Genomic DNA, 120,823 nt, shown 5'->3' on the forward strand with positions numbered 1-120,823 from the left:
GTTTGCATGTGTGTGCGTGTGCATCGTGCCCTGACTGAGTTCTGTTGGAAGTACAGACTATGAGGATGATTCAGTGTCCGTGGCCTTGAGACCAAATTCCATTCCTACACCATCAGCAGAGTATCTTTCCTCTGCGGAAGACTTTAAGTGGACTGACCTGAGCAAATGTGACAATCAACACTGGTGCTGCTGCTATATTGTCTTTGCTTTACAACACAGCTCCAAGGTCACAGTAGTCATGGCAGGACTCGAGTGTCACATAAAGAACAGAGCAGTAAGACAAAACAGCTGAGGGATATATGAGTGTGTGCAAATGGCTCTGTGTTGAATTGTGAAAATTAAAAAATAACCAAACAAAGAAGCAAACAGGTCAGCAAGGGAAGAAACCCTGTTTAAACATTCCTGTCCTCACTGCAGCTCCCTCCTGCCACCCAGTGTACAGTCTGGTGTAGGACAAGAGGTCGTGTCCCACTCTAGTACACCTCAGACATGACCACAGCAGGGTGAATGGACTTGGACCAGTTACTCACCTAACTCACTTTACCAGTCCGTCTCATCATGTGTTGTGTGTCATTCAACCATTGGGGTCTGTAAATTCACACTTATCCACACTTAAAGGAAAAGTTCTCCCAAAAATTAAAATTTAGTAATTATTTACTCGCCCAAGTTTTCGTAGTTCACAAAACATTTCTGGAGCTTTACAGCAAAACAGCGTTGCAGCATTCTCCTAAATAACTGAAGTAGATGGGGACTTGGCTCCATACAGCTGGTCCCGCGTAATCCAGGTCTCCAGAAGCCTCAGGATCCAAAATTGATGCCCAACGTGACCTTTAATGGTATGTTGAAGAGTCACACTTGGAAGCGGTGTATAAATAAGTGAAGGGTATCTTTAGGCAAAGTCTAGGTCCCATTATTGGAAGATTTTTTTGACTTATAGGTCAAAGTTTAGGACCATTCTTGAGACCATTTCTAAGAAGTTTTACACATACCAGCCCAGATGAAAAGTGCCATCACCTCAGGGTTCTTCTGTGGTGGGGAGGGTGAGGTGTGGGTGGTGCATGTTGGGGCGCAGGATCAAGTGGTATTTGGTTTTGGTTAAAAACAATTTTCTTGCATAATTGAAGGAATTAGTATTTTTGTGTATGTACTGTATGTATGCCAGTTGTGTGAATATACTGATTTGTGTTCCTGTGTCTCTCCTGCAAAATGTGTGAACAAACATTGGAAGTGGACACTATAGTATGTATGGGGGATAATGCATCATTGGAGTTGTTTTTTACTTTACCATACATAAAAGGGATATGCTGTGACCCATGTTCCACTGTTTATTAGGGTTTAAATGAAGTTGAAAAAGGAATTCACATTATCAAGAGTGCGAAGAAACAGCAGTGTTGACATTATGTCAAAGACGTTCATGTTGTGTGTTGCAGAGATGTCTACTGAAGTTAGCATGCTAACCAGCTAGCCCTGGCCCGTCCTGTGTCCTAATACCACTTTGTACCTCAACAGGGATAGTCTGACAGGCCCTGTAGTTTCAGCTGGGAGATTTATGCCAGCAGCGATCGCTACTTACAAAGTAAACAAAATGAACTCACAAAATGTCAAGAAAGCAGATACTTCACACCAATGTTTACTTACTAAACAGAAAAATACAACCGTACACCATCTGAACTCAAGTTTCTCTCTTTTACCAAAATAAGATGAGTTCAACTGGAGTTGTTCACACATTGTAAAACAATGCTTGCTAGCTAGCTATTCAGCTAGCCCTGGCCCATATTGTCTCCTAATACCACTTTGTACTGGCAAGAAGTGATAATCTGATAGCCCCCGTAGTTTCAGCTGGGAGATACATAGTATGCCAGCTGTTGGCATAATAAACTCACAAAATGTAAAGAAGGGAAATATTCTTTTACTGAACTAAGATGAGGTCAATTGTCTTGTTAACCCATTGTAAAAATACACTTAATTCAAACTGTACGTAAACTGAATAAAACTCACCAAAGCGGTGTTTGTCTTTCCACAATCACCTCTGGTTTGGTTGAAGTAAATCCTCAGTTCAAAGAGTAAGATATAAAAATATTCCAGCTGTTTACACTATTTTTTGCCCTCTGCTGATCCCCAGACTCGTACAGTAGTCACGACCAGAGCAGCTGTAAATCACCTCCATACTGTATCCCCCGTCTTCAAACTGGCATCCGTCTGTGTGCAGCTGTGTTCAGTCCATGTTCACTGGGAGGTGGCTGAGCCTGGTTGAGCCTGGTGACCCCCCTCCCATCTGAGGTTGGGGTGCAGGCAGACTCCCTTCAGCTAAAAGGGCCACTTACCTCTAGGGCTAACTGAGCAACTTGCTAATGGCAGCTAGTTAGAGAAGAGGACAGTAAGGAGCAGTCAGTAAACTAGTATTTCAGAGTTTCTTTCAGACTGTTCAGATAAACATAATTATATAAACATATTGTAAGTTCATCCTGACCTGGAAAAAACATTACATGCTGAAGCATTACATGAAACATAAAAGATGCATCCATAGTGAAATAAATTGTTTAATTAGCAACTGCTGCAAAAGACTGCTGTCTCTGACACTCAACATGTAGTAAAAATGTAGTAAAAACACAAGTCTAAAACAGAGGGGATGAATGACAGATATTAAAAAGCAATGATAGTCACAGGATTATTTCCAGTGTAATCATGACAATAAATCACATTCATGACCATCGTACTTTTACAGATGTTAAATAAGTGCATCCAATCTAGCAGTGTTATCTAAAATGTGGTAAAGCTAAAATGCTAATGTGTTCAGTGGACGGTGGAACGTACTGTAATTAGTAACTGTGTCACAGTACAGTTCGGTGTTGATAGTGATGTTTTTAGTGTGAAATCCACCAGTGGACGATCTAACTGTGATGTTGAATGCGTAGCAGGATGTTATTTTTAACGCAAGAGTTGTCTATTCTATTTTTTGTTGATGCTACTTTCCTTCATCTAGTTTTATCAGATACTTTATCGTTAGTGCCAGAAACTATTACATCCAACTATATGTACATGGAGAGTAAAAGTAATTGTAAGCACAAGGTGATGACTCATATTTCCAGTCAAGTAAAGTGGAGTGCTAATGTTTTCATGCTAAATTAAAGTCATTTTGGGGATTCTTTGAGTGGAAAAATGTATATTTACATGATGTGTATTTCTGTTTTTGTGCCAAATGGGAGCCTACTTTCAATTTGAAAATGTTTTGGCCATGTCTTTGCCAATCACCACCCATGTGAGCTGTCACAAATAGATGTTTTGTTTTTTTTTTTGGTTAAGGTGAGGTTTTGAGGAAAGAGAAGACTGATACCACTGACATCTGTCTAACATAATGCCCTGTTCAGACCAAACGTGAAGAGAATAGCCGTGCTAGTTTGATCACAGGGTTATACTTTTTTTTTAGTTGCGTCTACTCGCAAGTAAGGTGACGCAATTTTTTTGAGTCATCGCTCCAATCACGTCGTGCCATTCACGGCCATTAATCATTGACTTTGTAATTTAGTTGCGAAAAATTTGCCTCGCTTTGGTCTGAACACAGCATTAGACTACCGCCAATAGCTGTTAGCTTAGCTCCACATAAAGACTGAGAGCAGGAGGAAACGGCTCACCCAAGTCTGTCCAATGGTAACAAAATCTGCTGGCCAGCACCTCTAAAGCTCATTAACCCGTCTTGTTAACATCATTACAAAAACTAAATTGTAAAAATGACATGTTGTGGTTTTATGGCAGGTTATGTGCAGACTATTTCTTGGCCAGGCTCAGTGACATCCTGCAGTCTTGTCATCACAGCTACACAAGATAAAACGTGTTAATTAATGAGCTTTAAAGGTGCTGGTAGGTGGAGCGGTTTTCAAACCTGTCCAGTCTATGCTAAGCTAGGTAAATTGCCTCCTGGCTGTAGCTTCATATTAAGTATACAGATGGAGAACAGTGGTATCAATCTACTCCTCTTAGTAGCAAAAAAACCAAAAAAACCTGGCAAATTTCAGCTTAAATTTTTACTTCCTTGACATTTTTGTGTTTATGTCATTAGTGTGTCTGTGTGTGTGTGAGTGTGTCTTGGTTGTCAGAGGGTCTGGTTTTGGCCTCGGGTGTGCACGTTGTGCTGTTGGTGTGGGTTGTTAAAGTGGTAGGGCTCATGGCGGTAGTGGCTGTGGCAGATGACCGGATGCTCGATGCCTTCACTCTGCAGCTCCTCCTGCTTGTGAACTCCCTCCAGCTTTTCCACCAGCTCTCCGATGAAGGTCTGAGGAGGAGGAGCAAAATTTGAAGCAAAAAGTGTTTCCAATATGACTTTTTGTCAGTACAACTACTACCTGTTATTTGACAAGTATTTTTCAGTCACCATGTAGTTTCCAAAAAACAAACAATGAATCCTACGAGTGAGTATTTTCTGTAGCAAAGCCTGATATATCCTATTCCTCTGTGCTATAGAGCTCCATTGTTGCCTAAAAAGTAATACACCAACGAGCCACACTGTCCCATCATTACCATGAAGCTAGCTGGCTCTTTGGCAGACACAGACGATGTGAGGCGACACAGTTGGCCTTTGTCACTGCTAGTTCTCTGATGTCAGTTTGGTGTGCCTTGGCTCTAACACGCTGTGGTTTTGAGTCTTTTCATGGGATTTGTTGACATTCAGAAAAAAAAAAATAGGACATTAAAAATTTGTTTTTTAATTAGGTTTCTAATGAGGTTCTCTTTGTGTGCTCATTTCTCTACGATAAACACATCTGAAATTATTACTTTTCCGCATTAGCTTCAATTGATACATTGTTGATTTCAACTGAGACAGTTTACATTAAAGTAACATTATGTAGAAATTGGTGTTTTGTGCAATTTGGCACCCCACAGTTTACACCACTATTGTAAATACAACAACGAGTGATGGGGGTGGAGTGGCTGAGACGGACACCATTCAGCCTATTACAAGACACTGTACCATCAAAATGATTTAGAAGCTGTTATTTTAAGGTAAACAAGTTACATAATGTTGCTTTAACTTAGCACTCTGCAGCTGAGTAAGGATTCTGCCATTTGTTCCAAGACCAGGGTCAAATTACTAAAACAATAAACCTACAGCCCTTATCAGAACATTAAATAAATAGTAATTATGAGTGAAGTAGCAGAGATGGTGCCAAATACATGTAGTGTTTAGTCATTATTCACTCTCTTGTTATTAAGTATTTGTATGTCCATAGATGGAAAAAGGCCTTGGTGAAATCCCAGGACGATGACCCAAAGGTCACTGAGGAGGGAGTTTCCACTAAGTCTAAGTGTTGTGCTGTAAATGTGTTGCTCATGAGTTACTGCAGAAAACGGTCAAATAAGACTCCAAAATCTAAATAAGTTACCAGACCAGAATACAGATGCATATGCCTGACGAGAACATATTTTTGAGTACGACATCCATTTCTCCTCTTCTGCTGGTTACTTTGTATAATAATGTGTCTGAGCTTCTACTGTAGATAGATGTAGATGAGAAACACAGTACTGAGATATGTTGTGTTATGACAACAGTACAAGTAGAGGTGGGCAAAACAACCAGCCCCACTCGTTACCAGATGCTGACTGTAAGCATTTCTTTGACTCTGGATTAATGCAGTTTTCTTTTCTTTCTGTGTAGACACAAATCAGCATTAGTAATGGTAAACCTAGTCTTGGCTGTGGCTGTGTTAGAACCTCACTCTAGCTCTGAGCATGTCTGTCAGCCAGCGCCCTGGCCTGTGTTTTGTTTGAGTCTGTTTATATCTTTAGGTATAAACTCAGGAAACAAGATGTGGTATGTCCCTCCCAAACCAGTTCAGTTGCAAGCAGCTCTTAAAGGAAACGTTCACATTTTTTCAAGTCTCAAGTCAATACTCACATATTTATGTGTACAGTTTGTGAAATGGTTTGCTTGGTGTAATTATTACTCCTCCATACTGGCTATTAAGCAAAACTACAGTGCAATGTTTTTGTTAGACTAGTGCTGCAACAGCTTGAGAAACAACCCCGACACTGTATATGACATTAAACAGAATATGATCATTTGCTAATCCTTTTTGACATAACCTCAATAGAAAACAACACAAAGGCAACATATTTAATATTTTACCCCATCAAGTTCATCACTTTTTGTAAATGTATGTTTATTGTGAGTTACACATTTGAAACAAGCTGGGACAGGAGCAACAAAAGACTGGGAAGTCACCACTTTGTCAAACACATGATGGTATAAAGAATATTACTACACATGCTCATGAACACTTTTTAAAACCATTGTCAGTAACCTTTTTTTTGCAAATGACTGCATCCTGTTTTTATTTATGTTTTATAAAGCGTCCCAACTTTTCCAGAATCAGGGTGATGTAAAAATCAAGTGACTATCAAGGTTATAGTCTTCTTCATACAAAACATCCTTTCTGTGTTACTACCAATGTACACATAGACATGAAAGTACTGGTTTCTGATATATTTGGAAAAAGAAGTGAATTTATCCTTATCGACACTCCACATCAGAAAGAAAGAAAAGCAGCAGCTACATTGACCCTCCCTGCTCTTTTGCCTGTGTTTGCATCTCTGACCGGGCCACAACATTTGAGTCCAGAAGGACTCTTTGTTTCAGGCTTAAAAAGGAAAGAACAGGAAAGAGAACGCACACAGAGAGCCTTTGTTGGGGCATGTGGAATGACTATGGGACAAGATGTCAGAAGATGCAGCTTCAGTTTAGCTGCATGTGACCGGCGTGAGTGTGTGTGTGTGTGTGTGTGTGTATCCACACAGGTAGGTGTACTGTACATTTGCATATGTAATGTGTGCATCACCGTGACTAATCCTGGGTTAGAAATGTAATTTCCATGTTAAAACATACCTCTGTCTTGTTTCTGCACTTTTGAAGAAGCTTCTGTAAAAAACAAAAAAATAGGGGGGTGATGTTGTAACAAACCAGTCAATAATCATTAATTTCCAGTATACCATCAACTTATTTCACTTAAAAATCTGTTCCTGTAAAAAAAAGAACGTATTCCTATCTCATAATCTGCAGCCTCTTTTACAGTAAATGTTCATACAGTTCACGTTACCTGTAACTTTCTGACTCGCTCCTCATCAGTGGGCAGGTCAATCAGGTCATCAATGTTTACCTCCTCTGGCATATCAACTTCCTGAAGTAAGCATGGACACACACAATGAACACAAACAATTTTAAAGAGTCATCATACACAGACTCTAAACGCTCATATAGTTCACAACTTTGCTCTTCCCTATAAATCCCCCCATGAATCCAATGCTCCAATGCTTTATTAGGGCACACCATACATCACTTTTATAGCCAGTGGAATATTCTGCAGCAGGTTATTTAATAGCTGCATCAATAGAAAATTCTGTGCATAAAGCTTTGTGTGGAAAATAAGTTGCCCTGTAATTCAGCCCACATATCTGATTTCAATTATCTTGGGACCATGAATGTGTGTACCAACAAAGTCAAACTCATGTTGGCAGTAGAGGAAATCTCGGGATCACGAGAGCCAGCAGGATACATTGTCTGGGCTCCATGGATATCTATACCACAGTGTGTGCCCATCAATCTTTTTTTCACTCTGCACCACTAATGTCAATCTAATGGTGGCACTAAGAGAAAGGTCATAGGATTCATCCTCTGGGGATCATGAACACAAACGGCAATTAGGGCAGGACAGTTGATAAAGGTAAAATGTGTCACAACATACTGTTATAAATGAAGCACTGTTGTGCTACAGAGATGCCCCAAGGGACGCGAGGGAGCATCCTGTTTTGGTACAGACCTCAGCAAAAATCACATCACCAGCATTTTCGTATTTCTTCCAGTGAAAATGGAATGCAGAAAATAGCATTCTCATTTTAAAATTTGTTTTTTGTTTTTTTTTCGAATTTTCCATTCAGCCCTAATGGCAGTCCATCTGAGTCAGTCTGGATCAAAGCGGTGGGCTGACTGAGCTCAATCATTTTCACATACGGTTCATTCCAGGGAACTTGGGGAATTTGTGGGGATGAAAAAACCCTTCCTTTATGTAGCGCAAGGACATAAACTGCATGTGTGACCCATGTGTGACATGCATCTTAATGACTAGCCATTGTAACAAGGTTAGAAGAGATGAAGCACTTCCAGTGCTCACACTGTTGCCCAGTATATCCACTAAATAATAATTTCCTTTTTTTAGGAGCAACAGAAGCCTCTGGATTGAGCCCGCACACACTGCATGTCCATCATTTGTATATTTGGGCTCTGGGGGCTGAATATTCACAATGCTCACGTAACACTGTAACAGTGGTTTGTTCTGTGTGAACAAACAGCCATTGTACCGGCTGAGTGAAGGGACAGTCCCACCCGCCCATCCACACCACTGCACTGCACTGCACTGCCTGTATAATTAGGCCCTTGACACATACAGGAGTCCAACTCATGAGCCTACCAGCTCCTTCTGTACACACCAAGGTAGTCATGATACCGGAATTTTAAACTTTGATACAGTACTTGTATATAAAAAAAAGTGATACTTGATACCTCTTTCAAAACCATAATATCTGTGCAGCCTTAGGTTGAAAATCTGACTGTCAATTTTTTTCTTCATAGATCAACATGGAAATAATAATAATAATATAATTATTATCATTTTTAACATGCGGTATGGAACAAGTATTTAACAAATATTGAAGTATCGCTACTTCTGACAGCCCTAGTACACACTTCTCACCGGAAAAAAGTCACAAAATAATCAGGGTTTGTCTGTTTTTGTGTGCGGCGTGACTTGATTTAACTAAACAACACTTGCCTGAGAAGCTATGTCATCATCATGGGCCATACTACAACAACAAAACCAATTTAGACCATTAAAATCATATTCAGAAATTCCAAGATGACAATTCGCTCCATTAATATCACAGAAAATTCATGTTTCATATACAAGGCTCATGTGAATATGCCACTGGCCTGGGACAAAGACCTGTGTTCCTCTTGTTTAACAAAGCTGCCTTATCAGTGTGATAATCTCAATTCTGTGTTCTGACAGTCAACATACTGTACTTGGCTTTCACAACACTGTCCTGCACTCGTCACCCCACAGACCCTAACCTCCTGTCAGCTGCCTCAGCAGCCAGATGCACTGTGTTTATCTCCTCCAGGGACCTACAACAGCACTTTCCCTCCCCTGTAACCTTCCCCTTTTCCTCCTTCTCATCATTCATCCGTCCCTCAGTCCTACACTGCCCATTTAAGGCAGAAAGGCCCTTGACAGATACAGATCTGTAAGAGGGGGACAGCAGTGGACCCAATAATTACAGGATGCTTGGCCTTGTAAGGAGAACAGCTGCCCCACCTCAACTCTCCTCTCATCACAGTCCTGTTGGGATACAATAACTTTCATTTGTATTTATTATTCTGCTTTATTCTTCATGTTTTAGTGAAGACAGACAGGTGTTAAATAAAAAGTTAAATACTCTGAAAAGTCTTTTGATAGAACATTATCTTATGATACAACACTGTATACAGTATGTAGAAGCAGACCAGTCTAAGCAGTTTATCTCCGGGCTGCCTCCTCTGGGACACACTGACCCACCTGACCCGAGTACAGCCGGTCCAGGCTCTCGTCGATCCACTTCTCCACGTCCAGCCGCTTCTGCAGCTCCTTCCTGTTGTACTTCACGGTGACACGGGCGTGTCTCTTCGGGACATTACTGCCGTGATCCGGAGACGACTCCAAATCTGATGAATGAACGTCAAGACTCGTCCCGGTCCGGTCGGCTGCCATTTCTGGTCTGGACTGGTCTGACTGGTTTCTCGCCTTTTTCAAGAACAGGAGGAGAGAGCGAGGGTGGGAGGCGACGACGCACACACACACACACACACACACACACACACACACTGACAGACAGCAGGGCTCAAGTATACAGGGTGAACTATCTGTTCAAACACTGCGGAGCTTTTTTCCATGTCTTAAATCATGATCTCTTTAAAGACGAGGCACAAACTTCATCTGGGCTCAACAACAGAGGACGGTCCGGTTCGGTCCACAAGCTTTAAATGTCTTATTTGTGCCTACATGAACAGCAGCGGTCACCAAAACTGTAAATAAGTAAACAAATACATACATATGCAGCAGAAATATCATTACACATAAACTTACAGGCTAGAAGTTACTAGAAGAAATGAATATCTCGTGGTCTGCAGAGGTCCGGACAGGAAACAGCCGTTAATTAAACAGGTGACACACCTGAGTGTGCACGTGCATCAATTAGGCTGATGATGTCATAGACCCAAAGTGTTTGCAAGTGAGAAGCTGAAGTCACACACACTACTCATAAATACTGAGGGATGTTTTTTGATCCCCAAAAATAATGCGACACATTTAACCAAATTTGTTACATATTCATGCGCATGCATATACAGCATACACCACGAACACGAACTGGAGAAGAGCTCCGGTTTTACCTCACAGATACTGTATTTCAAACAAGGGTAAGGAAGTACTTTTCAAAGTTTTACATAAAATATACCCTGTTAGCTGTGTTGTTGCTGAGTTTACAGATGTTGATATGTGTTGCAAACAATCTCTTTTTACAGCCTATAATAGTGTCTACTCTCTTAACCTTAAAGTTGTTGTTTGTTACTGTAATACTGCAGATGTTACTGTGATACTGCAGATGTTACTGTAATACTGCAGATGATACTGTAATACTGCAGACGTTACTGTGATAATGCAGATGATACTGTAATACTGCAGATGTTACTGTAATACTGCAGATGATACTGTAATACTGCAGACGTTACTGTGATAATGCAGATGATACTGTAATACTGCAAATGTTACTGTAATACTGCAGATGTTACTGTGATAATGCAGATGATACTGTGATAATGCAAATGTTACTGTGATAATGCAGATTTTACTGTAATACTGCAGATTTTACTGTGATAATGCAGATGTTACTGTACTACTGCAGATGTTACTGTGATAATGCAGATGTTACTGTAATAATGCAGATGTTACTGTGATAATGCAGATGTTACTGTGATAATGCAAATGTTACTGTGATAATGCAGATGTTACTGTAATACTGCATATGTTACTGTGATAATGCGGATGTTTCTGTGATAATGCAGATGTTATTGTAATAATGCAGATGTTACTGTGATAATGCAGATGTTACTGTGATAATGCATATGATACTGTAATACTGCTGATGTTACTGTAATAATGCAGATGATACTGTAATAATGCAGATGTTACTGTGATAATGCAGATGTTACTGTGATAATGCATATGATACTGTAATACTGCTGATGTTACTGTAATAATGCAGATGATACTGTAATACTGCTGATGTTACTGTAATACTGCAGATGTTACTGTGATAATGCAGATGTTACTGTGATAATGCAGATGATACTGTAATACTGCTGATGTTACTGTAATAATGCAGATGTTACTGTGATAATGCAGATGTTACTGTGATAATGCAGATTTTACTGTAATAATGCAGATGTTACTGTGATAATGCAGATGTTACTGTACTACTGCAGATGTTACTGTGATAATGCAGATGTTACTGTAATAATGCAGATGTTACTGTGATAATGCAAATGTTACTGTGATAATGCAGATGTTACTGTAATACTGCATATGTTACTGTGATAATGCGGATGTTTCTGTGATAATGCAGATGTTATTGTAATAATGCAGATGTTACTGTGATAATGCATATGATACTGTAATACTGCTGATGTTACTGTAATAATGCAGATGATACTGTAATACTGCTGATGTTACTGTAATACTGCAGATGTTACTGTGATAATGCAGATGTTACTGTGATAATGCAGATTTTACTGTAATAATGCAGATGTTACTGTGATAATGCAAATGTTACTGTGATAATGCAGATGATACTGTAATATATTGATCTACACACTGTATGTACCCATCTGTCTGTCTCCTTACTTCATTTTTCTCTATTTAATTTTCATCTTATGTTATTTTTTGTACATACATGTTTATGTGTTTGTATTCTCCTTGTTTGATGTCCTTATGTAGCCTTATTTTATATGTTTTGTATGTGCTACTGTTCGGTTTACCTGAATTCTTTGTAAACTGTTCTAATTTCAATTAAAGTAAAAAAAGAAAAAGAAAAACTGTGAACAACTCCACTTCAGTGGTTTAGCCACTGTTCACTGAGACTTTATGTCTGCTGTGACAAAGGATGACCAATTATTTACTTTAATCAGTTATCTATGTGCTCTTGTTTATTGTCCATAGATAAGTGTCTTATCATTGTGACAGTATCATGTTCATCATGTTTGATTTCACAGACGATATTACAGTTTGTCCCTATACACTTTTCTAGATGTTTCTTGAAACTACAGCTCAATTTCTAAAAACTAACTACAGTCAACCCCTCTGTCAAAACAACATAAATCTCTTGCAGAAATAAAAACACTGCACTCAAAACCTCTCCTCTCTCATGTCAAAACTGATTCTTCCCACCACAACTATTCACACAGCTATCATGTGAACTTACAGAACATGAATTCAAACACTGGTGTGATACGTTTTAAACACATCAAAATTCTTAAGGCTCCATGAGGCCATGTTAATTATTCATATATATAAAATTGTCTTATTGTTTAATTTTCTTTTTTTTTTTACCATTTAGAGTTTGTGCCCAAATAGGTTGAAATATTCTAGCACATACAGTATAAACACTGTGGCTGTATTGTGAGTACTGTGAATATATCATATAAATATTACACTGACACAGTCATATCAGAATAGATACAGGGCACATCTTTTTATCCACTGAGCTCAAATTGTTCTAAACTCACTTGACTCCCAACAGTCACACTGTAAACTTAAAGTGGAGTTCAACCGAATATGGGAGGTTTTCATTAGAAATGTTGGCTCACCTTCCTCCTCCTCCCCTTCCTCCTCTTCTTGCTCTAACTCTCTTTTCTCCATGCTGCGCCATTTTTTCACAACACAGTCGAGGTCACCGAGGCCTCTGTTACACTCTGACAGGCGGTTGAAGTGCGAATTGAGTTTAAAAATTCAGAAGTAAGCGAGAGGAATCGGTAATTAGGGTGTGGCATTTTGAATGCCAGTGTTTTCCAGGGGAACAAAGTGCTGCTAAATGATATGATTTGTATTTAGAGTTTTGCAAAAATGTGACTCCGAATGTCCATTTGAGTGAAAACAATGGACTTGCACTTATTTGGCAGTTTGGACTTACCAAGATTTTAGAGTTGTGTGGAACGTTACAGTTTTTGTGTGTATGCAATGGAGAAACTGCAAATGTTCATCCAGCACTTCTCAGTCCTCTTCACAGACTCAGGAATAAGCTGTGCCTCTGTAATCAGCAACCTTAAAATAACATCCTCTAAATCATGTTGATGGTACAGTGTCTTGTAACAGGGTGAATGGTGTCTCTGTCTCAGCCACTCCGCCCCCATCACTTGTTTCTGCACTATATAACTTCAGTGAGAGGGTAGGATCACAGTGTTACATACATTTTTACTTCAACATTCAAGTTTTCAAGACATTACATTGTTACGGCGTAATTCGTTTTATTTGTAGTTAGCACCTAGAGTACATTACATCTGACACATTGTTACAGACCTGGGGTTTGTATTTACAACAGTGGTGTTGCACTCAGAAACTGGGGGGGGGGGGGCGCCAAATCACACAAAATGCCAATTTCTGCATAATGTTGCTTTAAATAGAGCTATAATGATTGATTAAGTCATTTTGAAAGCAAAGAAATTCAAAATATTATTTGGTTCCAGCTTCTCAAATGGGAGGGTTTGCTGTTTTGTTCTGTTTCATTTCTGTTACACAGAAAATGGTTGGACATTGAATACAATTTTACTATTTTCTTTTTAAAAAAAATCTTTTTTTAACATACTATTTGACTGAGCAAATAAATAAAAAGCACCTAGGCTTCAGATCGTGTAATATATGGCTTAACCAGGGCCGCCCAAAGTAGGGCCTGTGGGACAAAGTTAGCCTAAATATTGCTGTTTTATTTTTCTTTAGGTAAAAATGCTCTTTTAATATGTAGGATCTCTAATTATTAATTATCATAATCTGAAATGGCAGCCAGAGTGACACTTTGTGCAGGAAATCAGTCAAGTAAGGGAGCTTTGGATCCTGGACGCCTGGTCTATAAGATTGTAAAAGTCCACAATTTTCTGATGAAATCTTAATTTCCACTAATACAGCATTCTGTCTATGAATACAGGTGCAGGATTCAGAGGAACAGAGACTTCACATCCAGAATTGCATCAAAGCAATATTTTATTCCACATCACAACCACAACATGATGAACTTAAATAATATGGATGAAAACGGGACATAACACAAACTTTGGCATGAACACAAAATGGCACATGAAGGAACAATGTGATCAGTTGTATATAAACTATATATATAAATTACAGTAATGGCTGACTTTGTGTGGTCAAACACACTTTCTTTATATCCCTGCATTGAACATCTTTGGGATATTTCACACAGCCTTCACAGCCCATAAAACATCCAGGTACAACATCAAGTGTCGGTCTTCATTCAGCATCATATAAATATATATCTACATCTGTGACAATCAAAGTGAAGCCATAAACATAAGTTTTCAAATAAATAAATAATATAAAGAATAAAAAATGATGGTGCGCACAATAAGGAAATAATGGCCAAAGGAAGATTGAAAAGCAAATCAAAAATTCTGTGTTTAAAAAATGGGAAACAATTAAACAAAGTGAACATATTCAAATCAAAAACCCAATGAAACATATTTTTGGGCAGGTTTTCCAGAGGTGGCCAGAGTTTTGTGACTTCCTGTATTTGGTTCGTGTTGTAGGTCCATGAAAAGTGGTTCGTATTATTAGTTTCTTTGGGTCTTAAACATGGAAGAGCTTTGCCCTATATACTTTGTCAATAATCTTTGTAAATCATCTTCATCACAATAGTTCATTCATCAATATTGAGTTACTTTTGCTTACATTTTTAATGGTACATTATCTTCATCATGAGCAGAGCACTCTTCAGCTCATGGATCTGCTCCTCTCCTCACTGTGCATGAAGAGAGGAGAGCAACAAGTGCTAATATTCTTCTGCGCCTGTGTGAACGTCAGTGTTGTCCCTCTGTCTCATCTGAGCCCTGCTCCAGAGCCCAGGCCGGCCTCGTCCCTCCACATGAAGTCCTGACGCTCGCCCCTGGCCAGGCTGCTCTCCACGGGACTGTGCCTGTACCCAGATCTGCCATCGGGGCAGAGGGAGAGGCTGAGGCGGGCCGTGCTGTTGCTGATCTTGAACAGGCCGTTAGGACCGAGGAAGGATTCTCTTTCGCTTCCTCCCAGGTTGTTGACCGTGTCCAGGTCATTGTAGACTGCGATGTCACTAAGCTGCTTCCTTCCCTGAAGTCTCCTCCTCCTCCTCAAGAAGATGATACCCGCCACCAGAACCAGCACCAGGACGGCCAGAATGCAGGAGATGGTGAGGGTGGCAGAGGAGGGTTGGGACGTCTGCCGCAAGGCTGGCTTGAAACTGGGCTGAAGCGTGAACTCACAGCTGGGACCCATAAAGCCCTTTGGACACTGGCACACTGGCCCGGTGAAGTGGGTGAAGCAAGTGCCACCGTTCTGACATGGACGTTCACCACAGGCGTCTGAGCGCACGCTGCAGTTCTTGCCGGTGTACCCCAGGGTGCAAGAGCAGGTGTAGTCATTCACACCGTCCTGGCAGGTTCCAGCATTCTGGCAGGGGACTGAGGCGCAGTCGTCAATGTTGACCTGGCAGTTGGCACCAGTGAAGCCTGCCTGACAGCGGCACAGCACACTTTGGCCGAGGTCCAGACACTCACCACCTGCAGAAGGGAGAAATGTTCAGTTCAGCATCCAAGAGATCAGGGACAAGCACTCTTTTACAGCAGGAGTGTTAATAGGATTACATTTCACACTCTCTGTTGTAAATTGCTGCAAGTGCATTGATGCAGGAGTGCTGACAGTAATATTTATTCACACAGAAAAGTGAACAACTTCAGCCACAAGGTGTCGCCAGATGGAGGGCCACTCACCGTTCAGACAGGGCCTGTTGCTGCATCGGTCCAGCTTCTTCTCACAGTTGGAGCCGGTGTAGCTGGGAGGGCAGCGGCAGGTGTAGCCTCCAGTCATTGTCTCCACGCAGGTGCCGCCGTTGAAGCAGGGACCGTCAGCACACGTCATTGCAATGATCTCGCAGTTCTTTCCGTAAAAACCCTGTGGGCAGGTGCAGGAGTAGTCGTTCTCCAGGTCCTGTGGACAGAGGAAGAAAAACCTTCACGTTAGGGAGGAAATATCTAGAGACAGAGTTGTTTTATGTGTGATGTGTAACTGTATGTTGGATTTTGGTGTTAGTAAAAAAGATTTTGAAAGCTATTTGCAACTGTTTTTAAGTGACTTTTGTTGTATATCTGCTGCTGTGACACTTGAATTTCCCTGCAGGGATCAATAATGTTTATCTGATATTATCTGTGATAGCCTTGTTTCTTTATTGCAACCTTTTTAGGGGAAACACTACAGGTGGAATCATCATGGTCAAATTTGAGATTTTGGGTTATTTTGCTTTCATAACAAGACTTGAGAAAAGAAAATGTCCAAAATACACATTGAAATGTGTATGTTATTTGAGATTTCTGTTCTGGGCATTTATGCAAATTGGTGCATATTTAATTAGGCAGTCTCATTTGCATATTTAAACAGATCATATCACAGAACTTGTAATACAAAATATAATTGTCTAAATGCAAGAAGTTTAATGGGGATATCTGTAAGTGTAAAATGTACTCACATTGCAGCTGCCTCCGTTCTTGCAGGGGTTGCTGTCACACTCGTTGGTCTCCAGTTCACAGTTGGTGCCTCCGAAGCCGGGCCGGCAGGTGCAGGTGTAGCTGCCCTGGCCCGTGTTGGTGCAGGTGGCACCGTTGGCACAGGGCTTGTGGTTGGTGCAGTAGTTGAGGTCCTGGTCGCAGAAGAGGCCCCCCCAGCCCTCCTGACAGTTACACTGCCACGGCTGGCTGCACGTCCCGTGGAGGCAGCCTGGGTAGCGGACGCATTCATTACAGGAGGGGCCCTGCCAGCCCATGCGACACGTACAGCCCCCTGGGGCCTCGCAGTAGCCGTGCTTCTCACTGCAGTCCGCCGAGCAGATGGCTGGAGAGGAGAGGGGAAAGGGAGGGTGTGTGATTACAATGGGCACGCCTTCTCAAACATCGCACACACACACACACGTACAGGGCCCCCTGTCTGACCCCAGCCCTGTTCCAGACTTCACTGTTGGTTAAGTATTAAGCCAAGCAGCTGGCAGGCACACTGCCGGAGAAAAATGCTTTCTTTTATCTTCTCTCTCGCTCCCTCGCTCTCTCCAACACACACACACACATCACCTTGAAAAATGTGTGTGTGTAATGGGGGCCACGGCTCTTTCTCTCATTGTAACAGAGAACAAAAGGCAGATGGATCACTATAGACCGCCTTGCAAAAGAATAAAACACAACACTACGGGACATCTCTCTGATAAAGGAAATACTTTACAGTGCTTGAAAAGATTCCTGCTCACTGAGTGTGAAAGAGATGAAACATCAGCCACAAGCTGAGTAATAAGACAGACTCACTTTTTATCCACACCATGACACAACTTCAGTCTAATCTTCCAATTTTACAGGAGGAGAAAAGGTTTGAGAAAGATTCAGTCCTTTCACGTTACTGTTTTTTTTACTTCAGCAAGGAAGTTTTGTTTTCACCCTGTCTGTTATTGTTATTATTATTATTATTATTATTATTATTATTATTACTTTACATTAAAGTTGGGTGGAGGATGGCTCTCGGCCCAGAACAGACCCTGTTAACTTTTGGTGTCAGATCTGGATAATGGGGTGGATCAAGACATTTTGTCTCACTTTCCTTAACATTGTGAGTTAGGGTGTTTTTCAACATTTTGGTTAATTTCTCAGGGAATGATGCAGGATGTTAATGAAAGATTTCTTTACGTCGTTTTCTACAGTTGAAGACAGTGAAGGATGGGAAACTCCTCACATGAGCCATTCTCCTTTTTAAAAATAACAGCTTCCAAAAGGAAACCATTCATTTTCTAATGTTTTTATGGTATTTAACAGCTCTATATAAATAAACTTTATTTTATTAGGCTATTGTTGGACTTTTGACGCCTTCACTAAATAAATAAGATACATTTTTATTTATATGATGCCATACGAGATGGCAGTCTATGACAGATAGATACTAGTACTTCAGACCCATTTAGAATATGTGTTGTTGAGTTCTGGGACATTACGATTTTTCACTTGCTCCCTCCACAGGTTAGACACTGAACTGCACCCAAGGCACACAGGTAACAATTAACATTCACTTACGCTCAGAGCAGTAGTTTCCCTTCCAGCCCTCCAGGCAGATGCGGTTGCCCTCCTCGTCGCAGGTGTAGTGGCCCAGCGTGTCGTCTCTCGGCCTGCAGTATTCAGCGCAGCCGTCTCCAAAGTAGTACTCATCGCAGAAGACGTGGTAGGAGTAGCGCAGCTCGCTCTGCTCGCCGAAGTGCACGTCCTGGGACCAGTCCTCACCGATGGCCAGTCTCCTCCTGGTCGCCAGACGGCTCACAAGGTTGTTTTGGTTGTCTGAAGAGGAAGGGGAAGCTTTTTAATACAGTATCTTGCAAGGATGCTGCTTGTATCACATGGATGTGGTTCATCTTGGTTTGAAAGAAAGAAAGAAAGAAAGAAAGAACGAAAGAAAGAACCTACCTGTGTATTCAGTCGGAGATTCAGCGTTCCAAGCTTCAATGATCAATGAAAATGTTCCCTGGAACAGAAAAAACGCGTTTAGTGTTTGGCAAGAGCAGTAAAGGTGACGCATATAGTTCATGTGGTGTTTTACGCAGTTAAAGACTTTGATAAACTATGAAGACACAAGATTAACGCAGTCCTTACTTTAAAATAAAACCATATTCTATCCCTTCCAAGACCTCAACAACATTATCTTGTATGTGTGACTCTGATTTTCCATTTACCGGCCACTTGAAGTGGAAGGGCACCCTGATGGGAGCGCTGCTGGAGATCGAGGTGTGATCGGCCCTGATGACGTTGGTGTTTCCGGTGCCAAAGGTGCAAGGTGGCTCTGCGGAGATCACATCCTCTGGATGTTTCAGGCAAATCCTGAAGAATATATGACAGTCCCTGTGTCTTCTGCAGATGCGCTGCGCCGTGTGGAAGGAATGGATCTTCAGCTCAAACACACCAGAGGAAAAAACCTGCAAAAGACAGAAAGAAAGACATCAGACGCGCTGTGCGTAAAGACATTTTGGGATTGTTACTGTGAGCACAAACAGAAGCCAACTTACTACGTGCACCAAGGCCAAAGCCAAGAGGTATCTCAGGTGTAGATGTGCCATGTCTTCTCAGAGTTTGCTTCCCACTTATAACGTGGCTGTCCGCATTCGTCGTGCGCAAAAAATATTCCCAAAAGATGTAGAGGAAAAACTCAAAAAAGTTTCATCACTTAGAAACTCTGTGATCCTGTTAGTGTCTCTTAAATCCGTGTCTTCTCCTGATAGTCTCCTTCTGATAGTCTTCTCCTGGTGGTCTTCCTTCCTGCGGTCCTCTTGTTTTGGTTCTGGTGTGTAAAAGACGCTGAATGGTTTTATACCCTCAGATGCTGCGCGTCACAGGCAAGGAGGTGGAGCCGGAGCAGACCTCAGGGGAGCAGCCTGACACGGGGGGACCTGCCTGGGGATTTAGACAACCCACACTACACCTGGACAGAGTCCTTAATAGGAATATGCATAAGAAGCTGGCGTCAGGCCGATGTGTTTAGTATATGTGCATGAATCTTAACCATCCAGAAAAGTGAAACCTAAAGTGGCTGATGGAACTGAATGTGGATCATTTGAAACCTTTTAACAAGAAAGTTAGTTTCAGTGAGTCTAAATTGAAGAAACATTTTTTATAACGGGAAATGTGATGCTGGTTTCAAAACTGGCGACTTTGATATTAAAATCATGTCATCCAAGAGTTTATACAGTTATTTATGCGTTCAGATTCTGAGCATGCCAGGACACTTTCTAATGACTGCCCGCATTTCATCAAACACACACTTCAACAATTAACTTTAACACTTTAACAGTTTCGGGCTCACAGATCATTGTTTGGAAAGGTTTTTTTTTTATTTTTGGAGCTTGTCTACACTAAACAAAGATCAGAAGGAAGCGGGGAAGAATAGCGCATAGCCCTTTCTTTCTTTACAACCAACATTATAATTGTCCTGACGCGTGTGAGGTGACAAAGAGTGGGCAGGCCCCGGATAAGACCGCATTGTGCGTCTAGCAGCTATTCAGACCTCTTCTGCTGCGCTCCTGAGCCTGGAGGAGGGCGCGGGGGGAGCAAAGAAAAGGGGGGAGTGTTGGTCGTGTGTCTTTGTGCGTGCGTGTGTGTGTGTGTGTGTGTGTGTGTGTGAGGGGGGAGTCCTGCAGAGTTTGGACTATCATGTTGCCTTTGTCTGGACCTCATGCGAACAGCTGTATGGTAATCAACGGCACATGGTCGACCGTGTGGGGCTCCAAACCCGGCTATTGTCTCCCCATAGCGTCCCCCACCAGCCCACCCTACACACACACACACACACACACACACGCACGCACACACACACACACACACACACACACACACCGCTACCCCCTTATTGATTTAGGGAGGAGGACTCAGCACCTGTCGCTGGCAGGGATGTGGTGGAGGGTAAACACACCTAAACTGTTCTTTACACACTGGATCTGATCCAGCCATCCACACTGATATAAATCTGTATGACCGACTTTAACAGAGCAACAACACAGCTTCCAAATGAATGTTCCATGATGGAGTTTAAGAGCCTGAAAAATAAATGAACTTGTGAATGAATTGAGTTGTGTTTGGTTATTTTCTTTAAGGGGACCGTCGCCTGGAGTTGAACACTTTTGTATCCCAACACTGATGATCGCTGACCATCAACACGTCAATAATCACTAATAGATGTAAAAAGCGAGTTTGATTCGGACTGTATGGATGGAGATGAATCTAGTCATCAGAACTCCAGTGGAAAAAAACATCAGAGCAAAGTGACACAAAGTCAAAGATTTCAACATGGTAACTAAATTCAGTGTCAGCAGTTTTGTTATTGTTCACCCACACTATACACACATGCGTTGTTGTGTTGTGTGTGGCAGTCGGTGGATGGTGATGGGGGTCTGATTGATATTATAATGAGAAGAGAGGACGCGTGCCTGCAGTGGCCCCCTGTATCTCCTGGCACGCTTCCCCGCAGCACAACGAGGACAAACGTGGGAGGAAGCTGACAACACAGTTGTATGTAAAGTAAGCTCCGTTAAGTGGCTGGACTCGTCTTGTGGTTTTTATTTCAAACTTTGAGTGCAGACCTGTGGTTCTAAAAAAGGGTCCAAGAGCTCTGAACCACAGGGGGTCCCTGACAACATTTGCACAATTTCACTACAATTCTCATTTAACACAGTCAATGTGAAAATGGCAGTGGCCTCTCTCATTTCATTGTTTGAAGTGTATTGAGTGTATTTTCAAACTCAACTCTTTTATTTTCTTATATGTGTTTATCAGGTTTTGCAAGCACAGTTCATTGGATACAAAGTGAGTAATGGGAACATTCTGAATACAGGACAAACTAGAATGACACAATGCCCAACAGTCCCCTTGATTTCAAACAAGCCTAATCCGATGTCGAATAAAACATATTTATATTTGCTGAATCAGATTTGTATTTGGATCTGCATCAAATTGTACTCACTCATAGATACCAACCACCTAAATACACCTGCATTGTTACATCAAGATCCATGCATTGTTCCATGAGAAATTAACGGAAATGTTGAACAACACCCTATCTCATAATGTTAACAAAAGTGAAGAAAAAAAACTCCTTGAGCCACACCAAAACGTAATGTGGTCTATTCTGAGCTGAGACCCACCCTCAATCCAGGATTCATGTAAATCCGTCAGTAGTTCTTGTGTAATCTTGCTGACAAACCAACCCACAAACAAACACCAAAAATGTGTATGTATACGAGAAGAAAAACTGTGTGTGTGTGTGTGTGTGTGTGTGTGTGTGTGTGTGTGTGTGTCTGTGTGATAACATTTTACCCAGCATTCTTTGACTTTAGGTATCTCCATCTTCTGGAGCAACTGTTAAGCTCTTTACATAGTACAGGAAAACTATCCAGGTTTCTCAGTGAACCTTTCATTTATAAATCTATTCTTCTCTAGCTCGGTGTATCATATGTAATACAATATATTATATAATACATCCTTGATCCATCTACTGTGGGTTTGTGAAGATATATGTTTCCATTTAAATCATCAGTTTGTAACTTGTCTGCATGACTGAATGAACTGAATAAACAAATTTACCTTAAAGGACAACACAGTTTCATACCGTTTTACTTTGTTTATATGTGGCAGACCCTGCCACCTTTCTAGCTTCAAACAGTGTTCTGGGGACCTTATTTTCCTCTGAGAACAGCTTGTTTATTCAGTTATGTAAATAATAAATATTTCTGAGTTTGTATTATTACCTCATTAATATTGTAAATACTAAAAATTATGAGTTTGATTTTCTTCTTCAAAACTACATAGTGCCCCTTTAAGATAATATATTTATGGAAAACACATGAAAAATAAATCAAACAATAAATCAGACAAATAATCTGAATAAAGAGCAGCAAAGCATAAATCTGGGATGTGCAAAGATAAAAGCTCCTCTCCTGTTCTCCTGAAAAGAACTGATTACAGTCACTTCAGCAAAAAGACAAAAATACACAACCCCCACCCAGAATCATTTTCATACAGTGCCCGGCTCAACACCTGTTTCAAAATTCATAATTACATTTTTGACACTTGTATCAATCGTTCTGTGTGTGTGTGTGTGTGTGTGTGTGTGTGTGTGTGTGTGTGTAGCACTTGTTCCTATACATCATATCTCTTACATCCTCCAACCCTATTGTCACACACATGGCCTCATACATCATCTTCTGTTTCTTAAGGAGAGACATAAATGCTCATTCTAAATGTGTGTGTCCATCTACAGTACCTGCTGCAGCTCTGTGTGGAGGAGGATGTGTGTCTTTGTGTCAGGAGAGCAGATGGACAGTGCACCCTCTCTGCTCTTATCATGTGTATTACTTGCAGGAGTGTGACATGAGCGTGCCACGGGGCATGGGAACCAAAGAAGAGTCATGTCATCCCCCCGGACCTCCCATTAGTTCGAGTGGCCGGCATCTGCCTCATCTCCAGCCCACAGCAGCTTGGAGATCCTTCTCCCTAAGGACTCTTGGAGAAAGAGAGAGGGGGGAGCTGCTGCAGATCTGACTCAGGCAGGCCCTCGGGGGAGAAGTCGGCCTGCTGTGGCCACTTCTGCAGCCCCAGCCTGCTGTCTGACTTTGGGACAATAGGAGGTGTGGAATGGCTGTCTGGTGGGCTGTGATGTTGTGTGTGTGTGTATGTGAGTGTGTACATGTCTGTGCCACAAATGTATGCATGTCATTTAGTTGATTGGTTGGTCTCATTAAGATGCTGGATGCTGAAGCACTATAGGGTACCAAAATATGCACACAGGCCTGCCACAGTAACAATGAGTGAATGTATGGGCTGAGTCAGAGGGGCATGAGGTATTATTAGGCAAATCACTGGCCAACAATGATACAGACAGAATACTGTACTGTGTCTTATAACTTCTTACTGTCTCTGCCTGCTCACAGGTTATAAAGTCAGTGTTTGGAAACTCTTTCTTGTTTCCTCAGGCCATCTGTGCCTACTTAGGCAACCTACTTTTTCTTTAGTCCTCCTCCAGACTCTTGCAGGACAGCTGGCTTACAGTATACAGACAGGACTAGTAAACGTTTCCTTAGTGTCCCTTCTCCCAGGTTGTTAAATCAGTGTTTTAGGCCTTTTACTTCTAATTTTTTCAAGCCATCTGTGCCTACAAGTATAGAAAAGCTACTTTTACTTCAGTGTTCCCCGAGACTGAAGTCTTTCCCTCTCACCACTGACTGAACCTTCATTTCCTCTTTTACTATCATGATATGATGACAGTTGATTTATTGATAGGGAACACTGAAACAATAATAAATGTTGACCAAAGTGCTTTAAAGAGAAATTAAAAGTCCATTTTGATCATTCAAACACATTTTGCTCTGTGTTTCATCAGATCAGGACAAAATAAAACTAGTCATTTAGTTATGTTGATTATTGCAGACTCTCATCTCATCAAAAACATCATATGATATGAAAAAGTTGTAATTAAGGTATAATTTGTAGAATATGGGCAGAATTCAAGGGCAGCTTCGTAACCATAAGGGGCAGCATATCACCAGAGTAACCGACAACTGCTGCTCTTTGCTAGTGTTCCTTGTCTGTAGCTAGCTACCTTTAGCGAACTAGCTCATGGCTCAGTTAGCCCTGGAGCCACAGGTGTGTAGGTTGTGCAGACCGGAACCTTGGACCACAGGGGGAGTCACCACGGGTGATGGGGGCCCTGCTCAACTGGATTTGGCAGCCTGGGTGTGAACTGTGTGATAACGCTCGTCTAGTTCGATAAAAGAGAGAAATTGAATTCAGGTGTGCGGTTGTATTTTTCTGTTTAGTACAAAACATAGAAGTAAGAAAATATAATTTCTTGACATTTTGTGAGTTTATTTTGCTCATTTATTACGATTACAGCTGACGTATCTCCCAGCTGAAACTACGGGACTATCAGACTATCGTCTCTCGCTGGTACAAAGTGGTATCACGAGACTGGACGGGCCGGGGCTGGCTGGTAGACAACTCTAACTTCAGTAGCCATCTCTACAACACAATACATACAGCAGACGTCTCTGACATAACATCAACACTGTTTCTTCACACTTGATATTAATTCAGGTTCATTTATTCTGGTCACATATTACACATATTACTCCTTTAAAATGCTAGCATTAAATGTTAGCTACATTACCATTACACAAGTCAGTGCTACGTCCTGTCTCTTTTGCTGCGGTGGTTCTCTTACATTGTCCATACTAATGTTTAAAATGTTGCTTTGTCCGGTATCGAGACATGCAGGCCAGGTAGATCATGCATGCAACATACATGCATCGTCCCCTGTGGTAAACTGGACCCGTTGTCTCAGTTGTCTCCTTTTTGACTCACTATCATAGTACAATAGTGGTTGGAGAAGTATTCAGATCCTTTACATAAGTAGGAGTATAAAAATACTCTGTTAGAAGGTAAAGTCTGGTACTTTACATTTTTATTCCAAGTAAATAATAAAATAACAGTAGACTTTATGTTAAATGGTCCCATTTGAAGATTATATGCTGAATATTGTTGGACCATTACAACTGATGCATTAACATGTGAGCAGCATTTTAATGATGCAGGTGTTAATGTGCTCATGCTGTGTGGAGAGGTTAGAAAAAAAAATCTTAATCGACAAAGTAACTCTTGCTGTAATATAAATGCAGTGCAGTACAATGTGTAACGAGGAAATGCAGTGGTGTAGAAGTATAAAGTTGCATAAAATAGAATTACTCCAGTAATGTACAAATACTACAAACATTAAGTGTAGTACTTCAGTAAATGAGCTTACTGTAGTTACGTTTGACTACTGCAATATAAACATATACATTATTTTAATATGATCAAATTAAAACATTAGGTTCACCAACACAAAATATAATTATGACATGGTCATGTTGCAACATTTTCAAGTATGCAACTGTATTAATACTAATCTGTGTCGAAGTTCAGTAAGATCATTTGAGTTATAGTCCGATCACATGAGCAACATTCGTGAATGATCTAAAGTAGGATCTGCTGTTTGTATACAGTGGATGGACAATTCAGTGTTTAAAATGTCATATAACTCTTTTTATTGTCTATTCAGTGCTGCAGTAGTCTTTCTTATATGCAGTCAATCAAGGTTCATTCATCAAGGTAGACCGATTATCAGCCCTGGCTGCCCTGGCTGATAATCAGGGCTGATATTCAGCATTCTTCCGAATATCGGCATCAGTGATTCTTCTGTCGGTTGCCAATTACATAGACTTATTTAAAAATGTGCTACTTTGGCTCTGATGCAGCATCTTCTCACACAATGTCCCTCCACAACAATATCTGATTGTTAACACATCACAATAACCTATAAACACTGAGTAATCTGATTCTGCAAAGTAACTAGCGACTAGATTTATTTATTTATATCATATTATATTTATTATATTATATCTACAGTACAGACCAAAAGTTTGGACACGCCTTCTCATTCAATGAGTTTCCTTTCTTTTCATGACTATTGACATTGTAGATTCACACTGAAGGCATCAAAACTATGAATTAACACATGTGGAAATATGTACTTAACAAAAAAGTGTAAAACAACTGAAAATACGCCTTATATTCTAGTTTCTTCAAAGTAGCCACCTTTTGCTCTGATTACTGCTTTGCACACACTCTGCATTCTCTTGATGAGCTTCAAGAGGTAGTCACCTGAAATGGTTTTCACTTCACAGGTGTGCCCTGTCAGGTTTAATAAGTGGGATTTCTTGCCTTATAAATGGGGTTGGGACCATCAGTTGTGTTGTGCAGAAGTCAGGTGGATACACAGCTGATAGTCCTACTGAATAGACTGTTAGAATTTGTATTATGGAAAGAAAAAAGCAGCTAAGTAAAGAAAAACGAGTGGCCATCATTACTTTAAGAAATGAAGGTCAGTCAGTCCGAAAAATTGGGAAAACTTTGAAAGTGTCCCCAAGTGCAGTCACAAAAACCATCAAGCGCTACAAAGAAACTGGCTTACATGAGGACTGCCCCAGGAAAGGAAGACCAAGAGTCACCTCTGCTGCGGAGGATAAGTTCATCCGAGTCACCAGCCTCAGAAATCGCTGGTTAACAGCAGCTCAGATTAGAGACCAGGTCAATGCCACACAGAGTTCTAGCAGCAGACACATCTCTAGAACAACTGTTAAGAGGAGACTGTGTGAATCAGGCCTTCATGGTAGAATAGCTGCTAGGAAACCACTGCTAAGGACAGGCAACAAGCAGAAGACACTTGTTTGGGCTAAAGAACACAAGGAATGGACATTAGACCAGTGGAAATCTGTGCTTTGGTCTGATGAGTCCAAATTTGAGATCTTTGGTTCCAACCACCGTGTCTTTGTGCGACGCTGAAAAGGTGAACGGATGGACTCTACATGCCTGGTTCCCACCGTGAAGCGTGGAGGAGGAGGTGTGATGGTGTGGGGGTGCTTTGCTGGTGACACTGTTGGGGATTTATTCAAAATTGAAGGCATACTGAACCAGCATGGCTACCACAGCATCTTGCAGCAGCATGCTATTCCATCCGGTTTGCGTTTAGTTGGACCATCATTTATTTTTCAACAGGACAATGACCCCAAACACACCTCCAGGCTGTGTAAGGGCTATTTGACCAAGAAGGAGAGTGATGGGGTGCTGCGCCAGATGACCTGGCCTCCACAGTCACCGGACCTGAACCCAATCGAGATGGTTTGGGGTGAGCTGGACAGCAGAGTGAAGGCAAAAGGGCCAACAAGTGCTAAGCATCTCTGGGAACTCCTTCAAGACTGTTGGAAGACCATTTCAGGTGACTACCTCTTGAAGCTCATCAAGAGAATGCCAAGAGTGTGCGAAGCAGTAATCAAAGCAAAAGGTGGCTACTTTGAAGAACCTAGAATATAAGACATATTTTCAGTTGTTTCACACTTTTTTGTTAAGTATATAATTCCACATGTGTTAATTCATAGTTTTGAAGCCTTCAGTGTGAATCTACAATTTTCATAGTCATGAAAATAAAGAAAACTCTTTGAATGAGAAGGTGTGTCCAAACTTTTGGTCTGTACTGTATATGTTTATTTCATTACATTTATCACATAATTGTAGTGGAGAGGAGGTATAAAGTAGCAGAAAATGGATATACTCAAGTAAAGTACCTGACAATTGTCCTTTAGAGCAGTACTTTATGTAAATGTATTTAGGTTTATTCCATCAGAGTTTCATTTTTACTGCAAATGAAAATTTTTGGTCTCCCTGATTTCTAATAATCGGCCTTGAAAAAGCTATAATGGTCGACCCAACCGGATCAGCCTGCATGTCAGACTGATACTTTATACTTACTGATACTTTATACTTACTACCACCACCTCCTGTCTGACTTCTCATCAACTGTTTCAGCAGCCAAATCTGCCTTCTACCTGTATAAGATCAACTCCTCTGCCTCCAACCCCTGGAAACTATTCTCCATATTCGCTCCTCGCCCCTCCTACCGCTCCCCCTCCATCCTCCCGATGACTTTGCAACTTACTTTACTAAGAAAGTTAAAGACATCAGCTCCTCATTTACTCCTACGCCATACCAGAATGCACCTCCCCCAACCCTCACCTATAACAGCCTTACCTGCTTCAGCCCTCCCTCCTCTGAAGATGTTCACACACTAGTTACGTCTAACCGTGCCACCACCTGTTCCCTCGACCCGATTCCCTCCTCTCTTCTCCAAAACACCTCACACAACATCTTGCCTTACCTCACCACCCTGATCAACTCCTCCCTCACTTCTGGCCATATTCCAGCTCCTTTCAAGACAGCTACAGTAAAGCCACCCCTAAAGCAACCCAACCTAGGACTCAGCTGACATCTGAAACTACAGACCTGTATCTCTTCTCTCATTTCTCTCTAAAACCCTGGAACGTGCTGTCTACAAACAACTGTCTTCCTCCTTGACCCTAATCAGTCAGGCTTCAGGACTGCTCACTCCACTGAGACGGCCCTCCTCACAGTGACTGAGTCGCTCCGGACCGCCAGAGCCTCATGCCACTCGTCAGGCCTCATCCTCCTCGACTTATCCTCTGCGTTTGACACAGTCAACCACCAAATCCTCCTCTCCACTCTGGCCGAACTTGGCATCGCTGACTCTGCTTTAACCTGGCTCGCATCATACCTGACAGAACCCACCTTCCAGGTCGTGGAATGGCTCCTTGTCAAAACACTGCTCCCTGGAAACTGGTGTCCCTCAAGGCTCAGTACTAGGAACGCTTCTGATTTCACTATACACTAGATCACTAGGCTCTGCAATCACATCACATGGATTCTCTTACCACTGTTATGCAGATGACACCCAACTGTTCCCCACCTTTCCCCCATCCTCCAATACCCACGTTGCCATGCGCATCTCGAAATGTCTGGCAGACATGGACAACTGCCCATCATCTCAAGCTCAACCTTAGTAAAACTGAACTCCTCTTCATCCCGGGGAAAGACTGCCCTCACATGGACCTGTCAGTCACTGTCGAGGAAAAATCATAATATGCACTTGTATGTTCCTACCTTTAGCACTTACATCATAGCACTTATGAAAGGTATCCTTGATAAATGGCAGCTACTTTGCTTGGAAGAGGGCTTGAATATTGTTTCTATCTTTTCTACTTTATCAACGGTGATATGTTGTGGTTTCTTTCTTGTGACAAATGTACTTATTGTAAGTCGCTTTGGACAAAAGCGTCTGCTAAATGCCCTAAATGTAAATGTAAATGTAAATGTTACTGATTCAGCCCTGCTTCTAATAATCATCATCAACTTTTTGAGAACAATGCAGAGCCTCATTTGTTGAACCTTGAAAGGCCATACGTGTTTGAGTTTCTCCAGATGGTTTTGAATGGGTTCCATCATCCATAAGAATTGTTGAGTTTCGTCATGGTATACGGGAAGGTGGCTCTTTGGTTGTGGTTCAAAAAGCAGCTGAGTCAGAGTTTCACCCAACAGCAACACAATATAGCACAGGTGTTAATTTGGTGTGTAAATCACAATTCATCAACCAGGTGATAATGTGCCTCAGGATGTCTCCAGAGATTCAGTCAAAATGGTACAATCGTTACACACAGATCACAACCTGTGGACCACTTCTCCGCAGTGGCTGTGTACGGGCCACTATAAAGAAGAACATTGACAAACATTTTGTAAAGCAGTCTTCTCAGACACAATCTGATTATTCCCTTCACATATGGAACAAACAAATCTGTCTCTGTGAGTCATTGATCACGTCACAAATCCTCCCCAAAACAACAGCTAAGATGCGGTAAATAAAACACAACTGTTTGACTTAGCAGCAGATGTATAATTACTCTTTTGTTGGGGCACAAAGGGAGGCATGATAATTATTTAATCCTGTCCACACTGAGCAACAAATCTGCCTGCCTTCAATCGTACCTTTCCTCTCCGGCCCAGACTCTGTCCTGCGGCAGCTTCAGCGACAGATGGGAGATGAAAGAGAGAGCTGGGAGGAACGAGGGAATGAGAACAGGTGGGGGTGAAAACTGAAGAAAAGGAAAGGGTGCAGGGGTCAGAAGGGCCAATAGAAAGGGGGAGGAAACTTACATATAGACTTGCAGCAGGACAGATCGATAGATAGATTATTTTTTTTCCGTTTCATTGTGCCTCTCTAAATCTGGGTCTCTTTTGGCCAGATGTCGACCAACTCTGTTGAAACGGGAAAAAATACCTTCAGGATAACGCTTGGAGAGAGATGAAGATGGGAGCAATGTATTTGTTCTGCTGATGTAGGACTGGTTCAGCCACATGAATGCAATGTTTCATGTGGAACAGTACAGAGAAATGCAGCCTATAAAGGAATTTAATAATTGAATTTAATCAGGCACAGGTTTAGTGTAAATATTCACTTTCTAGGTAAAACAGACAAAGTCGTATTTTATTCTGAAGAGAGGCGAGGGGGATTACAATCAAGTAGAATAGAGTTTTATAGGTACTCAAAGTGAATAATGCCCTTTCAGAGAGGCTTAAGTCTCAGGTTTAAGGGCTCCATAAAGAACTGAAGGTAAATGACTGGCTCACAATGTGAATACAGCTGCCTATTCAGGAGCCCAGCCCCCCAGCCAGACACTGATGCTGCCCACTGCTTTCCTGCAAAGGAGGAATCCCCCAGCAGACTGTTGAACTCTTGCTGCATCCTGCCCTCCTCCCCTCCCTGCTGCGGCACGCCGGGCCGGCCCTGGCAGCTGTTTAGAGCAACTGAGGCAGAAGGGTCCGCAGGGGAACAATGCAATTTGACTTAACTCAGCCGCTTTCTGTGTGTGCGCATGTGTCTGCATGTGTGTGTGCGTGTGCCTGGTGTATGTGCTTGCATTAGTATTTTTCACGAGTATTTGATTAAGAATGGAGCAATAGATCTGGCAACCCCCATCCTACAATCCTAACATCATCCAACACAAAGTTCAATGGTAGCACTTTATAATAACCATCATTAAAGGTGCACTATGTAGTTTTTTAATGCCTAAACAATCTTAAAAAAAAAAAAACTCTCTTTGTTTTCATGACTGAATAAACAAACTGACCTTAAAGGACTAAAGGACAGTTTTACTTTGTTTATATGTGGCAGACCCTGCCACCTTACTAGCTTCAAAAAGTGTTCTGGGACCTTATTTTCTTCTGAGAACAGCTTGTTTATTCACTTATGGAAAAAATATATGTTTGTTGAGGTTGTATTATTACCTTATAAATATTGCAAATATTCAAATTCTGAGTTTCTTCTCCAAGACTACATAGTGCCCCTTTAATAAATGGTACATTATGGAAAACAGCTTAGTTATTTGACTGTTGAACAGTTATTTTAGTTATTGGACTGTTGTGAAATGCTTTATAAGCCATTTATTAAGCAATTGTAAATGTTTATAAACAGAAGTTGCCACTTTATAATGGCCATCCAAATAATGTTTATAGATGAACAGTATTTATTAACCATTTACAAAGTATTGTAACAGCTGTAGTTAATTAAATTAATGTTTGATTAACTACAACTCTACCGTTTATTGATGATTTCAAGAATTGCCACTGACTGTGTTTCCATTTGACAGGGTTGGCTCTTTTACCAGTCCTGTTTGGTCATGTAATGTGTCAGCTGAAGACGTACTCTGATATGAAGCTTTTAGCTCAAGTTAAAGCATGTTCTACGTTTGATTCATTTAACATTAACTTCAAGAGTCAAGTGCCTTTCTTGGTTGAACATATTCAAAGGAAAACTGACATGATAAAATGTACCAGGGGCCGGGGATGTTCAAAAGTTTTCATGCCAAAATTATTTTGATTGTATGTAACACTGCTGCACAATACAGGGTAGCGAAGAAATACACTGTGAACATGGCTTCATCTTGTGTATCAGCAGTCTGGCCTCACAAGACTGTGCAGCAGAGCCCCCTACTGACATTTACATGGACCTGCAAAACTGGCTGGACCTTCAGTGTCAAGATGTGTTTCAGTGAAGGACGATCAAAGATATCACACACTGCATGTCACACACTGCATGTCCTCACCTCATAAAGGATTATACTGGGTTCTTTTGGTTTTGTTCACACTCGCCATAAAAAGACATAAACCAACAAGGTGTAAGTCTGTCTGTCTCACTCCCTCTTACTGAAGTCAATCTGTAAATCTTTAAAAATGGATTACAGACACATACTGTCATTTTTATAAGTCTCAATAAAACACACAGGTGTCCTTTACGTACACTGGGGACACTAGGGACATGACGGCATCACTTTTTGAAAGTGGTTGATTTTGTGCAACACTTTAAAAAGCGTAATTTGTTAAAAATGTTCTGAATGTTCTCATAGCCTGCACCAATAATTGTTAACAAATGAGAGCACTCCATTCATAGCACCTGTTCAGGCTGGCTGCTGCTGATTCTGGTGCAAAATTCAGACAAAATCTGAACCCAAGACGTAAAATATGTAAAGTAGAACATTATAATTATAATTATAACTGTTCAGTATCAGTATATACTGTAAAATCATAATATATTAGATTGACTAATTACCTAACTAGCTAGAATGGTGATTTATATTACAAGCTGCTGCTTGCTGTAGTTTGTAATGTCTCCTCAGATTCCTCTTGGACATAGAGCAGTTGCTGTAGATGAGGCTACTGCACTTTAAAAAAAATGTGTAGCGAGTACTTCCTGTGGCAGCCTCTCAGTGAGGAGACTGACAGGGGTGGTATTTGAATTTAACTGTTTGAAATGTATGAAGAAATCTGTGTGCAATTTTTAAAGAATTTATTAAAAAGTTTGATTTGAAATTATTATGGATAATCAAATGGAATAATTGACTCGCTCCAGTTTAATTCATGTTCTCACACATTTAAACCTCATAAGGATAAGGACTGATGATTGGTTGAACTTGACTCATGAGCTCTTGTGAACTGAGTTGTTTCTTTTGTCATATTTTAGGGCAGTGGCATTTTCATACTGTTGGCTCTGTTCTAACATGCCCTTTAGATGCACTGTTATGCAATTTTTCCATAATTATCTACCTCAGACACTCCCTTCATCACATTGCTAAATATCACATATGTAAAAGACCACTTAAAAAATGTTTCTTCATCTGGGCCATTATGTCCCCACTGCATTTCAGCACAAAGTATTTAAATGTGGTGGTTAAACGGCTGGGCACCACAGGTTTTAGAAAGTGATAACTCAAAAAGGAGGAATGTTGGGGACTATTTTCAGCTGTGGATGACTACGCATATCATGCTCTAGTGAGTATTTATGCCAACGTTACGTTGCAGTGTGCTATCCGGTGCAACGGTGTGGCTCACTGATCTGATCATTATGGGACAATAATGAAGCTCTATGGCACAGAGGAAACAGATATATCAGGATTTGACAACACAGTTTATAGGATCAATTTATTGTCGGCTTTGGTCTTTTCATTGTACTTATTGACAAAAAAACATATTGAATATCTTTATCCTTTGAGGTCTACTGTATGTGCGATTCTTATTACACATGTACTGTTGTGTGAACCGGCCTGCATCAGAAAGTGGAAACAACTGAACCTTCATTAATGTGTTTGAGGGTAAAGTCTGAGCACAAAAGAAGTGGGTCTGTTGTTTTAAGGATTCTCAGTCTATTGGAAAATCAGACTATGAAGCAGTTAATAGTTTCAAATTTAAGATTTGAAATGTAAACTCTACCATGATGTCATATCACTTTATCAGCAAAATATCAAAATGCATGCTTTTAATCAAAGTCCAGCCCGCAAATCCAGCTGGATTCAAACATTGTGATCACTGGAGTTCTGAGGCCCAATCCCAACGTCCACACTGATACAAGACTTTGAGGTGCAACATTTTCTATTCACAAACAGAAATGTTCCCTGATCATTACCTCAGATATGACCTTTCTCCTAGAACTGGTTCTGGGCTTAAATCACCCAGTAATAAGCTTTTGAAACGATACAGAACTTTTTCCCTCAGACTGAATGTTTATATTTTTGTATGTGTGTATACCTGTTGTTGGTTTTAATTATTGCATACTTAAAAATGTGAAACTAAAAGTCTCAATGTGTTCTTCCACTCCAATGTATAACATTTCAGGCCCCTGCAGTCTCTGTACCCCGACACTGTGAAGGTGACACACTTTAGGGAAATGACTTATGTTCTGTTTAAATACATGAGGGGTTTATTTCATATTTAAAAGAAATTATTGAAACTTTCATATTCAAGTGTTCATGTTTGCAATGTAGAAAAACAAAATCAGACAATCACAAATTATTCAGTTACAAGTATTTTCAAAGTATCTAACTTAGCTTTCAGACGTATAGACCATATAATGGTCAGGTGTGGAAATCCACTCACCATTACAGTACATGTGATAACCTCCAGACACTGATGCAACTACACCTTATACAAGGACACACACGGATCTGACTGACTGACTTTTGCATGTCAACATTAAAAGAATGTAAAGGCTTTAATTGTGGTGTATGCTTGATAAAAAAAAAAACAACGTGGTAGAAGTCTCACTTTCAGTAGCAAAAAAAACCCAAACTCCACATGTTATTTCATTATGGCTAACATCGGTTACCTTCTCGATCCATTCTCATGTAACCTCACAGACAGTGATTCCATCAATACAATGTTTCTACGAATACAGTTTTAAAATATAACAACAGAAAGTCTGTTGAGTACTATCACAAAGTACAGTAACCAGCAGTGGAGTCCACAGGAACTGAAAGGTTCCTGCACCTGAAGGTCATGTATGTAGTCAGTGATACAACTTAACATCTCTGTCTGACACTTTGTTGCTATAACGCTGGTCGTCCATTCAGTTTGTCATGCATGAGAGCAATGGCTCCACCTGTGAAGTCTCTGAGAACCTGCACCGTCTCCCGCTGGAGCTGCAGCGACTCACGCACAAACTCCTGCTGAGTCTCTGCCAGCTGCTGCACCGACTCAGACAGAAGCTCCAAGGAGCGTGAAACTGTCTCCAACAGGATGTTAGTGGCGTGCTGCTCTTGAAGGCTCAGCGATGCATTATGTAGCATGCTGTCTCTCGTGTTCTGTGAGGGCTGACCTGGCAATGGAAGCGTAGTGGCTGTTGATGTTGAAGGTCCGGAGGACGTCTGAGGATGTCCTTGTTTCTGGATGCCGTTGTTTGCTTGGTGATCCTCTATTGGTTTTGCTGCCTGAGTGGAGGGAAGTACGTCATCCCTTTGGTCATCGTCTGAGTCTCCAAACGCACCTTCAGTATCTAGAGTCAAAGAAAAGTGTTTTCTAATTAATAAAAAGTTCTTGCACATATTCAAGATCTGTCTTCATTTGGACCCAAATCTTGACAACCTACCTTCTGTTGGAGGTACTTCATACTGAACATCAAAGGCAGACTGTGATGAGTCTCCTGCAACATTCAAAAATGAGTCACCCATGTGCCATAAATGGACATCTTGTTGGCAAAATGTTAGCTAAGCAGTTGCACACAGTACTCTGGGAGGAAGGTGTTATGGCTTTATTTAAATAACTTGGTGTGTGTTATGCAGGTATAAACTTCGCTGATGTTTAGGCTGCAGGGCTGCAAAGTCAAGACAAACATTTTTTTTGGTTTAGCACTCACTCATGCCGTAGGAGGTTGATGGGGGTATGTCCAACCCGCCATTAGGAGAACTCTGCATTCCAATCATATCCTCCTCTTCCATTTCTTCTTCCTCCTCTGGCACATCATCGTCATCTCCCAGTGGGCCGAAGTCACCTATGCTCTGATCTTCATCGTCCATCTCCAGAATCTGGAGAACTATCTTCTCTGTCGGATTAAGGTCTCTGGAAAGACGTGAGTTGAGACCCCTGTTGGGCACTGTCCCTGACCGCATGGCAGCCACTTTCCGTTTGGTGTCGCACTTTAGATCAGACCACTTCTTGATGACTTCTATGATCTCGCGTTGGCACTCTCCGATCTCATTGACACGTGCGGTAATCTCTGCCCATGTGCGCTTCTTTATATCTGTTGGCACACCACGATTAAACTTACCTATGGGGGGGAAGAAACAAAATGACGTCAAGCACTTGTCCTCAAATGTCATTGTGTCAATGATTGGCTACATTTGATTATTCACAGACCTACTGTCATTTCTATTATACGCTTGATTCCCAAGCAATTTTGTTACCTTTGCTTTGCTTTCTTTGTTTGTTTTATGAACCAGCTATTTTGCAACCACTCATTCATTTTCTGGGAAACCCCCCACACAATACCTCAAAGCACAATCTCTTCATTTAGAAGGTGAATGAAAGCATCCTGGAAGGGATAAGCACTTGAGACACATACCTACAACAACCATGCGATGCTTCCTCACTTCATCCAACAGTATGTGCACTTCACTGAAAGAGAAACGAGCTTTTCTTTTCTTGAAGCGGGTAACACTGTCTTGGCTGTAGTATAATGGTGAAGACATCCTTCACAGGCAGTGTCAGTAGGTATCCAGCTGCTTTGTAGTCTCTGCTGTGTTTCAACTTCTCCAGCTGTCTGAGACTTGTGACAAGAGTCTGATGATAAACAAAGTCAGAGGAGCGTGCGAGGGTTAATTGTAAATCTGTTCATGTGGCACTACTGTATTGTTTCATAAACTAAACTTTGCAATTGATATTTGGGAATGAAATTAGATGTTATGAAGTTACACAAAATGTTGACTTGATGTAAGCTAAGGTAAGTAGCATCATAATACAGAGATAACACAACACTCAACAGCTTAGCCATGACAGTGTGTGCAGGTTTAGTTAGTTCATTAGCAAAGTAACTAATGAATGAATATTATGAACGACTGAACCATAACGTAGTTGCATGCACACGTCTTACTGTTCTCACATCGTTAAGCAGGGAAACAGAGCAGGTTAAGCGTGATTAAACTATGTCACTGTGAATGAGTGAATGAACAATGGACGATGCTACAGTCAAGTGCTAGTGGTTTTACACACGCGACAGCCTAGTTAGCTAGCTAGCTAACGTTATATCTGCAGCCAACTCTAAGCTAGGGACAAATAATACCGTCACCTACAATACACTGATTATTTCAAAGCGTCACAACTATTTTATTTAATCATAAACTGCTACACGCATTTAGTTAGCTAGCTTTAGTCGAATGTTACACAACAGCACACACTAGGTTAGCTCTCTTTGCAGCAAGACAACGAGAGCTAACGCTACATTAGAGTCAGAAATGGCTAATGAAGCACTTAATTCACGAAACCGCACTTCACGAGGTATACCTTGATGACAGAAATAGCTAGTGATGCGGTGAACATACCCCCTTGTCAAAGAAGTTGGGATTTGGTCCAGAAACGTAATGATAAACTTCCTTATCGAAAAGATAGCTATTGTCAAGCTAGCCAGCATGACGCTAACGCTACACAAAAGATGTCCGGTTAACGTTAGCTAGTTAGCTAGCTACAGCAGCTGCTGAATAGAATAAGAGAAGAATTGTAACAAGGTCAGGCGCTATGACAATGGTGTCTGACCGTTCACTGTTGGTTTCAAGTGTAACGTATAACAATAACTATGATTAATGTGATTAATTCATTAACTGCGTTGCTTCATTTTATTTTTTGTATTTTCGCGTTGCAAAAACATGCTTTTATTTTGAAGGGAGCACGCCTGTTTGCTGGTATCGTTAGACAGGGTGACTTGACCCAACAACCAACACAGAGACACACCAAGAGGAAATATGTCAAGTAGCTGTGAAACAGTGTGGTTTAAAATCTCTTCTTTCTTGACGAAGGGGGCGTTGCTGTTCGTCACTTTACAGCATAAACAGTGTGTTGGATACCTTCATGTGCTGTAAAAGCCCTGCAAACAAGATGTCATAATATTATAAGGACTTTCAGTGTGAGCAGGTCTAGTCTAGCCATGATCAACATTTTTACTTACCCTCCACATACAGTATGTATTAAGGCTTACAATAAATTATTTAGCATGTGCCTGCAATGATATTTCCAAAAAAAATGTAAACTTAAAATGGCACCTACCCCTTCTCCCTCAAACATTTCAGAATGTATAAATATAAAATAGTTCACAAGTTTAACTGCTAAATATTGGACCAGGATCAGCTTCTAAACCATTTGTGCTCGTAGGCCTGCCTCTTAAAATAAGTTTTTCATTGAGCACAGAGGAAATTTACAGTTTAAGCAATGAATGTGAAAACAGCCTGCTAATGTCAAACTCTACACAAACATCATTCAGCACAGTGAAGTCCAAACATTCAACTACAGGAACAAGAAAACACATTTTTGACTGGAAGGCTCCTATTTAAAGTTTAAGGTAACTATTGTTCCATTTTGAAATAATGTTTTTGTTTGGTCTGAGCGGTCCAGAAGTGAGAATCTTTTAGTCACTGACTAATGAACCCTAACCCTTGCCAGAAACGACTGTTAGCATTTCATCAAGAACAAGAACAACACATTTAACATACCCCTTTTATTGCAAATATGGCACAGGCATTTATTTTACCGGGCATTTTCAGTAACATTTCCATAACTTTGGCTATAACTACATGGTAAAAACTCTTAATAATGGCATCTTTGCGATTGGCATGCATTAGTGGCATACACATGTTATATATTATCAATTTACATATTGTGCTGGCATTATTTGGTGCAGGCATTTTGAAGTATGCAGTACAAGAAAAAGTGATCTGTAAGCTGAGACATAGATAATACTATGGCCAAGTTGTATTACCAGCGTTAAACATTAAATGGAAACATATTAGCCTGCCCAAACAACACACACTGGGATCCCTGGCTGCTTTGCATATACAGTATACAGTGCAAGTCTGATGCAAAATAATGGGAGTGTACTAATCATTAAACCATGATCTGCTTACAATAGGTTGTGATGCAAGTGTACCATAGTTCAAACCTCTACCTTACTGTTCTTTAAGCTGCAACCAAAATGGTGAGCTGTTGTTTTTGTGAACAGGTATCTCCAGTCAGTGGCTGGTTTCACAAGGACTATAAATGAGACTGGGATCTACCAAATATTAAAACTTTAGATACTTTTACAAATCTGTCTAGTTCGTGTCTGTCATAAAGTCTCTGTAAAGACATGGTCCACCCACACGTTTACCCAGATTAAACCTTTTCTTCGGGCGACTGGGCGTGTGAAGACTGACAGTAATGTCCCCAACACTCCTGTTAGTTTTGTTGCACCGGTTTAGGTTGGACAGTCTTACAATTCTAGGTATTTTCAGTCAGTGTGAAAGCTGGTTAGTCATCCACTCAGGTTGGAGTCTGGTGCAGCTTTTCTGAGAATTTATGAGGTCGCTAAATTAAGGTGTACACGTCCCCGCCCCAACAGGTAGCAAAATGAACAGCTAGGAGATGGAAATGTCAATCGTGCAGTCAAAACACGCCCAAACAGCTCTAAGAAGGATATAATTAAGCAAAATAAGTGGAAGCAAAAATTTTTAAAAAAACCAAGGTACAGCTTCACACTTAACCTCAGTTCATTCCAACAGAAAACGTTGTTAGTGATGAAGTAGATCTTCCTGTTTGTGTCAGCAGGTGACACAGCCATTTTAGTTTGACTGTCCAACGTCATGTTAGCGTTTAAACAGCTACCCAGATAGTCAAACAAAACTGAGATCGACCGATACACAGACCTCTCTAACATACAATCTTTATGAAACCAGCCACAGCCACACAGAAATGGGAGCTTTCACATTTGTTTTTTCACAAATTTCATCCTAATGTTGGCCTGCCTCCTCGCGGGCCATTTTGACTTGAGGGCATATGGGCAAGTCAAAAGCAAATGCCAAACAAGCAGACCAAGTGACACCTATTCAACATACTATTATCTTTAGGCAACTGAGTAATGTTGGACACATACTACCAGAACATTCAGTAGCATTGATTTCTGATCCGAATCTATGAGTACCATTGTGAGTGCAGGTTTGTAATTTTCTGGGTTGGTAATACAGCATCTATGCTGCCTTGCATGTATTATGGAACATCTGAAACAACACTCAATAAAACCTGAACACACAAGGGATTTGCTGAACAACAGGAAGTTGTAGGGATGGTTGAGAAAATATTTTGTACTGTGTAGACAAACAAAGTGGTTCTGTGTAACAAGCAGAAGAGACCTCGTCTGGACTCAAGAGTACATGGTCAACTGAAGCCACTGAAAAGAAACAAGAGCAGAGAAGATGCCTTTATGTAAACATGTGTATCACCTGAAACAAACGATTAAAAACCTGAATTTTAGTCAAACTGATATTCCAGTTAACAGAGTTCACTTTACCTCCTGAACGTTGACTTTGATAGTCCCATTGTTATCCTTATCCAGAGTTTTGAAGGAACCTGAATCAGAAAAGAAAACACCTTCAGTTCATGGGCCACTTGTTCTTATCACACACATAAAGCTGCTAGACCAGGAAGTAAAATCAATCCATTTTAGGACTGCTCTTTCAACTTACGGCACATGGCATCCAGCCTCACAAGGCAGCCAATGTAGTTGTCAAAATCCATGTTCCCACTTTCATCGCTGTATCTGCGAATTATCATCTGGAACAGCTGGTCATTGAGGGGGAAGCCTGAGGAAGAGATGACACCACTGCATGAACTCTTAAACAGAATTTACACAAAGGGTACACGTACAGTACATACGTACAGTACATAGGTTTAAGGCTGCACTGTTAAACACAAATATACACCCATCAGTCAGAACACTGACAGACGGGTGAAGTGAGTTACATTGATCATCTTGTTGCAATGCAATTTTCTGCTGTTCTGCGGTCTTTGCCTTCATGTGGAAGCAACTTGACATTGTAATTATCAACCCATCCAACAGCAGCCTGAAGATGAGGCTTCCTTTGAATGGTTGGGGTTTGTAACTTGTAACGGTCTGCCCATGTCCATCAAGGTGTTAGAATACAGGATGGTCAGTAATATCTGCTGAAATAGTGTTCACTGGCCATAATGAGATAAAATTAGGCCAGCCAGAGCCCTAATAATAATAATAATGAAATGATCATATTTACATGCAGGTTTCTGTCTTATGAAACAACTATCCAAATCCAGTCTTTTCTGTGTTAAATACATACACAACCCACATAGCTGTAGATGGTACATCACAAACCCTATCATAAGTTCTCACTGCATCCATGGTTATCGCTTAACCTCTATTGTTATTAAATGTACTAGTAAAGCCTCGTTTTACCTGCTACTTTTCAGTTGCTGTGTAAACATTGAAACAACAGTAGGGAAAATTTTAAAAAATTACAACTCACCAGCAGCTCTGAAAGCTTCTGGCAACTCATCTGCACTAATGACACCGGAGCCATCTCTGTCATGGGCTTTATACACCCCCTAAAAAATAAGAGTATTTAAAGCATTTACAGCATCTGGAAGTTTTCCTGCTATTACAGTACTGACGCTATACGAGAAAGTCTTCAAAAAGAATAAAGTTATAATTGACTTTGTTTTCTTGCACTGTGGGTTTAATTCAACCAACAAGCACAAAATACATGTGTTATTACTGACAGAGTAAGTTATTGCTTCTTGTTGCTGCTTAATTATATGTTCCACATGTAAACAATTTAATATTGTGTGCCCTTCAAGAAACACACAGATAGTAGACAGACGTACAATAAGTACAAGGGACATTAAACAAGTAGACTTAAAAATACTAAAAAGGATTTAGATAAGAGAAAGAAAATATAAATATGTAAAAAAAAAAAAAAAAAAAAAAAATGGTATTATTGCACAGGATAATTGCACAAGATGGCTTTAAGATTCAGTTTCTTAAGTGTTCACTGTTACTGGAAATGGTTAACACTGACCACAGGAATGTAACAGAAACAGATGTGCCACACAAATAAAACAGGACTGCTGTACTTGCCTGCCACTTCTTTATATTGTTCCAGAGGTGTTTGAATTCGTGAAAGCCGAGTTTTCCAGTGCTGTCACTCTGAAATGGCGTTAAGGACAACAGATGTCAAGTCATCAAGACCAGCTTAGACAAACAGTCGGTTTACTTGTAGGCATGCTGTATTTGCACAAGGCGGATGTTACGTGCCTTCTTCATTCATATAGTACAGAATATCTACTTTTTCCCGACCTGCTCACCAAACTGCAGATGGGGTTTTACTCTAAAAATTAAAAAGATAACATAACTCCCATTTTGCTACCTTTACACTGTTTTCTTGTCAAATGTGCAATTAATATTGATTATCAGATAAACATAATTAAGAGTTTGTCACAGCTTGCATTACAGAGCTATGAATCCTGTTAAGTCTAAGCAAAGTCTCAGTGCTTGGTTTGACAGAATCTTTAGGACTGTCCCCTACTTTGGGAGCAGTGTGTTCAAGGTAATCCGATATCTGCTCAGTGCTGAACCCTCACACATTTCAAGGTCATTAATCCTCCCCATCTGATGCTGCAGGCCAAAAGGAGGCCAGGCTTGGCCCATTCGTTAAAATCTGTTTTCTGTTTGTGAATCATGGCAGTACTTGGCCTCAATGTTGAAATGCATGTGTACAGTAGGGTTGGCATATGACGATGTCCAGTGAAACATCGTAATGGACATCATTGTTAACACTGCACTAATAGCAACCTCCAATCTGACTCACCCCAACGAGAAAACTTTCTCCAGTCACCAGCAAAGGGAGTCAGATCGACTATGCCTAGTGCCTAGCTTTGGAGTCTTTGTCTCCACACCACAGGTCTGTAACTTAGCTGTTTTCAGCCTCAGAAGCGTGAAACAAAGTTAGGCTGCTAACTATACTGAGGAAGCTACGCTAAGGAAACGCACATAACAACGGTGCAATTGAAAGAAACACTAACAATGACACACAGAAAAGAAACACTGCCGCCAACAATGGAACCAACTGTCTTGGGTTTGCCTCACTGTGCAGGTTTAATAAGAAAATAAAGAACATGATGTGGATATACATGTTAGTGCATTGACCAGCAACAAACTTCTTTCCATTTTCTCTCCCACATGTCACAAACGCCAACAACTCCTGCCTTACAGCAACTCTGAGGGGACACACTACTTTTTTGCGCTCTCTGGAGGGGGGGGGGCTTTTGAATCATAATGTTTCGATGCAAGGCTCAGTGGTCGATGACTGTCAGCCATCGGCCATGGCAATCTCCATTGGCCCAACCCTAGTCTGCAGCCTTAACGAGCTGTGGGTGTGATGAGCAAACACATCTTTTTAAAGCCAACTGTTGATGTATTTGTTCTGTTCTGTGTTTTTCCACTGTGCTGTCACTGACAGCTTCATACTATCACCTGGATTACACAACACATAAAGTCTACTAATGACAGAAAGGATACATCCATGACTGCCACCATGCTCCTGCAAGACTCAATGCTGAAACCATCCGTCTTCAGGTCCCCATCTGAAAGACAAGAAAAGAGTCAGTCACCATGTTGTACTTCTTTTTTAAAGACTGCATCACGACAGAGTAAGCCAGACCAAAGAACAACAAGAACTACACACAGTGATGTGTGAGAGATAGACAATACATATGATCCACACAAACATGTCTTACGCTTTGTAATGATTCTGTTCAGTATGTTCATCAGCTCTGATGGGCTCACTTCCATGTCCTATATGACAAAACATCAACAGTGTAGACATCACAACGCCAGCAGAAACCTGTACAGACACTTGCATACATGGTGTTACAAAATGGCAGAAGAAACATTCTACAGTATAGTTACTGCAAAAAACAACATATCTGAAGAGAAGTACAGGGAGACGTATAACTCACCTCCCCAGCGAGTTGCTGGAAGACTCTGCGAAACTGTCTCTCTTCATCGCTCTCATGCTGCTCTGCATATACAGCGGGTCTACGTGGCGGAGGCTACGAGACAGAGTAACAGCAAATCTTAGAATCCAGACTTAGCAGAACCATGATGTCACATAGCGTTTTTAATGTCATGACTGTTACCTACAGGGTCAGAAGGGACAAACTGGGCTGGGTCGATGTTGCTACAAAGAGAGGATCAACAATAAAGAGAGACGTTAGGCCACAAAACCACCTTTTAGGATTAGGTAAGTACTTTATGCAGATTCTCACCTGACAACATCAATGATGCCACCGATAAACTTTTTGGCAAAAAACATCTTCTGTCAACTGTGAATGCAGAATGTGACAAAATTAGGCAAGAGATTTACAAGATTCATTAAAACATTACTTGACATCAAACTTCAGCACTATGGGATAAAGATTTGAAGATAAAAGTTGAAATTATGGCAACATTGATCAGTTGTGGCTAGGGTAATTTAAGCAGAACATGATTAAGATACAAAACAGATCAGATCGATTAACAAGATCTTAATTCCAACTCCTTTCTCTCATAAGGAGGTGTGACTTAATTGTCTTGATACAGTGCACAGGTCTGTAACTCAGAAATCTCAAGCAAAACCACAATTCAGTATCTCGTTCATTTTTAATAATGGAACAATTAATAAGAATCCGAAAGCAGGAGAAGATGAAAAGTAAAAAAAAGCAAACATGACATACAGACAATGTAATGTGAATGTCCACCATTACAAACGTGCACTGTTTATAACGTCCTTCACTATTCGGCCCTGTCATGACCATGCCAAGTTAAATGGTTTGGTGTTTCAGTAGCTAGCTTAGCTACAGCACTGACTGAGCTTGTCATCTATCAAGCAACGGCACGTCCTGTGTTTTCTTTGATTAACGTTTCGCTGTCTAATCAGCGGCACACCCACTGTACCAACCCCAGTGCAATTCTTTCCTGTTATGGGAAAAAAAGGGGGAATGCCGCACCCAGACTGCGAAAAATAGGTCCGATTAAAAAGGTTATCAAAGTGCATCATACGTTTAAAATGACAACTTTGACATAAAACAGCACTCTGAGAGCCAATCTTTGTGCTTTAAAAGCCCGGACATTCAATAAGTTACCGTTGATGTAAGTTAGCGGACAAGTTACAGTCGAAGATTAGCTTTAGCGTTAACGTTATGTCAGTTTAGCTAGCTGTTATTCAAGTGCTAATCAAATGCGGATGACTGACATCGTTAAAACAATGTCTTAAACATGTAACCTCTTCACTTAACAGGACGGGTTTAAGCAAGGACGAACTGACGATAGCCTGAGCTGCTAAGTAACTTTAGCTTTAGCTAAGCTAATTTACATGCGGAACGTTAGATAGGCTGCCTGTCAAATGTAGCAAAACTCGGAATTACAGTGACTAACATGTATCTCATCATAACACATCCACACGGGGTTTAAAGCAAAGGATACTTCTGTCGTCTAGACCTCGAAGTTCATATTTACCGTGAAGAAACAGCACTTTGTTGAGGGTGAGGAAAGGGTGTTTAGCCGAGTTCCCGAGTTTAACCACAGCTGGCAGAAGGCTCCGTCAACACGCCCCAACTAGCGCTACGGAGAGTAACTGTTGTGCAAGAGGAGGTGTGACAGTTGTTTCCGTCTTTGCTTCGGGGTTCAGCAAAGATTCTTGTTCGCAAATGTACGCACGCACAGGCTCAGTACGACGCGATACCCTCCTTTTATATAGTACCCGTCGTCTGGTTGTGCGAACAGCGACGTAAAAAGGGCCTTGAAAAGCGTACATGTCAACCATGTGTGGATATTTGTTTTAGCCTTCCGCAGTGCAGTGTGCAACTCTGGTGAGATATGCCAGTCTGCTTATAGGCTATTATGTACATAAAGTAGAGTTAGGGTTTAAGAGTAAGAGTTTAAATGGTACACTTATAAAAATCCAAACGTTTGTCGTTCAGTGTGACTCATCAAAATGATGTTAGAATTAGTTTGACGGTCGTTTAATGTAATAGTGCACAGGTCTACATACCGTGTTATCAACAACAACAACACTTCCGAGACAGACCATTTCTCTCTTTACACTAAAACCATCTTTGTTGTATTTCTGCTTTATCTGATTTATTAATGTATTTCTGCGCGGTGTGTGAACTCAGTTAAATATCCCTCCTTCATGTTTCCTCTCAATAGATAGCTCCAGTGAACATGCTTTGAGGTTTTTTTTGCCCTTCCCCCCTGATGATACAATTCCAAGACAAGTCATTAACTTGTTCTACAACAACAATAACTCAAGGAAGTTTAAACACAGGAAAGATCTGTGGGCCAGCACCACGCCTTAAAAACTAATGATATCTATTTTTATTGTTCCTCCTCGACGGTCATCTTCAACTTTGACTTCTACAGAGATATAAAAAATATTTAGAGGACCTTTTCGGTCTTAGGATATAATATGCAATATACATAAGACTGATGTGAGGGTTATAGTTTTATTGTAGTATTCCTCCTTTAATAAAATTGTGAAATGTGTTGTGTGGAACCAACTGCCTCATGTGGTTCTCAGACTTTTTGTGGCATGCTCCCCTTCGGAAGCCGAAAAAGTTCACGTTTCCAACCCCCCAATTTTTATCAAGAAAAAGATTCAAGTTGGATTTTACTGAAATAAAGGTCAGTGCAATAGCATCGGCAAATCTCGTTTTTCTATTTTCCCTAGATAAATCGTATTCAATAACTTCCACTCTATATTTCCCCTTGTCATCCATTCCATTTGAAATTCATCATGTGTTTTCTGTGTGTTGGAAATATAGATTTATATGTGCTGTACCTCACAGTACTTCTCTCACCTGAGAGTAACAGCCTGATTGTATCAGTCTTGTGTCAGGCATTCCAGTCTGATTTGTTCTGGCTGTCTTCACTGCAGAGTCTGAGCCCTTTGATCAGGAGGGTCAGTCTGTTTGTCACTCTGCTAACATCACTGAATGCGACAGTAAGAAAATGACATTGATCTTCATTTGGCTGAAGACCCCCCTTGAGCTCCATTGTTGACCCAGATTGGTCCCTGCAATGTAGTCTGAGAACCACTGCATTATTTTTATTTTATTATATTTCACCTTATCAGAATAGTGATCTAAAATGTGTTTCTGGCTCAAGATGTACACTGTCCAAATGGTAGAAGCTGCAACTGTTTGATCAAGGTAAAATGATATGCTTTGTTATGATGAAGTACTGTAGCGCTGCAGAGATGTCCTGGCCAACAAATCTTGTTCCACTGATGTTTGGTACTGACTCCAACAAACATCACATCATCAGGATTTTAATAGTTCTTTTTTTGTTGTTTGTTTGTTTGTTTTTTTTGGTGAAAATGAAAATTGTCATGCAGAAATGATCCTTCCCACTAATCATGAATCATATCACAATTGTAGTATCTGCCATTATAATTGACAGACTGAGGAACAAAAGAGTTGTGGGACTGTAAATCTTCTGTTTGATGGCAAAAGCTGGTATTCTTTAAATAAAATGCGAGAGGTGTCAGATGTAATATGACCTTCAGAGACATCATACTTTTAGTATAGGTAGTTTGAAAACTTGACTCAAGCGGTTGACACACAAGCCGTGAGCTGATATGTAGTCGAGGTTTAAGCTGAACAGAGAAATGGACTGTGTTTGTACTACTGTTATAGATTGAAAAGATAATACCAGGATCTGTTTGTTTGCTCCATGTACTTTGTCTCCTCAGAAAGTAAATGTGTTGTTGTGCCTTGCTACAAATCTATATGTGCACTCCGGGATAAAGCAGCTATTTTCCACCGATGCCCAAATATTTGTATAATCTGAGAGTTATGGGTATGAGTTAATAAGAACACTATCCATACAATACTGGTGAATACAGGGTCAGTTTCAGTGCCTTACACAGACAATAATGTAGTATCTGAAAACTTCAATATAATCATTTGCAGAATCAGTTTTATTATCTGCGTATAGTGTGAAGAGTGGAGGTGAGCTCACACACTCCTGGCCTGCTCGTGAGTTAGTATCATTGGAAGATAAATATGTGAGATTAACTTTTACTATCTGTGCTCTATTTGTAAGAAATTAATGGTACCACTGAATCAGATGAGGATAAACCTCCGTTTGAATCATCTTCACCAGTAAGGGCTCTGGCTGAATTGTGCTGAATGCAGCTGTCAAATCTCAGAGAAGAGCCCCAGCTGTAGGGTTGTCTACATGCTTTAATGTTACATTATCATCACTATCAATGTTGCATTTTCTGTGCTACGATTCAGCAGCTATTACATGTGAGGTTTTCCACATTTCACAAATTATGTGGGAACAGATAGGCTGCCACACAGGCGCAATGTTTGGAAAGTAAATGCACTGACGTTATCTGGTCTTGTGGCCTCTCTCTGATTTAAACGTTTTAAAGTGCTCCTCACCTGCTCAACACAGACACTATCTATCTGCCTGCACAGGTACACCTGAATTAAGTAAAACATATTCAGTTGGTTTGCAATCTCTGGGTCCTTATCGGCCACTAATGCTTTCTGAGTGGTCACAGTCCAATCAGTGTCTTCACAGTGTCACATAAGTGTTTGGTATTGGATTTGTAGCTTGTGTTCCCTCTGCATTTTGTAACTCAACCCATTCACCAGAATAAATGTTGGTAACGTACATTTCTGGACACCACAAGAGTATTTGTCTATGTCTATGTTGAAAGTTTACATTTGATACGTTGAAACTTTGCTTTTCTTCAATTTTTGTTCAATTTTCAATTTTATGTTGTGACAACACTGGGCTAATAGTCTGGTTAGGTTTAGACACAGAAAAATACTTCTACCAGTGGTACCAATACTTCCGTGAGCTGGGTGCATAGGAGAGGGACGACTAGACCAAAAGCTGCGAGCAAACTCCCGCACACTGTCCAGCTAGCAAAAGTAGATTTATTTGTGATGACCCGCTACATTCCTAAATGGTGACAGACTTGCAGCCACTCACGTTAAGATGGCTTCTCTGTAACAACTTTTTTTCCTGATGAAGGTCTAGTACCAAAACGTCACACCTAAATGTAATTTTGTAAGTGTTCAGGAATTTGCTTGCAACCTAAGGTTTAGGCACGCAAACCACTTGGTTAGGGAATCCTAACCTGGTTGTGATGCCACAAACAGCCTAGAAATTGTCATCCAAATATCAGCTTTTCTGCCACTAACTCATTAAAAAAAAAGTTTTTCCGTGTTTATAAATGTTCAAACATTGTAACGAAGAGTGGTCCCTCTCTGGCTTTTATGAAACGCACACATTTCACATATCCGTGGTTTGCAGAATTGTACGATGCCAACATTTTATTCTGGTGACTGGGCAGCGTAAATTCCCCATTAAATATTTTTTCTACACGTTGAATTCTCTTGAGTCCCTGTTCTCAAAGGCAATCTTGCTCAAATCCATAGTATAGTTAACATCCTGAGTTATGTACATCTTGTTATTTGGATAGATTTTCATCTCCCTGGTTGGTATCTCTGACTACACAAAAAACTCTGTGTAGTCTGCTGTTACTGTTAGTGACAGCCAAGGCCCCACTGGAGCTCCGGCACGATGTTTTCCCTGCCATAAATCATTCTGTTTGACTTTGCTATATCTATAAATGAAAGATTTCTTTGGAAAAGAATATTTTTATGTCAGTTAAACAATTTCATAGAGGAACTGGGATGCTGTTAAAAAGCCCTAACAGTCCCCTCTGAAGATTTGCCAATGGACTTGGGGCATGTTAAAAAATGATAGCACACCACATTGAATAATTAAACACAGCTTAATGAGAACGGAGAGGAAATTGTGTTTTCATTTATTTTGACAAAATCCCATTCTCTGATAATTGGATCATATAAGCAGTGATTACCCCATACTTGTAATGGATTGTGCCAAACTGCCAAGGTTTTTGTTCTGTGATCAGGACTATGTAGAATAATATCAAGGAAAACTGTCTTTGTTTCTGCGGATGGGGAAGAGCCTGAAGTAGTCACAGATTCAACTGTTAAATGTTGGAGTGCACTGGGGCACCTCGGAGTCTAAGGTGCTGAACATGAACCACATCAGCCCTGGTTCAAGTCTGACTTGGGAGCCTTGTTGCATCTCATTCCCTATTGCTCTGTCTCATCAGTTCTTGTAATCTCTTGACTGTCGACCCACTAATAAAGGCCCACAAATGGCCAAAAATTATTTAAGAAAAGCCTCAAAATCAAATCCTACAGTTTATTCACTCTAGTTAATTTCAAATTCAAGCACCACCAAATCCCCAGAATAAAAGTGTGTTTCTGCAAAGAAGTTAGAACTTTATTTTCATTTATTTTGCAATTATGTACTAAATGTTTCCTTAAGTTGAATTTTAAATATTTCTCTTGTCACAACACTGGTTAGGTTTAGGCTCGGAAGAGATCAAGTTTTGACTTAAAATACCGCTTTTTGTCAACACAAACACAGCTGGAAACTGTCCCCAGGGTCTCCTTACAAATATCGAGTGGTGTCTTGTTCAGAAATGCTTAAACACTGTGGTCCCTCGTCAAAAAATATCCAGTGGTTTAACACTTACAAATGTTGAGATGCCGACTCGAATTTCAGTCACCGGCTCAACAGTCTGTTGCAGTCTGTAACTCCACCACAGTCCCCTCCACCTCCCAATATGAAAGTCATGTAATTAACGAATGTAATGTGAACATCATATGACACATTTCTGTATACATGTCAATACAGTATGTTGCCTATGACAGGTGCAAATTTGAACAGAAACATTAACTGCTAACGTTTTATCCTGGTGACTGAGCTAAAGCTGAGATAAATCAGTTTATACAGTAGATCAGTCTGTAATCTTTACAGGCTGCTCTATCAGGAACCGATCCTTGCAAGCTGCATGTTGTCTTTTAGCTTTACAGAACATGTTCCTGAATTTTCTGGCCAACTGGCATGAAAATGGTCGAATATGAAAAATTTGAATATTGGCACAAAGATCCAGAGCTGGCTTTACTTTTCTGCCTCTCCTGCTACAGTTCTACACGGGCCAGGAGGGTCTGCCACAGAACAGCACCCCCCTCAGGTTTAACTGGCACAACACAGATCTGAACACCAGCTGAAGGACAGAAACTGTTTGCTCACTCTGCTGCCAAAGTGGCACCGGAGGCATTCAGAAATGACAGGTGATGTCATTTGACATGCAGATTTTAATATGGGTGTTGTGTGTCTGTGTGTGTGTGTGTGTGTGTGTGTGTGTGTGTGAGTGATATTAGTGCAGAATAAGACCAGCAGGTGGAGTAAGAGTGCATTTGACAGAGCTGAGGTAAACCAAACACATTACTGTATACTCTGCATTCAGCATGCAAGGTCCAAGTCATTTACATAAATGTGGATCAGTCTACAATTAGCTGAATGTAGCCATGGCTGATGCCCCTGTTTCCTTTGCTGATGAACCATTCTGCACTGCTACATTTTAATCAGGCCTATAAAGCTCTGTCTGTCTGTATTTCTTTTAACATAATGAAGCGGAGGTTGGCGTCCAAAATTGCCATTTTATGCATGACAGGGCTCCTGATGGATTAAAATAATATTTTTTTATTTCACACATCAGTTCACAAGAAGAGCCTCCCCACACACACACACACGCACACACGCACGCACGCACGCACGCACACACACACACACACACACACACACACACACACACACACACACACACACACACACACATTTGTATCACTCAGCTACAAACTAACCTCATATACTGACACCAATCAGATATTTGTGCCTATAACCTTTAACATCTTCTCTCCCTGCAAACATTGCAAAAAGATCCTGTCACCATTCTTCAAGGTCTAGTTTCACCCATTTTCTATAGATTCATGACACCAATGGCCAATAAATGTGTATTTATCTGGCTGACTGTCCTTTCTCTCTGTATTTTTACAATCCAGTCTCTTGTTTCTTGACTTCCAAGACACTGGCTGAGTTTGTCTCAGTGCTGCTCTGTTTTTATCATAGCTAAATCTCCTCTTAATCCCTCGTGGCCAGCACTATCATGGTTGCCTTGACAGTGCAGACACTTCTCCTGCTCTCCCCTCAACTGATAAGTCTCAGTACTACTACCCCTCAGTCACACCGCAGACAGAAAACGGATTCATAAATTCGACGGCAACATGTCCATGAACGATGTATCGATTCACGGCTGCCGCTGCATGCAGCAGTGTTCCATTTTAAAACAACTTCTGTCAAAAATTCACGTGGAATCATAAAGAATCCGTAATCGTTTCTCACTAAAGTTATTTCTATGAAAGCATTGCTGTCATATAATCTGCCAAACAATGGGCTTGATTTTCACAGCAGTTGCTTATAAGGTTGCTTAATGATATAGAAGGTCAGCCACTGCGTCGCTGACACCTGCCTCGATGCTGTGAATGCACTATTGTTCCTGCAAACAAAACATCACATGTGTCAGTGGCCCGCTGTGCAGTGCATTACACTGAGGGATTATCTTCACATGACATATACTGCTTTTAAAAATGTGACATTAATTGACTTTTTAAATTGCATGTGTCTTAATATATCAGGAGCTTAACCTGATATTTAAGACGTGATAATGCATGATGTGCAGTGTAGAAACAGTGATATCTATCCTTCAGATCCCACTCCAGCTAAAATTACTCCAGCCATGAAATAGAGGTATCCATGGTTACATCAGGAGCCATGTTAAAGGGTGCCTCAGTGTATCTCTATTCTTCAGCAGTCCCCACCTTTTCCCTCATTCATCATTTGAAAGAAATCACTGTGCCACCCCAAGGTTTCCGACAGCGACGATTTGCTTTTGCAAATGAGCTTTGCAGTGAGTAAATTCAATAACATTGATGAAGATAGACTGGCTATTAAATATCTCTAAATTATGAATGCAAGTCATATTACATCTGCGGTTACCTGCTCAACATTGAGGGAGTGAAATGCAGAGCTGGGGTAGTTCAGTGCTACACAGGCTGCAGATTGAAATATTGTATAGGAGCATCCCCAATACGACGTATTTGCAGCCTTCAGAACAACCTGTTACCTTGACAACGCAATTTTATCATTCAAGCCCATTGCTACCTTCTCTCACAGCAGGAATCAAATGTGCCTTAAATGTATACTGCTGCAGGGTTTTACACGTCAATTCAAGATAGAAATGAGACATTGGATGGGTTGAGATGTGCAGAAAATTTTGTATTACTCCGTCACTGTTCAAAGGACAATGTAAGATGATTTTCTTCCCTTTACAATGGGGGGAATGTGCTTTTTGTCTACAAAAGCAGAGTGGACAGTAAGATTAATGGTTTTGAAATAAGACGATTAAGACTGAAAATGCTGCTGTTTTTCACAGCAAACCACATAACAGATATTTTAAAGCATCCCAAATATTTCTGCATCGGCATGGCATCAGGAGGGATAAACTGTCAGGGGATTAGAGAGAGGAGTTCATAAATTCAAATTGGCACATTCAATTCCCCAAATAGCAGTGACCTCAGGCTGGTTACTATTTCCAATGACTTACTCATGCAGTTATATGCCTATTTGTCAGGCCATATTTGCAAGTTAGTTAGTCATTCTGATAATTGTTATGCAAACCACATGCAAGCTTTCCACAATTCAACTCCATCTGCTGTTGTGTCTCCTTCACTGAATTCCACGAACATCCAGGAAGGAATCCAACGGCTTTCTAAAGGTATCGTAATCAAATTAGCCGGAAATGTTTCAGAACAGTTCGGGAAAGTAGATACTAAGATGTGACTGAATGTAGTTTGAACAGTCTGTTCTTTTTCTCCAGCAGACAAGTTTTACCACACGCCACAAACCAATAAATGAATCAGGTTTTTGTGCGTCTATTTGTTCACCTGTTTAATTAGATTTTTTTTAAACGTTTATTTATTGGCACCAGTTCCCTGTCTTCATCACAGTCTTCTTCACACTGCAGCACTGCCAGGAATAACAATATTGTGAAGAAAACATGAGGCTAAAACATATTGGGACCAGTTAAAGAATCCACCATGGTATATTACGTTTCGACTGTAGAATGTAAACTGCATCCCTGGTAGCTTAAACAACTCAAATTCCCAGAGAAAATACTGCAGACAGGACCTCAGTATAGCTACAGCCCTGTATATGTGTGTGATGTCACCTTTCCTCGCTGGTGTGGCTGAGCTCAGAAGATTAGGGATGTATTTGCTGGATAATGAACAAGGTCAACCAGTGTAGGAGGACTGGCTGTGTGCTGGATGGCTCATGGACGTCATTATATAAAAGTCCCAGCAGTGTGACATGTTGTAGAACTTTAAATTATTTTTCACTAACTTGACTGTAGCTCTATGTAGGGTAGGAGCGATTGCTCAGAGTTCATATAGAGTCTGCATTCAATTATATAAATTATGGTAGGCCTATATGATTTCAGAGTGCATTTCACTGGGTTGTGCACCATTAATCCAGTGTCATCCCGGTTCAAGCTGTAGTCTAACTAAAGTATTGACATGTACTGATCATCCAGTTAATATTCAGTTGACTATTACTGGTGGTACAAACCAGGTATACAAGGCTTAGATTGCTATAATTACTATTATTGGTTCAGATCGAATATGAGATGTTAGTCATATTACACACCTCTAGTAAGATATGCAACATATCTAACATCTACAGAGACTTTTCACAAATTGAAATTAACATATTCAACTTAACTAAACAATAAAAGTCTCATCAGTCCCAGAGTCACTTTGAATAATGTCACCCTGACAGGTTGAATCACTTTGTTCGAGACTGAAATATCTCAACAATTATGATGGATGGATTGTCATTAGACTTTGTGCAGACATCCATGATGCCCAGAGGATGAAGCCTGCTGACTTTGGTGACCCCCTGACTTTACATCTAGCACCACCAAGAGATTGACATTTGTGGCCCCGAGTGAAATGTGGCAATAGTTATTGCCCAGATTGCCATGAAATGTGGTTCAGCCGTTCATGTTACACTCAGGATAGAATACGATCATTCTGGTAATCCCTTAAAGCAACATAATGTAACTACTTTACCTTAAAATAACAGCTTCAAAATCATTTTGATGGTACAGTGACTTGTGATAAGGTGAACTCTGTCTCAGCCACTCCATCCCCCTATCACTTGTTTCTGTGCTGTGTAACTTCGGTAAGCAGGTAGAATCACAGTAACTCTACTTGGAGCAACGCCACGGCAGCTTTGGACCGCTGCAAGGAGGTTTTCAGGTCCAGAACCAGAACCAGGCAAGTGGGCAGCGGAACCAGCCTCTACTCTCATGACAGAGGCGAAAAGACCGAAGAGGACGTTGACTGAGTAAGCTAATAGGATGAAAAAAGTGAGTGGCCAAGTAAGAGGCAAGAGACAAGAGTAGATCTCAGACTGGCTTTTTGTGTCGTTAGCGACAGCTTCGTTTCATGTAAGACTGCAGCAGACGCAGAGCTGGACTTGTTGCTGTTGAACGGTAAGTAACTTGAGCTGACTCGCTAAGTTATATGTCCTGTTTTGTTGCACTTGCTATATATTTGGCTGTGTTAACAAAGATGTCGACTTTTGATCTTAAGCTAAGTCAGGAAGGACTTACAGCCATGTGTTACTGTCTCTGGTTCACCTGACGTTAGCTCAGCGTGTTACTGCTCTGAGTTGTGTGCCGCACCATTGCACTTTTTGTTGGGCATTTATGTTTACTTCAAGAAATAAGACATAACATTAAACATCAACTTAACATCAGCTGTCCCAATGTTTACACAAACACAATTAGACCTTTTCTCAGGATGTGGAGGTGTGTACAGACTGCTTGATTGACACCTTCTTCACTCTCCTGAGTGTTTGGATCATTTTAGTCTGGTATTCCCAGCATAGCTCTACCTGTTTAATCAGACAGAATGAACCTGTGTGGGTGTGCTGGGTGTATAGGTGCAAAAATAGTGGATTGGCATTGGTTTGTAAAATCCCATAATCTTTCAGTTTATTTTACCTGTGTTCAAAGTGTGACCACAGAGGAAACTGACACTATTCCTTGGTTGTTTAAAGGAAAATGTACCCAAAAATAAAAATTCTGTCATTATCTACCCACCCCCACGCTGGTGGAAAGTCAGGTGGTTTTTTGTGGTCCACAAAACAACAACAGCAATGCAGCATTCTCCTGAACAGCTTAAGTAGACGGGGACTGGTTTAAAAAACAGCATAAAATGGCTCCACACTGTACAGCTCGCCCGGTGTAATCCAAGTCTCTGAAAGCCCAGAGATCCCAAATTAATATTAAAAGACGTTATTTACACACTTTTGTTAGCTGGAATCTTTAATGTAGCTGCTAAGCTAGACGCCTTAGTGCACACCCCATCTGAAGTGGGTGCATGAACTCGATGAGGGAGTAAATAATGTCTTTCAAATCATTTGGGATCTCTGGGCCTCTGGAGACTTGGATTACACCAGAATTTTCAGTAGTTTTTTACATTTTAAAACAAGATCAATCTACTTTAGTGGTTTAGAAGAATGCTTCAACGCTGTTTTGCAGCGAAGCTCCAGAATTTTTATTTTTTGGGTGAACTGTTCCTTTCACTAAATGAAAGAAAATGTCCATGTTTGTTGATGGGCTCCGACCAAAGTTGTTTCCACTTTGAAGTAACAAAATTCTCTTTTTAAGCTGAACATAATGAGGTACTCAATGCAGTATCCATGATCTAACTCTACCCTCAGTAAACAAACCAATCATCAAATAAATTCATGTAAATCAGAGGTGAAATTTATGCTGCTTTGTGCCACGTAATTGTCGCACCTTCATCTGATTCCTCATTATATGAGCTTTGTGTCCACGTAAACACTGCCATTGTTCACAGTTAATATGTGCTCTGATTCAGCACTCCTGAAATCGATCTATTCATAGAACGTGTTGGTTGCAATTATATAAACACTCGACCTTTCACTCAACAGAGACAGAGCAGAGGGACAAGGTGGAGAATAAAAGGAACAGAAGACAAGTGATGTTAAAATGAACATTTATAATGACTCTTTGTTGCCGTCGCAAAAATAATCTTTAAAAAACAATTCAATTATTAACACTGAAATGCTGACTTCACTGGTAGTCCACGAGTCATAAAACACAACTCACTGAATTTCTTTTACAAACACAGTACTACAGTTACATTAAATAGTCATTACCGTTAAATCTATTAATGAATAATGTTCAAATAAACTAATAATAAAAACAATGACACTTTTAAAATCCTCTCATTCCTTCACCATAGTAGCTGTTGTCGTTTTATCAACAGTGTATCATTTAGAAAATATACTGCCTTTTGAGATGTTTCTCTGACAAAAGCAGAAAACAGACTGGCAGCATAACAATAATGGTACATGAGCTCAAACGTTGTACAATTAGGGTGATGTTTTTCAAGGGGAGTGGAAATGGGACGTAACCATTCCAGTGATCTAACATTTAGTTATGTAGGCTGGCTGCCTTTTGGCTCAGTATGGAATTATTTGGCACTCTTGCTGACAATATTTGCCATGAAAAGCTTTCACACTTTTTCTAAAATGGCACAAGAAGACATTTTCCTCTCATCTATGAATATAATTAGAGGACTTTTTCATTTTAAAAGACATATAAATGCTGTCCTAGAAAGCCCTTTAGGTAGTTAACACTGTGGACTTTCACAGATTCTCCTCGTCACAAACGAAAGACAGAAGCGTCATCATTAATATCAAAGAGAAATGTACCCAATCAGCAACATCACTTTTCTCAGGTTGGAATATTTGATCTTATGCTGTCAGTCCATTTTGTTCTGAGATGGAAAGAACAGAGGTTAAACGAAGTCAAACCAAACCCCGAAAGAAAATTTACAATGGAGTGAAAATGGTTGCAAGGTACTGGCATGCTTTCTTCAGTTTACACTTAAGCAAGCGTTCAACCCTGCAGAATTGTCCAGATAACCAGAACACAAAAAAACAGTCTCGCAGAGTTTGACAGTAAACGTGATGTAAAATATCCAACGCATACATGAGTTCTTGGAGATGGAGAAGGTCAACCAAGTTCATGGGAGGTTCAGAGGGTCAAAGACAAAAATGGCCTCATATCTGGTTGGCGAGGAATCCCGTATTTTCTCAGACGAAAGGGCTCAGAAATACCTTAATCCGTTTAAAGGGCGGACACAGTAGCAGGTGCTCAGTGTGATGAAACACAAATCGTGATATCGTGTAGGCTGAAAGAGTGAGACTCAGGGAGAAGAGGTTGTAAGAGAGGAGCGAGCAGCCTTAGCCAGTTTGTAGCTTTTAAAACCAGTCCTAGCCTTCCTGTGAAAGGGCTCCGTGGGGGCGGATGAACGTCCAGGACACATTTGGAGTGAAAATAAAAACAAACAGAACAACTTTTGGAATGATACTGTAATTCGTTTGGCATTCAGATGCGAAGCAGTAAATGATACGACAGGGATTTGTAAAACAAAATAATGAGAGAAATATCATTCATGTAACTAGGCCACTCAAAGTCTAATAGGTTTCCTCTGATTTGTATCGTGTTGAGGTGGCAGAGGCGATCTTCATTTTGCTGGTGCCGATTATGTCTCTTTATGTCTGACTGTTAAGTAAGCCAGATGTTGAGCTTGCATCTCTCAGTCCCTTCAGCCCAGTGAATCGATAATTTGCTGGAGAAATGAAATTCTTATTTGTAATTTAAAGTAATAGAGGATGCAAAAGGACAACAGTGTACAGATTGCTCCTGGTTTGACATGTTATTTAAAAACAAAGCACTCAGTGATTGACACAAACCTCTGCTGAAGGGAATGTGAAGGAAAAGCCTTCAAGTGAGGAAACAGGTGCTACTTTTCTGTTTTGTCTGAGACTCCAGCCCTTTCCATCATTCATGAGACCCAACAGGATCAGGGAATAAATCAATAAAGGTAACATCAGAGCAACAGCAGAGAATGGCAAAAAAAAAAAAAAAATGAAAATGAAATTAAAATAAAACAAAAAGATTGAAAGCCAACATGGTTTGCTTCATTTCACACCCAATATGACCCACTGATCAGTAAAGTGCATTTATGCAACACCAAACAAACAAGATAATGTTGACAGCGAATCGGAAGTTGTGTTAAAACATGTCTGGTTCATGACTATGGCCGTGTGAGGCCTACCTGACTATAGCTGAAATCTGTTATTGACATAGATATTAACTCTACATGTATTTGACATTCCTGCCCTGAATTTACATTAAAGACTGATAACATTCGACAAAAATTATAATAAAAAGAGTAAATGGGTACATTCATAGATTAGATCTGGGCTTTCAAGCTGTGACATAAAAAGAACTAAAAACATTATGGGACAGGTTACATGAGGTTCAACCTGTTTGTAAAAGAAATGATGCCTGATATCCTCAAAAAGCAAAAACACAAGGAGCCAATGCACTGAATAACATTTTCACGTTTGCTTGTTTCACATTTTAACACTCCTCACTGTACCTAAAAATCAAAATATCTTCTCTGATGATATGTAGAGAGATGAACTTCATTGATGAGAATTGGATCTGAGATGTGTGTGAGTGTGTGCGTGTGTGTGCATCTGTATATGTGTGCGTAAGTGTGTCTTTATTTTTTTGGGCCAACATGACAATAATGAGCTCCCTCCCAACTCACGACATAGAAAACAACTTTTTTTTTAACATGAGGCGAGTAAACTTAAGTGCTTTACATTTGACTGCATGCAGCGTTATGTCTTTGAATGTTGCGAGACATCTCGCAAATTTTTGTAATTTTTTTTCCTCCATAATTTACTTTGATACCATGCAATAGAAGACGTGCAAAAAGATAACACCTAACTCCACAAACACATTTTTGATTGTTAATGGTATGTTATGAATGCTTATAACATGTTATGCTTAGTCCATGCTGGCCTATAGAGACATTTGTGAGACAGCAGTACTTAAGCCACAGGTCAAACAAACACACAAGGGATGCATGGAGTGTAAAACAACATGGATCCATAAAAATCACAATCTTTAACTCTTACTCTATGTACCTATGGGATAAAACAATGCACAAAAAGTTCTTTGTCCTTTGTTTTCTTAAGTAATGTATTTGATTATCTTTTCTTAACTTAAAAGACAGTGTTTGATTGGCACTTGATCAGCACTTCTAAACAAGTTATTGATATCTAACATTTGATCGCACATCTACAATTTCAGAAGCTGCGGAGGTCTAGTTTGGCACAGGTTGTACTATGGAGTCTATTATTACTTTTACTATCTTACCAATACTGTATAGTATTCTATACACCTCGTTTTATGCTCCAGCCTTTTAGAGCATGTTTCTAATCAACAGACCAGACATCTTTTCAACTAAAATATTTTGTATAGTTTACTTATCAAATAGCAGCATTTTCATAACTTACAAAAAGTACATGTAAACCTATTCATTCAAAATCTTAGTAATTTCAAAGGTTCATACAACAGACATAAAACACAAAACAGGACAACATGCTACTATATTGCTTCCAATATTCTTTACATTTTCTTACTGTCAAACTAAATCATCAATGACAGAAATATGGACACCACCGGTTGATGATGAGTCATCATAATGCACAAACAAATCGCGAAGCTAATCTTAATCAGGCTTAGTTGGCACTCTCATCATCCACACAAATATAACATAGTTCACATTGTATCGACAACGCTGGACTGCATTTGGACTACAAACTAGAATAGCTACAATAAAGTACATATAGATCATATGACATGACATATTGTATTCCACAGAAATGAATTCTAGTCATTTTCAGATAAGAGGATATGCATAAAGGATGTCATTGTTTCGGCTTGAGGTCACGAACAAGTTCCCACCTTACTTTCACTATCGTATGCATTCTGTCCTTACTATGCTTTTGTTTAGAGGCTGAGACTTGAGCTCAGTTTGTTCAGCCATCATATTAATATTTATTCAACCAAGATTAGCCTTCTTTTGGAAGAAAAAACAACACTTTCTCTTCCCTTAAAAGGCCATAGTTCACTGTCTAAACGTTTCTAAATCCTACTTGTTCTTCTTATAGAGGGAATTTGATACTTTGAGCTAACGTTGCTGGTTGGTCTTGTGGGTGTCACAGTTTTGGAGGCAGGTGTTTTCTGTGCATTTTAGCCTTGTGAACTCTGCGGCCTGGGGAAATATTTTCATACCCTTATGACCTATAGTGCATAACTCCCACCAGCAGCACACCCAACACACCGCCCATGAGAAGACAAGACAGGAGGAAGGAGAAAGAGGGGGAGAGCACAGTGAAGGAAGAAGCACAGACAGGGATTAGGACACAGGAGGAATCTCAGAAGGGTGAGAAACAGCAACATGCAGGGGAATAAAATGTTGAGAGAAAGAGGAAAGTTAATGAGGGGCAGAGAGAAATAGTATTTGGCACAATGTAGAGAGATCAGAGAGCTGAGAAGGAGAGCTCTCCGCAGTCAAGCAGTCCAGTTGCATTGATAAAACACCCCCTTGTTTTGTGCTTGTATCTTATTATTATATGCTAAAATCTTGGGCAGTAAAAAGTTATCTTATGCTATGGTTTCGTTAGTGGCCAGATTGGAGGTATGGATGACTGTGAAGCCTTCCAGACACGTAGTGAAAGGAAAGATTTCAGTTAGGAAGAAAGGCTCACTGTTGCAATTGCCACGCATAATGTTCAGACACAAAGAGTTGCTTCAAATCCATTTACTTTTCAAACATGAATTATGAAAATGAAAAGAGAAAAGGCTAGTCATTAAATTTCCCCAAAAATGGGAGTGGTTCTGATTTTCTTGGACACTACTCAGCACCAACCCTCACAGCCGTGCATTCAGGAAGCTGATCATAGAGCTTGGGTTGATGGGGACACTTGAACGATGTCTTTAGAGCGGGGGAAGTGGACGTAATAGGACTGGAGAATACAGTGCAGGAAAATGTGGCGGGAATAATTTGTGGTTCGCTAATTTAAGTGCAGTGCATTGGTACTGGTAAACAGAAACATCACAAGACGCTGGAGTATAAATGCTCTTGTGGAGATATCCCTTCTGTCGGTATTGGTAGGTCTTGTGTATATGTGACATAGATGTGCACATTAAAATATACTCACATCCCAGCTGGGACAGACACGCTTTACATTGTGTTCTTAATGTCTCACAGTGCAGTCTTCAGAGACCCAGTGTACTCAGGATGAACACCATGGATAGCAGCACAGAAGGAAGCCAAGGTAATCTTCGAGTGCTCGGAAATGCTCTAGACAATTAGCCTCCCTGCATTAGACAAACAATTGCCCATAAAAGACAACGATGCCAAAACATTTCATGATGTTTTATTACATGCTCCACCCGAAGTTAGTGAGCGTTAACGTGTTTTGGGAACGATAACAGGCTGCCTGGATGAACTGCAGAATCGCTTTTTTTTTGTTGTTGTCTTGATGCAAATTAGGAAGGATGGCTCACAGAAAAAGTGAGTCCAAACCTTCTTTTCAAGTGTCATTCTACTTCCCTTTCATTAGTGTATGTCTCTTGACTATTTGGTACCCTTAATGTAAAGGCAATAGTTTCTTTGTTCACAGATATTGGTTCATACAGCTTTTCTTATCAAAATGCTTTTGTAGTGCTTTGTTCTCTTTGCGAACTGAACTGGTTAGACACTGCTTGAAGGTAGTCGGAGCTTTAAGTTAATTCTTGGGTGTTGCAAATGTGTGACTAAGGCAAAAATATCATGAAAATAGAGAGTATGGCCAATTTTTTAGAAAAAAAAGACCTGCATTGGGAGCGAGGATGGACTTGAAATATTAAGACTGGATTGCTTTTCATCATGACATGCTGAAATCAATCCTTTTTCATTAGGTGAGAGGGTGGGTCAGATCAAATGGGCTACTAATGGCTGAGCGACACATCAGCTTTTTTACATCAAGTAAAGCGAGTAGTCGCCAGAAAGATTCTGATTTCATGGTAAAGGAGATACAAACCTAATCCTATAGCACCAAGAACGGGTTAAAGAACAACGTATTTCTGTGTGTTTGTAGCTGTGACTGAATATGCAATTATGTTTCAGTGTTTGTGGGTTTGTGGGAGCATTATCTATGTGTGTTCATGTAAAATATATTTATACATTCCTGTGTGTCTCCTCTATCCTCTCACATTGATTATTTAACCCCTGAACTATACTTGCAGACAGCAACAGTGAAGTTCAGACTGGGTTTGAGTTATACATTTCTTTCACTGCAACACAATATTTGATCCCTGTAAATAAAAAATAGCAATAGGCTAATATTGTTTTTACATTCAGATCAACCTGCCTTCACAGGTTTAAATAATCTATTTGTGTTTGAATGAGACCATGTCAATAAATAAAGGATGAAAATATAAAATACCCAAATTTAGAAACTTCAATTATGATATGAGCCAGAATTCAACATATGTCAACATAGATATGATTTCTCTAAAGAAATTATACTCAGTTTGCTTCCCCATAGACTGAGATGACCTCAGGTGCTTGTCATAAAACCTCTCCCATGTTAACAATGCCTGCTGCATTGTATTCAGAGAGCAAGTTTTGTAAAACAGCTCTATCAGCTGACTGGAACTTCATCTGACGCGCTCAACTCACCGGGAGCTGAGGCTTGCAACTGAAATTAAAACCAACAAAACCCGAACAGAAAAAGGAAAATAAAACAGCTATGAGGTTTTGGAGGAGGGTGAGACCCTGCGGCCTCACCCTTGAATCTGCAGCTTGGCAGTGGACCAGTTCAGCTTACTCTGATCACCATCGTCAAAAGGACTCGACACAAACTTTTAAAAAACATCAGGACGTCTGTCCTAAAAACACATTCACATATCACACACACTTATCTTGGTTGTCTCCCCCACCTCCTCCTTTGTGATTCTCTCATTTGATACTGAAATATTGAACAGATATTTGGACGTTTCTTTTTTTCTATTCATCGTGACCCTCTCAATTCCCTTCTATCTCTGTCTTCATCCTTTCCTTCTTTTCCTCTTCTTTTTCCTTTTAGCCCACCTTTTGTGGGTTGGTAGCGCGCACGCCCTGCTCGTACGTGATCCGCTGGCTGATCAGATACTGCGCTGCTTGCGTAGCGGCTGGCGACCCTGTTATGGTAACTTTACGGTTCCGAGTACCAGGAATGAACTCTCCCTTTTTGGAGATCTGGATGCGGGCTCCTGTTAGCTCCTGGTACTCTACCAGCGTTTTCCCTCCTTTCCCCAAAATGGCACCAACCAGATTCTCGGGCACAGCAATCTCAACCACGTCCTTGGCCCCATCTGCCAGCTTCTCTGTTGCCAGTAGGGAGGAGGCCATCAGTGGGGATGAAGCATTTAGGTAACCATTGGAAGCCCCTGTAGCAGCTGCTAGAGAACCCAGGGAGAACCCCCCGAGGCCTGTCGCAGGGTGGCCAGCACTGCTGGAGGCATCGCTGGCGTAGGAGGCCAGTAGGTTAGCTGCAGCAGCAGCAGCCGGGTTAGCACTAGCTGCTACTGCAGCAAGGACCCCAGAAGCAGCTGCAGGGTTGAGGCCCAGGCCGAGGGTGTTAGTGTTGTAGCCGTAGCTGGCCAATGTGTTGAGGGCTGAGGTGATGGCCAGCAGATCATTGCCAGAGAAGCTGGACATGGTGGCAGGGAAGGCGCCCATTCCCGTCAAGCCAGCCTGGCCCAGAAGGCTGGAGGCAGTGGCAGCCGCTGCGGCTGCATTGGGCAGCACTTCGGCCGTATTAGCGTAGGGGGAGCCGGTGGGGTTGGAGTTGGCTACTGGGCCAGAGACGTTGGAATAGCTGATGTTGAGGCAGCTGCTGCTCTGAGGGTCCTCCTGGATCTTCTGCACTATGATCTCCACAGCCTTGCGGTTCTGTTCAGGCTCCCCGCTGATGGTTACCACCCGCTCCTGCAGGTTGATGCCCTCTGGCTTCTGGGAGAGCTGCACCCAAGCCCCTGACTGCTCCATAACTGCCTTCACTGTGGCTCCACCCTTGCCAATGATCAGCCCAGCTGTGCTATTGGGCACGATCAGTTTGGCCTGTAGAGAAATAGAAAGATGGAGGTGACAATAAAAGGTAACAGGAGAAAGATTTAAGAGCATAAATGGCTGACAGAAAGAGGGATATCTCTCCCTGAGTCAGAGTACTACACCAGCCCCCGCTTTACTCAGCGATTTGTTAATCCCAGGGGTTTAGCCTGCAGCTGCCACACGGCTCTGTCTAGCTATGAAAGACTGTAGGTAAAAATAACCACATACCCTCACATTTTCCTGACCCTATCAGACTGTGGGTCATGGCCCAGAGAACAGTGTAAGACTGGTAACTAACAAACAAGGTGTCCTGGAAGTGAACTGTTCCTACCACATGGGGACCACACACCCTCATGACCCTACTGACTGTACAGTATCTCACCTGTTTGACGCGGTCAGGGTTGACAGTGGTCTGTGGCTGCAGTATGCTGACTGGCTCGGGTTTCTGGGCGCTCTGGGGCATCTCACGGACTTTCTCCGCAATGAAGTTGTGGACGCCATTAAGGGCTTCGACTGTACCCTGTATCAGACAGACACGTTCTGTTGTTCCTGTGATGAGAAAGACAAACAAAAGTGATCAGTTACTGTAATGTGCTCAGAGTGGGTACTTGGCGAGAAGATTTGAGGGATTTGCTAGGGACCGGACAAAACTCTACATTTATATTAAGATGTCTTGGCATTGAAAAATGTTCCTTGACATTTCACAAAGAGACCCAATTACGAAGCTATTCCTCGGTTCCTCCATTTACACAATCAACAGAGAAACAGCTGAAAGAAAGGACTGCGCTCGGTTAGCGAGCCACAGGGGGGGAGAAGGATTCCTCTTCAATGATGTAACTCTTTCAGTGCTGTAACACTGAGCCTGTCCTTGCCTTGCAGCTCTAATAGACTAAACACACACTGGTTCCTCCTCCAGGCTCCTTTCTGCACCCACACCGACGACCCAACCGGCATTCCGTTGCCATGGTAAAGGGGCCGAGCCGTGGAAACAGGTGATGCAACAGCGGGTCCTTTATTGCTTGCTAAATTTTTAAAACCCTCTACCTCTTGTATTAACCTTTCTGCCTTGCTCTCTTGAGCATTTCGCTGATCTTTGGTTGAAATGAATAGGACCCGTCTCCTGATTTTCTCAGATCTTTAGATCTCTAATATTTTAGTGAAGGGGACGGTGTCACATTTTCCCTTTTAATTCAGTGAAATTTGTAAATGGAAAAGACCAGCTGACATGGTGATCTTGTGTCTGAGTCTCACTGTTCTACTTCATCGTTGACATTTCAGTCTCTAATTCAACTGAACCACAATTTACTAGATTGGGTGACACACATGAGCATCTGTCCTCCTAGCCATTCATCAGCACTCAGGAAATGCTAAAATGAATCCAAGGAAATTAGTCAAAGTCAGAGCTGATTGGCTTTATGCCACATACATGTCTAGTAATGGACTTTATTGGTCAATAGGTCAGTTCAAGCACATCAGGAAAAGCAGTAGGAAACTCTAATTGGGCAAAATGGTTGAAAACGTTCCTGACCTGCAGCTGACCTTATCTCCTTAGTTTCCTAGTCAAGTTGTTGATAATAAGACATTTAGTGCGACATAATGCACAAAGAACATTAAACTTTTGGAGATAGGAGTGGGACAAAATATCGATACAGTAAAAAGTATATAGATATTTTTATTAAAACATGAAGGGTCTGTAAACAGATTCCCATGATAATTTGAGTCACTACCTCATATATTTGTAGTGTAAACTTCTGTAAACTTAATTTACACAGATTGAAAAAAAATTACTTTTAACTCCAGAAATGTTCTACTTTCAGCAGTTTGCCAGTTTATGGTTATTTTACACTATAATGATGGCACTCATGGACATGGACAAACTGCGGAAAGTGTGTGTGATAAAAAAAGCGCTGAGCTCTTTATAACATTGTTTCCACTCAGTCGCTGTCAAATTCTGTGAAACTGTTTCCTGCACTTTGCCTTTTAAGGGGTATTTGGTATTCTTTAGTTACTGACTGTCAACTTATTTTAACTAAAAGTGACCAAAATAAACTAAAATACAAGCCCTACTGAAAGACATAGAAGCAGGCTATAAATGAAACCTCCAGGAGCTTCGGACTTAGGCACAGTTGGCACCACTTGGTGTTACTGTGCTGCACCTGCCTGTGTTTCTTGAAGTGACAAAGTGACAGACTGAACCCTGCGAGTTCAGGCACTTGACCTGTTGTAGACCTTATGTCAACACATTCATTCATCATGGAGTATTTTTACTAATATTTCAAAATGATACAACAGACACAATTGATTATATTAGTCACATGGATGAAGGTTTCTAGGCTTTGGCTGCAGTGGGCATTCTCAAAAATTCCTAATCCAGGGTCGGTTGTCTGAAAATTGGATAAGATAAACAGTGTTATTTCCTATTAAGCCCATTTCCTGTTATTTCCTGTGGTTTCTATTATGGTGAGTATGCTGGAGGAAATGGTAGAAGGATATTAATTCTTCTGTGTGAAATTCTGGTGTACATGCAGCCAGGATACACACGCGCACACACACACACACACACACACACACACACACACACACACACACACACACACACACACACATATAAAATAAGAGGAAGTTGAGACTACTATGTGTGAAGAACTTAATGACTCTGGAGGTAAATGTAAAAAAAATGGGGCTAGCAGACACTTGATGCATTTACATGGACCCTAATATTCCACTAATAATCAAAATAATAAGCCAATCAGAGTATAAATGTCTCATGTAACCACTATTGGAAGAGACGGATCTGATCTGAATATATTTTCAGTGAGATCCAGAGGGGTTGTGCAAACCTTTGATTGCTCCACTAAATAGGACTTGGTGCCTAATAACCAGGTTAACACTTCCATTAAACATATTTTTTCTGCACATGTTCCCAGGTGACATTGTTTCCGGGGGCAAAAACATGGCAGTAGAAAAACAGAACTGACCTGCTCTGTAGCTGATACAACTTTTTTGTTGGAATATTGGAAAAAATAAATATTGAACACTTCGATGGTCAAAAGGCTCAAAACAACAAGTTCTTAAAACAAGTGTTTGAAAAGATGAATGGAGCCAGAATACGCCAAACCAGAAATGCAAAAACTGTATTTATATGAGAATGAATTAACAGAATTTTCTCATTAAAGTTGAAAAAAAAAACAAAACTGTTTTCTGTTTCTAGCAGATTAGATGCTTCACGGTGGGCGGAACCACTTTACACTTGTCAAAAAAGTTCTATACATGTAAACGCGCGTCTTATTGGACTTTAGGGGCACTATGTATTTTGGAGAAGAAATTCAAACTCTTTGAGTTTTAATATTTACAATGTTCACGAGGTTATAATACGAACTGAGAAATATTTATCTTATCCATAACTGAATAAACAAGCTGTGGAGGAAAATAAGGTCCCCAGGACACTGTTTGAAACTAGAAAGGTGGCAGGGTCCGCCAAAGTAAAACAGTATGAAATTGTGTTGTCCTTTAAGGTCAGTTTGTGTATTCAGTCATGAAAATGTCACAAAAATCAGCCAGAGAAGAACTTTCTCTTCTGATTAACATTTCTTCCCCCAAACCTACATAATGCACCCTTAAGTTGGATTTATAATCAGAATGATTTGAAGAGGTATTGTCCATGTAACCACAGCAACTGATTTCACCTTTGTTTGATTTGAATGTATTTACACCAAGCAATCTCTTTGTTTGCCCTACACCAGTGCAACAATTTATAAACTAGGCCACCACGTCCTTAGAAGACATACTGCCTTGAGTAATCATTGCTTTTGCTTCACTTCTCCAACGTTCATTGCTGAATGAGGAGGCCCCTCTACTTAACTTGGTACAACAACCTCGAGTTAAACATCTCTAAGTCCAGAAAGGTCTTCAATAATGAAACAATGCTGCTTCCAGGTCAGTTTATCCCCAGGCATTGGGGTCAGACATACACCAAAATATATGACTGCCTTTGTCTCAGCTGAGACACCATAAAGAGGACATGAAACTATCTGAATGCTACATTTTCAGTCTCTACCCTTTCACTTCCTAAATTGCTTGCATCAGCCGTTTGCCTTCTGTCTCTCTTTGATGGTGACAAATTTCATAATAAAGGCACTGGTGTTTGAGTTGCAGTAAGAGTTAGCTCGTCCTCTTGTTGGCAGGAGGGGAGAGAATTGTGTCAGTGCCCCTGAGAGCACACATCTCAGCCTTCAGCTTTCCCCACAGAGCACCGACTCTCAGGTCCACTATCTTGATCCTGAAGTCTGAAAGGTTTTCTTGTTCCCTGAGCTTCTCTGTGATGAGAACCTGCCTCTGCCTCCACATCTTTGTCTGGTTTGTTCAGACTGTGAGCATGCCACACATAAAGTATCACCCATAATTACTGTCATCACATCGGCAGATTTTTAAAGTAATTATTCACACGACAAATTGAGCTGGGATTTTTTTTTTTTTTGTTGGAAATCCCAGTGTTGAATATATTCATCATGTCACGTTGTTGCCATATGGCACGCTTTTCTAAAATGTAAACACTAAAATATGGGGATCTTTTGTAGCACGTCATTTATATCCAGTAAATCAGAAACAGTCTCCTGGACAACTTTACACATTACATCACACCCTGACCACAAGTTCCCAGCAATCACTGTTGCCATCTTTGAAAACAGACAGTAAACACACCATGCTTATCATAGACTTTTTCTGGCATTTAGTGCAGACAAAGCCATTACATTTCAGTTAGCTTCATCTACTGGTCCTAATAAACTGCAAGACAGAGAAGTAATGATTATTTCAAGTAAATTACAAATGTAGGCAGAAACAGGATAGTGTAGGAGCTGCAGTAACGTGGATCTGACGTCTGTCACATTAAAATACTTAGGGTCTTAATAAGTCTTAATAATAGGGAAATTACTATTAAAAGGAATACTGACATATAGTGCAGTCTTTCAGGGTCTTCCTTTGATGAGAACATAAAGACAAGCTAATGTTTGAGATTGCAAATAATCCTTGGTCAAACACTGGCATTTTAAGTTAAATAGTATGTGTGGCGATATCCTTAAATCTCTGTTGTTATTATTACAAGTCATCATGACACAACCTCCATTGGTTCACTGGTTGCTACTAAATCTTTAAAAAATGTTCAAAAGAATATAGTTTACATTTCCTTGAAAAGCTGTAGTTCTTATAAAATATGTCAGCCTCTGCAAATAAGATTTCGACCATTCTTTTTTTATCTTTCACTTGCGAGCCACCAGTCTTTAAGGAAGTGGAATACTACATGACCGAAACTAGCTGCTAGCATATGCCAACTATTATTCACTGGTTCCTATTAGCAGCTATGCTAGCCAGCTTTGGTGGCCACAGATACCTAGCCCTTTGCAAACAGTGTTTAATCAGGAGAGACAAGAAAGGAAGAGGAAGTTATGAGGAGTCAATAGGTTGATATGAACTATTTTATGTTTCTTGCTCAATGAAACTAGAAGTTGACTGATTAAAGCTGCTGTGAGTGACATATTCTTATTAAAGTAAGAGTTAAATAGGTCTACATTCCAACAGTAATCACTGTAAAAGAGTGTTTGGTCATTAATGCATGCCTGGTATCCCTGCCCACTTCATCCAATCCAGACTGAGAACTCCATAAAGGAGAGGTCCCGTCTGCTCGTGCAGACCTCCTGATTACCGCTGTACATCATGTGGTGACGTAGACAGGAGGGAGGGGATTGCTAACTGTAAAACGGACAGGAAGTTAGCTAGTTTTATAAAAAACTGTAGTTTTTATAAAAAATAACTCCAACAGGAAGATATTTGCTTTTGTTCAGGACTATTTTCAGTAGTGATTTAATACATTAAAAATGCATATCAAACATTTAAAATGAAAAAAACAGATGCTTGTGAGTTGCACTGGGAAGCAGACAAAATTACAATCAAATCAGCAACTTCAGCTCCTTACTACTCCTGTGACAAATGACAACAATTGCAGATTTAAACTGCTAGACTTTTAATTGTAGCCTTGTGTTGATGGACGCCATGTACCATGGTGCAATATTCAATATATGGAGGAGCTATACAAAGCTAATTAAAGATTACTAATTGTGGAGGTCAGTGTGAAAACCCCAGGGACATTTTGTGGAACAAACAATTAAATTTTTTCTACGTGCTTATGTCGAACCTCTCAAATGTGGCACTGACTCATGTTCTGAAGTCACAGCAGAGTACATTGTACATTGTAATTTTGGACTCGCTGCCAAAAAAGTACCTGGTAGCATTCATTTTTAATTGTAATACAGCTTGCAGTATATAAAAGCAAAACAGGCAATTTGTGTGGTTGCCAACAAGATGCTATTGTGAATACACAAAATATGATTTAATTTGCCGTTTACTGCCAGCATTACTCAATACTCAACTGACATCAGCTAAATAAGCATGCAAAAAAAAAAAAAATCTGGCCACATAGTAACTCGGTTTTATTCAGAAGTCAACCAATTTTTAAAGGCTGATATCATAACAACAGTTTTGGCGCAGGATTTTACCTCCCCAGCAAAAAAATTCAACATTGATGAATAACTGTTGAATTGAAAATCAAAGTCAAAGTAATAAATAGCTAAAAATGTATTATGTACGTCTTGCATGACTGGTGAAAGCTGCAGAGCCATCGACCACTAGCTAACTTCCTGTCAGTTTTGCAGTTAGCAATCCCCTCCCTCCTGTCTACGTCACCACATGATGTACAGCGGTAATCAGGAGGTCTGCACGAGCAGACGGGACCTCCTCTTTATGGAGTTCTCAGTCTGGATTGGATGAAGTGGGCAGGGATACCAGACATGCATTAATGACCAGACACTCTTTAACAGTGATTACTGTTGGAATGTCACTTACAGCAGCTTTAATCAGTCAACCTCTTGTTTCATTGGGCAAGAAACATAAAATAGTTCCTCATCACTTTCTCTTCCTCTCTTGTTGAATTTCCTGATTAATCACTGTTTGCAAAGGTCTACGTATCTGTGGCCACTTAAGCTGGCTAGCATAGCTGCTAATAGGTGAATACTTCTATAGTGAATAATAGTTGGCATATGCTAGCAGCTAGTTTGGGGAGATGTCCCGTATTTAAAAGGCTATTTCGGTCATGTAGTACTTCACATCCATAAAGATTGGTGGTTCGCAAAGTGAAAGATAGAAAAAAGAATGGTCAAAATATTATTTGCAGAGGCTGACATACCCTGACTTTTAATCTCCAGTATGGACACAAGCTCTAAAAACGCTGTGTCCTATATTTCCCATATTGCAGCTCGGTATGCCTTTCATTACACCCTCTCTGACTTGTAAATGCCAAAAGATTCCCTCCACTTCATAATGCAGTCTTTCACTTAAACGTTTGTAGTCTCTAAGCCAAAGCTCAGATAAATTATAGTACTACTGCTTGTGAGTAAACCAACATTCATGTGTAAAATCGGTGGAGTGCTCAACTAACTGATCAGTAAACTTTTGACAAATACAAATTAATTGCAGTAGCTGTAAGTCTGTTACTGTATGTATTTCAATGACACATCCAATATTGTGCTTGGAGATCAGGTAAACAGAGAGGTTCACTATCCAACACAACATGAGCACCACAAAGCAGAACAATACTTCAGAGTACCGCAGTGTACAGTGGAGTGTAACAACAACACTTCCTGGTGACCAACTTTCACCAGGAAGAGCTGCTGTCTACCGGAGGCAGAGACATGAATCTGGAGAAACAAAAGGCTGCAGTTTCCATTAGTTTGAAATCACCACCCGTGATGTCATCCTCGACAAAAGTGATACTGTCCTATAGGGAGCACTGGAGAGTATATACTGCACATGGAGATAGAGTTGAAAACGTGCACCTTTGCTGTAGTTTCCTTGTCTGCTCATTTGTGAAGGAATACCTTACCGTATACTCTATGAAACGGTGGTGTTTTCGTGTACGAGGTCACATATTGTGATTGATATTTTAATGATCAGATAATGGAAAACATACACACAGTGTTTCTATGACATCACAGCGCTCTCGTCTGTTCGTGCTGTACAAAGTAACTCAATACATGCACTTGGCCGGAGGCCAGCTGCACGAAGCACAGGGTTTGAAGTTTTGTTTCTAAGTTTATGTTCAAATCGTGAACTCCCACGGCTCTCTGCAGCTGCTTAAATATGCGGGTGTGTATAAGTAGGTGTGAGTAGGTGTGTATGTATGTGCTGAATGCACACCACGAGTGGGTGAATGCATAGCGTGTGCTGCATTTATGGGGGCTCGAGTAATACAGCCATGCAAGGGTTCAAATGGGTTTAAACCGAATAATAGAAACAAAAGAAGGCCAATGTGTTAGGAGGGAAGCATGCAAACTAAATTTTAAAAGAACTATGATGTCATCTTATCTGGCCTGCACTCTCACAACTACCAGGAACCAAATCTGAGAGAAACGGTGAGTGGGGAGGAGGAAAGAGGAAACTTGGCGTGTGTTGGAGCAGCTTGAGTACAGCTGGGAGAGGGGTCATGTCCACAGAGAGAGATTGAAACAGGCTATTTCTGGGCCTGCCCCCCTGTCCCCTCGCTCACATACAATCATGCATCATCCACACCCTTCACTATCTCCGCTCATCCATCTCCGTCCACCACGGCAGGACCCAGTTGTACAGTTCCCATCAGGACCTTTGAATTCATGGTCTCATGTCTTACACTGACGGATGGGAGACGTGAGGTGGGTGGGAGTCTCAGACTGAGCTATCACACAGGATTGCAGAAGAAAATGGCTGCATCGCTTGTTGTCCCTTGATTTCTCCTGTGTGCAATTGTGCTGGAGTTGGAGTGTGCTCAGGCTGCCGCAGGATGAGAGATGAGGGCGTGAACTGTTTGTAATGGCATTAGCATGCTACTTTAGCACAAATGGCAGCTGGTTCAACAATGAAAATAGGTAAACTTGATAAATTTAAAATTCTGAAATGATTGCCACTAAAGCTAAGGGCAGGATTTGTATTAACATCTGTATGTCACTGTTACAAACTTCATAGCACAGTCACCAGGATAAAATGTTAACAGTTAACATTTCTGCAAACCACAGATATGTTTAAATGTCTACGTGTCATAGTATACATATCACATAAGCATGTCTACAGAACATGTTATATGACGTTCACATTACATGTACGATTTCATGTCTGGAGGTGGAGGGGATGGTGGTGGAATTTTGACCACATTTCAAGACTGTGTTTCAACATTTGTAAATGTGAAACCACTGGATGTTAGAAGGAGACCATGGGAGAATTTCCAGCCATGTTTGTGGTGACAAAAAAAAAAGTTTTTGACGAGAGAAAATAGGAAAATTAAACCAAAAGAAACGAAAGTTGCAACGTGAAGAAACGTTTAATCTGTGATTCTGCAGAAATGTGCTTTGCCAACATTTATTCTGATGGTTGAGTAGTCACCAAGCTGCCCATACTCAACTAGTAACAACTTCTCAGAAAGCGGCACTCTCAGCTATTGTGCAGTGTACAGTAGCAGTCGTTTCATTTTACTTGTGTGGGCCAGATCAACCGTCCAATCAAATTCTTGCCAGCACCCTCTCCCTGAACTCCTCTTCTCACTCATCACGATAATGAGTAGGGGGATGGGCTGAGCAGGTGGTGGCCTATGAACACATCCACGATCCGAAGAGAGAAATAAGAATACATATTCACTCCTTTCATTTGTTCCAATGCCAATGAAGTAGCCATAATTCATTTGCTTCAACATAGTTGGCCTCACGCGTAGAGCGTTTTGAGCTGCGCCCTCTGAACACGCTTCCTTTCATCGTGGCTAACAGAAACACGGTGGGAAAAAAGTACAGGAAAAATATTTGCCAGCACATCTTATTTCCCTCTCCCCCCAGTGCAGTAATTCTCTGTCACGGTTCAGTCGGTCCAATATATCACATGCAACTCCCAGCAGAACGGGTCAAATTCAAACCATGTTGTGCGTTATTTGGTAGTGTTATATTTTGTGATTTAAATGATATAAAGACTCTTTTACAGCGGAAATTTCAGAGGTCACAGGCCACACATTCAATAATGAAGGTAGCCATTATGATGGAAAATTGAGCTCTGGGGAGCAATCTTTCTCTGTCTTTGCCATTTTATACCGGTAGTTGCTTAAGGCAATCAGAGAACTGACCGCGAGCCCTACACTTTGAAAACATCTGTAGTATTTATTTTGTGCAGCTCATATTTCATAGGTCATGTGCTCCGCTACCAATTTCCTGTCTAAAGAGGTAATTATGTTCTACATATATATTCAGTAAAAAGTATACTACTACACAGGGATTATTTGCTTGCATCAGTTATCACAGAAAACATCTGGACCTAATAAGCAGCGAGACGCTCAGCACCTGTTATTTTTCAGCAGGTTGAAGCCTCCTCTGAGGCATGAAGGACAAACACCCAGACTCCTCTACAACTCAGCCGTTTGTGTTTGGAGGATAAGATGGTTCGGCTCTGACCTCCATGTGATAAGGGTCACCGAGCTGCACGGGCGTCCGTCTTCTGTTACCATTTTTTGAGTGAGACTCTTCAGAGCAATTAACGCCTTCGATGGATGCTGCGTCACAGAATTTGTGCTCATTTTTGGGGGGAATAAAATGGCAGCCCCATGCATTTTTTTTCTCAGACAAGTGAGACGGTTCTTGTAATGCAACTGTGAATAGGAGGGGTGTCACAATTTCAATTCTAAAGCAAACACTGATTGAAATAAGCTTTCAATTTTTATTACAGAAATCAAAAGCACAATCAGCGATGCTCGCAGTATTTTTTGTCTCTCCACCACCATCTTCTAGTGCGCATCCAACATGCATCCAGAGGAAAAGAAAATAACACTACAAGGACGGCACAGCTAGCTTACCAGTAGCCTGCAGCTGCACTTCCAGACACTTATCCTGTGTGCATTGGTACCAGAGGAAGCTCCAACAGCGTTGGAGATGTTGGGTTTACTTTCCTTGACAGAGATCCTTTAATGATTTGTTTAGGAGGAGGGTTTACTCGGGACAGATCTGAGAAACCAAACATCGTAACAAACTGAATTTTCTATCTTTTGTTGTTTATTGCTGAATCCCTGTAGTGTGGTATTTTTTGTTGAACTCTGGAATCTTTATTTTGGTGAAATTATTTGAACCTTCCGAACCCGAACCTGCAAAAATACACCAGGATGAAGTCAAGCTGGAGGAATTTGACAGCTGTCAGGGCATAAAACCAATGATCTGTTGATTTTGACGAATCCAGATGCGATAGTCTAACAATGGCAGAGCCTTCAGCACTGAAAAATAATGTTCTAAACACAATTCGAAATGAATCGTGAAATTAAAACAATATTCAAATAAAATTGTGGATTTGGAGAATTGTGACACCCCTAGTAAATACTGTACAAAGAAATGTAAAACCTGCTACCCAAGCAACTTAACTGAAGCCATAATTGAATTCTGCATCTGAAATCTGTAACATCTACATGCATGTTTAGTCCCTCAAGGACATCAGGATAATCAAGTTCGTAGTGTTTACGATTGGTGTGTGATTACAATGGACTGCAATTACTCGTGGGAAGCCAAATGAAGAGGACATATCAAATGCTCTCTTGCACCAAAGCCTCACTCCTTCAGCTGGGTAATGAGTCAGACGACTCCTCTCATATACATATATATATATAAATATATATATATATATATACATATATATATATAAGGCTTTATGCTCATCGATTTTAATTACTTAGTGCCCATTCTTACCTGGGTAGAAGTCTTTGGATTTGGACAGCTTAATGGTGGCACCCGTCTCTTTCTGCAGTTGTACGATGGTCTGGCCGCCCTTGCCAATTATAGAGCCGGCTGCATAGCTGGGGATCAGCACCTTCAGGAAGTACTCACCCTCCTCTGGGGGAGAGACACACAAAGTGGTAAAGGGTCAGATCTCGTAAAGTAGCTCTGCACATCATCATATACACCATACTGTACTGGTACCCAACCCCCAATACCCTGAACAGGCAAAACTTCACAATGGGAATACATAACTGTGACATATATGGGGGAAGACAATAATAACATATTCATGTGTCTTGTGAAGGGGAGGTATCTGGGATGAGATTTTGCCTTCTGAGTTCTTTGTAGCTTTCAGTGTATTCACATTTTATCAGAGATTGGTGACATGTTCTGTGTCCTGTCCCAGATTTCTTGTAGAGTAAATGATGACCTCCTTTCCAGTTTGCAGAGGTCTAATTTTAACTGTTTTCAAGGAGTTTTAGCAACCTCTGACTAAATACAAAGCCAGGTCCAGTGTTGCTAATCATTCTCCACACATGAATAAAAGCAGTTGAATTAACAGTCCAATCAGAATGCAAAACGTCGCCTGTATTTTCTGAGGAAGAAACTGACACAGAGGACTAAATGCAAACACATGAAGTCATTATCCATGCAGTTCATGAATGCCACTACAGAGTGATCCCTCTTAATTAACAGACGTTAGAGGGACATATGGGAACCAATCCCACAGATTTGTTCAATGGCTATACTGCCAAGATGGTCTAAATCTCCTCCATTTTGGAGGGGGTTTCTGTGGCTTACAGTGGCTTGTAGCAGTCGGTGATTGACAGCACGTCAGTTTGAGGAATCTGCAGCCGAACATGTTTCTCCCTTTCAGTTGGGAAAGTTCTTTCCCTACAATGCTAATTAAGAATTAATCAGCACCAAAGTGGGCAAAGTCTGTCCGTCCAAGAAAACCCTGATCACATTGAGTGCGCTAATCTAGTAAAGAGCAATCAACCACATATTGAGTATGGACCTGAATATAATTAAAGAATGTGCCAACAATGCATCCAAAGTATTATATTTATAGATGTGGAGTGGCTGTGATTCCCCACTGAATTCCAAGTATTATATCGATGACATCATGGGAAACACTTGGTACAGGTGCGATCTGAGCACTGATACCAATACTCCCCTCTGCATGCTGATTTCGATGCAATGACGTCATGTTCGATCCTTTCCAGCTGCCTCAAGGGTGACGTCACTCAAGCGGGCAGAGATGTAAAAACGCACTGTCCATCTTTGTAGAGCGAGGTTTGTAATACGTTTCGAAGCGCAGTATGATATAGATCGATCGTGATGCCAAAGCCTCACGGTCCGTCACCTTGTCACCGCATCCTATGTTTTGTGGAGGGTATCGAATGTGGGGGCTCGACCGGCATGGTCAGGAGCAGAGATGGATGGATGGATGGAGGTGGACCGCCCTGCACGGACACCAACCTGTTGCCTCAGTAATGCACTCATTAGATTCAGATGTGAATGAACATGGCACTGTGACATTAAGGAATTTCACAGCCTACATGTTAGCTCTCCTTATTGCATTAATATGCCCCTCATGTTTCATTCAGACACAGGCTTGTTTTCGTGCACATCACCCATAACAAATGGCTCTGACAAATATACAGACAATGACATGATTGTTAATGGGTCTCACTTTTGATTAAGTTTAATTAGACATGTTTGCGGGGACAATTCCAAATCCTGCAGCACATTTGACTCACATTTACCTGAAAGCACAGACATATAATGAAAGCTAGTAAATATGTCAGGTGCTGGTCAATATGACATTTTATTAGATAAACTGACATATTGAAAACACATAACCAGAGATGTTCATCTCTGGCCATTGTGTGATCTTTAGATTTTTGTGCAATATTGCAGTCAGCTCCCTGCTTTTCACACAACGAATTACAATAAAATGACCTTGGTGGAAAAATAAAGATCATGCGTGTCTGACACGGTCACTGTAAAGCATTTGAGCCCCTCACTCCAATCACCAGATGTCTGATATCGTAGCCACACAAAGAATTTAAATTGAATGATGCTGATTGCAAACATTCAAAGACCTGTTGTTGACAGACAAGCCAAAACCCACTGCGTAACTTTCTGCTCATCTCCAACCAGAGTAAAGCCAGCAGGGGAGGAAGCCACTAAGATTCCCTCCATCGCCCTCACAGCCACGTTTGCTGTCATTAGTCAATAATTAATTCTGTCCTAGTGTCTGAGATCACAGTAACAGGTTTTAATGGCGTCATGTGGTAGAGTAAACATGGCAATCTGTTGCTGCAATCCGCCAGGGAACGGGAGCAGTGGGGCACATTGGGAAGCTGAGCCAGTGGGGTGTTAGTTCAAACCCCTGCCTCCAATACTGGAAGGATGGCTTGGAGGAAAGACACGGACGCTGAGCCAAATGTGTTTAGTTAAGTCACTCAAGGGGGGTGGGTCAGGAGGAAATGCCTTGTGACCGTCCTCCCTCCTTCTCACTACCCCTCCAAGTACCCATTCTGCATTTCAATGGACTAACCTGCTGCTGACAGGCAGCAAGGACGATTGAACAAAAATGAGCAATAATGGCCAAATGAGGTCTCGGTGTATGAAATAGCACGTAGTCTAGCATGATGGATAAATTCAACAAGTCAGACAAAAAGAGTTGTAGGCTTACCCATTCTGAGAATCTGCTGCTTCTCAAGTCCTCTGTCAGATCGCCATCAATGCCGGGGCACAATCTCTAAAGGGGATCTTAACATTAGCCTAGGCATAGGTGCAATGGTAGTGTTGAGGAATGCGGCCAGTCGACTTTTTCACGAGGTCTAATTCATCAGTGGGTGCAGAAAAAGAGATTTCACCGCAGCATCCGAGCCATGCCTGCAGCTGGCCAGAGCCTCAATTGTCTGAGAAAATGCTAATGCAGGCTCTCAGTGTTTTCAGTGAAAGACGGCACGCATTGTTCAAGCCTGCATCGGTTTGAAGGGGGGGGGTCTTCCCTGCCGCATCACCCTTTTCACTGCTCTCATCCATATTCATCGAGTGGCCTGTCCGTCTGCAGCAGCGCGCAGGACTGACACCTTGCTCGGCCAATGGGTAGCCTCCTCCCTCCGGCACGTCATGTCCCCACCCCCTGATGCCGGTCCCAAAAAATTGAATTTTCTCCCCTACTCCGCCTCTTTTGACGCAGCACTATAAAGTATGGCAGTCCATTCACTCACTTTTTTCAGTGGAAAGTGACAAAGGTGAAGTGGCTGGGGGAGCGGGATTCAGCGTTGAATGGGGAAGCATGTAGAGTGACCTTCAACAGTGGCTGAAGAGGTGTATGGATAACATAAGCAGATGATGAAGGAGGCGGAGGAGGAGTGATCTGAGACAGCGTGCCTTACGCCACCCACCCTCCTTTCCTCCTTTCCCCCACCCCCAATCCCTTAGACGGCCATGTTTGAGAGGGCGGAGGGGCTCATCAACCATTGCAAATGGCAGTGCCGCAGAATGGTGGAGGGGGGTGATGAAGCCAATCACTACGCCTATAAATCTTACACCGAGAGGTATCTTAAGTGACTGAATGTGTGTAAAAACTGCAATGTGCATGTGAGGACGTGTCTGCATGTGCACACGGAGAGTCCGGCTTCATTTAATACAGCTTTCCAGGGAACCTGAAAAGAGGAATACTTTTTTCCCCTGGCTGCTGATTAGTTTCATCCACAAATCAAACCCTAACACCGTGGCCCGTTTTGGTTTTGGAACGAATGCCTTCCAGAAAATTCTACCAGCCTCATTCACTGAGAGATGCTGTAGTATATAGACACAGCCTCCCCGTAGACTCCACTCCCTCTCACAGTCTATCTCTCCTTTTCTCTCCGCTTTGCTCTGTCTTCATTTCTATCGCTCTCTCTCATTCTCTCTTTCACTGCCACCTGGCAAATTCACAGTCCGCTCACGTCACATCGCTCTGCAAGGGCACCTGTGTCCTTCCCACCAAAAATAAAAAAATACAGCTCACATTCCTGTGCCAACCTTTCCATTAGCAACATTACGAGATCATACCTAATCCCTCAGCCACACAACCTTTTGCAAGGCACATGCTTGCCAGCAACATGGGCTCAGAGTATGGGTAATTAGAAAGAGAAATGAATGAAAGATGTTCATTTTGAGGAGAGAAGGGCAATGCTGATAAAAGAGGAGTAATTTCCCTCATTCAGTGTCCACAGTCCTTAATGCACAACGAGGGGCTCAGCTTTGAAAGAGCACGGGCTTTCTTCTCTTTGTTGTAACTGCCAGTCATGTTAATGATCAGTTCGGTAGGAATAACTTGATCAATATCAGACGTAGTCGAGGGGTTGGTGATTACAGGGATGGCTGAGGATTATCAGGCTGTCTACCACTACCGCTAGACAGGCTGTGAATTTACAATGTTACACGTAATGCATGGAGATAACATGAAATGGGACGTGATGCTAAAACACATTACACAAAGCACGGGCGGACAAGATATTTATGAAACATCTGTTTGCCGTACCAGTCGTGGCAAGTGATCTAAATGTGCGTTTCATGTGAACATATACAGAGAGCTTCTGTTTGTATACTGAGCTGCAAATTAGCCTCAAAGATCTGCGCTTTTATTAAAATTAGATACAGATCAGAATGGCCGCAAGATTGGCTGCCTCTGTAAATCTAATTTTTGTGAGCTAGTGCATATGCTATAACACCTTGGAGACAATGCTAACTTCTACCTTAAGAACATTATTTATTTTAAATTAAAATGCCTTAAATATATTTATAGTGATTCTGGAGAGCAATATAGGGAATATAAACAGTCTACCCACATTTACCTCAGGCTTTATAGGCTATTACAGCATGCATTTTATAAGGAGGTGAGGTGGCAGTTCTATTTATTTTTCATCATTCAGCGTTTAAAGACTACAAATTTTGAATTTGTATGTTAAAATTTAGAGAAAGACAGATTATCAACCGGGTCGATTATCAGGGCCGATATTCAGCATATTATCCTTATCTGTGTTTTTTGTGTCCAATAGCAGATAAAATACATTTACAAAATACAAAAGCAATATTTGTCTCAGATGTGGCATCCTCTCTCTGTCTGTGGTCTCAGGCAATGTCCCGCCAAAAACACTATCTGATTGGTTACACGCCTCAAGTAATAGTGCACTGACGCTGAATAATCTGAATCTGCAAAGTAACTAGTAATTAAGTAAGATAAGATAAGATAAGATGTTCCTTTATTGATCCCCTTGGGAGAAATTCACAGGTAACACAGCAGTACAGAGGGAAATAAGTAGCAAGAATAAAATAACAATTTGAATAAAAATATAATAGAAACTATTAGAATAAAAATAAGCATACTATATACAGTAACTGTCCTTGTGTACATGATGTGTGCAGTATATAGTAAATGTGAAATAAATGTGACTGTGCAAATGTGCAATGTGCAGGGATCTGAGATATTAAATAACAACAATGTGCAAATGTGCAAGGGTTCCTGAGATAAGAAATAACAACAGAACAAAAAAAATAATAATCCAATAAACAGAGTGGAGTGGAAATATAACGTAGCAGAAAATGAAAATACTCAAGTAAAATACCTCAAAATGCTCCTTAAGTACTTGAGTAAATTGTATTTAGTTACATTCCATAACTGGTTATTCTAAATGTTGACACTAAGATTTTCATTTTTACTGCAAATGTGTCTCTTTACTTAATACTACCCCTGTATGTCTGTTATGTTATGTATTGCAGCATTTCAGGCAGCATTGGAGGCAACTGCAATACTGATATTGGTATCAGAACGATCCTAAGTGTCAATAATGTATTTTTAGTATTTATTAAGATTTTGTCTGAAGACATTTTCACACCATTTTGCAATTCATATTTCCTGGATCCTGGATGGAAAGATAATGAGGGAGTCTCTGTGCTCCAGCTAAATGATGAAAACTGTCCTCGAAGCAGGAACACCATGTCACTTCTCTGTTCTACAGTGATTTTAGGGGGGCTAATGGAGGACATATGGGGCCTGAATCTGCACTAAAACACTGTGTGATGGCACAGGGGTCCTTATGCGCCTTGCTGAAATTACATTTCTGAGGTGCAGCGAGGTGCAGCAAAGACGCACCCATGCTGTTAGAAATAGGATATAATGCTGCTATCATCGAACGCCGGGGTGTCTGGGACACAAAGACAGACAAAGCACATTTCAGTAACATATGGTGAAGAAACGGCCTGCTCTCCACGGACGTCTAATTAACATTAAGTTCTTGAAAAAGTGGTGAGTCCATATGAGCTGCAGACCATGACAATCAGGAGCTGTAATAAGACGTACAGTAGCTGGCATCCTGAATCAACCGTCAGCCTCACTGCTGCACTCCGACATCTTACTGATGAGTAATAAAGCCAGTGTGATCCTCCTTGTTGATTCTATATTGGCCGACACTATTTCTCCTCCAGAAAAAGAATTCAGGATTGATTTTCTAAAATCATGCTGCAGTATTTCTGTCCTCTTTTTCCACCATCATTTAGTTGTCACTGTTCTCACTGCTCCCCGATGTTTGTGTCCAATCCGTTATTATCCATTTCATTTAAATGTGTGAGTTTAGACTCTCATGCAGGGAAAGATGGAATCAACCACTTTTCCCCAAAAAAGGTCTGAATTTATCGACACCTACACCACCCAGCTCTGCTCGTTGAGCGCTCTCATGTTTTTCATTTGCATTTCAGTATTTCAGAATTATAATTTGTCCATCATACAGTGTGCTTACAGTTCAAATGGCCTAAAAGCTGGTATGGCAAACATCATGACAAAAATACCAAACAGATGCTGAGATTTGGCTTACCCTGCAACCTATAAATAACCTGACTCTGATAGGAATCTAGGCTGCAAGTGTACGCACATGTATCATACTAGTTATACAGGGTTGTATGATTTTCACCGGATGCTTGTTCTAAGCATTTGTAGTTTAAACTGACACTTAACTCCTGATTGTGTGATGACTCTAAATCAGCATTACTTCAGAAGAATATTCCACTAAGATCCTCCAGACCACTCACACTAAATCTACAGAAGCCATCATGCATCTCAAGTGAACACAAGAGCTCTTCTTGTCTGTTTTTCAGTGTTCGCAAATCACCACTGAGCTGTCTACGATCAAAGACCAGTTCCCTTTCAGCTTGAAAAGCCTCTGTCCACCTCTTCTTCAGTATCACCAGGCCATTAAGTTGTTATAAAGCAATGGGATACTGTTTCAGAGGAAGACATACTGACATACTGGTGTACTGCACCAAGGCTGATAGGTGAGTGGTTCCCAAACTGGAGGACTCACAGGGAAGCCCGGCGAAGACGTCCGACTTCAAACAGGATTCACATGATGTTAGCAAAATAAGAAACTGCAATGACGTTTCTGTCATGTGTTCTCTCTTTCTTTCTACTCCTGTTATCTGTCAACAAAGGCCTCCTCACAGAGGGATAAATGAGGAAATATGCTAATTTATCTTTGGCCTCTGCACAAGAAAGCATCAGGGAATCCCTGTCTGAGACTGCAACCACAACACCATGAGCACTGGTGAACACTGATGAACAGAGGGCTGCTGTGGATGGCTCTCACTTGTAATACTAAAGCCTGACTGGACATAAGACTTCAGAGCATACCTCCAGATGTGGAGCCCAGAGGTGACTGGGTTCAGATTCAAAGCTGACCCGAGCTGAGGAGGCCACCGACTCAGTGAGGCTGCCTGCTCTCCCTGCTGGGATATGCAGAGTGTGAAGTAACAGCCATAAGCACACAGTGTTTCAAAGTGCCAACTGCACAGGTGCTGCATGTTCTCGCCTGCACTGTGCGGCACAGATCTGCCTCCGTGCTGCATGTAGTTTCTGTGGTGATACTGAGGGCTGTTCTCACTCTACCAGTGAGTGCAAAGGCTTTTATAACACCACGTTTGACTCCATGTGGAGGGGACACGGTGGGTGACTGATGTGCATCTCTCTTACCTCCAATGTTGGTGCGCTTGGTACAGCCGGCCTCCTCCGCCGGAGTTTCCAGCGGTCGCTTGCGGGAGTCCGGGTTGTCAGCCTCCATGAGGGGCTGCTGCAGGCTGTGGAGGTTAGGGTTGGAGTATATCCCGTTATGGTCCACGGCTGCTCCACCACCACCGGCCATCATCATCTTTCCCCCCGGAGCTGTAGATAAATCTGCGCTATTCCCCCTCTCTCTCTCACACACACACACACACACACACAGACACACACAGCGCCCTCACTACCACATAGCCCGATAGCGCGCACCGCGATATGAACGACAAGTTTTGGGGGGCTCGAAACGGTCTCAAAGGGATCAAAATGTCAGACAACACCGGGAACAGGCTCTCCTCTTTCCGCCGCTCGTCCTGCGCGTCCCTCACAGAGCTAAATATAAAAATCCCATTGAGTGAAATGCGCTCATTTAACGCGCTCGCCGTCGCTCCAACAGCATGCTCCTTATTGTTGACGCGCAAAACAACCCCGCGCCTCAAAATAAAGCTGCACAACAGTCTGAGAGGCGATCAGCCATTAAAACAAGTGCAACAGCTTCGCAGGGGCAAGGCGCAGGGAAGCAGCTTTTCTTAAGTCATCTTCACGTCATGTTTCTCTGTCAAGTCCTCAGTGTGATAAGTGCAGCTGTTGTTATTGTTGCCTTTGTAGTGCCAGAGGGGAGAAATAGAGTTTGAGAGCTCCAGAGAGGACTACAGTGCCACTGACCGGCCGAAAGAAGAGGCCGATACAGCAGAGATCCGTCTGATGTGAAGGAGCTGGGGCTGAAGACACTGTCGTGTATGTCTCCATGGCATCCTTCAGTCTCTTTAAAAATACCTGTGAAAAATATGTCTTACATTTCTTTACTAGTTTTATTTTTCTTCTACTTTTTCTGAAGCTCAAAATAAAACAGCTCATCTTAAATGACAGCAGCAGTGGCACCTTTACTATTATGTAATACTGGAAAAAAAGTGGGAGGTAAAAGTCCACCAAAGAAAAGATGTGTTTACAGGTCTTGAGGAGAAGTACTGTGTACTGTGTATGTTAAAATAAATAAATAAAGTAGTATAAAGTCTTGTGGCTCCAGAGGTTGCTGCATATAATCTGATAAATTGCCTCCAGTGATGTCACTTAGTGGCCAAGTTGCATCGTGGGTAATGTAGGTACCAGGTTTTGAAAAGAAAGATGAATGTGTGGAATAAAAAAGGATATATCTGGTTTTGCGGTATTGATTTTGATCATTTGTTTTTAAACTAGTTATATTAAAGTGAAATGTTTGACTTAAGCATTAAAATCTATCTCATGGCATTTATTTTTCTAATACAAAAATGTAATTAAAAAATATGCCAATGGCTCTCGTTATCAGCGCAGTTTCACCTATTTCTGAAATTCTCTATAACATCGCACTACATCTGCGTCTGTGCTGATTTGTAGTAACAATCTGTAATTAAACATGAAGTCAAACCCACAAAGGAAGAACACAGTGACAACAGGCAACACAAAATAAAACCAGTGAGAGTGTGTGGACCCAAATGAGTCATTTATTACTGTACATTATCTACAGCACATCACCTCAAACACAAATCTTCCCTCTCACCTGTGGAGCCATTTATCCATCTGGATTGTTTCAGTGTGAGTTGCAGAGTTTTGGAGGTATCAGCTGTAGAAATGTCTGCCTTCTCTCCAATACAGTGGAACTAGATAGCACTCGGCTTGTGGTGTTTAAATCACCCCCAAAAATTCAAAAAAAAACATTTTGAAAAACTCAACAGCAATGTCTCTTTCCAGAAATCATAACCTGGCTACTCAAGACCTTGTTTTCAGCAGTTTCATGTCTGAATTATTTTCTTTCTACTGAACAACACCCGCCAACCACATATCATACCACACAGAGGGCAGCATAAGTCTACTCATGGATTCAGAGGCTAGCTAACTAAGCTAGCTAACATGAGTTGTGAAAGAATGGGCTGTAAACATTGGCATCCTTCTTGGTTAAGCTGTAATTTTAGCTAACTAAGTTAGCTTAATTAACGCTAGCTGAGGTCCAAGTTAGCAAACTCAGTTATCTTAGTTAGCTAGCATCTCATCCATGAGTCAATTCACACCTGCTTCAGTGCTGTGATACATCGGCTGGTGTAGTTTAGTATAAAGAAAAGAGTTCCTGCTAACAACAATGTCTGTGGATTATCTTCAGTAACCGGGTCATGATTTGGGGAAAGAGACATTGCTGTTGAGTTTTTCAGATGTATGTTTTTTGGCCCTTTGAGCACCACAGACTAGAGTGCCATCTAGTTCTGTAATATTGGAGAGAAGGCAGACATCTCTACAGCTGATATCTCCAAAACTCTGCAACTCACACTAAAACTAAAATCTAGACGGATAAATAGCATTACAGGCAAGAGGAAAATATCTGTATATTTTTTTATTTTGGGGTGAACTGTCCCTTTAATGTGAGCTCTTTAATCAGTGTTTTTTACTATCACCTCCATTCTGTATTCAATCACAATGCAGATGGTTATTGTTTTTGTTGTCAGATGTAATGTCTGTCATCACAATGTAATGTAATGCCCTGTGTTCAGGAACACACCCCTGAAAAATCCTTCGCATGACACCTGTAAATAACACTTCAGTCTGAACCATTGGGAACTTCCACATGTAAACAAAAGGCACTTTTGTATTCTTAATTCGATGGTGTCTGAGCTGTGGGCTCCTCTCTCTTAGTTGGAGCATCCTTCTCCTCAGCGTCTTGAGCTTTGGCTGACTCCAGCTCAGAACCGACTGTCAGCGCTGACACCCTCTGGGCGAGCCGCTCAAGGACCAAATCAGCAGTGCTGGTAAGTGTATGCTGAGAAAACAGGGGACAAAATAACAAACATTAAATGAGATGTACAGTGTGATCAACAGATTTTTGAAGACGGCTGTTGATTTTTTAAGCAGAGAATAAATACCAGCACTGAGTTTTGCTTTAGGAACAGCAGTTGTCCTGTGGACGAAGTGAGGTATTTATTGTTCAACAGCAGATCATGGTAATAATGGTTTGGGGGGGTTGTAGGGGTTGTTGACCTTCAGATATTCAGTGATGGAGGGTGAGGCTGCAAGAGGCATCACATAATAGTTGAAAAAAAACAAAACGTTTTAATGGAGAAAAGCAAATAAAAGCATTTCATTAAAGTTTTTGGCCATTATGTCTCAATTAGATATAACTTGTTGTTTCCCTTTTAGCTCTCAAGCTCATATGGTCCATATGTGAAGCTGGATTGTTTGTAACGTTGACAGCCCACTGCAGATGAAGGGAGCCGAGGAGACAAAGCAGGCAGAAAGCCTGTAAAATCAGTGCTATCACTTCTGCTGCAATTTCTTCTGATGGCCAGTAGAGGCCAGCAATAACCTGATGCTCGTTTCATTTCATTCTTTTATTACCAGTCAATTTTTATTACCAGTCATATCTTTCCACAGTTCAAAAAAACTGAAAAAAAATGTTTTGTGTTGACTTAATAAGCAGATGAGCCATCCGTTATGCTGATATGCAGAAGGACAGTAGGATCAACAGCAGAGGGGCAGTGGCCCTGACAGGAAGCCGTTTTATTAATATCATAGATCACAGCTCTCCGCCACTTACCTGTAAGATATGCAGTCCCTTCAGTGTGAGGACAGCCAGCTCTCTCAACCCGTCCCCAGTCAGGTCTAAGTAGATGATGGACAGCAAAGGACTCTTGAAGCTCCGCCTCCACTGCAGCTGGAACTGTCCATCTCGTCTGCTCTCTGATGGCTGGAACTTATAACAAAGAAGTTCCTGCACGACACAAAGGCAGATAACACTGTCATCATCAAGATGGAACCACATCAGTCATTAACCAGATACCAGAAGAGTGACAACAAACACGTCCTATCATGTGATGTCAGCATATTCAATTGCACTGGACCTACTGTGTGATACTTATTGTGTTATTCACTTAAAGTTGGATTACTGCAAGAACTTTCTAAATGAAAGGGGAATTTAAATTATGTGTGCAGTAATATAGAAAATGAAGGATGCCACACATTGAGAATCATTTGCATTCGAATCGTTGACAACTGAATCGTAGTCGAATCAAATCATGAGGCCATTGAAGATTCATACCTCTACTTAGAAAGGATAATTTCTCCTAAGTGCAAATGTTTCCCTTCATTTTCCTGAGTTGCAAAGCTGTGACATCACAATGTAATTGGTCGGTTGCAATGATGGTCCTGGAGCAACATTAATTCTGATGTTGTCCTGGCTGCATAGAGGCCCCAACAATACACTATTTCCTTGTTTTGGTCTTTTTATGAGATTTTATTGAAAATGAAATATCTAGAATGTCACCAGCTTTATCCTGCAAAGTACTATTAATTAGGTCCATTAATAAAGAGGAGCTCTGACCTGCCCATATGTTCCCAACAGCACCTCCTTCTGCCCGTCAAAATCCAGGTCAATGACCAGAGCACACAGCACTGCGTCCCACTGGTCACTCTCTAAGAGACACACTGGGTGAGACAAGCCTCGCTCCTGGACATCTCTGAAAAGACACACACACACACACACACACACACACACACACACACACACACACACACACACACACACACACACACACACACATAAATACACTGTTCTGAGCTCACCACAGCAAGTCATTACTCTACTGAAATCTTTATAAAGTTATCTGATTCTGACCTGTAGACAACTGCCATCTCTATAGTGCTGGTTACCAGAAGGTTGTAGCCTTCTATTTCCACACCTGAAAAAGCAACAACACAAAATACAGTCAAAAAATACTTGATTTTTACCAAAGTGTCCACAGTGACGGCCAGACATGAGTTACAGAGCATATCTTAAAACAGCAACATGAAGAACAAACAGACTAAAAGTAAAACAGACCAGTAACATACTTTTCTCTCCGCTGGGCTGGTTGGGATCCGTCTGGCAGCTCAGAGGGAACAGCAGCACTGTAGAGACTGGACTGTCAAACTGGAACCGCCAGCTCTGCAAAACCTCTGATAAAAAACACACAACATCCTTCAAACACATCTAGAAATGGAACAGAACCAGTGGTGTCAACAGCATTCAACGTTTTCTGCTAGCAATCCCACAATGCAATGCATCTCATTTTAGAGATGCAAACTGTACGGACATGACAAAGGTGCAAATGATACATTAAAGATAAAATAACTGGCTGCATCTCATGTATCTGTTTCAGTTTTAGGGTCCTGGTACTGTGCACTCTGGGTCACTGTCATGGCTCATGATTCAGACAGAAAGCAGCCCTATACTAACAGAGGGCTGCACAGTGCTGCTGCATTGGTGAGGGCATGTTTTTTAAGGTGCTGGTGAGACATGAAATACAATACAGGAAGTCCAGTTTGAGTAGCAGGGATGCTTTAAAAGCCTTCAGAGGCCAACAGTTTGTGATACTCACAGACAGAATTTTACAGCTCTGGAAAGCTGACAACTATTTTATTTTAAACTCCTCCCTCAGAGTGTCAGACTCTCTGAGCGTGAGAGACTGGCCTTTAGACTTATTTTACTCCTTTCAGCAGCCATAACCCCACAATTTATAGTTATATTTCAACTGTGCAATACTGACGTACTGTGCAATAATATTACGATGCAATATTGTCATAACAGTAAAATTGTGTGCAATATTTCAATTCACCCAATTCATATTTTTCTGGACAACAACATGTACAATTACTCTACAGTTTTTTTAGCCCTGAGCAGTTGTTGTGCAATTAACTGTACAGTTCCTCTAATATACTGTGGCTTTTATCTGGTGAATTATTGTTAATTACTACCTATTTCAATATTACTCATTATTACCTATACTGTACTGATGGTGTAGTATTAGACACATATCTATGGTGTGAGTGTATAAGGTGAGTGTGGGATCTGTTTTTCTCTCAGGGCTGTTAGTGTGTACAGGCACTGTCAGGCCTCTATGACTCCAAGACAAGTAACACCTTTATCTTATGTATAAGATAGTCCAGTGACAACACATAATTCCCACCTTCAACCCTGGCAGAGGTCTAATCAGCCACAATAAGTGAAAAACACCTGTGTGGGTGTGCAGTGTCTTCAAGGTACTGTGTATGCATGCTGGCCACATTAATAATGTGACAGTCTGTCTGGCTAAAGGTCCAGATGTGTTCAGCACTCCTGAAGGCAGGAGGGTGATCTTCCCTGTACTCCTCAATCCCACACTAGAGGGAAATTGTGCAAGAAAGATCATGTGAAGGAGCTGAGCGAGAATCATTCTTCTGTGTTTGGCCTCCCTCACCTGCCCCTGTCTGGTCGACCAGAGCCAGTCCAACGCAGCCGTTCTGACAGCCGAACGCTGAGAGTCGCCGGCCGCCAGCTATACTCAACACATCCAACCACAGCACACTGCACAGAGGAGGGGAAACATGAGCATTACACACAGAGGCTCATGGATCATTCAGTCATACATGTAGCTCAGCAAATGTGTTGACAGTATTTGGTTACTGACAGGACAATGACACACCACTTAATGCATTCAGTTTATATGAAATATTGATGCTGGCTCCCACTTCCACTGACTTGATCCTCCATGTATGTATGACTATCTTCTCTTTTCTTTGGCTGTTACATTTATATTGTTGTTGTCTTCTTCAGGGCCTGAGCACCGACCGGCCTGATTGTAATGGAAGGAGTTATATTCTTTCACATTGTGAATCACATTTTTGAGGGGCTAAAGGTGCTTAAAAACTCGCAAAACTTGTCAAACGTGTCAGAAGTGATGAAAATGTACGTATGGTATGGATCTTGGCCATGAGCGTGCCAAAATGGCTCGATATTGGATGCATATCGCATCTAAATTTACAAAAAAGCCTCTTGGGCCCATGTGCTAAACCCAACAGGAAGTCAGTTTTTTTTAATTTACACAAAAACACAACTTTTGTGCAGTTTTGACCATTTCCAGATGTTACACTTGAATGCCCTCCTCCTACAGACTCACTATGTGTTAATGCTTTCTCCATTGCAGTATGCTTCAGTAAATGAGTAAATAGGGTTTTATCTTTAGCCCCACAGCATGAACACAATAATCTTTTGAATCAAAATTTGAGAATAAGATACTGTAAATTGGATTATGCAGGAAAATTATGACACTGATAAACACACAGAAATAAAGAATGACTTACAAGTTGCTGATGGTCCCAATAACCCCATTATTCATCACACACAGTCCAACAATAACAGAAAGGGAGGAAACAGAGCTACATATACGCAGACTAACTTGCTGGGCAGCTGCTGTAGTTCAGGGAAGAGTCTCTCCACTGGCTGCTCTTCAAACTGGTGTAGGGAGGCGTTCTGTTGAAAACATGAGAGTCAGGTTGAATGGTGCTCTGATGTTGCGTGATGAATCAGGATAAACGTTTTCTACAGAAATGCAAAACTCATCATCATTACTCATGCCAGAAGAAAGCCCCCTGTAGCTTTCATCCCTTTTAACCCAAAGTCCTCTATATGACACAGCAATGGATCTTGTTGTCAAATGCTGTTTCTAATGTCATGGATGAACTTTCAGGCCATCAAGGACAAAGAGTGCTAAAATTGAACATCTGCATTTCCAACGACATCTACTGAGGAAGATCATGTGATGTGATGGAACGCTCCAAAACAGCTTCTAAACCGAGGTAAGACGGTTTGATAAATAAACCTTGTGTTTTCTTTCTTAAAATACAAAAGAGAAGACAACACTCATTTAATGGTCTGTTTGTATATTTAAATGTAGAATACCTTTTTAATGTAGGATATATAGACAAATCATAAATATATAGATAAAGCAGATGAAAGAAACAAATCTACATTTTTAAGTTTTGATCAGAATTGCATCATCACAGACACACACAGTCCTTCCAGTCTCTGATCTGACCTCCTTGTACAGGTGGATCCTCTGGTCATGACCGCTGAGCAGAAACACTGTCTCTCTGCCTCCATCGTCACACTGCACTCTGACAGAGACAACAGGATGTGGACATTTACTTACTAGATACACAAGACACTAAATCCCACTCAGGAATACTGTTAAGTATAAAGTCTGATCAACATTTCAGTCATTCATACAAGACAAATAGCTCAGGAGTGGAGTGTTTCATATGCGATGAAACATTAACACCTACAGAGACATGATTCAGATTCAGAGCAGAGCAGAGCATAAGATCAAATTATTGATTCCTGCCGCATAGTTAATTCATTGCAGTAATAAAGTTTCAATAAAGTAAAAGCAAAGCACTGCACTAGACATAAAAAGTGAAAATAATACAGTTAATGAGACAGTTATCAGATAATAAAAGCAGTGTGTTATAAATTAGTGCAAATACTGTATATTTTTATAGGAAGCAATAAGAGGAAACTGGAATGTTGTTGGCCTGGTATTGTGGTTTAAATGTTTTCGTTTCTAAAATGTGTTAAAATAACAATCACTGTGTGTTGTTGATGTAGAGAAGAAAAAAACTTTTAAAAAAACAAGACCTGATGAAGGTTTTATTGGGGTACTACGTTTTATTTATCCATTACCTCTGCCAATGTCCGTTTGTTGGTTGGTTGGTTGGTTGGTTTGTCAGCAGGATTACACAAAAACTATTTAACAGATTTCCATGAAACTTGGATAGAAGATGGCTCCTGACCCAGAATAAACCCTACTACCTTTTGGTGTGGATCCAGATAAAGAGACAGATCCAGAATTTTTTTCTCACTTTCTTTAATATTGCAGATAGGAAAATTTTCGTAAATTTGCAGGGAATATTTTAGGTGGCTAGTATCTATGAATGAGTACCATTTGATGCAGATCCTAGATCTGGAAATCTTAAATTATGGTGAAGCAGTTATGGGTTGTTTAAATTTTAGAGTGATACAGGGCTATCGAGTTTGCTATTAGATTAGGTTTGATTGAATTAAAGGGGACTGTTAGGCCTTAGTGGAGGCATGCGCTCTACTGAGTGATATTCTGGTTCATCATATCAGAGTCATTTTCTCTTCACACAGTTACCAAAATATTGAACTTTATATTTAATTCATCACTGACAGTTAACTACCTACTATAAGTAGATTGCATTAATTTTTGCATTTATGATGACTGTGATATGATTCACAATTCGTGGGAATGATCATTTTTGCATCACAATTTTCATTTTCACAAAAAAAAAAAATCATGATAATGTGACATTTGTTGTTGTCTGTACAAAACAAACATGTTTTCACACATCTGGAGAACATGATTTGTAGGCCAGGGCATCTCTGCAGTGCCACAGTCATTCATTTTAAAACTGTTTGTCACACATTTGACCACATTTACCGCAGAACACATTTTACCTTTATCAAAAAATTGAAAATTTTGCAAATTGCAAACCTGTGATTTGGATATTGCACTTGATTGATTGATTTTGATAATATCTGGGTTAATTATGTAGCCCTACTTTTAGGTATACCAGATTGCCATGTAAAGTAAAGTCTTTCCCCTGGTTTGTGATGATGTCACTCTGCACTGCTGCACTTGTCTAATGTGAGTGCAGTATTTTGTTGATTCTGAGGTCCTGTAGGAATGCTGACTCCATCTTTCCTCACAGCTCATTGGTCAGGAGTTGGTTCTTTTATATGTTTTGATCTGTGATCCTGAACAAAACCTGCTCCTGCAGCGGTAGTTACCATGGCAACTGAACTTGGCGTGAACTTTGTGTGAGCCATCTTTGAAACAGAGGGGCCAGAGTTAGCTGCTACATGCATCTGCATTTAGAATGTGTTGTTCATTCACAGTGTGCCACTTACTCTGTGTGGTACAGCTGGAAGGGCGTGAACTGCAACTCCAGATTCAGACAACTCTCTGTGCAGAGAAACACTAACATCAGCATGTTAAACATCTGTGAGGGCCAGCACCATACACATCACGGCACCACCTCACTCACGTGCAATGGACTCGAGGTTGAACTCTGAGCCGGGCTCATAGTCACAGTAGATATTCAGGAAGGGTGTTGCTTTGTCACCGGAGTCCTGCAGGAGTTCAGCCATAATTAACAATGCTTCTATAACCGTAGAAAGGTGTTACAACCATTTAAGTAAAGTATACACATGCTATGACTAATGAACTGAAATATGAAAATACCTTTACGAATGTGATGCCCACCACGAGGCCTCTTTTGGGTGGAGACTTGTTGAAGGCATCAATTGATACAATCTCTGCATCAACTGGATGAAGAAGACAAGATATCAGATCTTTACAGCATCGACCAAAAGTCAACAGACTGTATTTGGAAGTATCAGGACTTAAATACTACAATACTAAAAGAAAATCTAAAAAAATAAAATAATAATAATTATTATTTTTATTAACTATTTTTTTCAATAATCATAATAAGGTAAGCTATCCCAATACCTAAAAAAACTTATGTAACTAAGTACATTTACTCAGGTAATGTACTTAAGCACAATTTTGAGGTACTTGTATTTTACTTGAGTATTCCCATTTTCTAGTAACACATCTTCACATACTTTATCATATCAGCAATCAGATAAAACAAAAAATGCTGAATATCGAATCCAATAATCAGTCAACCGACAGTATATGATATAAACATAAATGTAAATATACTGTATGTATAATTTACTTTTACTTGTAACTTTGATACGTAAGTATATTAATTACCAGGAAATTACTTTTGATACCTCAGTACATTTAATATCCAATATTTCAAGACTTCGTATGGGTGACTTTTACCAAAGTAATGTATTAGTATGAAATCTTTTACTTTTACTCAAGTATTACTTATGGGTACTTTTTGCAACACTGCATATCCGAACAGCTGCTGAGTTGAAAAAAAAAAATCTATTTGTCTCTTTAATTGACAGGTGCCTGCTGCAGTTATGAAGAGGATTAATCTGTACAGCTACAGTGCATATTATAATCCATATTCCATGTCAACCATAAAGTTTTGCACTATGTGTAAATACAATTTTAAAATTGGTTACTTCTGCGGTAAGCCTCAAATTCACTTTGCATTCATGTGAAATATTCTTTTTTTTTTTTTAGCATGCTACACTTTAAGACTAATGTTAGAGAGGAGGGCAGGAGCTGCCACTGTTCAGCACATCTGGAAAAAGACATGCGTAATGTAAAGGCATCAAATTAATTGCACTTTCCGCAGTAGTTGCTTCAGTAGTACTGTTGGGTAGTTTAATATATAACAATGTAACTATTTTAAAAGATCATCATGCGTTTTGTATGTAAAATATTAATCAGCAAAGTAACTTGTAACAGCAGCTGTCAGATAAATGTAGTGCAGCGAAATACTTGAAATGTGGAGTAGATGTGTAAAGTAGCACTGAATGGAAATACTCAAGTGAAGTGAAAGTACCTCCAATTGGTACTTAAAGGGTAACTCCACCCATTTTACATATTAAAGTATATTTACAGGTCTTGAGGTGTACTGCTGCACATGTGAAAAAAGTAGTATAAAGTCTTTTGTGGCTCAAGTACAAGCTGTACATAATCTTATAGATTGCCTACAGTGATGCCACACAATGGCTAAGATGCACTGTGGGTAATGTAGGCACCAGGGTTTTAAAAGGAAGAATTACAGTGGAATAAAAAAGGCGATATCTCAGGTTCTGCTGCATCTATTGTGATCGTGTGTTTTTAAACCGTACATAATGAGTCCAACAGTGTTATAGGAGCTCATAATAGACCAGTGTTCTCACTACTTCCCTGCACAAACATGAACACAATATGTATCGGATAAGAGACAACACTGATAATATTAGTTTTCAAAACAGTTAAAGTCACAACTGAATAAATCAGTTTTTATGGACATCCGTGTACTGAATGTACTTAAGGTAGTTACTATCTGCAGGTTTTGTGATGTTTTGGTGAGTACCTGGTATGTATGTGAACTGCACCTCCTTGGCCACAGGTCGGATCTTCTGCTGCAGCTCCTGGTACCTGAAACACACCACCTTCCCTTTGAGAGTGGCCGCTAACAGCTCCTGCTCCCCGGCCTGACACAGCCCGTAAATGTTACTCTGCGACGGGAAGCGGCTGAAACTGTCCTCCACGAAGGGATACGACTCCCGAAGCATCCTGCAGGACCAAGCTGAGCTCACTACTTTAATTAGAAATATCTAGTCTGAGTGCTGTTCATGGTTGTCTTGTGACGCTCTGGTGTCACAACAGCATCAAGTTGAGGCTCAAATGATGAATTTCCGGTCAGACAGCTGATTTAGATTAGAAGCTTGATTCATTGATAAGGGATTTGATCTGTTCTGAATACAGAAATATAAAAGTCTCCGTTATTTGTCTGGGTGATAATAAGCTTGAGAAAATTATCATGAAGCAAAACATCCGGGTTTGGGAAATGATGCGTTCAAGCTCGTCGGAAATATGGCTTATAGTGCTCATAAACGATCCACCTAGAAGGGAAAAAAAGCTTTTCTAACAAAACTGCGTTCAAATTGAGTGATATATATCTCTCCTATTTTATCACATTACCTTTCGGTTTCTTTAACTGCCTTTTGCCCTGTATTTTTGTTTGCATGGCTTTAATTCTGTCGGTGAAACGATGCTCTGTTCTGTGTAATTATAAATAAGCAGCTATCCGCCCTGTTTCAGAGTTAATTCGGTCATTAATCTTAAATTAAAGGAATCAGAATTCCAAACAATGAACTATTTTGTTATTACTCATTTTGGACTTCTGACTGTGCAGCAAAGTACCACATCCACCAGAAGCTCTGAAAGGCAGCGCATGGCTTTTCTACTTCGTGTTGTAAATTGATGACAGATTCAACGCATCACATTTGTAATACTGCCATCTAGCGGTGCTGTCTGTTAATTACCAGATTAAAGCACTGACTTTTTCTTCCTCTATAAAGGTGATTCTGTTATCAATAACCTGCTGCTGATAACCTCCTCTTACCATCTGGTTGCATCTAACTCTGCTCACTTATTCTCTTCTTTCTTTTTGATTTACAGACAGACAATTATGAACCAATCTCACTTTATCAAAAATAATCAACAATAAGCCTTTAGGTCTACTTTAATGAAAATGAATGACATACTCAACAGATACAGCAAACCTTTCAGAGTCAGAGTCAAACATGATAGTACAGAACTACAATACTGTAGGTGTTAAAATGAGTGTACTAATTTAAATGTGTGCAAACATATCATTATATGAGTTTGATTCATTATAAACTCACCAGTACATATAGATGCACTATGTACATAAAGGAATATAATGAGAAATGTATTATTTTCACCAGGACTGCCTGTTCAGCAACATTTATACAACTACACTTTCAACCTTGTTAGATGTTATTGATGTTTGTCCAGCAGATGTCAGTGAAAACACACTCATCAACATGTTGAACTGACTGCAGGGGAAAACTGAAGGCTTCCTGCTGGTCAGCTTTACTCCTGACAAGGTGCAAGTTGGCCTAAATGGAGAGAGGCCAAGCAGCAGCCACAGTAAAGAATGCTGGATTTAAAATGTTGAAAAGCAAATTTGAAAAATCCAGTTGAACAAAATCAAAAGCTTAGTGTGGTGTCCTTGAGAAAGATACAGTTCAAGCTTTTTCAGGAAAGCAGCATACTGCACTGTGACCCGAGAATTAACCAGCTTGTATTTCTACAAAGGCTGTACTGAGAGGAAAAATATATCCTGCCCCTTTTTGTTTTTGTTCTCATCTTTTAGGCTTTCTCTGAACCATGTTTCAGTTTAAGTTAATTAGTGGGATCTAGGACGTTGGGAGAAACGTGCACTCCCTGGCAGTCATCATGGCTCGGTCTAAACCTGACCTAATGCCTGCCTTAACAACCAGCACCTTTCCCTCCTCTGCAGCAGTGAATCAAAGAAGGCTGCCCGTTTGTTTCCTCACAGAACTGTCACTTCTTCTTCCTCACTGAAGTTATAATAATTCATGTGGAAGATGGTGCAGTGACACACCTGATTGACAGCCATGGACAATCACTTCTGAATTATGGTAATTTAAGGTTCAAAAGGTTATGGATTAACCTGACAGAGTTCTGGTCCCACCTGATCCATCATCAGGAACCTTTGGTGGAATTATCTGAGATACCAAAAACAAACGCCAGAAAAGACTTACAGTACAGTGTTGTTAGAAGCCAGACCGAGAACTTTAAAAAATCATCTTTTTTTAAAAAATCAAGAATGTTCTGTTAATTAGAAATGGAAGAGCTCAACTGTAACTACTTTTTAATTTGTTATATTGTTTTCTACTTCTCAACAAATTTCCAAACAGTCTGGCAATGGGACCTATTTTACTGTAGCATACTTAGTATATCTCAGGACAGCATCAGTAGGCTAGCAGAACCAGGGAGCCCTTTTGCATTTACATGTGGCTGAAAAACAGGTGGAAAGAGTGCTGAAAAAATCTGTACTCAAGTACGAGTACAGATACCATACTGAAATATTACTCAATTACAAGCAAAACTACTGGTATAAGAATAATACTTAAGTAAAAGTATAATGTATTCTTATCAAAGGCTACTCAGAGTAATAGTCACTTTTGATGTCTAATGCATTATCAATAGCAGGCGTTCAATCAAAGGGGGATTTTTTGTCCGTACGTCATTGGTCCGTTGAGATCGGATAGCCTTATTGGCTACAAAAATGCAGATTAAAAGGTTTAGAAATTAATTCAAACTGTATTCAGTACTCAATTATGATTTTAAAAATAACTAAGTAGATTACATGGTGTAATGCATACTTAAGTACAAGTCCGATTACATACTTGAAAAAATATGCTTAAAAGTACAAGTACCCCAAACAATGACTTAATTTCAGTAATTTGAGTAGCTGTGATTAGTTATTTCCACCCTGGAAATATGTTTTCTACACTGTCCACTGGTGTGTAATGATGTCTCTCCTCTCTGTGATTATATGGATATAAAACTGTCACTGTAAGGAGAGTGGAGTATTTAGTCCATTTAAATGACTCTGTCTCCATCCTTGCTCACAGCTAATTGGTCAGGAGTTTGTTCTTTTATATGTTCTGATCTGTGATCCTGAATAAACTTCAAATCAAATCAAATCAAATTTTACTTGTATAGCCCAAATTCACAAATCACAGTTTGCCTCAGAGGGCTTTACAATCTGTACAGAGACGAAAATTGTTCTGGTTTGCTCTGCAGCTGCAGTTACCATGGCAACTGAACTCAGTGCAAACTTTATGTGCGCTATGTTTTAGACCAAAAAGCCAGGGTGAACCCCAGAATTAGTTTAACTACATTTTAAATAATCAAACAATTGCAGCTTTGTATCACTGTTTGCCAACATTCTCTGACCTTATGCTCAAAAAATATAAAACCTGGTGTGTGAATAAGAAGGTAGACACAGAAGCTTTAAAAAAATGTAACATTTGAAGGTGCAATATGTAAGAACTGGCCTCCTGTCGTACTTGTACTCCAAAACAAATAGGGAGCAGCATATCACCAGAGTAACAGCTAACTGCTGCTAACTGTAGCTGCCATTAGCTGGTTAGCTCAGTTAGCTGTGCAGCTAGCAGTCCTTGGCTGACTCTGCCTGGACCTGGAGATTGGAGCACAAGAGGAGTGCTGGTGTTTATGCCGCTAGCAGAGGAGCTTAAAGGTGCACTATGTAACTTTTTCAGCCCACCCTCAACAGAAAATTGGCCATAGATGTAGACCATAAAGGGAGCTTACTATGACCCATAGTGACGTTTGTTTGTTTTTAGTACAATGTTAGTATATGTTCCTGCAGTGTAAGACTAGATTTTTCTTCTCACACCAACGTAACCTGAAATTCAAGCTTGGTTTTCTCTAATGTTAGCAAACACAACTATAAACACATGGCTTTAAAGTACATCTAAAGCTCATGTTAGCTCTTGCAAACTGCAATTCCACATATCAAGAGATCTGTCTTATTTTTGTTTATAGGCCTGTAAAAAAGTTGCATAATGTACCTTTAGGAACCACTAAAGAAGCAGGTTTTCGGGCATGGGGTGGTGGAGGCCAGCAGGTTGTCAAACCTGTTATTTCTTCACATCCTGTTAATCATTTTAGTTAATTTTTGAATGTTTCAATTAAAATGTTTACATATTGCACCTTTAATGCTACATCTAATTTGTGACCAGCACCCATGAAAAGGTCAGTAATAATGAAATCAGAATACTTTAAATGAGCCAGACACTGACCAATACATGACATACTTATTATGGGATGGTTTTTCTACAGTTGCCACTTAATGTCTGAGATCCTGCATATGTTATACTTTTATCACTGGGATAGATGCATAAAATAAAGTGGTACCTGGGGACAGAAAACATTGTTGCATTAGATTTTTGACTGCTGAATTATTCCTAACAAATTTAACCTTTATAATCAGCATCAGTAATAAATGACTAAATTTATAGTTAATTAAACTTTAATTAATATTTATTTCACACACAACAACAAACAATGAAATGAAACTATTTATTAAGCAATTGTAAAGGTTTATAAACATCAGTTACAACTTTATAATGGCCATCCAAATAATGTTTATAAATGAACACAATATTTATGAACCAGTTACACAGTATTATAAACATCAGTTGCAATTGTACAATAAACAACTGCTTAACACATTGTTTATAAAGTAGTTCATTATTTGTTCACAGTGAATTAACTTTTTACTAAAGTTTAATTAAATATGAATGTACCATTTATTAATGACGGTTATTATAAAGTGCTACCCAGAGTCATCCGTCACAATAGAATAATGTTGATAACTGACGTCCTGATAGGCTATAAGTTTAAAAAATGTCAAAGAAGGATGGAGAGGTGAGGTCACATTTAAGTACGGGCCGTAAAACTGTGAAAGCATGAGTGGTATCAAAAGGTAAGAAACTTGTTTTTCTCTCTGTAGGCTTGACACCCTTTCCTCAGTACAGTGGTCACTGCTCTTGTGGTCTGACTGTTCCACAGTGTGTGTTACAAGGTGCAGTGTGTGTGACGGGGGTGAAGAGGACAGAGCTGCTCCTCCATAATGTGACAGTTCAGAGGTGGCAGTGTGCTACACCCCCACTTCTCCTAATACCACCTGCTAATCCATCTGCAGGATTACTGTCGACTGTAATCACTCATCCTCCACACTGACACACCTCACCTCGCACTGCAACTCCTGACTCACCACACACACACACGCACAACTTGAACGTACCTTGCATAAGAAGTTTATTGTGGCAGTAGTTTTATAAGGAATGGTAAACATGTGAATCAGGTTTCTCAAGGTATCAGGTCTGAGCTTTATTGAGACATTCTATTCACTGATGATAGTATCTTTATTCGTACAGCACCTTCATGCAGAGAGGAACTGCCCGACAACGTTATTGTAAACTGCAACCACAAAAGAAAATGAACAGTAACAAAAAGTAAAATGGTTGATTGTACCGTAACATATTAAAAACAGAGGGAACAATAGGATAACAGTTTTCTCTAAACACCAAAGATTCAAGAGCCGACAAATGAGTTGTACCTTATCCTTGTATGTGTAGGCTTACACATACTTGGCTAATAGAGTGATGTGGGGATGATGTATTTTTGTAGGCTAACTGAAGTTAGCATCACCCTGGTTCCCTCGACAAAAAGCCTCTGGGATTTTTGAATGGGGTTTTGGATTACTGCTGAAAATAATCTCTGTGGCAAAAACAGGTTTATGATACTGACAGGTTTTGTTCAGCAAGATAATCTTCACAGATGAACACCACTTTTATGATTTTCAAAGTGTAAATCAAATCGCCAGAAGTAAAAAGCTAATGTTAGTCTATAAACAGACTATAAAAGAAACAGATTACACTGCGGTCGCATGACTTGAACGTCACCACCACCATGCATCGTACTGCACAATCACTATACACGTTTTCTGTGAATTAATCAAACTACAAGTTGTAAAGTTAGAGTAGAGAAGAGAAAAGTTAGGTGTTATGTGATTCTCTGTGTTCAGCATGATGACATTTAATGTCCCCGACAGCTTCTGTAGTCCCATTTAGCTACTTGTTAGCAACCACCATTTTTTAAGACACCAAAGTGTCTCACCCTAACCCTTTATAATTCAAATGTGGGACATTTTATGATGGATTTTATGTCGCAGAGCAAAACGTGTAAAGACCTTAAGCCTGTGGTAACCACAGACCTTCAGACATTTAACTGAAAACTCAGTGAAAAAACCCATTGGCTTTGACACTCATTAACAGCAGTCTGTAAAGCTGGTTCTGATTCTACCCTTAATTAAAAGCCAGATTTGCAAGACACAAGGGAGTTTGCCAGAGGTGGAAAGTAAGTACACTCGCTCACTCAAGTCCTAAAGTTCCATTTTAAGGTACTTAAACTATATCAGACTATATCCATCACATCCTACTTAATACTCATAGTATTTTTTTTAGTCTGCTACGATTATTTAAAGGGACAGTCCAACACAAAATCATAAATAAATACAGTATTTTACATCTTACCAGTTAGAGCTATTAGCGATTGTTACCTCCACCATGGAGGTTATGTTTTCACCAGTGTCTGTTTGTTGGTTGCTTTGTCAGCAGGATTACACAAAAACTACTGAACGGATTTACATGAAACTTGGATGGAGGATGGGTCGCGGCCCAGAATAGACCCCATTAACTTTGGTGTGGATCTGGATAAAGGGACAGACTCAGGATTTTTTTCTCACTCATAACATTGCAACATTGTCGTTAAGTTTCCTGGGAATAATACATGGATCTTGCTGGAAAAAACTGCCATATTTAGTTGGCTGGTATCTGTGAATGAGTACAATTTACAATACAATGGAAAATACAATGTCCCAGTGGTTGGCTGTTACAGGTCTGGGGAGTTTAAATTATGGTTAAGCAGTTATGGGTGGTTCGAGTTTGATATTGGATTAGGCTCGATTGAATAAAAGGCGATTGTTGGGCCTTGGCAGAGGGTTATTCTAGTCTTGATATGAGTTGCTGTGTTTTTGGAGATGTCAGCCATAGGGATGTCTGCTTACTCTTAAATATAATGGAACTCTATGGCACCCAGCTTGTGGTGCTCAAAAGTACATTACCCAACAGCTATGTCTCTTTCCAGAAATCATGACCCGGTTACTCAAGATGATTACAGACCTTGTTGTGAGCAGTTTCAGGTAGGAACTATTTTCTGTCTTTTGAACGACACCTGCCAACAGTGTCATGCATCTGCTCACGGACCAGAGGCTAGCTAATTAAGCTAAAGATAGATAAAGTTGCAGCTCAGCGATGGAGGGCACCATTAATGTTTACCTCCCACACAGTCATGAGACTGAGCTTCTCGTCCACGATCCATGTTTCCTTCTGTGCAGTGATATGGTGTAGTTTGGTAGAGAGAAAATAGTTCCTACATGACACTGCTCACAACAAGGTCTGTGGATGTATTTCAGAGTGGCCTTTCATTGTGACCAGTCCAAAGCACACCTGTGCTGTAGCCATGCTGTTTAATGAGCGTCTTGATTTGACACACCTGTCTGGAGGCTGGATCATCTTAGCAAAGTGCTCACTAACAAAAAATGCTCAAAAATCTGAAAGCGTGATTATTGTGTTTCCATATAAAGTCTTAAATCTTTAACTCTAAATATTGTAGCACTAACTAAATAGCTGTTTATATTTTTGTTGAGTGTTTGCAAAGCTTAGGCTATTTTAGCTAGCTAGCTAATCAGTCCATCTCATGTATCACATTCTGATTTTACAGTATGTGCTGATCACATCCATTACCTAATGAATGTTGTTCATGTTGTTGGCTGGTGCTTAGCCCTAATTTATTTGTATTTATTTTATTTCATTTTATTATTTTTTTATTGGTGATAAAATGTACATAACAAACCAGTGCAGACATAACAAAAAGCAAACACAAACACTAAACTAACAACGAGGAAGACAAAATACTCGATGATGGTCAGAAAATACAGACAATAACAAACAGTTAAACATAATGTGGTCGGTCAGCGTCCAGAGGGAGTGATAGTGTAGAGAGAGGGAGAGAGGGAGGAAAAGAGACAAAAAATACATATATACATACACACACACACATTCATACACATACATACATGCATAAATACATGCACACACATACATGCACACATACACACCCACACACACACACACATACATGCATGCTTGTACATCAACATATATATAAGGCCTGGGGTGATAACAGTCATATTCAGTCTTACTGTTATAGTAAAATAATGATGACTTTAATAATAATATTGATGATATAATATTAATAATAATAATAATAATAATAAGAAGAAGAAGAAGAATACAAAACATAACAAAAAGTGATAAAGTGATTCATATCTGGCAATGAGGAGCAGGGCTACACAGGGCCCTCGGAGAGTCAAGCAAGAGCCGCCCCCCCAAACCCCCAAACCCCCAGCAGCACAACCAGGGGCCCAAGTGGAGACAGGCAGGGCAGGACAGCAAATGAACATCAGATATTAGCCTTGATTTATAATGTACTGTACATATTAGGTCCTGTGTTAAAGTTTTGTCATAATTTCCCACCAGAATCAGCAGCAGCCAGTTTTAATTGCAAGTGCTGACAGAAAGCAAAGTGTTCTTGTTTCTAAGTGCGTATGTCTTGGTGCAATAAACCTCTTCAGACATTTTCAACAAATATGCTTTTAAAAATAGGGAGAAAATTGGCAATTTCAAAAGTGGCTGGGACGTGTCCCCAGTGTCCCCAGTGAAATGACACCTATGATAGTATCAATGTTCTCATTTGAAATTATATCTTAAAAAACATCAGGCTGCCTCCAAATGATGAAGATTAGTTTTGAAATTAGTGTCCAAAAAGCTTCTGAATTACAGAGACTTCAAGTAACCTTATTATCAGAATGTTTATATCATTACCTTTCAGGTTTGACATATACTGTTGTTGACTGATACAACCAACATGACAATGACAGTCCATCATTTTATTCAAGGTAACAGTGCGTTTCGTCTGGTCACCTGTCACTTTAACTTCCAGGTAAACACCAAATCATACATCAGACAGTGAGGAAGGAAGTCGGTGAATGTGAGTAATCATAACAAAACATTTTATTACATTATCTCGTCTGTGACCCTGATTTCTGCCTGACTCACATCAAATTGATTGATTTGGAAATGGTGGTTGTTTAACAGTGAAGACAACAACTCCCATGATCCCGCGCTACTTACTACATCTTTTGTTTTCATTGTATTGATTGACAGAACCCAAGCGACAGAACTTACATACTGTGTGTTTGATAAGAGATCTCTTCACAGCCAGTATGAAGAGGAAGAACAATTACAGCAAACTAGAGTCTAGATTAGGGCCTGTGACTAATGTTTTAGGATAGACTTGAACATATCCTTCATAGGTGTTCAGCTGCACCGTCCTCCCTCAGCAGGTCAGATTCATGGTCATGTTAAATCTGCAGCTCATATTGGGCTTCACAGTGACTCAGCAGGTTGGAGGTGCGCACACACTCACTGGTTCATGGGTCTGAGTCGGAGGTGGACTAGTGTCATATCTACTAGCTGACTATCATCCATGTAGACTGTCTTATACTGAGACTACTTAGACTCTGTGTGTGTGTGTGTGTGTGTGTGTGTGTGTGTGTGTGTGTGTGTGTGTCCAGTCTGCCAGTATGGAGCTCCAACTGGACTGGAAGGGGGAGCTGGTGGGGTGGTTAGTGGTTAGTAGTCAGTCTGTGCTGAGCTGCTGGTGGCACCTGGTTTGCACAGAGGAGATTATGACAGTGTGTGTGTGTGTGTGTGTGTGTGTGTGTGTGTGTGTGTGTGTGTGTGTGTGTGTGTGTGCAGGGTGAGTGATTGGGGCTGACAGCAGCCTCTGTATTGCTGGCTGGCCTGCAGATTTAGCCGACCTGTTTTAGACACTCTAATCTGGATTAACTGCAGCAGTGTGTCAGTGGGGACGAGAGCCGGAGCCTCCCCCCACCCTCTGCCCCTTCACCTGCTTCTCCTCCGTCCCTCTCACTTCCCCTCCCCTCCCTCCCTCTACCTGCTCCCCCTCCTCCTCCGTCCACCTGACTTATCTACCTGTCCGCTCTCTCTGACTTCCATCTTCCTGAGTTTTCAGCCTCGGTCGGCCTGCAGTATGTAGAACACAAACTGTTCAGTCCTAAAATAAAAACGCACGCTGCTTGCATCATCCAGAATGTGCCTCTGTGAGTCCAGCTTTAGGGGGGAAGGGCAGTCGGGCAGGGATTATACCAGCTCAGTCCTCTTCCCCACTTCCCTATTTGCTGTTGCAGCTGCACGACGAGCTGTTCCACTATTGGGGGAAGATTGCGGCGCCATCATCAACATCATCTGGACAGTGTTCATGTGACATATGTGATGTTTTTTATCAGATGAAAATGAGTCAAGAAGAAGATTGCACTTTAAAAACAAAATCCACTTTTTAGCCACTGGTTACAATGTTTTATATTAACAAACTTACAATATTTAAATGAGACAGATTGTCCTTGTGTCCTTAATGAAAAGAAATTTGCAAATAAAACTCAGGAAGTCAAAAAGTCAATAAAAAATAGTTTGAACAGATGAACAGCAGATAGAGTTTTTAAACTGCCAAATGAAATTAGTGATACAAAGTTTGTCAAAGACATTCAGAACATGATATAAAGTTATAATGTGCACAATGACATACGCAGAGCTCTCTACAATACACGTGCTCATCCATGTAGCTGGCAAGGCTGCAGTCCACAGACACAAAGTGGGACTCCTGGAATCTCCTGTTTGTCTTTACCCAGTTCTATGTCAACCTGATGTGTCTATTTGTAGGTCTCCATCAGGTGCTGCAGCTGTCTCCTTCCTCTGAGTCTTCTGTCCACTCGGCTCTCCCTCCTTCCTCCTCCACCTTCGATTCCTCCCGTAGCCACATTCTCCATCTTCTGCTGTTTTCTTCTATTCCTTTTTCTACACGCAGACTCGTCCACTGTGCAGCCACAGTTCCCTCCAGCCTCCTTTCCTGCTCCACCACTGAACGGATTGCTCTGTCTTTCCTCCCTTTATCTGGAGATAAGATACTTACTTTTCAGATAAAGCATATTATGATAAATCAAATGAGCTTTGTCGGTTTTGTGCATCTGGGTGTGTGTGTGTGTGTGTGTGAAAGCAGCATGTGTGCATGCAGCTGTCTTTGGAGATAAATGTAATCTGACAATTATGTGTGATGTATGAAGTGCAGCAGGTTAACTGATCAGCAGGAGGAAACAGAAATAAAAAGGAGGCAGAGGGAGGAAAAAATTAAAAACTGAAAGAAAATTGGCATTTTATAAAGATGATCATTTCTGATGTTCAACTTATTGCTGTTCTTTTTATTTCATCCACTCAAACAGCTACATAAGAAGGGTGAAAGGTTTCAAAAACGATGGTTTGTGGAAGAGACCATTTTCATTTAAATTATGGCATTCAGACACGTTCAAAATCAACATCCAAATAGATTTTAAAATGTTTGTATAATGTAGTTTTAGATTTAGATTTCTAAAATTGTGCCTATACATTTAATCCCAATGAGTAAAACCTATTTATAATAAATATTGAAATCAGACAAATAATTTACAATTCATAAGAATAAACTGTGTAAGTGTAGTTTCTCTTATGTAGCCTGTTGCTTTGCTTTGCTGTGTGTGTGTGTGTGTGTGTGTGTGTGTGTGTGTGTGTGTGTGTGTGTGTGTGTGTGTGTGCGTGCGTGCGTGCGTGCGTGTGTGTGTGTCCGTGTGTGTGTGTGTGGTGGGAGGGGTTTGCTGGAGCCACTTGCTCCCTCTAATTAGCAGCGTGTGCCGGTAAAGAAACTCAGTGGAGCAACCTCACCAAGGCGCAAAGGCATCCGGGGGCCACTTCACCTGTGTGATGACTTAACTGTGTGAAATCCAACTCGTCCGACTTGCAGCAGCAGTTCGGATGCTCAGTGCGCCGCGGTGTGCTCTGCTGCTAAGCTGACACACAGTAAAAAGCTGAAACTGCAGATAGAAAGAAAAAAAAGGAAAAACACTTTGAGGTCTGTGTGGTGAACTCCGGCGCGTCCCGCTTCTGTCCACAGCGGGTTGGATCCGACGCACCGACTTGTTGCCCCCGCTGAGCTCTGAGGGGCCCTCGGCTGTTGTGTTGCGTGTCCGACATTCAAGTCAGCGACAGGACTTAAAAGCCGGCTGTAAGGATGATGTCCTACATAAAGCAACCTCATTACACCATGAACGGGTTAAATTTGCCTGGCCCCGGGATGGATGTGCTACACACGACCGTCGCTTATCCATGTAAGTACAAACTGTTATATTATATTTTTAAAAACTTTTTCTGCTTTATTTTGACATATTTGTCTCCTGCTGTTCCAGACATTTATAGTTTGCATTCCACCAAAATGATGCGTAAAGACGCACGGGCTGTGCGTAACGCTGTGGCGTACGAAAATAAATTGAAGAGGAGAAACTGTTTGTTGATAACCAAAAAAAACAAGTTTTTTAATAATGATTAGATGGTAAAATATACTCTGAAACTTTCAGTATACTGATAAGAGACAAAGGGAAATATAATATTTAACTGTAACTTTCGTTATGAGCGAATGATGGTTTCTTAAAGAGTTCATCTTTTCATTTCTGGGCCACATTTGCGCCGTCAGTGATATGATGTACCAACACAGATACATTTGTTACTGAGCAGATACACTGAAGCGTTTTTGAAAGTGAAGCGCAGATAATCTGTGCTCGCTCAGAATCTGTCAGGAGAGATGTGACATAGATTTATTTTTTTTATGTTTTATTATTTGTCACTTTTTCCCTCAAGTCCTCTCAAATGTTCTCAGTCTCCGAAACTCAGATAAATGTAGACCGAGAGAAGGTGCAAATACTCACTGGGCTTAATGCCAAATGATCGTGACTGCATCAGTTATTCCTCACTATACTTGTTCTGAAACAAACAGACTGAGATGTAGATGTGGAGCATTGAGGGCAGATAATTGTGATTTGACTGTACAAACCATGGTTGCATGAACAAAATGTGAATGTCTCCTTCTTGTCTGGGAAAACTGAAACTCTACAAAGAAACTGTGACTGTTATAATAAAATTATATAATGAGCATTGACTTATATTGGTCAAAATCAGCCTGTAAAAAAAAACTGAGGGTCATAAACAGCATGTCAGTGATGTGTGAGGGTTTAATTGTTGTCATCCTGACACACATAGCTGGAAAACAACAACCTCTTAGATGACTGTCATGTTCCCTTTAAAATGAGAGCTATAATTCATGTCATCTCTATGGCTGCCAGTGTAATAATCCCCTCTCTGTGTCTCTTGGCTTTGCAGCCACTCCCCGGAAGCAGCGCAGAGAGCGCACCACCTTCACCCGCACACAGCTGGACATCTTGGAGGCGCTGTTCTCCAAGACCCGCTACCCAGACATCTTCATGAGGGAGGAGGTGGCCCTCAAGATCAACCTGCCCGAGTCACGTGTGCAGGTACTGGAGCAGTAGGCTACAGCCAAGATGGAGGAGATACTGTTAGCTAGAGTGAGACCAGACATCTTAAAGTTTAAAGGCAGCAAACTTTTTCAGAACAACAGCATATTCCTGTTCTCTCCTGCATTAACACTTCCCTTACAGCAGTCACACTGTCTCACCTCTGTATCCAACACCTCTAATTAATTACAATAATTAATTACAACTCAAAACACATCTCTCCATGTCTGACTGTTGCATTAACATGTTTCTTCTTCTTTGTGTCTCCAGGTTTGGTTTAAAAACCGTCGTGCCAAGTGCCGTCAGCAGCAGCAGCAGAGCAGTGGCCAGTCCAAGCCCCGCCCTCCTAAGAAGAAGGCTTCTCCGGTTCAGGAACCCAGCATCCCTGATCCTGTTCCTAACCCATCCGGCTCCTACAGCCCCTCCGCACAGTCAGGCCCCAGTCTGGCCCCGAGCTCCAGCACTGGAAACACTGCCGTGTCCATCTGGAGCCCAGCCATCTCGCCCCTGCCCGACCCCCTGGCCTCCTCCTCGGCCCCGTGCATGCAGCGGCCCTCACCATACCCAATGAGCTACGGCCAGCCGTCAGCCTACACCCAGGGCTACGCCAGCACCACCTCCTACTTCACCGGCCTGGACTGCAGTGCCTATCTGTCCCCCATGCACTCGCAGCTGTCAGGCACCGTGGGCGCCCTGAGCCCCATCACCGTGCCCTCCATGGGGGGCTCTCTAAGCCAGTCCCCGGCCTCACTGTCCTCACAGGGCTACAGCACTGCCTCCTCCCTGGGCTTCACCTCTGTTGACTGCCTGGACTACAAGGACCAGCAGGCCTGGAAACTGGGCTTCACCACAATGGACTGCCTGGACCACAAGGACCAAAACTCCTGGAAGTTCCAGGTCCTCTAAAAAAGAGCGTGAAAGGGTGGCGTTCATGTGCGTCAACATGTCATGTGTGTCAACGAGTCCCGTGCGCGATAGTGTGAAGCAGTTCAGCCAGAGGACATGTAATCTTTGATTTTCAGTTTCTTGTTTGTAAGATTTTATTTCATTTCCTAAAGGTGACCTCGGTAGAAATGCATTTTGTTTGAATGACTCTGGAGATGAAGGGACCAGTGGCTGTCATCAGCTGCCTGACTGCAAATCATAACTGTTGTCTTCTTCATGCTTCGTTAAATAAGAGAACAGAAGCCTTTAAAGCGTTTGTAGGAACATACTGGAGTCGTACGTATGGAAACAACACTGAGCCATCTCCTCCTGTAATGTGACTGTCTGACTCAGACACACACACACACACGCACACACGCACACACACACACTACACGTGTATTCATTTTGTTTTAATTTTGCGTCGTCATAGAGTGAAACGAGAGATGCTTTGACAGGAAGGAGCTGTGAAGTCCTGTAGGTCACTTCCTCCTTCAGGGTTTCATTATTTTAAGCTATTTATTATTATTCTATGCTACATTTAACTATTTAATTTGGTTGCGTTTAGATCTTTTTGAGCATTTGTGTTGCGTATTACAGTGTTAGCCTGTAAGTGTTCTCATCCCAATCTGTTTGATGGAAAAAAATTAGACCTTCTGTTTTAGTTGTGTGACATATTAAAGTGATCTATTCTTTACACTGCTGTGCACTGATAATCATTGAGATTCTGTGCTTTGACATGAATCATAGTTTGTGTTTGCGAGCTGCTTCTGATACAGTGAGAGTCATTAATTGATCCACAGTTAGAGGTCAGTGTGAAGAGCGGACGCTGTGGATGTAAAGTGGCCATGCTGTGGTCAGGTCTGGACCCGTCATGTTTGTCATATGGCCTGCATGGCTCTCACTGGTCCATCTTGGTTATTTTAGCTTATCTGATTCTGGGAGTGTCCCAATCCTCTTAGCCTCCCTTCAGCAATGCCCTAAGTGAATTAGTTAGGATTATTGCCCTATCCCCCTCTGTCTCTCTGTCTCTCACCCATCTCACCCACCTCGGCCTCTTCTTCCTCCCCTTCTTCTCCTGGCTCTCTCCTGGCTCTTTTTCCTTCCATCTTTTCTATCTTTGTCCGTCTTTCCTCTCTGTCTCTCCAACTCTGCAGTATCTATTTTCTCTACCTCCACCTGTTCTCTCTCAGGTCGTCTGCCTTTTGCTTCACTTGTCCTGTGCGGCCCCATGAGTAACACATCACAACACATCGAAATCACTGGCAAAAATGCAGTTTATTAAAGCCTTTCTCTTACAGTTGTTTTGATGACATGTTCCAGCTCTGAGATATCACTTCAGTGGTTCCCCTTCTTTCCAGCTCTCCTGGAGCCAACCCCCACCACTCCACCAATCTCCCCAACTCCTCTGACAACTTGGTAATCCCCACATGACCTGATTACTGCCACGCGAATTTGACTGGCATCAAATATGTGAAAAAATTTCATAGACGTGTTTGTGTGTTGTTTGCGTGTTTGTGTGTCGGCGGGAAGAGAGGATTGATTCTCTGTTACTTAACAAATGCCGTCTTTCCAAAACAACATTTGACCGTCCTCTTACTGATTTCCTTGACGTATTTTGCCATCTTCTTGAAGTGGAATTGTAGGTTTGCCATTTTAGGGCAGTTACCGTACAATTATTAATAAATCTAGCCTTAGAGCTGAAGGTGTTGTGGTGAAATTTGTGACATGATAAATGCTTCATGTCAGCTAAATCAGTATAAAAGCTGAATAATCACTCCTGAGAGGTTTTTGATGTAATTCTGATACAAATAATAAAAAACAAATTCTGCTTTTGTTGCCATGTAAATCATATCTGATCCCTGTCCTCAACCATTTAAATTGTCCCAACATGTTCATATGAATTCAGATCTACTGCACTGAGGGAAATGGACGGTCAGTGAGAGACATTTCAAAGCATTTTTCTGCACTCAACACTGACCTAATCCCACTCTGTGCTCAGTTTAATCCCTCTGCCTTCCCTATCCGTGGTGCGATTGGTTAATCCCTGTGTCTGCGCACCCTGATTGGTTAACCTCTCTTGGAGGGTGCAGCGCGCTTGTAATCTTCCCCCTCAGCACTGAGAGTTTCAGACGGACATTTGTGCTGTAATCCCAGGAAGGAGCAGATGTGATGGGGGATGGACGGCAGTGGGCAGACCTTGAGGAAGGTGAACGCCGGAAAACAAAAACACAGCATGCGGTCTGAGGAGGAATCCTTGGGCTGAAAAGTCCAAATATTGGTTCAAGTAATTGTTACAGCTCAAAAATGCACACAAGTAAGATCACACTGAGGGGGTGTAATAAAGAGCAACAGATGCTTTATATTTTCCTTTACATCTCCACCTTTACAGGAAGTGTTGATGAATGACATGTTTTAGCAGCACATAACAATGTGGAATCAACCTTTAACGAATATGATTTATTGCATTCTAATGGAAGAAGTATTCAGATCCCTTATGTAAGTTAAAGCACTTTTACAACAATGACAAACAAAATGACTAAATTATAAAGTTACAAATGACTGTATACAAGTTAAAGTACAGAAGGGTTATGAAAAAATATGACAGTAAAAATACTCCCTATATATGCAATCTGACAGTGTTACATTATTAGCCTATATATTGTTGGATTATTATTATAAGTTTAATTAACACTAAGCAGCTTTTTAATGTTTCCTGCTGGCTGTGGTGAAGCTAATTTTATCCAAACACTATTATATGGATAAATATATTATACACTCAGCCAGAGCTATGCATCCTAGTTGAATGATAAGGACTAGTTTGTGTTGATCAGTAGTGACACATTCGAGCATACAAATATGACATAACATACAACGTTAAAGACCACAAAAGGAGCCAGAAATCTTGATTTGTCAGACATAGACCTTCATTCTACGAACCACATTAAGACAATTACAAAATCAGCAGACTGTCACCTTAATAATATATCAAAATTTAAAGGACTTATGTCTCAGCAGGGTTTAGAAAAACGCGTGTGCATCTTTGACTACTGTAATTTGCTGCCTTTACTGATCTTTCAATCACACAGCTGCAGCTGATTCAGAATAATGCTGCTAGAGACCAAAAAGTGGATCACATAACTCCACTTCTCATCTTTACAATGGCCTCCGGTGTTTCAAAGAATTTACTCAAAAATGCCACTGCTGCTTTATAAAGCACTAAATAGCTTAGAAGTGACTGGACTTCTCAGATGGTCTGGGATTGGTCTGCTTACTGTCCCGTCAGAGTCGAAGCTGACGGAGAGGAACCACTCAGTATTAATGCTCCACATATCTGAAACAAACTCTCAGGTCTTTAAAATCAGCACTCAAAACCTGGAACTATTTCTTCAAATCTTACCCAGCAGTGTGATTTTTATTATTTGATTGTAATATTATATTTAAGGTTTTTTCTATTTTCCATTTTATTATATTCTTTTAAAACCATCTGTGTCCCTTGTCCTGTGTTTGTTTTCCATCTTTTCTTCACATCATTCTGTCTATGGTTCAATACAAATTAAACTTGCCATGCCCACATTGTAGTAACTCATAGCCTTTCTTTTGGACAGCCCCTGTAGCATCAGTGCCTCAGTGAAACACTGTAGAGCAAATAAATGACACAACAAGCATCTGTTTGTTTTAACACCTATTTATTACCACCATAATATGAGAAATTTGGAAAATACAAAGATCAGCTTATTTATACGTCTGAAAATCTCGAGGAATAAGAAAAATATAAAAGAAAACAAATATGAGGTTATATTGTGTATCACAAATTTTGAGAAAGGGACAGATTATATGTTCAGATCTACAGAGTGCAGGAGACACAGACCCTAAACATGCAGAGTGTAACTTCCACTATAATATCAATTCATACTGCTTTGACTGTCTTAAGCCTATCTGTGGAGATGAAGATGGAGAGAGACAGAAGTATAATGTGTGATGACTGATCTACAGTGAACTACTGAACAGACAAGGAGATGGTAAACCATCGCCCCCGTGTGGCTGCCATTAGAATAGAAGTTGCCTTGGAAAACAGAGAAGCCCTTCCTGATTTTCTATAGCGAATCAGATCACTGTAACAAAAAATTGATGTTGACTATAATAATTGCTTTTTTCTATTAATGTGATGAGTTTGAAAGTGGTAAAGAGAAGAGATGCTTATCCATGAATTATATGCGTAAAAAAAATAAACACCATATCCACAACGATAATCAATATTCTTAAGCAACCAAAAGATTCTTGTTTGTTGAGTACAAGTGGTTCGAAAAATCAGGGCTCACACATGCACACAATCAGACCAACAGACCGTCATCCCCTCCCAGTGCAGTTTACAGAGGTGAAGGAGGTGGTTTGAAAAGGTACAGCGAGCCGTCTAGCTGCAGCTGCAGAGTGAGGTTAGAGTTGGGGTGTAGCGGGACGGACTGGGCAGGAGGGGAGGAGGGTGTTCAGACGGGGCAGAAGCCTCAGGACTAGTTTTAATAGCACCCTGCTGTGGAAGTTGCAGCTCCCCTTAAGCAGACTAGCCCCTTGGTTACATCCCTCCGCTTCAGCTCTGTTTGCCACACAAACCACACCCGCTGGCCTCCCACCCTGGAAGAATCCAGGTGAGCTTAAGGACGGGCTTCATATTTTGAGGCACCACCCAATCTCAGTGAGGCATGTTTGAGTATGTGTGCACATGTGCGTCTGATCTGCGAAACCTCTAACATGCACGAAAAAGGTACCCTAAAAACATTTGGTGAAGACAAAAACCTATGAGAGACCAGACTTCAACATATTTCTATCTCTTCATAATCAGGATTACTCTAAAGTCTACTGAGAAGCTGGGCAGGCTGGGGAGGGAGAGTGATGGGGATGGGTGGAGGTGGGTGGGTGGGGTAGAACGAAGGAGTGGGGGCAGGGACAGGTAGAGAAAACAGGACAGAGGTGAAACATTATGCCTAAGCGCGCTCTCCACGAATGCGACGTGCCAGCTGGATGTCTTTGGGCATGATGGTGACACGCTTGGCATGGATGGCACACAGGTTAGTGTCCTCGAACAGACCCACCAGGTATGCCTCACTGGCCTCCTGCAGGGAGAGGGACGACACATTATTAGGACAAGTGTCAGTTTAGAGTTTGAAAGATATACTGATGTAGCTTTCAATATATTTTGTGCGCGCACACACACACACACACACACACGCATATATATATATACACACACACACACACCTGCAGGGCTCCAATGGCGGCGCTCTGGAAACGCAGGTCAGTCTTGAAGTCCTGAGCGATCTCCCTCACCAGGCGCTGGAAGGGCAGTTTACGGATCAGCAGCTCAGTGGACTTCTGGTACCGACGAATCTCTCTCAAAGCCACAGTACCTGGCCTGAAGCACACAACCAGATATAGCTCAAAAACCAATTCAATATTTAGATCCAAGCTGGATTTATCATCTGAAGAAATGCTGTCACAATGTGACACAATAGGTACAGTTTCTATGACTGAGGCCCCAATCTAACAATTGGACAGTGGGCTGTGAGTGAAGACAAGGACGGAGCTTTAGTAAATAAAAGGTTAAAAGAAAATTCAAGTAAAATTAGTAAATGTATTTACTTATTCGCTTATTATAAATCTCAGACGTTTTTTTTGTGTGTTTTTTTTCATGTTTTACTCCCCAGCTACTTCAGTTGTTTAAGAGGATGCTGCAACGCTATTTTGCTGTGAAGCTCCAGAAATCAGCATGGGGGTGAGTAGATGATGACTGAATTTTCATATTTTGGTTGAATTTAACCTTTAAGATGATTTTTAAAATGACTATTTCATCACAATAAAGACGATTTGTCAAAGAAATGGCTGTTTGGAGGGACTGTAGCCAGCATTGCTTCACTGTGTGTTGTTCCTTCGTGTTGCATGCATGTATATTTGCTGATAGAGTTTGTTGTATCTTAATCATCATACTGATTTACTTTTTCCTGCTGCTCTGCATGGCTTGTGTTCCGTCTTGAGAGTTTCTGTTTTGTTGCTGTCTTTATGGCATCATCTTCGTTGGGTGAATTTTATTACTTCATAGGTTTCAAAATATCTGGCCAAAGGACTGTAGTTGAAAATTAGCCAGCTGGTTAACTCTGGCACATTTACAGAAATGTGCGTGAGGATTCATGTTTGCTGTCCTTTTGAATGAATGAATGAATAAATAAATAAATAAAATTGATGAATTGAAATCAAGGTGTCACCTGTAACGATGGGGCTTCTTGACACCACCAGTGGAGGGGGCACTCTTACGTGCAGCCTTGGTGGCCAGCTGCTTACGAGGAGCCTTTCCTCCTGTGGACTTACGGGCAGTCTGCTTGGTACGAGCCATTACGACGAAGGATCACCTGAGGGGGAAATCAAAAAAATGTAACAGAATACTTCAAACTGTTCACTATTGTTCATACTTTTTCTCTCTGGCTTTCACATGTTTTAGAGTTGCTGTTTTGTTCACCCTCTCCACATGCTTTTATCAACACTATTATTGCATACACTAATAACTGTTGCCTTATCCATACATATTTACTACATTCATTGTGGAATTGCATGATCAGTGTTATCATGGGCACTCTGACCAATAACACTTCTTAACACAATATTATTCTGCAAATTATTTAGCCTGAATGTGAATGCTTTCATGTTTAGCTGTAAAATATTTGTCAGATGAATAAAAAAAATAATTGAATCAATCATTATAACACTGTCAGTGAAATAGTTAAAACTGAGTGTCAGCTACAAACGTTTGGGTGATCATTATATTAAATGCAGGGCTTAGACAACTTTCTTTGCTGTTTAATATAACAACTGGCTCCCAAATATCTGCATGTGGTTCTTATTTTCCAGTTTCCATTTACTCAACATGCCAAGAGTTTTGTTTTCCCACCATCCAGCTCAAAGTCTGACGGTCAGTCGCCTGGGAAAACTTTTCCTCCGGGTTGGCAGCGGCACAGACACAGAGTGCCCAGCCAATCCTGACACTGTGTTCTCCCGATCAGACCAATCAAAAGGCTGAACAGGTCTTCATTCTGAAATACACCAATCAGCTGTGTCTGTGTTGCACTTGAGAACCAATGGCGTTTTATTGTGCATGGTTCTAGGGCGGGACAAGCAGCCGAAACCCCGCCTCATACCGCAAGATTATGGCCGCAGACCTAAATGAATCTACCAATATACAGGCGACGAGCGGGACGTAAACTTTGACATTTTTACTGAAAAATAAACAACGTGTGCACACAAGACTATCAACAAAACGTAGAAGACAAGTGTGGCTATCAAATAAGCGCCACGGCTCGTGAAGCGACGGCTTATTAAAGCGAAACAGCGAAGTAGAAATCGCCTATGAAAGTGGAGCAGATATTTCGGCAGTGGAAGTACTGAGCCGTTTTTCTCTCTGCCTGAGTATCGGGGCAGCTGCCTTTTCTCCTCTCCACAGCGTCGAAATAACACGCTATTTCCGCATAAAATCAACTTTAACCGTCTCATTTTAATCATAAAACGGTCAATAGAATTCTTAACTTTAAAAAGTAGGACAAATATGTAACTTACCGGGGGTGAATTTTACGCTTTTTGTCCGCACGGATACAAGTGTGTTGTGGTTGTCTGGCAGTGTCAGATATTTACTATCTCTCACACAATGGAAGCAGGGAGAGCTGGAGCAAAATGGCGGCCGTGTCAATCATCTGTCTCCCAGAATGCAACTGCCAACATTTGTAAACATTGTGGCTTCTTCTCCTCACCTGTAACTTCTGCTGCTAGATGTTGTTGCGTTTGATTCAATGTGGCGATAAAATACTAACACATATTATGTCAATATTGTAGGCATTGCTCGGTTTAACGGTTTCAGTTTTGGAGCATATAAATGTTATTATGTGGGCATTTATTTAGCAGTACACACATTAATTACCAAAGAAAGGGAACAAAACAAATAATGTACAATTTTCAAAAAACATGTACAGTTAGTACATGCCTTTTGAAAAAGAAAAGAATAATCAGATTAAAGGGGAAAATGTCATTATTATTGTTATTATTGTATGAGTGAAATTTTGAGGTGCTAGAGTATTTTCATTTTATGCTACTTTACACTTCTCTCTTCTACTTTACGGTAGGGTGCTACATTCAGGACGATTTAAAAAAAAAAAAAAAAAAAAACTTCTTGTACACATGAAGTTCTTCATGTTTTCTTCCCACTCTAAATTAAGTTCAATGGTTACTTTGCAGATTCTGATAATTAATACAAAATATAAGCACAAATAAATGATGGCGTAACATTATAGATTAAACTACCTAGCAGTACAATCCATCTTTACAAGCTGCAAATTTAAAGTGATACGTACATTAATGCATCAGTATCATACATTGATATATTCTGATATGGGCTATTCTGCATAATGAGTACTTTTTGTCACTAATACCCTTTAACTTTTACTCAAGTAAAATTTTTAATACAGAGCTTTTACCGTAACAATATTTCTACACTGTGTTTGGTATGACTACTTATACCAATTTTCCACATTAAAGTGTGTTTTGGGGAGAACTACTGCATATGTGAAAAAAAGTAATAAAAAGCCTTTTGTGGCTCCAGAGGAAGCTGCATGTAATCTGATAAATTGCCTCCAGTGTGGCTAATTTGCATTGTGGGTAATGTAGGTTTTGAAAACAAAGACAGCTTTGTGAAATATAAAAGGCGATATCTCTGGATCGATTTTAATCATTTGTATCTAAACCGTCCATAACAACTCCAACAGTGTTACAACAGTGCATGCTAGGCCAGAGGACTGCTTTTCAAAACCTGGTGCCTACATTGGTGCCTATAGCCAATTTATCAGATCAAATGCAGCTTCCTCTGGAGCCACAAAAGGCTTTATACTACTTTTTCATTTATAAAGTAGTACTCCCCAAGAACTGTAAACACACTTTAATGTGGAAAATTGGTGGAGTTACCCTTTAAGTAAAAAAAAATCTAAGTACTTTTTGACATGTCAGTATAATAATAATAATAATTACAACAGACTTGGTTAAAATATGTAACTGGGGGGATTTTCTTTCCAAAATTCATCTGTATGGACACACTGAAATAATGGTGTACAGTTTTCTACCAAAGAAGAACAAAAAATCATCAATCCACCTCCATCTCACTGGAGAAATACAGAAAATATGATAGTGGGTCCCCTCTACCTTTAAAGTAACCCTTTTTGGTTTCACTTTATAATAACCATCATT

At 40.8% G+C, this 120,823-nt stretch overlaps 8 protein-coding genes across 13 annotated transcripts; 1 reads left to right on the forward strand and 7 right to left on the reverse strand.

Annotated features, from left to right (window-relative positions):
- Positions 1-2,527: 2,527 nt before the first annotated feature.
- ppp1r14aa (protein phosphatase 1, regulatory (inhibitor) subunit 14Aa) lies at positions 2,528-10,183 on the reverse strand. Of its 2 annotated transcripts, XM_084374575.1 has the most exons (5): positions 10,167-10,183; positions 9,600-9,824; positions 7,089-7,169; positions 6,878-6,910; positions 2,528-4,270 (listed from the first exon to the last, which is right to left on the reverse strand). In XM_084374575.1, exons 2-5 carry the CDS (start codon positions 9,789-9,791, stop codon positions 4,091-4,093), a joined length of 486 nt encoding a protein of 161 aa, XP_084230701.1. In that variant the 5' UTR covers positions 9,792-9,824; positions 10,167-10,183; the 3' UTR covers positions 2,528-4,090. The 2 variants fall into 2 exon arrangements, with proteins under 2 accessions (XP_084230701.1, XP_084230700.1); XM_084374574.1 differs by lacking the exon at positions 10,167-10,183 and having other exon boundaries at positions 9,600-9,951.
- A 4,129-nt stretch (positions 10,184-14,312) lies between these two features.
- On the reverse strand, positions 14,313-19,660 carry dlb (deltaB). The gene is made up of 7 exons (XM_084372791.1): positions 19,420-19,660; positions 19,090-19,329; positions 18,824-18,881; positions 18,440-18,697; positions 16,861-17,222; positions 16,109-16,325; positions 14,313-15,898 (listed from the first exon to the last, which is right to left on the reverse strand). The coding sequence occupies exons 1-7, from the start codon at positions 19,468-19,470 to the stop codon at positions 15,183-15,185; spliced, it is 1,902 nt and encodes a 633-aa protein (XP_084228917.1). The 5' UTR covers positions 19,471-19,660; the 3' UTR covers positions 14,313-15,182.
- Positions 19,661-34,858: 15,198 nt separating this feature from the next.
- Positions 34,859-37,886, reverse strand: LOC311269288 (uncharacterized protein). 2 transcript variants are annotated; one of them, XM_084373356.1, is made up of 5 exons: positions 37,705-37,886; positions 36,729-36,946; positions 36,024-36,434; positions 35,757-35,810; positions 34,859-35,663 (listed from the first exon to the last, which is right to left on the reverse strand). In XM_084373356.1, the coding sequence occupies exons 2-5, from the start codon at positions 36,853-36,855 to the stop codon at positions 35,218-35,220; spliced, it is 1,038 nt and encodes a 345-aa protein (XP_084229482.1). In that variant the 5' UTR covers positions 36,856-36,946; positions 37,705-37,886; the 3' UTR covers positions 34,859-35,217. The 2 variants fall into 2 exon arrangements, with proteins under 2 accessions (XP_084229482.1, XP_084229483.1); XM_084373357.1 differs by having other exon boundaries at positions 37,667-37,886.
- A 969-nt stretch (positions 37,887-38,855) lies between these two features.
- Positions 38,856-45,922, reverse strand: capns1a (calpain, small subunit 1 a). Its single transcript, XM_084374158.1, has 11 exons — positions 45,711-45,922; positions 44,483-44,539; positions 44,358-44,394; positions 44,174-44,266; positions 43,952-44,009; positions 43,734-43,798; positions 42,294-42,362; positions 41,683-41,761; positions 40,870-40,986; positions 40,695-40,753; positions 38,856-40,574 (listed from the first exon to the last, which is right to left on the reverse strand). The coding sequence occupies exons 2-11, from the start codon at positions 44,527-44,529 to the stop codon at positions 40,548-40,550; spliced, it is 651 nt and encodes a 216-aa protein (XP_084230284.1). The 5' UTR covers positions 44,530-44,539; positions 45,711-45,922; the 3' UTR covers positions 38,856-40,547.
- An 11,305-nt stretch (positions 45,923-57,227) lies between these two features.
- nova1 (NOVA alternative splicing regulator 1) lies at positions 57,228-85,862 on the reverse strand. Of its 2 annotated transcripts, none has more exons than XM_084374620.1 (4): positions 85,106-85,862; positions 77,047-77,190; positions 65,643-65,809; positions 57,228-65,269 (listed from the first exon to the last, which is right to left on the reverse strand). In XM_084374620.1, the coding sequence occupies exons 1-4, from the start codon at positions 85,278-85,280 to the stop codon at positions 64,250-64,252; spliced, it is 1,506 nt and encodes a 501-aa protein (XP_084230746.1). In that variant the 5' UTR covers positions 85,281-85,862; the 3' UTR covers positions 57,228-64,249. The 2 variants fall into 2 exon arrangements, with proteins under 2 accessions (XP_084230746.1, XP_084230747.1); XM_084374621.1 differs by lacking the exon at positions 85,106-85,862 and adding an exon at positions 79,781-80,151.
- Positions 85,863-86,644: 782 nt separating this feature from the next.
- Positions 86,645-97,493, reverse strand: kptn (kaptin (actin binding protein)). The gene is made up of 12 exons (XM_084373570.1): positions 97,034-97,493; positions 95,266-95,348; positions 95,069-95,153; positions 94,932-94,986; positions 93,040-93,118; positions 92,401-92,474; positions 91,423-91,529; positions 90,038-90,142; positions 89,823-89,886; positions 89,529-89,664; positions 88,746-88,919; positions 86,645-87,971 (listed from the first exon to the last, which is right to left on the reverse strand). The coding sequence occupies exons 1-12, from the start codon at positions 97,233-97,235 to the stop codon at positions 87,807-87,809; spliced, it is 1,329 nt and encodes a 442-aa protein (XP_084229696.1). The 5' UTR covers positions 97,236-97,493; the 3' UTR covers positions 86,645-87,806.
- Positions 97,494-109,325: 11,832 nt separating this feature from the next.
- Positions 109,326-111,532, forward strand: crx (cone-rod homeobox; the record flags this gene model as incomplete). 2 transcript variants are annotated; one of them, XM_084373190.1, is made up of 3 exons in its annotated part: positions 109,326-109,429; positions 110,475-110,626; positions 110,897-111,532. In XM_084373190.1, the coding sequence occupies exons 1-3, from the start codon at positions 109,333-109,335 to the stop codon at positions 111,530-111,532; spliced, it is 885 nt and encodes a 294-aa protein (XP_084229316.1). In that variant the 5' UTR covers positions 109,326-109,332. The 2 variants fall into 2 exon arrangements, with proteins under 2 accessions (XP_084229316.1, XP_084229315.1); XM_084373189.1 differs by having other exon boundaries at positions 109,326-109,416; positions 110,438-110,626.
- A 3,690-nt stretch (positions 111,533-115,222) lies between these two features.
- On the reverse strand, positions 115,223-119,285 carry h3f3c (H3 histone, family 3C). 2 transcript variants are annotated; one of them, XM_084374659.1, is made up of 5 exons: positions 119,150-119,262; positions 118,488-118,629; positions 117,808-117,951; positions 116,807-116,960; positions 115,223-116,661 (listed from the first exon to the last, which is right to left on the reverse strand). In XM_084374659.1, the coding sequence occupies exons 3-5, from the start codon at positions 117,933-117,935 to the stop codon at positions 116,533-116,535; spliced, it is 411 nt and encodes a 136-aa protein (XP_084230785.1). In that variant the 5' UTR covers positions 117,936-117,951; positions 118,488-118,629; positions 119,150-119,262; the 3' UTR covers positions 115,223-116,532. The 2 variants fall into 2 exon arrangements, with proteins under 2 accessions (XP_084230785.1, XP_084230784.1); XM_084374658.1 differs by lacking the exon at positions 118,488-118,629 and having other exon boundaries at positions 119,150-119,285.
- Positions 119,286-120,823: the final 1,538 nt, after the last annotated feature.

The sequence above is a fragment of the Pagrus pagrus genome, assembly GCF_965226575.1.
Source record: "Pagrus pagrus genome assembly, chromosome: 14".
NCBI lineage: Eukaryota > Metazoa > Chordata > Actinopteri > Spariformes > Sparidae > Pagrus > Pagrus pagrus.

What these genes read in the sequence shown, in the direction of transcription:
- ppp1r14aa (XM_084374575.1), bottom strand. Translation starts at nt 9,791, where the DNA reads ATGGCAGCCGACCGGACCGGGACGAGTCTTGACGTTCATTCATCAGAT. An exon ending in ACCGGCTGTACTCGGGTCAG is followed by an intron (nt 7,170 to 9,599) that starts GTGGGTCAGTGT and finishes TGCTTACTTCAG; the next exon opens with GAAGTTGATATGCCAGAGGA. An exon ending in AGTGCAGAAACAAGACAGAG is followed by an intron (nt 4,271 to 6,877) that starts GTATGTTTTAAC and finishes CCTCCTCCTCAG; the next exon opens with ACCTTCATCGGAGAGCTGGT.
- dlb (XM_084372791.1), bottom strand. Translation starts at nt 19,470, where the DNA reads ATGGCACATCTACACCTGAGATACCTCTTGGCTTTGGCCTTGGTGCAC. An exon ending in CTTTGGCCTTGGTGCACGTA is followed by an intron (nt 19,330 to 19,419) that starts GTAAGTTGGCTT and finishes TGTCTTTTGCAG; the next exon opens with GTTTTTTCCTCTGGTGTGTT. An exon ending in AGAACGGAGGCAGCTGCAAT is followed by an intron (nt 16,326 to 16,860) that starts GTGAGTACATTT and finishes CTCTGTCCACAG; the next exon opens with GACCTGGAGAACGACTACTC.
- LOC311269288 (XM_084373356.1), bottom strand. Translation starts at nt 36,855, where the DNA reads ATGTCTTCACCATTATACTACAGCCAAGACAGTGTTACCCGCTTCAAG. An exon ending in GCATCGCATGGTTGTTGTAG is followed by an intron (nt 36,435 to 36,728) that starts GTATGTGTCTCA and finishes TCCCCCCCATAG; the next exon opens with GTAAGTTTAATCGTGGTGTG. An exon ending in TGAAGTACCTCCAACAGAAG is followed by an intron (nt 35,664 to 35,756) that starts GTAGGTTGTCAA and finishes CTTTGACTCTAG; the next exon opens with ATACTGAAGGTGCGTTTGGA.
- capns1a (XM_084374158.1), bottom strand. Translation starts at nt 44,529, where the DNA reads ATGTTTTTTGCCAAAAAGTTTATCGGTGGCATCATTGATGTTGTCAG. An exon ending in GAGGCTGGATGCCATGTGCC is followed by an intron (nt 40,754 to 40,869) that starts GTAAGTTGAAAG and finishes TTTCTGATTCAG; the next exon opens with GTTCCTTCAAAACTCTGGAT. An exon ending in TCAAAGTCAACGTTCAGGAG is followed by an intron (nt 40,575 to 40,694) that starts GTAAAGTGAACT and finishes GTTTCTTTTCAG; the next exon opens with TGGCTTCAGTTGACCATGTA.
- nova1 (XM_084374620.1), bottom strand. Translation starts at nt 85,280, where the DNA reads ATGATGATGGCCGGTGGTGGTGGAGCAGCCGTGGACCATAACGGGATA. An exon ending in ATCCAAAGACTTCTACCCAG is followed by an intron (nt 65,810 to 77,046) that starts GTAAGAATGGGC and finishes TTCTCATCACAG; the next exon opens with GAACAACAGAACGTGTCTGT. An exon ending in ACCCTGACCGCGTCAAACAG is followed by an intron (nt 65,270 to 65,642) that starts GTGAGATACTGT and finishes ATTTCTCTACAG; the next exon opens with GCCAAACTGATCGTGCCCAA.
- kptn (XM_084373570.1), bottom strand. Translation starts at nt 97,235, where the DNA reads ATGCTTCGGGAGTCGTATCCCTTCGTGGAGGACAGTTTCAGCCGCTTC. An exon ending in TGGGCATCACATTCGTAAAG is followed by an intron (nt 95,154 to 95,265) that starts GTATTTTCATAT and finishes GAACTCCTGCAG; the next exon opens with GACTCCGGTGACAAAGCAAC. An exon ending in CCAGCCCAGCGGAGAGAAAA is followed by an intron (nt 89,887 to 90,037) that starts GTATGTTACTGG and finishes TTGCTTTTTCAG; the next exon opens with GTGTGGAAATAGAAGGCTAC.
- h3f3c (XM_084374658.1), bottom strand. Translation starts at nt 117,935, where the DNA reads ATGGCTCGTACCAAGCAGACTGCCCGTAAGTCCACAGGAGGAAAGGCT. An exon ending in AAGAAGCCCCATCGTTACAG is followed by an intron (nt 116,961 to 117,807) that starts GTGACACCTTGA and finishes TGTGTGCTTCAG; the next exon opens with GCCAGGTACTGTGGCTTTGA. An exon ending in CCGCCATTGGAGCCCTGCAG is followed by an intron (nt 116,662 to 116,806) that starts GTGTGTGTGTGT and finishes CTCTCCCTGCAG; the next exon opens with GAGGCCAGTGAGGCATACCT.